The sequence below is a fragment of the Hyperolius riggenbachi genome, chromosome 6 (genome assembly GCF_040937935.1).
Source record: "Hyperolius riggenbachi isolate aHypRig1 chromosome 6, aHypRig1.pri, whole genome shotgun sequence".
Lineage (NCBI taxonomy): Eukaryota > Metazoa > Chordata > Amphibia > Anura > Hyperoliidae > Hyperolius > Hyperolius riggenbachi.
Genome location: NC_090651.1, coordinates 50,255,725 through 50,399,903, shown reverse-complemented (window position 1 = coordinate 50,399,903; position 144,179 = coordinate 50,255,725). Strand labels below are relative to the sequence as shown.

The following is a 144,179-nucleotide window of genomic DNA, read 5'->3' as shown; positions in this document are numbered from 1 at the left end:
AGGCAGGAAGGATTGCAGAGCGATTCCACTGCGTGGAAGAGTCGAGCAGCTCTGTTATTGGCTGTAGATATTTTGTGCGAGAAAAAGTCAGGTTATTGCTTGTTGGTATTGTCTGAAGTGTTGAACTAGGCTAGATTTGTGCTCCTCAGACCCTGATTTACGCCACTGTCTTTCTAGTCTGCGCCCTTTTTTTTTTTTAGATTCACGATTGTTTTGTCAAACCAATCAGCTTTCTGCTTTTTGGTTGCTGATTTGGTGCGCCATGGGGCAATACTGTTGAGTGTTTCATATATTGTGTTGTTGTACTGGGTTACTAGAGTGTTGGGGTCCATTTGACTGTGGAGCAGATTTGTAAAATCCAGGTTGGCAGTTATCCTCTCCGGTGTTAAATTATTCCGGGGACGGATTTTGATTGTTTCTTTAGGGTGCTGCTTGATAGGGTTATTTTCTGAGAACCCGGGTACCTGCTGAGGGCATGCATAATAAAGTGAATCCGATATGAGAGTGATATGGTGGCTGCCATATTTAGTTCCTTAAAGGACTTACGAGGCCAAAATGTCTAAAAAAGCAAAGTACCTGTAAGCTGTTTAAATGCACGGAGGACGCCGTCCGCGCCCTCCGTGCAGTTCCGCCGGGTCCCCTTCCTGAGATCGCCGTCCGCGCCGACCCCGACCCCCCAGGCCGGGTCGGGCTCTCGTGCCGCTCTCAATATGGCCGCTTCCATTGGCCGCGGCTGCGCAGTCCGCCTGGCCGCGAATGCGGCTGCGCAGCTCTACGGCCAACCCCTCCGATCCACGCTAATTTGATATGTTTGATAATTTGATATGTTGTTAAAATTTGGTTTGGTGACTACAAATTAAAGGGTACCTGAGACGGATGAAAAGTAAAGTTTTATACATACCTGGGGCTTCCTCCAGCCCCCTTCAGGCTAATCAGTCCCTCGCTGTCCTTCACCACCCGGATCTTCTGCTATGAGTCCTGGTAATTCAGCCAGTCAGCGCTGTCCGGCCGCATGCCGCTCCCACAGCCAGGAACATTCTGCACCTGCGCAATAGTGCTGCACAGGTGTAGTATGCTCCTGGCGGCGGAGTGTGTGCATGCGCACTACGCCTGACTGGCTCAAGTATTTGGACTCATAGCAGAAGATCCAGGTGGCGGAGGAGGACAACGAGGGACTGATTATCCTGAAGGCGGCTGGAGGAAGCCCCAGGTATGTATAAAACTTTAATTTCATCTGTCTCAGGTTTACTTTGTTACACAGTAGTACTATACTCTACATATGCTCTCCCCACAGAGCTGCAGGGAATCCACTGAGAATGCTGTGCACATTGAACACAGAGGTGTTGTCTGTTTACAATCTCTTCATTCCCCTGCAGAGTACCTGCACATCATTCTTACATGTACCCACACTTACATTGCCTAGGGCCTGATAGATGTTCTTTGTTCCGGTTTGTACCTTTTACAAGTACTCTTACCAAGGACTAGTTTTAGTCTAAAGGGAATAAATATAGTAGTCTACATATCCTTCTCACTTCAGTTGTCTTGTAAAATTCCTAAGCGTTGGCAGTTAAGAGACGAATTTCATGTTACATACTTTTAATCAACAAAATTGTAATATGCAAATTAGAGGAGTCGGAGTCGTGGAGTCGGAGTCGGTGGAATCCTAAACTGAGGAGTCGGAGTCGGTGGATTTTTGGACCGACTCCACAGCCCTGGTTTTTACTGCTGTGCTAGCTAGTCCGCTCCATCTCATCCATATATAAAAAGCTTCCTATACCAATAAAAAATTCTGAGCTCAACCTAACCACTTAGAAGCACTCTGAGGACTTGAATTAAGAAGCCCTGGCAAATGCTGCAGAAGAGACACAATCAGCTCTGACATGACTAGACAACATGTTTTTCCGTTTAACATCGAGTTAATTAGTGACCATCACGGCGCGTGGGTGAGCAGGTGACGCTACACTGCAACATCCCGGGACAGAATGCCATATTTACGATATGTGACTGAGAACCTCAGGACAGGGAAAGACATACTAGAGAATATTCCGCATTGGGTCATTAGGAGCTGCGGACAGAATATCAGATCAATGTTAAAAGGTGAACAAACAGGAAATCTATCAAACGTAAACATGACTCATTAGGGAGTGGTTCACATTATCACCAGAGGTAATGAACATTGTTATTCCATAAGCGAACAATCACAGCTGCAAGTAACTTAGATATTATCAAGGACATCGAAGATATCATCCAATACAGCTTACAGGCTTAATAAACGTTAGTCAGCTTTGTCTTTAAAGTGTAAACCTGCGTACACACGCAAGATGGTTCTCGGAAGAGGTGGTCAGTGGGAGGCCGCCATCGGCCAATAATCCAACGTGTATACAGCAACTCCTGTAACTCAGCAGAGGGTATTGTTCTTTACCCAGACATCATTTGCTGCTCTGACATCCCTCCTCCACCCTGCAGGATAGCAACGCGCCTGTACAGAACTCTGTCCAAACTGGCACCTGAGGGATCGAGTCCCAATTCCTTCCATGGACAATCATGTAGCTTAAAGTGCACCTGAGATGGGACCACATAAATGTTCCTCCAGCCCCCTCCGACCTGATCGCTCCCTCCTCGTTTTCAGTCGCCGCCTCGTTCGTCCGCAACTAGCCTGGAAAATTCTCCAGTCGACGCAAACGCATTCCGGCCAGGAGCACTCCGAGCAATAGTGCTGTGCAGGTGCAGAATGCTCCCAGTGAAGTGAATGCGCTGAGTGTGCGGCCTGGCCCCAGACCAGAGGACAATTGCATTCGAACGGGGAGTTGGAAGAGGACGGCGACAGACCGATTAGGCCGGAGGAAGCCCCAGGATGTACAGTGGTGTGAAAAACTATTTGCTCCCTTCCTGATTTCTTATTCTTTTGCATGTTTGTCACACTTAAATGTTTCTGCTCATCAAAAACCGTTAACTATTAGTCAAAGATAACATAATTGAACACAAAATGCAGTTTTAAATGATGGTTTTTATTATTTAGTGAGAAAAAAAAACTCCAAATCTACATGGCCCTGTGTGAAAAAGTGATTGCCCCCCCTTGTTAAAAAATTACTTAACTGTGGTTTATCACACCTGAGTTAGATTTCTGTAGTCACCCCCAGGCCTGATTACTGCCACACCTGTTTCAATCAAGAAATTACTTAAATAGGAGCTGACACAGAGAAGTAGACCAAAAGCACCTCAAAAGCTAGACATCATGCCGAGTTTCAAAGAAACTCAGGAACAAATGAGAACAAAAGTACTGTAATTGAGATCTATAAGTCTGGTAAAGGTTATAAAGCCATTTCTAAAGCTTTGGGACTCCAGCGAACCACAGTGAGAGCCATTATCCACAAATGGCAAAAACATGGAACAGTGATGAACCTTCCCAAGAGTGGCCGGCCGACCAAAATTACCCCAAGAGCACAGAGAAAACTCATCCGAGAGGCCACAAAAGACTCCAGGACAACATCTAAAGAACTGCAGGCCTCACTTGCCTCAATTAAGGTCAGTGTTCACGACTCCACCATAAGAAAGAGACTGGGCAAAAACGGCCTGCATGGCAGATATCGAAGGCGCAAACCACTTTTAAGCAAAAAGAACATTAAGGCTCGTCTCAATTTTGCTAAAAAACATCTTAATGATTGCCAAGACTTTGGGGAAAATACCTTGTGGAGCGACGAGACAAAAGTTGAACTTTTTGGAAGGTGCGCGTCCCGTTACATCTGGCGTAGAAGTAACACAGCATTTCAGCAAAAGAACATCATAGCAACAGTAAAATATGGTGGTGGTATTGTGATGGTCTGGGGTTGTTTTGCTGCTTCAGGACCTGGAAGGCTTGCTGTGATAGATAGAACCATGAATTCTACTATCTACCAAAAAATCCTGAAGGAGAATGTCCGGCCATCTGTTAGTCAACTCAAGCTGAAGCGATCTTGGGTGCTGCAGCAGGACAATGACCCAAAACACACCAGCAAATCCACCTCTGAATGGCTGAAGAAAAACAAAATGAAGACTTTGGAGTGGCCTAGTCAAAGTCCTGACCTGAATCCTATTAAGATGTTGTGGCATGACCTTAAAAATGCGGTTCATGCTAGAAAACCCTCAAATAAAGCTGAATTACAACAATTCTGCAAAGATGAGTGGGCCAAAATTCCTCCAGAGCGCTGTAAAAGACTTGTTGCAAGTTATCGCAAACGCTTGATTGCAGTTATTGCTGCTAAGGGTGGCCCAACCAGTTATTAGGTTCAGGGGGCAATTTCTTTTTCACACAGGGCCATGTAGGTTTTGAGCTTTTTTTCTCACGAAATAATAAAAACCATCATTTAAAACTGCATTTTGTGTTCAATTATGTTATCTTTGACTAATAGTTAACGGTATTTGATGAGCAGAAACATTTAAGTATGACAAACATGCAAAAGAATAAGAAATCAGGAAGGGGGCAAATAGTTTTTCACACCACTGTATATTTTGTATTTTTATCCCCATCTCAGTTTCCTTTTAACCAGGGCTGTGGAGTCGGAGTCGAGGCAATTTTGGGCACCCGGAGTTGGAGTCGTGGTTTCATAAACTGAGGAATCTGAGTCGGGAGTTTTGTACAAAATCCACAGCCCTGTTAAATATTAGACTAAGGAGTCGGGGCCATTTTGGTTACCCGGAGTCGGAGTCGCGATTTCATAAAGTGAGGAGTCGGAAGATTTTTGTACCGGCTCCACAGCCCTGCTTTTAACCCCAGCCAGAAATGGGACAGTACCGCTATCAGTGTGGCCAGGCTGCATCCAACAGCCTATTATGAAAGTGAATTATTATACACCAGCAGACCAAAGCCCGTTTTAAAACTGGCTCTAGGGTCTGTGTTTCTCGCCTGCCGCATGTTACCGCACACATGTGCGCTCGCCCGGCCGCTTAAACACCTGCCCGGCTCCCTGGCCCCGTCCTCCCGTCTGTGTGAGGCTGGGTCCATGCTGTGCACATGCGCAGTAGCAAAAAGCACGGAGCCAGCTACACAGAAACAGCACATGCAGGGACACAGGAGTTTTATTATAGAGGATTGGTTCCAGCAAATATTGTCAGAAACCGGTCCTACAGAAATGTTCAGTAGTGTTATCAGTCCCCCAACTAATCCCTTTCATGGCTTCTGAAGGAACATCCTAGCTTTACTTAAAGGACAACTGAAGTGAGAGGGATATGGAGGATACCATGTTTATTTCCTTTAAAACTATACAAATTGACTGAGGTATTTTTTAGGTTAAAGGACTTCAGGATTGGTTTTAGGGTCTTCAAAAACTTGCCAATGAAACAAGCTCCTTAAAAAAAAAAAAAAAAAAAAAAAAAAAAAAATTGTCTCCTGAATTGGACAGCCTGGAACTGAACTTCTATATTAGGCTCGGTTCCCACTTGTGAAGAGAATGTACCCATTCAGAATATTTTCCACACCTGCGAGAAACACAGGAAGCAGATCTCATCCTCCCGACTGGGAGGTATAAACACATTAATGACTACATCACCCAGCAGGCAAGGGATGCGCTCTTCAAACTTGCAATACTGACAGCAGCAACATGGATCTCATACATATGGAGAACCCCCCCCCCCCCCCCAACCAACCAATGCTGCTCCCTCCATACTCCTCCCCCCCCCCCCCCCCCCCCAACAAAGCACACATTTACAACCCCCTCATCTCACTAATATTATAAATGCAAAAGTTTGGATATTTGTTACTCAATCATGATGCAACAATGGCTGATCGGATTTGAATGAAATTTGGCACACACAGTGTTTCCCACAATTTTTTTTCCAGCCGGGTGGCATGAAAAAGTAGCCAGTGGGGCGAGTTGAGAGAATGCAGGGTCGGTGCTTCTGTGCACAACTTTGCCTACAACATAGGAGGAGGTGAGCTGATGACAGCCGGGCATTCAGCAAAAGTAGCTGGGCGGAGCACCCGGCTAAAAGAGCCTGGGGAGAACACTTCACTTACATAGTACATTCCCTGGAACAACATATAGGATACTTATTAACCAAAAAGTGGGCAGAGACAAATACAAAATTTCACTGGGAAAATGTAAACTGCAGCCATTCTTACACTCTTAATGACAGGGTTCTCAAACTTTGCGCAGTTGGCCACTGGGTGACTGGGATTAATATTCAGAAAAGTGGGTGGAGCCTACAAAAGCCAATCAAAATTCACCTATTGATTTTCAAGGGGAATATTTAATTGCTGCCATTCTTGCACCATTAATGGCACAAGCCTCAAACCTGGTACAGTTGGTCATTGGGTGACTGGGGTTCAAATTCAGAAAAGGGGGTGGGAGCCACAAACAGCCAATCAGATTTGCTTCATTTCAATGCAAATCATTGATGCCAAGGACCGCAAAGCTCACAAACTTGGTTATTGAGTAATTGTGTTAGGGTTAGAAAAAGTGGGTGAAACCAACACCAGCCAAATACATCCCCCGGGCAACGCCGGCCCATTAGCTAGTTTTAAATATTTTTCACACAAGAGGTGCTTGCATCCCTTGAGGGTCCTTTTACATTAGTGTCCCGTGGAAGCGGTGCGATTTGGAACAATCGCACTAAAGGAGAGATTAGCTCACGGCTTCAGGTGCACTACCAGGAGTTGCAGGGTAATGCAATGCACTGCAACTAGTGCGTTACTTCTGCAGTGCCCAGAGCACTTATTTCACATTGCAAGCAGCATGTTTTTACTGGAAACCGCAACGAGCTTCAGCGATGAGAGTAGCGCGACGCATTAAGTGTAAAAGGGGTCTGATTGATCTGGATGTACAACCAGGCAGAAACAGCTTTCGGTGAACTACTCTGCTATGACCCTAAGGAGATGCTTCCACTGCATGATCACATTTTAAAAAAAAGTATAGGGGCATATATGGCAGCTGAACCATACTGTGTGAACTACCTAATTTATGGAGACCCACTGACTGTTTGGTTGGGCAAGAAGAGTATCAGACCAGCAGCCACATCAAGGCTGATGTACACAAACAAGCTACAGATAAAGCGGGAAGCACATGCAGACTGATGTATTATCACAGAATAAACCTTTATGAAATATTTTATTTACCAAGACACATAGTAAATCTACATTTGTTAAGGGCTTATTTACAGTGGTGCATCCTATGCTGCTGCAAAGCCACATTGCTACAGCTGTACCATTCAGATGCATGCTAAAAAAAAAAAAAAAAAAAAACCTGCCGCCCAGATTCACACCAACATGCTATTTAACAGGAATCCGTCCGGCTCGGATGTGGGGAAACGCTGCCTATTCGTACCTAGTGGAAACAGGCCCTAAGAGTGCTTTTTAACGAGAACAGAAGCTTTCCAAACATTTGTTACATTGTAATCAATTAAAAATTCAAGTTTGTTTACGTATGATTTCCCATGGTTATCTGAATGTAAAAAAATTTAAAGGACTGAAGTCCAACCTCTTAGTATTTTAACCATAAAGAAGGAAAACGTCATAAAGGTACACTTTTCTCCATAACTGAAGTGTAAAAAACCCTTCAACGTAAGAAAAACATCCAAGCACCTATTAACTGCATATATCCAATTTACCACAACTTTCCTGTAGCATCATTTTTATTTTTACCTCAAAACTTGTTATAATAAATTGACTGCGGATGTAGACAAGTGACTCACGGGGCAACCCCCTACCCACCTCACAGGGTGACTGCCTTGTTTTGCACACACCTTACATGGCAACCCCTTCCCTTTTACTTCGCAGAGCTACCCCCTTTCCTCGTGTCACAGGGCAACAACAGGCTGTGGAGTCAGTACAAAAATCATCGACTCCAGGTACCCAAAATGGCTCCGACTCCCACTCAGTCAGGTTTCCCCAACCCTGTCCTCAGGGCCCACCAACAGTGCATGTTGTGTGGAGCTCCACAGGGGTCGTTAATCAGCTCTACTGCAACACTAATTACCTCACCTGTGATTGTGTGTAGTTTCCTGCAAAACATGTACTGTTGGTGGGCCTTGAGGACAGGGTTGGGAACTCTGGTCTTATGTTGGGCACACACGGAGCGATCCGGGGGCTCGATTAGCCGCCGGATCGATTCCCGCTCGTCCCCCGCAGGCGCTTCCTTATCTTCCGCTCGATTCCCCGCTATTGTCCGCCCGCGGGGATTGATCGAGAATCGATCCGCGCGGTGATCGGACCTGTCGGAAATTATCGATCAAGCCATCAGCGGCTCGATTGATAAAAAAAAAACTGTGCCTGGGTATGCCCGCCTAATACTTACCACCAGGGCTGTGGATTTGGTACAAAAATCATCCCATCCGGACTCGTCATTTTATGAAACCACCACCTCCAATTCCAGGTACCCAGAATTGCTCCGAGTCCTCAACTCTAACTCTACAGCCCTGCAGGCAATCCCCTTTGTCTGCATTCTTTTAAAAAAAATGACACCTCTTGCAAACTCTGCACAAGGCAATCCCCTTCTCTAGCATGCACCCCACGGGGCACCCCCTTCTCCCGCACGCTCCATGCGGGGCCAGCCAACCCCCTCCCACCCGCACGCTCCTCGCGGGGCCAACCCCCTCCCACCCGCACGCTCCTTACGAAGATGCGCGCTCCTCGCGGGGGCCAGCCCCTTCTCCCACGCGCTCCTCGCGGGAGCCGGCCCCTTCTCCCACGCGCTCCTCGCGGGAGCCGGCCCCTTCTCCCGCGCGCTCCTCGCGGGAGCCGGCCCCTTCTCCCGCGCGACCCTCGCGGGGGGCCAGCCCCTTCTCCCGCGCGACCCTCGCGGGGGGCCAGCCCCTTCTCCCGCGCGACCCTCGCGGGGGGCCAGCCCCTTCTCCCGCGCGACCCTCGCGGGGGGCCAGCCCCTTCTCCCGCGCGACCCTCGCGGGGGGCCAGCCCCTTCTCCCGCGCGACCCTCGCGGGGGGCCAGCCCCTTCTCCCGCGCGACCCTCGCGGGGGGCCAGCCCCTTCTCCCCGCGCGACCCTCGCGGGGGGCCAGCCCCTTCTCCCGCGCGACCCTCGCGGGGGGCCAGCCCCTTCTCCGCGCGACCCTCGCGGGGGGCCAGCCCCTTCTCCCCGCGCGACCCTCGCGGGGGGCCAGCCCCTTCTCCCGCGCGACCCTCGCGGGGGGCCAGCCCCTTCTCCCGCGCGACCCTCGCGGGGGGCCAGCCCCTTCTCCCGCGCGACCCTCGCGGGGGGCCAGCCCCTTCTCCCGCACGCTCCTCGCGGGGGGCCAGCCCCTTCTCCCGCACGCTCCTCGCGGGGGGCCAGCCCCTTCTCCCGCACGCTCCTCGCGGGGGGCCAGCCCCTTCTCCCGCACGCTCCTCGCGGGGGGGCCAGCCCCTTCTCCCCGCGCGCTCCTCACGGGGGGGGCCAGCCCCTTCTCCCCCTGCACCTTCTCAAGCAACCCTTTCCTCAACACACTAGAACACACCACTTACAGGGCAACGAGTGCTGATCCTGTGTGTGGGAAAGGAGGTCGTTCTTTGACACACACACAGCAACCCTGCTATCCCCACACTCTCCTGACGCACAGTGCCCCTTCCCCCCCTGACACAGGCAGCCCCCCCTCACCATGTACAGTGCCCCTTCCCCCCCTGAAATAGGCAGGCAGTCCCCCTCACCATGCACGTCCTTGTGGCCGATGCTGTGGCTGCGGATGAGGGAGGACAGGCGGCGGATGTCCCCGCGGAACACGCACTCGTGCACGGGGTAGCCATCCTCGGAGGGACTGAGTCGGTGGTTAGAGAAGCTCTTGCCGCCCATCTTGTTCCTCCCCCCTCCTCCGTCTACTCCGGCATCCTCGTCGGGCTCCAGCAGCTCCTCCTCCTTGCACGGCTTGTGGTCCCGGCGCAGGGAGCGGAGCTTCTCCCCAGTCATTGGTGCGGCTCACACCCGGTGCATCGCTTCGTCTCTATCACTGAAACAGCGGCGGAGCTACCGCGGCCATCTTACCGAGCCGATCTCGCGAGATGTCCAGGCACCGCGCGAGACTTCCACCTTCGGGAGTGTGGGCGGACGGATAGAGAGAGGAAGAGCTCGGGGGGCGCGCGCGCAGTGACGTGTGGTGTTCGTAAAGCTTACGCGCGTGTAGAATGACGTCAATGGGAGTGGATTAGTGCGGGTGTAGTGTCAGAATGGGCAGCCCCGCATGCGCAGTAGGAGCCTGTGACCCATTAAATTGTGCAGCCACGTAAAACGTTATAAATATCTCCGCTTTCGCACTACGTACACTCCCAAAATTTTCAGGGGAGGGAGGGGACCCCCAGATCTAGCTCTGTGCCGAATTGCAGCCCCCGAGCCCCGCTGGTTCCCGAGACTGAAAGCAGCAAACCTATCTCGGGAACTAGCGGGGCTCGGGGGCTGCAATTCGACACAGAGCTAGATCTGGGGGTCCTCTCCCTCCCCTGAAAATGTCGGGAGTGTACGTGGTGCGGAAGCGGAGATATTTCAGGTAAATAATGTCTAACTTCCCACTGAGCATGCGTGATACTCAGTGAGGAAGGCTGCTTCAGGGCTGCCCATTCTGACATTACACAGGCAGCTGGGGAGAATGCAATTGGCTAGTGAGTTTACTACAGCCGGTTAGTGGGCGGAACGGAGGCAGAGAGGCCGTGCGGACTAGAGATGGGAAGTTCGGATCTTTTCAATGATCCGGATGATTCGAATCGGATCATTGAAGAGATCCGGATCTTTGATTCGAATCTCGGATCATTTTACTACTGGAAGCATTCGGGGTGAAATGAACAGCAGGACAGGTCTGTGGACAGGAGAAGGAGAGGGGGGTGGACACACAGAGAAGGGGAGAAGATGGACAGAGGGCAGGGAGTGGACAGAGATGGGAGGAGGGACGAGCAGAGAGCAGAAATGTTAGCACACAATACCCACATGCTGCAATCATATGCTTTACATATATTTCACCTATATGTTCATCTGTACACTTTGAAAGAAAAGGTCGCACAGTGAAAGAAAGCATTCCCAGAAGATAAGTGCAGCTGTTTAGTGCTGAGTGCAGGAGGATCATATTGCCTTTCAATCACACTGTCTGCAAAGTTACTGAGCTGTGCTGAGCCAAAAGCTTCCAATGTGATCACTATGCAGCACTACGGAACAGCCAGCCTATAATGGGCAGCACATTACAGCCAGTATGTGTGCTCTACACATATCTGGCAGTGGCACGGTGCCACTGGCACCCATGTCCCCTCTCTCTCATCTACCTGTCTCCCTGCAAGGCTGGCTCCTCTCCAACTCCGCTATCCATCCCTGCTCTGCTTCCCGAACCCCGCTGAGAGGGGGCGTGTCGCTCCTGGCCCCGCCCCTTTTGCGATCCGAATCACTCATTTTGATGATTCGGATGATCGACTCATAAAATAGATTCGGATCAAAGATCCGAATCGTTCATGATCCGGACAACACTAGTGCGGACTGCGGAGTAGAGATGGGAAGTTGGGATCTTTTCAATGATCCGGATGATTCGAATCGGATCATTGAAAAGATCCGGATCTTTGATCCGAATCTCGGATCATTTTACTACGGAAGCATTCCGGGGTGAAATGCAGGCCCGGCCCTAGACTTTTTGCCGCCTGAGGCAATTTTCAAAGAAATCGCCGCCCCCCCCCCCCAAGCCGTGGGTGTGGGAGGGCCGCCCGAGCTGGAGGGGATAGCGGGAAGGAAGGGGGTATTGGGCCTAGCGGCGGGGAGGGGGGCAGGACCACCCCCTCCCTCGCCTGGGTCCCCCGTCCTCCGCTCCCCTCCAGCTTTAAAAAGTTCCGTGCTGGCTGCAGCTATGTGTAAGAGGCTTCAAAATTACACACACAGTATTACAGCGCTAAAGAAAGTCACTAAAAACGGGGTGGAGCGCGCTATATACGGTTACCAGTCCTGTTGAAAAAATTGATTCAAAGAATAGCTTGCGCTCAGTCCATGTATCCAGGGGCCACCTTGCTCTCAAAGTATCTCTCCTGGGCACGGAACACCTCAAGATAAACAGACACAGGGCAAAATAATAGTGCAGACTGATAAATAAGGTATTGCACCCCTCTGGTGTAAACACAGCCCAGGCACGCTATATAGTGAAGGTATGGGGGCAGGGGACACCACCACCAGCTAGACTCAGGCTCTCCCCTATGTTGTAATCTCTTCACTGCTCACCGTCATATAGTCAAGCAGGGTGTTTAGAACGTTGTTTCCTGTTCAGCCTCCTCACTCTATAAGCCACAAGCCCAATTCAATGTCCACGTCCTTGTATTCCTCAGATATAAGCACAAATAATGCCAATGTGTAAAACCATAAAATTTAATATTCCATCTAAAAGTAATGCGCGTACATCATATAATATAAAACCAAGCATGTCACAAGCACTATACCGATCTCCCACTCCAGGGCCACGGCTCAGCTCGTCTCCCAGTCCCAGCGTGTCCGGCGTTTCTCGTGTTCAGAATCCTCCTCGCTGCTCAAGGCCACGCCCTACCGGTTTCGTCACTAGTGTGACTCATCAGGGGCTGATTGAGCATGCGTAAGGAGGACCAATATGTACTATACCCTCCTAAAGGCGGAAGTGCACTCTCGGGCATCTGCCCGCCTCCACTTCCGCCATCACCCCAACGTCACTGGTCTGCCGCTATTCACGTGGCCACTAGGGTCATAGCGCAGCCCAGCTATACGCAACCAAAACCTTAGCCACCTCCCCCCTTCATATCCTCCGCTGTACCGCCCCTATTGCCCATGTGACCGCTGCGAAACCGCCTCCCCAGCGCGGAATCACAACGCCACCTTCTATGTTTAACCGTTTCAGCCGCATCCTATATCTGGGTGGGCGATCGGCTTACATCTATAGACCATTCCGAGACATTGCCACTCCATTACATATATTCTACCCTATCCCTAACATACGTATTCTACTCAACCCCAGATTATGTTAGTCACCATATGATTCAACAGTCACATAAAATCTTAATTATAGGTGGCCATTAATCAACATAAGTGCTTAACTATCTCTACGTGGGAACAGGAATAACATTGCCCCATTAGCACCCACATCTTCATATACATAAGCACCTTATTGGATACTAGATTATTGCACACCCTCCTAGGGGTTATACTATCACATATGGATACCATATATACTCTCTCAGGGTGTCTTTATCCATACTTCTTCCCTTTATTTTATATAGGTACAGATTCGATGCAAATTTAATCATTCCACAGTGGCATTATGCTATTCAGCCAACCTATCTGGACCTATTTCCATATAGTAAAAACAAACCAACAACCGTTTCTCCGCTATTTTTCACCAGCGATATCCATTACTAGTCTCTCACCACCATATATCAGGCAGGTCCCATAACGGGTTATGAAGTCGCTGTTTACCCTTTCACTCTCATCTCACGGCAGAGCAGTTTTTACTCACAATTGTATCACCTATACCGGACAGGTCCTGTAGCAGGTTATGGAGTCGCTGTTTAACCTTTTACTCTCATTTTACTCACAGTCATAAATCAGCGTCTGCACTCCCATTATAGGCAATCACCTCTAATCATTAGTAAGGAAACAATTTATATCTAATTCAATATTTAGACCCTCCGGGTGCATTGCTCTTAGTGTATAGATCCACTTAGTTTCTGTCTGGCACAATGTGCGCAGTTTATGACATCCCCTCCAATTTGGTTGTATCTTCTCAATTGCACATGCTTTGAGATGTTTCGGATTGCACCCATGTATAACTTTAAAATGTTTGGACACGCTATGGTTTTCATGTCCTTTCGTAATTTTATAGATGTGCTCCCCCACTCTCTCCTGTAGTGTTCGAGTAGTCCTTCCCACATATCTGTATCCACAGGGACACCATAATAGGTATACAACATGGTTACTCCTGCATGTAATGAATTGTTCAATTTTATATTCCTTTATGTCGTCCTTAGCCATAAAGGTATTTGTTTTGATCGTAACTCCCATCTTACAGGCCTTGCAGTCTCTACAGGGGAAAAAACCTTTCAATCCCATACTACTACTTTCTCTGTCCCTTGGGGGTTCCACACAGCTAGGGACCAATTTATTCTTTAGGTTGGGTGCCCTTCGGTATATAAATTTTGGGTGCTCAGGTAATGCCTTCCTTAGTTGTATATCACTCATTAGTATTGGCCAATTCCTCTTTACAATTTTTTCCACCGCTCTATGCTGCTTAGAAAAATCACTAATAAGAGCTAATTGGAAATTTTCCTGTTCATTGGGATTCTTATCTTCAAGGATTTTATTTCTGTCCATCTCTCCCACTGTTTGTGCCGTATTAAGTATAATTTCTTTCTCATATCCTTTTTGTATGAACTTTTCACCGAGGGTGATGGCCTGCTGTTGGTAATCGGCCAATGACGTACAATTCCTTCTCACCCTGGTGAATTGTCCCTTTGGGATTCCCTTAATCCAATTTGGATGATGACAGCTAGAAATTGGTATAAAACCGTTTCTATCAGTTTTTTTAAAATAGCATTTCATTGCAAGTTTATTATTGACCTTCATAATATCTAGATCCAGAAAGTGTATATTACAGGGATCTGCTTCCAGTGTAAGTTGGATGTTGGGGGCAATCATATTAATTTCTCGCATAAAATCCTCAAGTGACCCTCTGTTCCCCTGCCACAGGAACACCAGGTCGTCTATGTATCGCCTCCATACGGTAATATTATCCCTTCCTTTTTCAATGGCCTTCTCCTCCCATAGTGCCATATAGATATTTGCCAGGGCCGGTGCATATGATGCCCCCATGGCGCATCCAAACCTCTGATTATAGAATTCTCCCCTGTACCAAAAATAATTATGCGTCAACGTAAACCGCAGAATTTCCATCAAGAATGCTATCTGTTCATCTGCTAGGTGGCCATCTTTAACCAATGTTTCTGTTACCGCCTCTATACCTTCCTCATGCGGTATATTAGTATAAAGAGACGACACGTCTGCTGTTGCAAGCATCGTGTCGTCATCAACCTCTAAATTTTCCAAAATTTGTATAGCATGTTTAGTATCTCGCAGAACTCTTGGTAGTCTATTGACTACTGGTTGCAAGAAAAAGTCCAAATACTGTCCAACTCTATGATTAATTGACCCAATTCCACTAATGATAGGGCGACCCGGGGGGTCCACCATGCTCTTATGTATCTTCGGGGTTTGGTAGATTACAGGGATTCTAGGGGCAGTAGGTATTAGATGACTGAATTCATTATCTGTTAGCATTCCTTCATCCAGCCCCCGTCTTAATATTTGTATAAGTTCATTTTTATATCTGTTTGTAGGATCATTAGGGAGTTTTTTATAGGTGTTTTCGTCCTGTACCAACCTGTCCAGTTCCCCAAAATATTGTGTCTTATTAAGCACAACTACTCCTCCCCCTTTATCTGCAGGTCTTATTACCAGATCTTTTTCATTTAGCAGACTCTCAACCTGTTCTTTTACCCCCACATGCCGTCTGGTTGGAATTTCTCTAATTTCTTTATTAACTATATCCCTAAACACTTCAATTGCTCTACAATTAGACTGCGGGTTGAACGTAGAGTTGTTTCTCATATTTGTATGTTTAAAAGTTGTTATTGAGTTAGCCCTTGTATTGGGACCCTCTTTGTCAAGGAAATACCGTTTCAAATTTATTTTACGTATGAATCTATGTACATCAATGAACTGATTAAACTTATTAATGTCATTGGGCGGAGCAAATTTAAGTCCCTTGCTAAGTAGTGTCATTTCCTTTGCATCAAGTTCTTTTCCACTAATATTAAATATTCCTTCCTGATTTATTCTCTTCTTTTCTTGTTGTTTTCTCCCTCCCCTGCACCCCCTTCTATTCCTCTTTTTCTTGAACCTCTTGGGGATTCGTATATGCCTGTTTGATAGTGGCCTCTCTCTCTGTATGGATAGTGGTGCTGGCCTCTCCCTAAAAAATAATGCTCCTCCCCCTCCCCCTGTGGTCCTAAATTTTCAAATCTGTTATGCACAGGTACTCCATAGCGGTCCACATTTGGGCCTGCTGGCGTATACCCCCCATAGTTTTGTCGCCATTGCCCTCTTTCAGGTGGGCCATATTGGCCTCTTCCATTATAACCTTGTCCCCTCGAGGGGTAATTCAGACCTCTTCCTCCACCTCCATTACCATAGCCTCGATTCTGTGTCATAGTTTGCCTCGGTTCTGGTTGTATAATGGGGGTCTTCTGTACATTAACTGCTTTTGTTTCTCCCTGATTGGGCGTTTCTACACTTTCATCTCCTGTTCCTACCTTTTTCTGCCACTTGTATGCTGTCTTTGTTTTATATTCCTCCACATCTCTGGCGTATTGTTTCTGTTTATCTATAATGATCTCTTTTTCATTTTTATTTAATGATTCCTGTATTTTCTCCAATCTCCTTTTGTATTCTTCAAACTCTTTGTATGGCTCAAGCTTAGTTCTCAACCCCTCAATCTCGTCCCCCAGTCTCTCTAGTCTTTTTGTTTTTCTTTTTATATATAACTTAATAAGAAGGTTACCACTCTTTTCAAAAAATTGTTCCCATTCATCGTCGTTCTCCTCCCCCTCCTCCCCATCATTGGGTGTAACATCCCATCTTAGTTTTTTTGGTACTATGCCCTTTTTCTCATATTATCATGATACAATTGTGAGTAAAAACTGCTCTGCCGTGAGATGAGAGTGAAAGGGTAAACAGCGACTTCATAACCCGTTATGGGACCTGCCTGATATATGGTGGTGAGAGACTAGTAATGGATATCGCTGGTGAAAAATAGCGGAGAAACGGTTGTTGGTTTGTTTTTACTATATGGAAATAGGTCCAGATAGGTTGGCTGAATAGCATAATGCCACTGTGGAATGATTAAATTTGCATCGAATCTGTACCTATATAAAATAAAGGGAAGAAGTATGGATAAAGACACCCTGAGAGAGTATATATGGTATCCATATGTGATAGTATAACCCCTAGGAGGGTGTGCAATAATCTAGTATCCAATAAGGTGCTTATGTATATGAAGATGTGGGTGCTAATGGGGCAATGTTATTCCTGTTCCCACGTAGAGATAGTTAAGCACTTATGTTGATTAATGGCCACCTATAATTAAGATTTTATGTGACTGTTGAATCATATGGTGACTAACATAATCTGGGGTTGAGTAGAATACGTATGTTAGGGATAGGGTAGAATATATGTAATGGAGTGGCAATGTCTCGGAATGGTCTATAGATGTAAGCCGATCGCCCACCCAGATATAGGATGCGGCTGAAACGGTTAAACATAGAAGGTGGCGTTGTGATTCCGCGCTGGGGAGGCGGTTTCGCAGCGGTCACATGGGCAATAGGGGCGGTACAGCGGAGGATATAAAGGGGGGAGGTGGCTAAGGTTTTGGTTGCGTATAGCTGGGCTGCGCTATGACCCTAGTGGCCACGTGAATAGCGGCAGACCAGTGACGTTGGGGTGATGGCGGAAGTGGAGGCGGGCAGATGCCCGAGAGTGCACTTCCGCCTTTAGGAGGGTATAGTACATATTGGTCCTCCTTACGCATGCTCAATCAGCCCCTGATGAGTCACACTAGTGACGAAACCGGTAGGGCGTGGCCTTGAGCAGCGAGGAGGATTCTGAACACGAGAAACGCCGGACACGCTGGGACTGGGAGACGAGCTGAGCCGTGGCCCTGGAGTGGGAGATCGGTATAGTGCTTGTGACATGCTTGGTTTTATATTATATGATGTACGCGCATTACTTTTAGATGGAATATTAAATTTTATGGTTTTACACATTGGCATTATTTGTGCTTATATCTGAGGAATACAAGGACGTGGACATTGAATTGGGCTTGTGGCTTATAGAGTGAGGAGGCTGAACAGGAAACAACGTTCTAAACACCCTGCTTGACTATATGACGGTGAGCAGGGAAGAGATTGGAACATAGGGGAGAGCCTGAGTCTAGCTGGTGGTGGTGTCCCCTGCCCCCATACCTTCACTATATAGCGTGCCTGGGCTGTGTTTACACCAGAGGGGTGCAATACCTTATTTATCAGTCTGCACTATTATTTTGCCCTGTGTCTGTTTATCTTGAGGTGTTCCGTGCCCAGGAGAGATACTTTGAGAGCAAGGTGGCCCCTGGATACATGGACTGAGCGCAAGCTATTCTTTGAATCAATATGTGTAAGAGGCAACGGGCGGGGATCACTCACCTCTTCCTCGTTCCAGGCCAGCCTGCGCTCCACTGACGTCACTTCCTGCTACGCCGCAGCAAGTGACGTCAGTGGAGCGCACGCTGGAACGAGGAAGAGGTGAGTGATCTCCGCCCGTTGCCTCTTACACATAGCTGCAGCCAGCACAGCACAGAACTTTTTAAAGCTGGAGGGGAGCGGAGGACGGGGGACCTAGGCGAGGGAAGGGGGGTCCGACCCCCCTCCCCGCCGCTAGGCCCAATACAACCTTCCTGCCCGATATCCCCTCCAGCTCGGGCGGCCCCCCACACCCTCGGACGGGCGGGTGCCGCCCCCCCAGAAGTGCCGCCTGAGGCAAAAGTTTCACCTTGCCTCACGGGCGGGCCGGCCCTGGTGAAATGACTAGCAGGACAGGAGAAGGGGAGGGGGGTGGACACATAGATAAGGGGAGAAGATGGACAGAGGGCAGGGAGTGGACAGAGAAGGGAGGAGGGACGAGCAGAGAGCAGAAATGTTTGCACACAATACCCACATGCTGCAATCATATACTTTACATATATTTCACCTATATGTTCATCTGTATACTTTGAATGCAAACGTTGCACAGTGAAAGAAAGCATTCCCAGAAGATAAGTGCAGCTGTTTAGTGCCGAGTGCAGGTGGATCATATTGCCCAGCAATCACAGTGCCTGCAAAGTTACTGAGCTGTGCTGAGCTGAGCCAAAAGCTTCCAATGTGTTCACTATGCAGCACTATGGAACAGGCAGCCTATAATGAGCAGCATGTTATAGCCAGTATGTGTGCTCTACACATATCTAACAGTGGCTCCGATGTCCCCTCTCTCTCATCTACCTGTCCCTGTGCAAGGCTGGCTCCCATCCAACAGAGCGATCCATCTCAGCTCTGCTTCCAGGACCCCGCTGCCCGCTGAGAGGGGACGTGTCGCTCCTGGACCCGCCCCTTTTGCGATCCGAATCACTCATTTTGATGATTCGGATGATTCGACTCACAAAATAGATTCGGATCAAAGATCCGAATCGTTCATGATCCGGACAACACTACTGCGGAGTAGTCAAGTGTGTTGTCGCTGCAGTGGTTGAAATGTGGTCACTGCAGAGGTTGCAATGTGGTCGCAGAGATGTGTAGGGTTGTAACATCCAAACATAAATAAAAAAGTGTCTAAAAAGATAATACAAAAAAGATAATGCTCCAAATATATATGTAAAACTTTTTTTTTTTTTTTCTAAATTTTGTCCCCTTATTTTTTTTTTATTTTTCTACACCTGGTCTGTGTGCCTTTGGTAAACTGCAGTGCCACAAGATTGTGGGGAGTCTATTTTTAGCTACAGTAACGAGCTTAGGCACTATAGAGAAAGGCGTCCGTAGACCGCTGAAACGCGTAAGCCCTTTGTACGCACTCCACGCTGTCCAAAAATTGCCATAGGAACAAGGACTCTGTGCCTGCACTAATAAGCACGGCAGGTACGCTTGAAAGTACGCTTTGTACCTTAGCCGTACATAGCAGCAACCTAGCAACAGAGGACGCAACAGAGGACACGAGGAGTAGGTGACGTCACCGGAAGTGAATCAGCCGCGACCCGGAAGTATTGTACCCGATCAGTGGACAGATCGAGGACACAGCCCGCAAGCGGATTCGAGTCAATGAGCTGCCGGCCGGAGCTCTGACCCGAGGCATCGGACATCAGGGGCGTGAGTACATTCCCCACACTATTTCACTGCGATAACTGCAGACTGTACGCTTTGGAATGTGAGTATACTCCCACACTATTATACTCCTATAACACTGGACTGCGGAAACTACAGATTGCACGCTTTAGGATTGAACTTCATGAACTGATACATACTAATATACTCCATCACCAACAGGAAGCTTTTTTGATAAACTAACTTCAGAGAAATTCCACTTCCTTAAAAAGTAATTTTTTCATTTTTATCTTTTTATACAACAAAGAAAAAACTCCTTTCTATATAGATTTTTTATTTTTATTATTTTTTTCATAATGATCCATTTTTATGCACATTGGAAGGTCTGTGTGAGTGTGAATATATGAATGTGGTACACAGAGCTCGCAAGGAATATATATATATATATATATATATATATATATATATATATATGTGTTACAATCATTGTACTATACAAATTGTTCTAGTTAAACTGTTCTAATTTATGTGACATTTGATTGCTATATTTTATATTATATAGTATATGCATTTTGAATAAATTGAACGTTATTTTTATTAGATTGAATGATATTGATCACTTATTAGTGGTAAATTGGTATATTATACAACAGGCCCAGCGCGACTGGTCCTTGCTTTTATTTTGATATATTGTTTTGTATGGGGTAAGTGGGTCCCCCTACTTTACCAGTTTGCAGCAGGGCAAGATAAGACACGTTTATATAATACCTACATAAGCGCCCTCCAACCTTAGAGATGTAGCTTATACTGTACATGCTGGAGGCAGCAGAGATCACTACACGCTGCAGTTAGTTTACCATCAGTACAGGCACAGAGTAACAGCTTATACTGTACATACTGGAGGTACAAGAGATCAGTACACACTGCAGCTAGTTTACTATCAGTACAGGCACAGAGTGACAGCTTATACTGTACATGCTGGAGGCAGCAGAGATCAGCACATTGCAGCTAGTTTACTATCAGTACAGGCACAGAGTAATAGCTTATACTGTACATACTGGAGGTAGCAGGGATTAGCACACGCTGCAGCTAGTTTACTATCAGTACAGGCACAGAGTAACAGCTTATACTGTACATACTGGAGGTAGCAGGGATCAGCACACGCTGCAGCTAGTTTACTATCAGTACAGGCACAGAGTAACAGCTTATACTGTACATACTGGAGGTAGCAGGGATCAGCACACGCTGCAGCTAGTTTACTATCAGTACAGGCACAGAGTAACAGCTTATACTGTACATACTGGAGGTAGAAGAGATCAGTACACACTGCAGCTAGTTTACTATCAGTACAGGCACAGAGTAACAGCTTATACTGTACACGCTGGAGGAACAGAACAGCTTATACTGTACACGCTGGAGGAACAGAACAACAGTACAGGAACAGAACAACAGCTTAAACTGTACACACTGGGGGTAGCAGAGATCAGCACACACTGCCGCTAGTTTACTAGCAGTACAGGAACAGAATAACAGCTTATACTGTACACATTGAAAGTAGCAGAGATCAGCCCGAACCTAGTGCTGGGAATACACGGCTCGATTCTGAGCTGATAAGATGGCTCGATAGATAATTTCCGACACGTCCGATCGTTTTGCCGCTCGATTCTGCATTGGGTACAATGGAAAAAGATAAGAAAAACAAGCGGAAAATAAGAGAATCACCCACAGATTTGAGTGGCAAAAACGATTGGGCGCAGAATCGAGCCCCAGAATCAACCCGTGTATTCCCAGCATAAGACCTGGCTCACACTTACGTTTAAAAACTTTGCTGCCAACACGCACATATATATACACACACACTGCTGCTGACTGACACACACGCACACACACACCTTAGCACTGGGTCACAAAGCTGACTGGTAATACCAATTTGTATTATACAAACATGCCTAATTAAACTTCACACTTAAATAGGATAATAATACAAGTGCTTAACCACTCCAGAATACTAAAAACACTGCAATAAAATGCTACATTATAAAGCATAAATTCCCTGGGCAGATTATAGGACCAACACAACAAACATACCCAGGCCAGGGGTGAGGGTGAGCCTGGGGTGCCTGGCACCTGGGTGCAAGATTTTCTCTGGCGCCTATGGGAGTGGTTAAATTAACCGCGCCCAACCACATAACCACACCCATGTCCTGCCTAATCACACCCACACCTTCCACCTCTTTACGCATGCATGTGATACCCCATTCCTACCCCTCTTCCATTGGCTTGCTCCTGGCTGGCTTTGGCTGCCTGCGAGTCTGCTAGTCTCTGGACTGACGCAGGCTGAGAGGTTCTGCGAGTGCGACGCAGTCACACACTGCGTATTTATGGCTGCCTGCGGCCACACTACTCTCGCTCGCTGTCGTCGGCTCCTCCCCCCGCCAAGCCCAAGCGTGAGGTGGGCTGCCTGTATCTTTCCCGTTGCGCTGCGCAGCCTGCCAGTGTTGCCAACCTTTCATGTTATTTTTTACTGCCAAATACCTAAAAATTTACTGACAAAGATTATTTTTACTGACAAAATTTCCCCACTAAATGCACATAAGAGACACCGTTTCACCAGTAAATGCACGTAATGACAGACAGCCTTTCATCAGTAAATGCACATAATGAGAGACAGCTTTTCCCCAGTAAATGCACATAATAAGAGACCGCTTTTCACCAGTAAATGCACATGATAAGAGACCGCTTTTTTACCAGTAAATGCACATAATAAGAAACCGCTTTTCACCAGCAAATGCACATAATAAGAGACAGCTTTTCACCAGTAAATGCACATAATAAGAGACAGCTTTTCCCCAGTAAATGCACATAATAAGAGACAGCTTTTCCCCAGTAAATGCACATAATGAGAGACAGCTTTTCACCAGTAAATACACATAATGAGAGACAGCTTTTCGCCAGTAAATGCACATAATGAGAGACAGCTTTTCACCAGTAAATGCACATAATAAGAGACAGCTTTTCACCAGTAGATGCACATAATAAGAGACAGCTTTTCACCAGTAAATGCACATAATAAGCCATTTAGGCAGTGAGTGACAGGGACCCCCTTTTTGGACGGTAACCCGTGTTTGTGAGTATAAATCTCATTATATCATTTTTCTCTCATTTACATAAACGTACTACACTATATTGGGCTCTCGGTGTCTCCCCCCCCCCCCCTACAAGGGAGCCCCTTTAGGCAGTGAGTGACAGGGAGCCCCTTTAGGCATGTGAGTGACATGGAGCCCCTTTAGGCAATGAGTGACAAGGAGCCCCTTTAGCTAGTGAGTGACAGGGAGCCCCTTTAGCTAGTGAGTAACAGGGAGCCCCTTTAGCTAGTGAGTGACAGGGAGCCCCTTTGGCTAGTGAGTGACAGGGACCCCCTTTAGCTAGTGAGTGACCGGGAGCCCCTTTAGGCAGTGAGTGACAGGGACCCCCTTTAGGCAGTGAGTGACAGGGACCCCCTTTAGGCAGTGAGTGACAGGGAGCCCCTTTAGGCAGTAAGTGACAGGGAGCCCCTTTAGCTAGTGAGTGACAGGGAGCCCCTTTAGCTAGTGAGTGACAGGGAGCCCCTTTAGCTAGTGAGTGACAGGGAGCCCCTTTAGGCAGTGAGTGACAGGGAGCCCCGTTTAGCCAGTGAGTGACAGGGAGCCCCTTTAGCTAGTGAGTGACAGGGACCCCAGCCCCCGCCGCCACCGAGCGTGTCAGACCTCGATCAGCGAGCGACCCGACCAGTAAGAGCGGGCGCCGGAATTGTCATTTCCGCATATCAGTGCGGGCGCTGGGTCCTAGCGCCCACACTATTGGTCGCCGCGGCGCCGCCTGATCAAGGTCTGACGGCTAGAGGGAGGGAGGTAGCGGCGACTAGAGCAGGGGAGCGGCGGCCGGGCGGCGCCTGTCAGAGACAGGCACCTGGGTGCAATGCACCCACCGCACCCACCCTGTATCCGGGGCCCGGTCCTCCAACACACAGCCCCCGGGTCCCTCCCCTGCCTCTTCAGGAGGCGGGCCCGGCCGCCACGGCGACCCCTGCGACCGCGGGCCCTACGTTAGTGTGCACAGTAATGTTGTCTGGATCATGAACATTAGGATCTTTGATCTGGATCTTTTTTGTGAGTCAAATCATCCGAGATTCGGTTCACAGTGGATGTCTGGAAGAAACAGGACCTGCAGCTTCTTTCACTCTGCTGCAAATGATTCAAAGATTTGGTTCAAAGATTCGGATCTTTTCAATGATCCGATTCGAATCAGAGTGACAGACAATATGCCCTGTTAGACCAGAGACTAGTGGGAAGTCTGAGGGCTGGAACTTGAAAGGGCTAAAGAATCATCTATCAGGAAGCAGGGTAAGGGAGGATATTACATCACAATTGGCTTCATACAAGACAGTCAAACATGGAAACTGCCATGAGCTGTCAGGAGCATCAATCTCTGGAAATACCAGGGCTTTGGAGTCGGTACAAAAATCTTCCAACTCCGACTCCGACTCCTCAGTTTATGAAACCATGACTCCAACTCTGACTCCGGGTAACCAAAATGGCCCCGACTCCTCGACTCCGACTCCTTAGTCTAATATTTAACAGGGCTGTGGATTTTGTACAAAAATCACCCGACTTCGACTCCCGACTCCGACTCCTCAGTTTATGAAACTCCGACTCCGACTCCGGGTGCCCAAAATTGCCCCGACTTCAACTCCGACTCCACAGCCCTGGCAAATACTATATAAAAATTCTGTGAAATCCAAACGTGGACGTCACGACGCTGCACTGAGAGACTGTGTGTCTTTCATAGCGTACAGGAAGGTGGGGGAGCGGCAGGAGGCGCGGCCAGGGAGAGAGAGCTGCCCAGTGGCATCTCTGGAAACCCTGCAGGAATGTCCCTGGTGGGCGTTTTGAACAGGGAATTCTTCTCCCCTGTGAGTTAGCGACAAATCTTGTTGCTAAACTTGGGGGGCTATAGTGCGGCAGTAGGAGGACACAGAGCCATGTCATTAGGCAGAGGACATGCCTCTTTGTCCCATCTGCCCCCCTAAAGATCCACCTTGGGTTCTTCCCTTTAAAGTAAATGGGAATCGTGTTTAAAAAAAAAAAAAAAAGCCGGATACTTACCTAAGGAGAGGGAAGGCTTTGGGTCCTATCAGTGGCGTAGCTAAGGAGATGTGGGCCCCGATGCAAGTTTTACAATGGGGCCCCCCAAGCACTCTATACATAACAATTGATGATACGCGCGCAAAACCTGCCAATGGCAACTACTGTGTCAGAGGTGCAAGAAGGGGATGGGGAACAGTTTGTTAATGATTATCACTGTTCAAATTATCTATAGAAGTGATTATTATGAGCACAGGACCAATAGAGAGCTAATACTATAGTTGAGGGAGGGCCATTTGGGGCCCCTCTGGCCCAAGGGCCCCGATGCGGTCGCTACCCCTGCAACCCCTATTGCTACGGCCCTGGGTCCTATAGAGCCTTCCCTCTCCTCTCCCGGTGCCCTTGTTACAGCTGCAGCTCCGTTTGTATCCCCCGCCCGAGGGGGGGAAGGCTTCAGAAGTCTTCGGGAGCCGAAACTGCTCAAAAACAGGCGGCTCCATATTGCACACGCGTAACTGCGCCAGAGAGGAAACACTCGGGCTCCCAAAGACTTCCAAAGCCTCCGTTCGGCGGCAGACACAGCAGTATTGGACCAAATTGGCATGCAGAACTCTGTGCTTGCATGGGATATCACACGCAAGCTCCCAGCCGTGGGTTCCGTACTGATGTACACATGTCGGCAGAGGTTGCATGCTATAGCATGCATGCAGCCCAGCCAGAAAGCCGCAATGCTCCCGACCTGGCCGACCAGAACACGGGGCCACGGGAGAAGGAGAACAGGGGGAGCAGTGAGCATCAGGGCAGCTCACCATACATGCCTGCTCCCCCATTTCTCATCTGTGTTTGGGCTCTGGTATCCTTTAAGGAAGAGAGAGGTTAAGAGTTAAAGTGTACCTGAGACGAGAAGCGTCTCAGGTACCATACTTACCTGGGGCTCCCTTAAAGAGAGTCTGAAGCAAGAATAAATCTCCAGACCTCATAGATAGCAGGGGCATGCGAGCCCCTGCTAAAACGCCGCTATCCCGCGGCTTAACGGGGGTCCCTTCACCCCCAAATCCCCTCGGTGCAGCGGGGGAGCGCTTCCTGGTTGGGGCAGGGCTAACTGCCGCAGCCCTGCCCCACGCGCATCTGTCAGCGCGTATCTCCGCCTCTCCCCCGCCCCTCTCAGTCTTCCTTCACTGAGAGGGGCGGGGGAGAGGCGGCGATGCGCCGCTGATAGACACGACTGGAGGCAGGGCTGCAGCCGTTAGCCCTGCCTCCAGGAATGACCAATTCCACAACTAACGTTTGCGGGGGTGGGTTTGGGGGTGAAGGGACCCCCGTTTAGCGGCGCGATAGCGGAGGTTTAGCAGGGGCACACATGCCCCTGCTAACTATGAGCTCTGAAGCGAAATTTATTCTCGCTTCAGAGTCTCTTTAAGTCCCCTTGAGGCCGCTCACCCCTCGCCATCTCCCTGAGTGGCTATTGTCACCAGCAATAGTAAAATCAAGCAATATTCAAAGGTGAGCAACAGAAAAAGTTCATAAACGCTCTGTACCCCCAAACATCATACCAGTCGGTGCAGGATCAGGTGAGCCAAGCCATAACGGAAATGATGAGCAAAGAGGGATCCGCAGACCAGAACAGGTTGAAGTAAAAAGGCTAATATTTATTTGAAAAATCCACAGACAGTGCAATAAAATCACAGGATCAACTCACGCGTATCGAGCCTACCATCTGCCCTTAATCCGAAATCGTACTATGATTAAGGGCAGATGGTAGGCCCGATACGCGTGAGTTGATCCTGTGATTTTATTGCACTGTCTGTGGATTTTTCATATAAATATTAGCCTTTTTACTTCAACCTGTTCTGGTCTGCGGATCCCTCTTTGTTCAATATTCAAAGGTGCTAGTGCTCTTAACAATACAATGAAGGTGATAGTCACATAAATCTCTTTGCAACTTTATGCACCACACATGAGTCAATCAGTCCAGGACAGGATCCGCCAATCAATCACATTGGTCTGTAATCATTCATCACCCTCAGAGGAGATATAAACATGTAAATAAAAAAATATAATAATAGTGTAGTATCCTCTGATAAGCGTGCATCCCCAACTCCCCATGGAGCGCACGTTCACTCAGTAATCAACACTCATATATGTATACACAATGCTTACCAGATGAAAATGCTGTTCAATCACAAACAGCAAGAAGCACAATAAAATCATCCACAGGATCAATGCAGGCCAATGCAATTGTTTCCAATCATCTGGTGTCAATCAGTTTCAGTTGCGTACAAGAGGAATGGGCGCAGAAGACTTGGGCGCAGGATACAGCCGGTATATGTTTTATAAGTAACTTCAGCGCCGTCTTCTGACGGCGCTGAAGTTACTCACTGCTGCGCCCAAGTGTCCTGCGCTGGAATGAAAGCGTTCGGTTTCAGTTTTCCTCCAAGTCTTATACCATCTTCCCTCCTTGTGCTGTGGCACAACCAATATTCGTGACTCACACTGTGACCTCCATTACCAACAGAACACAGATGCGCTTACCAGCACAGGTTGCTGCCTAGTTACAAAACAGCTTCTGCACTTCCCTCTATATATGATGTTCAATCCCATCAATTCCAGATTGTAGGCTTCAAATGCAGACTAAGCCCTTTAAAAACTAAACAAATGTTTCCATAGCATAATATAGCTTTAATAAAACGGTTTAGACAGGGAACACAGTTGTCTTTGGCCAGGGTCTCACTTATTTGAATCGCATGCATTTTAGAAAACACATGTAAAAACATACATAATGATAGTCTATGCTTTTTTTTTCTGAACTGTGTCGGCAGAGGTTGCGTGCCTGCAGCCCGGCCAGAAATCCGCAGTGCTCCCGACCTGGCCGACCAGAAGGCGGGGCCATGGGGCAATTGCTGCTACAGCGAGGGGCAGAGAGGAGAACGTGAGGAGAACGCCGGGTCATCAGCTAGTTAAATATATAACAAAATTGTTAGATATCTTTAAAAAAAATAGAAGCAGGAGGATAGATACAGTTGTTTATTTCATCAGTCTATTTTCACCTCGTGTTTCCTTTCATAATCGAGATCACAGTTCTAAAGAGCGAATGGAAGCAATGAAAGTTCTTTTCACTTTTCTCATGCCTGCTGTCCTGCAGGGAGATTCTGGTCTAAGGCCACTGCTGAATTCCACCCTTGTTTTCCCTGCTCAGCCTGTTTACATTCTGGGCACATCAGCGTGCCAAGTCTAACTGGAACAGTCACTCCAGGCCTGAGGTCACATACCCCAAGTTCTGTTTGTGACAGAATCTATTGAGAAACAGCCCTAGAGATTATTTAAGAGACAGGGAACACAGAAGGCTGCAGCAGGGACAGGGATGCCTCATCAGTGATGCCGTCCCTGGAGTCTCATGAGTCACATGAGAAGGTGTTGTACATCTCATTGTCACCAATATAATGAATCCAGCTAAGCCAGATTTGGCTGTTATAACTAGCTATAATTTCATAACAACTTCCCAATGAAATGACAACTCTAACAGGCTTACAGCAAAGAGCTATCTGCCTCTACCTGAGAATTACCACATTTTGCAATTGGAAACCTGCAATTTTGTTTTTGTTTTTTTTAATGGGAAAGAGGGACACTTTTTTAGTACAAAAATGTAGTAATTAAAGGGAACCTAAACTGAGAGGGATATGGATGTTTCCTTTTAAAGAGACACTGAAGCCAGTTTAAAAACGTCTTTTTACGTTTTATTTATCTGAGGCATGTTTGCCCCTGTTAAAACGCCGCTATCCCGCGGCAGAATGAGGGGTCTTTACCCCCCAAATCCCCCGGAGCACATTGCAGGGAGCGCTTCCGTGAGAGGCAGAGCTTAGGGCTGTAACTCTGCCTCTACACGCGTCTATCAGCGCTGATCGCCGCCTCTCCCCGCCCCTCTCAGTCTTATTTCACTGAGAGGGGCGGGGGAGAGGCGGAGATCTGCGGCTGATTGACGCGAATGGAGGCAGAGCTGCAGCCGAAAGGTCTGCCTCCATGAGCAGCAAAATCCACGACCAAGAAAGTCGTGGATTTTGCAGGGGATTTGGGGGGTAAAGACCCCTCGTTCTGCCACGGGATAGAGGCGTTTTAACAGGGGCAAACATGCCTCAGATAAAAAAAAGGTAAAAAGCTGTTTTTAAACTGGCTTCAGTGTTTCTTTAAACAATACTAGTTGCTTGTCAGTCCTGCTGATCTCTTTGGCTTTAGTAGTGGCTGATACATAACCTGAAACAAACACGCAGCTAATCCAGTCTGACTTCAGTCAGAGCACCCGATCTGCTTGCTTGTTGAGGGGCTGTGGCTAAACATATTAGAGACACGGGATCAGCAGGAGAGTCAGGCAGCTGGTATTATATTAAAAGGAAAAATCCATATGCTTCCCAGTTTAGGTTCCCTTTAAATAATACCTTAACCACTTCACTACGGAGGTTGTTTTCACAGTTCAGCGCAGCTCTTATTACTTTGGCAATAACTTTATTACTATCTATGACACCTAAATGATCTATATATTGTTTTTTTTTTTTTCAGGACAAATTAGTCTTTTTATGGCTGATTTATTTTGCATGTATGCCTGTATGTAAGCCCTGCAGTCAGGGCTGGTTCAAGGTACAATGGGACCCCCAAGTAAAAATAAGCTGGTGCCCCCCTTAACCCTCCCCCCCAACCCACACACTCCGGTCTTTATCCTCGCAGGTATGCCTCTGCTTCATGCCCTGACGCATGCTATATGAAATAACATGCGTCGGATCACGTAGGATAGGCGCTCCTGCAATGATGAGAAAACGTGATTGCGTGGATCCACAGATATATGGAGGATCGGGCGCTGGCCGGGATAGGTGAGCTGCTACACTGCAGGGGCACGGGGGACAAGATGAAGTTGGGGGGAGACCTAGGGGAGGGGCCTGGTGGGGCACTAGAAAAAACGGAAGTGGCCTTTATATTGCTTTAAATGTTGTTTAGGGTATATGAGACATGTAGCATCATTATTTTGTAAAGGGGAACACTAATTGATGATGTGGGGACTTAAAATCCCCCCCCCCCCCAAAAAAAAAATAATTGCTGTCAATTAACATTAGGCCTAGGTTCCAGACAGTGGTCGTGCAGCCCACATTGTGTCCAAAGTCCAACTGCACAACTGGGACATGACAGTTTTCAGCCTAGACACCTCCAAAAAATTACGCAACAATTGTGTTTTGGGTTAAATATAGGTGGTATCAGTGGCCTGTGGCACCCTGGTCTAGCGGTGGGAGCTGCACAGGCAGCAGGAGCAGGGCAATGCAGCAGCAGCAGGTGTAATGTGTGCCAGGAGCCTTCCGGACGTGGCACATTGCAATTGGCACTTAGTACGTGTCACCTGGCACGTGTCACGTGGCACTTGGCAGCAGCTGGCCTGGTCTGTGCACAGCACACACACAGACACATAGCAGCTGCCTGCAGCACACACTCTGACTGTCACACAAATGACATCAAGCTAATTATTGATTTAACAATAGTGTAGTGATAGTGAAGGGGTTAATCACTGAACAGCTTTCGGTTTATCACTGCTAGGCCAGCAGCACTGGAGCATACACATACAATGACATCAATCAAGCTAATGAACGATTTAACAATAGTGTAGTGATAGTAGTGAAGGGGTTAATCACTGAACAGCTTATCACTGTGTACAGCCCTTGCTACTAGGCCAAGCAGCACTGGAGCACACACTCTGACTGTCACACTATGACATTAATCAAGCTAATTAACGATTTAACAATAGTGTAGTGATAGTAGTGAAGGGGTTAATCACTGAACAGCTTATCACTGTGTACAGCCCTTGCTACTAGGCCAAGCAGCACTGGAGCACACACTCTGTCACACTATGACATCAATCAAGCTAATTAACGATTTAACAATAGTGTAGTGATAGTAGTGAAGGGGTTAATCACTGAACAGCTTTAGGTTTATAACTGTGTACAGCCCCCTTGCTAGGCCACCAGCACTGGAGCAAGGAGCATGTCTCTCAGTGAGCATTCAGCAAGCTAAGACGATATATCTCATCATGGCAGCCCTCCTTATTATACAGGGGGCTGGCCAGTGTTCCTTTCTGTGATTGGGTGCCAGGGTTTAGGCTGGGAGCCCTCTGATTGGCTCAATGAGGTCAGGTGGGGCTTGCCAGGGTTCCCCTCTGTATTGGTTGCTAGGGCTTCTGCTGGGAGCCCTCTGATTGGCTCCAGGACATCATCTCCTTAGTTACAGTATTTCGGATCCGGATATCTGCGGATATCCGCGTTATGCGCCCAAATATCCGCAGATAGCTAGCTGGATTTTTAAAAAAATCCGAATCGGATAGCGTAAAAAAGTTCGGAAATCCAGGTTACCCGGATATCCGGAATCCTGATGAGCAGCACTGTACCTGAGATGAACAGAAAAAAATTATCCATACCTGTGGCCACCTTCATCCTCTGACAGCCTGCATGGTAAATCCCACACTCACACAAGGTGAGGCGGCACGTGTGCAGTCCAGCTGTGCGCACCCCCTACTCTTGCTACCGTCGCACAGGTGCAGAACACTCTCAGTGATGGGAGCATGGTGGGGGGTGCGTGCATGGCCAGGTCGCACATACACTGAACACTGCAACTATAGGACTTACCAAGCAGTCTTTCTGGGCATCCAGACACCCCGAGAGGATGGTGAGGGACCCATCGCCCTGAAGGGGGCTGGAGGAAGCGGCAGGTATGTATAAAAAATGTTTTTGCCCATATCAGGGTTCCTTTAAAGAGACTCTGTAACTTCAAAAAGATCCCCTGGGGGGTACTCACCTCGGGTGGGGGAAGCCTCCGGATCCTAATGAGGCTTCCCACGCCGTCCTCTGTCTCACGGGGGTCTCGCTGCAGCCCTCTGAACAGCCGGCGACAGGCCCGACTGTAATTTCAATATTTACCTTTGCTGGCTCCAGCGGGGGCGCTGTGGCTGCTTTCGGCTCGGAAATAGACGTAAATACCCGATCTCCGTCGGGTCCGCTCTACTGCGCAGGCGCCGGAGACTTGCGCCTGCGCAGTAGAGCGGACCCGACGGCGATCGGGTATTTCCGCCTACTTCGGAGCCGACAGCCGTCAGAGCGCCTGCGCAGGAGCCAGGAAGGTAAATATTTCGTCACGGCTGTACGGAGGGCTGCAGCGAGACCCCCGAGGGACGGAGGACGGCGTGGGAAGCCTCATTAGGATCCTGAGGCTTCCCCCACCCGAGGTGAGTACCCCTCAGGGGACGTTTTGCCGTTACAGTTCCTCTTTAAAGCCCCTTTCCAGTTTTCCCACACCCCCTTAAAGAGAAACCATAACCAAGCATTGAACTTCATCCTAATCAGTAGCTGATGCCCCCTTTCCCATGAGAAATCTTTTCCTTTTCTCAAACAGATCATCAAGGGGATTTGTATGGCTGATATTGTGTTGAAACCCCTCCGACAGTGTGATGTCAGGACCAGGGTGCTGACATCACACTGTGGGAGCCTTGTTACATTGTGGGATTGTGGGAAATAACAGCTGTTTCCAACTGCCAAAAAAGCAAGCAGCAGCTACTTCCACTGACATCACCTGCCAGCAGTAAAAATGTCACCATATCATAAATGTCAGAATGTAAATCTGGGAGAGGAAAGATTTTACAATGGGCAAACACTGACTAAATCATTTATACATAATTATTGTAAAAATTAAGCACTTTTGTTCATTATGTTATTTTCACTGGAGTTCCTCTTTAAAGGGATTCTGTGGGGGAACCTGAGGATAAAAACTGCCACTTACCTGGTGGGGCTTCTATCTGCCCCATGTGGCAGTAATGTCCCATGCCGTCCTCCTCCGATCCGCCGTTCCCCGCCGCTGCCTTAAACAGGCAGAGTCGGCAGCAAGATCAGATGGGCAGAGGTACAGAATCACTGAGCAGAAGAGTAGTCAGAACGAGCCAGAGTCATGCACAGATAATAACACAGTAATGAATAATCTTTATAGCTATGAAACAATTCCTGTCTTGTGTGAAATCCCCGGTTTCCTCCCGAATCAAAGCACACTGGAACTATCTAAGGTCTGAGTGCTAACACCAAGTATTCGCAACAGCAGACAAGTTGCGAGTGATTCAGCTTGGCTTATGAATCAGAGGAGACCCCTCCGTCACGCCTACTCGTCTCAGCCAATGAGGAGCGGCGAGTGTCTCCTCTGACGTCAGTCGACCGGCCGGTCAGCTGACGCGCCTCTTCCCCGCATAAAGGTACTGTCTGCGATAAGGCGACCTTATGTGCAGCTGACAAACCCGTCCTCGGCGTGTTAGACGCCCGAGGCACGGATAGATTGCTAGGCAGAGAGCTGGAGGCAGCTGCGGTGGTAGCGCTGTTCACCGCAACTGCCTCTCCAACGTCTGTTATAGTAGCTATGATTAAGGAGCCATCCACTGCTCCGATACGCGTGAGATTTTATCTGTAACATTTTGATATGGAATAACTTAATAAAGACTTTTCTATTTTGCCCTACCATCTGGTGCAGCGGGATTTTTATCACTACCTTTGGACTTTTGGCTTTGCAACTCCCTGCTCCCATTTGGGATATCATGTGAGTGTAGCAGTCTCCCTTCCTTTTGTACTGTCTGTTATAGTACCCCCCTTGAGGCGTGGATTTCGGACACGTTCTGCATGGCTTTTCAGGATGCAACTCATGAAACTCTTTCCTCAGCATGTATGCGATGACCCAGCACCCAAGATCTCTCCTCAGGCCCATACCCCTTCCAGTGAACAAGGTACTGTACCGAGTTACGGACCTGACGAGAATCCAAAATCCGCTCAATCTCATACTCAGGTTCCCCATCAATCATCTCGGGGGGGGGGGGGGGGGGGAGAGGAATCCACATGCACAGCTGGCTTCAACAGAGACACATGGTATGACTTAACACCTCTCATAGTGGGTGGCAGTGAAATGACATAAGTGACATTATTAATCTTTTTGGAAACAGGGTATGGACCTATAAATCTGGGGCCCAATTTTGCTGATGGCTGTTTCAGCGCCAGATGTCGGGTAGAAACCCACACCATGTCCCCGGGTACAAAGTCCCATTCCACTGATCGCTTTTTATCAGCCTGCTTCTTCTGGGTCTGAAAGGCCTTTTACAGATTCCTTTTGACCATGGTGTCTGGAACCGGCCCACGGCACGCCTGCGTATACGGTTCCCGACTGCGGGTTTGACCAGATCAAGCGGGGAGCAGCCTTATTCGAGCTAAAACAAGGCTGGGACCCCTCAGAACACCTCTCACTGCCACCACTAGTGGTTCGCTAGACACTTCCACTCTGCTGACGATTCCTCAGCGCGCAATCCGCGTTTTCGTATTCAGGTCAGCTTTGCGCTTAGGCCGAATACGGGAACGCCACGCACCCACACACACACACACAGTTGCAATCTTACACTGTAGTGAAGCAAAACCACTAACAGTCGTTCCGAACGATACTGGTAGCCACTCAGCTGTTGAGCTACACGCACTGGCGTTTTCGTACATTGGGTCAGCTGCGCGCTTTAAGCCAACGTATGACAAACGCCCCACACACAATGCAATTACAATCTTATACGGTAGTGTCGCTCAATCATACAATCAGGCACGGACTTATACACACTTTAATCTCTTCTAGGCTATGAGTGTTAGTTTAGTACAGCAGAAGTCAAGCTTATTAAATAATAATTTAATATTCCAGGGAAAAAAGTGGAACAATGCAGAACAGAATATATACAAAAGATTACAAAAACAATGTAAAAAGTTACAAAGATAAAAGTTACAAAAATACACACAAAGCGATTTGCTTACCAAAATAAACGGGGATATAAACGTACCAGCGTATCGATCTGGCGTTGTTGCGGGAGTACGCACTTTCTGGTCAGGAACCAGGTTAGTTCTAGCCGTGTGTGCTATCTCCAAGAAAGTTGTGGCTATCCTAGCTGCTGTTTTATACTGTGAGATACGCCTGGAGCCTGCAACTTCCTTGGGGAGGGGAGGAACTAGTTTTTAATTAAATCTCAGACATAATTCTATTTCCAGGTAAAAGTCTATACATCAAAAGATTGTGAAGTGAGGCTTTTCAACTCCAGGTGAAAACTTGATTAAGGCTTTTTCCTGTCTCCGTTTTTAAAGTCTGCAGAGATTTCCAACCCCTTCCAATAGATGTAATTTACAGGGTATAGTTTGCACCTCCACCAATAATTCAATTTCCTCACAATGAAATAGTGTTTAACACACATGTCAACTTTTGGTGAAGAGACTCTTCCTGACTAGTCTAGAGTTCTTCACAATGCTTTAACAGCCTTCCTCAACAGAAGTGTAAATGTTTCAAGTGTCAATGACTTCAACACTTCACTTCTGCCATTGTCTGATTACCCCAGCTCTATTCACTGAAGTCCTCTTTAGATGCAAATGTAGGTCTATTGACATACACACACAATCACATGAACAGTCCATGAATCTAGCCTGGCATATCTACACCTTTGACATAACATAGCAGATATAAAAATGGGAAAATGAAAGAAATATGTTCCTGTATTCCTAACATCATCAGCCTCATAACTAGCTGCTATATTCCTGACACATGGTCCAAATCTCCTTAAAGAGACTCTGTAACATCAAAAACATCCCCTGGGGGGTACTCACCTCGGGTGGGGGAAGCCTCGGGATCCTAATGAGGCTTCCCACGCCGTCCTCTGTCCCACGGGGGTCTCGCTGCAGCCCTCCGAACAGTCAGCGATAGACCCGACTGTCAATTCAATATTTACCTTTGCTGGCTCCAGCGGGGGCGCTGTGGCTGCTTTCGGCTCCGAAGTAGACGGAAATACCCGATCTCAGTCGGGTCCGCTCTACTGCGCAGGCGCCGGAAACTTGCGCCTGCGCAGTAGAGCTGACCCGACGGCGATCGGGTATTTCCGCCTACTTCGGAGCCGACAGCCGCCAGAGCGCCTGCGCAGGAGACGGGAAGGTAAATATTGACATCATCTTGTACGGAGGGCTGCAGCGAGACCCCTGAGGGACGGAGAATGGCGTGGGAAGCCTCATTAGGATCCTAAGGCTTCCCCCACCCGAGGTGAGTACCCCCCAGGGGACGTTTTGACGTTACAGATTCTCTTTAAAAGATCCCTGACACTCTTTCAAAGCAGGGAAAGGAGAAGATACCACTGGCAATGGAGAGAATTTGGGAGATATCCCTGTCACCACCTGAAAGGGAGAAAAGCCTGAAGAGGTACTTTTCAGGTTATTATGCGCAAATTCTGCGAATGGCAAGAACTTTGCCCATTCTAACTGCGCGTCAGCCACATAGCATCTAAGGAACTGCTCTAAAGACTGATTAACCCTCTCAGTTTGCCCATTGGTTTGTGGGTGGTAGCCGGAGGAAAATGACAGGTTCATTCCAAGATGATGACAAAAGGCTCTCCAGAATTTGGACACAAACTGGACTCCCCTATCTGACACCACATTTTTTGGTATGCCATGTAGGCGGAAAATGTGTTGAATGAAGAGATCCGCCAGTTCCTGGGCAGAGGGGAGTCCGTCCAGTGGAATAAAGTGAGCCATTTTGCTGAACCTGTCGACTACCACCCATATAACTGTTTTCCCCTCGGACCTGGGGAGTTCGCCCACAAAGTCCATGGATAAATGGGTCCATGGTTCCTCAGGCACTGGCAATGACTGAAGGGTGCCCACAGGAGCCTGTCTGGATGACTTATTCCTGACACAGACTGCACAGTCTCTGACAAACTCCCTACAATCTAGGACCAGTGATGGCCACCACACACATCTAGATAGTAGATCCTGCGTTCTGGCCACCCCAGGATGCCCTGCATTTTTATGTGCATGGAACAATTGTAAAATTTGCAGACGAAAATGAAGTGGCACAAATAGAACTCCATCAGGTTTCCCTTCGGGAACGTCCTGTTGATAGGGCCCCAAAGTAAGCGACCAATCCTCCCAGGTCTCGGTGGCTGCCACGACAACTTTCTTGGGCAGTATGTTCTCGGGAGTTGGTATCTGTACTGTCTCGGGCTCAAAACATCTAGACAGGGCATCTGCCTTGACATTTTTACTCCCTGGCTTATACGTAATGATAAATCTGAATCTCGAAAAGAATAATGACCAGCGGGCCTGTCGAGGACTAAGCCTCTTGGCCCCTTCAATATATTCCAAATTTTTGTGGTCAGTATAGACTGTAATCATATGTTCTGCCCCCTCGAGCCAATGACGCCATTCCTCAAACGCGAGTTTAATGGCTAACAGCTCTCGGTTACCAATATCGTAATTTCTCTCAGCGGGAGAGAATTTATGTGAAAAGAAGGCACATGGATGCAATCTGCCCTGGAAACCCGAGTGTTGAGACAGTACAGCCCCGACCCCAATCTCTGATGCATCCACCTCAACTATAAAAGGACAAGTGACATCCACATGCCGCAAAATAGGGGCGGAATAAAACAATTTCTTCAGAGATGAGAAAGCAGAATGTGCTTCAGGTGACCAATTATAAGTGTCAGCTCCTTTTTTGGTGAGGTTAGTGAGAGGTGACACTACAGAAGAAAATCCCTTGATACATTTTCTGTAATAATTGGCAAAGCCAAGAAATCTTTGGAGTGCCTTCAGCCCCATGGGCTGTGGCCTTCTCCATAACGGCAGCTACATTTTTGGGGTCCATGGAGAGTCCAGAGGTTGAAATGATATACCCCAAGAAAGGAACTTCCGACACCTCAAAAAGACATTTCTCAATTTTTGCATATAAAGAATTCTGTCTCAATTATTTTAGGACAAACTTCACATGCTCCCTGTGTTTCGCTAGACTGGGTGAGAAAATCAGTATGTCGTCTAGATATACCGAGACGAATCGCCCCAGGACCTCTCGGAAAATCTCGTTGACCAACTCCTGGAAGACGGCAGGAGCGCTACACAACCCGAAGGGCATAACAAGGTACTCGTAGTGCCCGTCTGGTGTGTTAAACGCCGTCTTCCATTCGTCACCCTCCCTTATGCGTACCAGGTTGTATGCCCCTCTTAGATCGAGTTTAGAAAAGACACACGCATCAGTAACCTGGGAGAACAAGTTGTCAATTAACGGGAGTGGGTAACGATTTTTATGGTAATTTTATTCAATTCTCGATAATCTATGCAGGGGCGGATCCCACCGTCTTTTTTCCGAACAAAAAAGAACCCTGCTCCGGCTGGAGACTTAGAAGGACGGATGAAACCTTTGGCAAGGTTTTCTTTAATGTAGTCCTGCATAGCGAGTTTTTCAGGAGCGGACAAGTTATACAAATGACCTCTAGGGGGAATACAACCAGGCCTTAACTCAATGGGGCAGTCAAAACTTCTGTGTGGGGGAAGTTTGTCCGCCGACTTAGAACAAAATACATCAGCAAATTCTGCATATTGTGCAGGTAACTCTTCCACCTGAATCCTGGTGGTGCAAACAGCAACTTTCTCCATCTAAGGAGAATGCTTTTGCAGCCTCGGCATCCCAAGGATTACAGTGGAAGTGGCCATTTTAAGCACAAAAAACTGTATTTGTTCTCTATGCAATACCCCCACATGACATAACAAACCCGGAGTTTGAGACAGGGGCTGACTCCCTTGAAGTAGAGAGTCATCCACTGCTGTGAGAACAATCTGTCTGTCTAAGGGGAGCAGGGGGATCCCCAATTCCTTAACAAAATCATAATCTATAAAATTGGCAGCTGAACCCGAGTCTATAAATGCCTGGGTAGACCGGACTTGATCTTTCCAGGAAATAGAACAAGGGAGTAGTAACCGATTATCAATTAGAGGTAACACTGGCTCGCCTAGGGTAGTACCTCTAGCTACTCCTAGGCGGCAGAGTTTTCTGCCTTTTTAGGACAGTTCTGTACTATATGGCCCCTTTCTGCACAATATAGACAGAGCACCTCCGTCCATCTCCGATTTTTCTCGACCTCTGACAATTTTGAATGTCCGATCTGCATCGGCTCATCCTGAGGAGGAGAAGGTGTAGGAGAGGTGAAGGGAACAGACCTCACAGAGTGTCTACCACGAGCTTGCCTTTGATAATGAATAGTTATCGCTATCTATTCTTACTGCAAGTGAGATCGCATCATCAACAGTCTTAGGTTCAGGATGGCTTAGCATTACATCTGCAACGGGATCGGATAACCCTGATAAGAAACAGTCTAATAAGGCAAACTGTCCCCATCTAGCCGATACTGCCCACCGTCTAAACTCTGCGGCATGGATCTCAGCGGTGTTATGTCCCTGCCTGAGATGTTTAAGTTTCCTCTCAGCAGTGACTGCGATATCTGGATCATCGTATATGATAGCCATTGATTTGAAAAAAATCTGAACTGATGTCAATGCTTTATGACCAGTAGGAAGACTGTAAGCTCATGTCTGTGGATCCCCTGATAAAAGTGTTTTAATGAAGGTTACCCTCTGACTCTCAGTCCCTGATGAAACAGGTCTCATCTCAAAGTAAGAAAGGCAGCAGTTTCTGAAATTCTGAAAATCAGATTTGTGCCCTGAAAACTTTCCCGACAGAGGCATTCTAGGCTCTATAACTGAAGGGGACTGCACTGGTACGGTCGCAGTCTGGAGGGTCCGGACCACCCCAGACAGCTGGGTGATCTGAGTCTGTTGGGTATTGACCAATACGGTTAAATTGTTCACCGCTGTGGTCAAGGCCTCAACCTGGCTACCCAGTGCGTCCATAGACATTTTGGTCTGCTGTTCTGTAACGATTTGTGTCAGCAAGAAACAGAGTTCTGATTATTAGGTGATCTTCAGTAGGGATGGTCGGAAATGCCAATTTCCGATTCCGCGGTAATTCCGCATTCCGCCATTGCCAAATACCGATTACGCTTTCCGCTACCAATTTCCACATTCTAATGCGGAATTTCCGCCGGAAATCGCGGAAATTCCGCCCGACTTTAACATTGATTTTCTCAAAAACTATAAGGTCTTTTTGAAAACTTTTTTTTGCATCTTGTTCAGAAGATTCTGTTTAATAAACCTTGAAAATTGGTGTTTCTAGGACGTACGGGGGCTTTGCTATTAACCATTAAAATCGGCGGATTTTTACTGTAATGTAAATGCAGAAAATAGGCAGATGCAGATTTTCTGCATTTTACATTACAGTAAAAATCCACTGATTTTAGAATTTCTGCGATTTCCGGCGGAAATCCGCCTAACGCACTTGCATTACCGATTTCCGCATTCCGATGCGGAAATGCAATTTCCGATCGGAATTTCGGAAATTGAATCCGAATGAGCATCCCTAATCTTCAGTATCACCAATAATGCAGATATATACCTGATTATATGGTGATCTGCAGAATCACCTATAATGCAGGTATATCAGACAGCTGATGTGACAGCAATAGCAAGTATAGTGATTGGTGCAACAGTAGTACTGATAGGTTTAGCTATACCTCACCAGAACAGTACAGCGCCCCTCACCAGAGTCAAGGGCCCTCTGGTGAGAGTAGAGTGGTCAGACTAATCGGGTTGGCAACAGACAGACAGGTGCAGTACAAAATCGGAAGGCAGAGACAGGAAGGTTTAAACAGGCAGAGTCGGCAGCAAGATCAGATGGGCAGAGGCACAGAATCACTGAGCAGAAGAGTAGTCAGAACGAGCCAGAGTCATGCACAGATAATAACACAGTAATGAATAATCTTTATAGCTATCAAACAATTCCTATCTTGTGTGAAATCCCCGGTTTCCTCCCGGATCAAAGCACACCGGAACTATCTAAGGTCTGAGTGCTAACACCAAGTATTCGCAACAGCAGACAAGTGATTCAGCTTGGCGTCACGCCTACTCCTGTCAGCCAATGAGCAGCGGCGAGTGTCTCCTCTGACGTAAGCCGACCGGCCGGTCAGCTGACGCGCCTCCTCCCTACACAAAGGTCCTGTCTGTGCGCGCACGCACGCGATAAGGCGACCTTATGTGCAGCTGACAAACCCGTCCTCGGCGTGCTAGACGCGTGCTAGACGCCCCGAGGTACGGATAGATTGCTAGGCAGAGAACTGGAGGCAGCTGCGGTGGTAGCGCTGTTCACCGCAACTGCCTCTCCAACGTTTGTTGCACTTACCCACCCTGTTTTAAAAGAACAGGCAAATGTTTGATTTCGTGAGGGCAGCCATCTTTTTGGTTGAAAGGGGGTGACATGAGACACAGTTCCAACTGTTCAGTGTCCTGATCACCCCTACCAGTTGTTAGGCAATGAGAAAAACAACATAGGAACTCCCATCATGCTTTGCACAACATCAGGGGAAAAAATGCCCGAGCAGTTTTCTTTGATGGGGCGGAGCTTAGCTTCTGTTCAGCTAAAAATGAGGCTTGGGTAAGAAAAACAAAGTTCTGATGCTGTGAACCTGTTAAAAAAACACCAAGCCTTTTTAGTGCTGCTGAGTAGATTTTTAGTCTGGAGGTTCACTTTAACCCCCTCCTGCCCCTTCCCCCATTTACACCATATACCCCCAAAACACCACAATACGTACCTGCAAATATCATCATCCTTGCAGAGGTGTAACTAAAGGGGAGCAACCCCTGCAAATGCAGGGGGGCCCAGAGCTGTGGAGGCCCCAAACTACTAACCTTCCCTTCCTCCAATACAGGAAAATCATGATGGCCACTTATTTAATAGCTTTTGTGAGATGGGCCCCAAGCCTGTGAAGGGCAAAAAGGGGAGGCAAGGGAAAGGATGTGAACATAAATTGTATTTATTCCACTGGTCATGTGACCTCACAATATGGCATCAGACCACTTAGAGCCAGTTTGGCTGAGATTGGCGCTGTCCTGACTCTTGTTTCTTACTTAATCCCCCACCCCCATGCCACAGCCTAGGAACCTTTACTTCACTCCCACATTGCCACATGCCTCCATCCACTGCTCAGAACCGCTGGTGTGCACTGTACCAATGGCCATATAATTTTTATTGAACTACTCTAATCCAACTTGCATACAGCTGATTTGGACTTGTTGGTCTCCCTCTGTGTTTTGTTTTCAGGGACATAAAGGAATGATTTGCCTATTCCGTACTGATGCATCATGGGAGATTTTCATAAAGCTGAATCAGCAAATGTCTTATGATTTACCGTAATTAGGCAAAATATCTAACATAGCTTTACAGTAAGGGAGCTTTTATATATTTATCTAGTATTATTATATATAGTGCTTTCACTGGGCCTTAGGCCTTGTTTGTGTTGCGTTTTATTCGCGTGTTCGTCCGCGTTGGGAGGTTTTTGACCTGTATTTTTTTCCGATTCTCGGTGCTGGGTGGGCGATTCATTTTTGTGCTTTGCGGTTTTCTAAGCATTTTTTCCGAGCGGTTTTGTAATTCACTCCCTGACGCAAGTCAGTAAGTGAACTCTTTGACCCGGAAAGAATAAATACAATGTATTTATTCTTAAAAACGCAAGCGCAATCGCCTTATTGCACGTTTTTGTATGCATTTACCGATTTTCCTACAGCTTCCATTGAGGTGGAATCACTCCGAAAATGGTACACGCACCGCTTTGCTAAACGCACAGCGCAAAACCCGTGCTGATATGAACCTTCCCATAGACATTCATTGTCCACGCGGTCAGGGGGGCGTTTTTAAAAAAAAGGCGAAAACGCCTGCAGTGGGAACAAGCCCTGACAGAGTATGTTGTCTTTCTCACCAACTGTCCCTCAAAGGGCTCATCAAGTCTCTACCATAGTAATAACGCCATCAGATTTTAGGGGGAAGCCAATTAACGTATCTGTATTTTTTGGGATATGTGAGGAAAGCAGTGTGCCTGGAGGAAACCCATGCCAATATGTGCCAGGTGGTCCATTGCAAAATCCAACTGGTTCTGGCTGTGAACTAACTGGGTATTCTGTAACTGTAACCATCATCAATGGTGCCATTTACACATGCCAAGTAAAAGGGCAGCAGCATCTACAGTAAACATGGTAAAATGGCAGCAGCATTGCAGAAGTGGTGGTGAATGGGGTGCACAACTCAGCACCATGAGCACTGTGAACCAAAGATGGATTAAGATATAATGGGGCCCTCGGCAATGTAGTAGATTTGGCGTCCCCTTGTGGTCTTTTTGGTCAGCTGAAGTGGAGAGAGGTCATAGAAGGTGGCTGGTGGGCCCCTTGCAACCCACTAGATCCCAAGCACCTGCCTAGGTTGCCTCGTGCATGATCCTGCTCTGCTGTGAACAGAGCCTTAAAGTGGAACTGCAATCAGTTTATTTACTTCATTTTCTATGAGAGCACTGTCCTGCTGATCCTCTGCCTCTAATATTTTTAGCCATAGCCCCTGAACAAGCATGCAGCAGATCAGATGTTTCTGACATTATTTTCAGATCTGACAAGATTTGCTGCATGCTTGTTTCTGCTGTTTTCCAATTACTACTGCAGTGCAGCCAATTAGATCAGGAAACTGGTATTGTTTAAAGAGAACCTGAACTGAAAATAAAAAGTCAAAATAACCATACACAGGTCATACTTACCTCCTGTTTGGTCTACTCCTCAATCTCTTTCTTCTCTCCCATGTCCCATTTGTCCACTGTGATCAATGGAATTCTCCATCCTCCATTTTAAAAATGGCCATTACCCCATAACAGCTTCCTGGTCAGCACACTGTTAAACTGTAATATCACCCACTTGAGCCATAGGGAAACATGGACATTACCTTGCACATTCACTTGTAACTGACAGTTACTGATATATAACTGACAGAAACTGGTATATTTCAATTTTGACAAAATATTGTCAGAACTGGAAGGGATCACTGTAAGAAGAAAATGGTGAGCTTCTGAGAGGGACTGACAGTGAGGTTAGTATGTAATATTCATTTGCAGCTACGTCATGTGTTTATTTTAAATAATTTTACCCGCATCAGGTTCCCTTTAAAAGAAAATAAATATGGCAGCCTCCATATTTGTCTCACTTCTGTTGTCCTAAAAAATATAATAGTCACATATAAAAGATGTATTGTTACCTTTAAAAAAAATAAAATTTACACTGTTAGAAAGAGATTACATGAGGAGAATAAACATGTTGTGAGCATCCAGCACCACCTTGTGGTAAGCTGGAAAAAAGCATGCTAACACAGCTGTAACTGGAGAATGATTTTATAATAATAAATGTGGGTTCAAAGCTTTAACCCAGGAATGAACCTCATCCCAATTAGAAGCTGATACCCCCTTTCCCTCTTGAGAGCGACAGGAGCGTGATGCATTCACAGAAGCTCACACCTGAGAATTATAAAAAAAATCAGATTTACTTACCTGGAGCTTTCTTCAGCTCCTGGAATCCTACGTGTCCCTTGCCACAACTACGCTCCAAGCTGGTCTCCCGGGGAGGTCCCCTCTGTAGCACCTGCCAATCCAGCAAGGTCAGGACCGATTGCACATGCGCAAGCGCGCAACCACGCTGCTCATGGTTGCCTCACTCATGCTCCTGTGTCCGGGAGCATTCTGTGCAGGTGCAGAAGCATGCACAGGAGCTGCTGACCTGGCTGGGTCGGGGGCTGCTATGGCGGGGACCCGGGGAGAATGGCTTGTAATGGAGCTGCATCGAAAGACACATAGGCTTCCATGGGCTGGAGGAAGCCCCGGGAAAGTAGATCTGATTTTTTATTTTTTTTATTTTTTTATAATTCTCAGATGTCTCCTTTAAGTGACTGCAAGACATTATACTGTTTCAAGTAACTGCTGACCAGTCCTGAAAATCAGCTTGCAGGGATTTTGGCCCCAACTCACTTACAGCACGGGTTCCACCCAGGAATATTACAGGTTATCCTCATATAAACTGCCTGCATCAAGTCCTGGCACATGTCAGCAGGATTCGGGTCAGGACTTTGACTTAAACACTTCTAAACATTAACTTTCTTCTTGTTTAATCTTCCTTTGGTTGATCCATGTGTGTGTCTGGGTTTCTTTTTTAGCTCCTTGACTTCAGTTCATGGATAAGTAATGGTACAGTGGGTGGGTGTAGAAGAATTAACCCTTTTCCGAATATTTGCATCTGAGATACAATGTAACAATGCATAACTGCAGCTGGGGGAATGGACAGAGAAGTCTGGAACACAATGTAACAGTACACAGCTGGTACTCAGTGGCGTAGCTAAGGAGCTGTGGGCCCCGGTGCAAGTTCTACATGGGGGCCCCCCAAGCACTCTATACATAACAATTGATACGGCGTACCAAAACCTGTCAAGGACAACCACAGTGTTGGAGGTGCAAGAAGGGAATGGGGAACAGTGTGTTAATGATTACAAGTATTTAGAGCATCTATAGAAGTGATTATTACCAGCACAGGACCAATAGAGAGCTAATATTGTGCTTGAAGGAGAGCCCAATGGGGCCCCTCTGGCCCAAGGGCCCCGATGCGGTCGCTACCTCTGCACCCCCTATTGCTACGCCCCTGCTGGTACTGGAAGCATAGGCAGAGGGGCATGGGATACAATGTAACAATGCACATCTGTTACTGGGGGAATGGGCAGAAGAGTCTGAGATACAATGTTAACAGTGCACAGCTGCAGCTGGGGAATGGACAGAGGAGTTTGGGATACAATGTAACAGAGCACAGCTGCAGCTGGGGGATTGGACAAAGGAGTCTGAGATACAATGTAACAGAACACAGCTGCAGCTGGGGGAATGGACAGAGGAGTTTGGGATACAATGTAACAGTGCACAGCTGCAGCTGGGGTAATGGACAGAGGAGTCTGGGATACAATGTAACAGTACACAGCTGCAGCTGGGGTAATGGACAGAGGAGTCTGAGATACAATGTAACAGTGCACAGCTGCAGCTGGGGAATGGAAAGAGGAGTTTGGGATACAATGTAACAGAGCACAGCTGCAGCTGGGGATTGGACAAAGGAGTCTGAGATACAATGTAACAGAGCACAGCTGCAGCTGGGGTAATGGACAGAGGAGTCTGGGATACAATGTAACAGAGCACAGCTGCTGCTGGTGAATGGACAGAGGTGTCTGAGATACAATGTAACAGAGCACAGCAGCAGCTGGGGGAATGGACAGAGGGGCATGGGATACAATGTAACAATACACAACTGTCACTGGGGGAATAGACAGAGGAGTCTGGGATACAATGTAACAATGCACAACTGTTACTGGGGGAATGGACAGAGGAGTCTGAGATACAATGTAACAGAGCACAGCTGCAGCTGGGGGGAATAGACAGAGGAGTCTGGGATACAATGTAACAATGCACAACTGTTACTGGTGGAATGGGCAGAGAAGTCTGATAATGTAACAGCACACAGCTGCTGTTGGAAGCACATAAAGAGGAGTCTGGGATATAATGTAACTGTACACAGCTGCTGATGTAAGCATGGACTCCTCTGTCTGGGATCCAATGTAACAATGCACAGCTGCAGCTGTGGGAATGGGCAGAGGAATCGGAGATACAATGTAAAGCTGGGAATAAACCATGAGAATTTTTGGCAGATATGTAGATGGTTTGATAGATAATTTCCGACAGGTCCGATCTGATTTTTGATTGATTGATTTCTCATAGTAGTGAATGGAAATCGATTAGTAAATTGATCGGACAGTAAATCTGCTAAAAGATCTCATTGTGTATTCCCAGCATAACAGTGCGCAGCTGCAGCAGAAGGCATGGAGAGAGGAGTCTGAGATACAATGTTACTGTACACAGCTGCTGCTGAAAGCCTGGATAGAGGAGACTGAGATATAATGTAACAGCACAGCTGCAAATAGGTGCACAGGCAGAGGGGTCTAGGGTATAATGTAACAGTGCGCAGCTGCTGCTGGAAGCATGGACAGAGGAATCTGGGATACAATGTAACCATGCACAACTGCAGCTGCGGGGAATGGACAGAGGATATGGATACAATGTAACAGAGCACAGCTGCAGCTGGGGGAATGGACAGAGGAGTCTGAAATACAATGAGAGCCAGTGCACACCAAAAACCTCTAGCAGATCCGCAAAATGCTAGAGGTTTTTGAAGCAGATTTTCAGAGCGATTTTAGGCATGTTAAAGAGAATCTGTACTCTAAAATTTTTACAATAAAAAGCATACCATTCTATTCATTATGTTCTCCTAGGCCCCTCTGTGCTGTTTCTGCCACTCCCTGCTGCAATCCTGGCTTGTAATTGCCGTTTTTATCCAGTGTTTACAAACAAAAGACAGAGCAAGTGATATGCTGAGAGTAAGCTCAGTGTGTGAGTCATACAGAGTGTGCAGGGGGCCTGGAGAGGGTGTGTATAGCTTCTGCCAATGACAAGCAGTGCAGCACATTCCACACATTCCAGCCTCAGCCGACAGAGCTGACAGAGGAGAGAAGATTAGATCATATAATAGAGATAACACAGCCACTGTGCAAATAGGAAAGGCTGCAGTTAGACAGAGCACATTAGAACATGTATAGGAACTTATAGGATAGCAGAAATAAGCATGAACATTTTGTTACAGAGTCTCTTTAAGGCCCAGTTAACACCTAAAACCGCAAAACGCTGGCGATTACTGCTAGTGTTTTGCGGGAGTGATTTTTCCATGATTAACATGGAAAAATCACTGGACACTGCAGCATTTTGGGAGCTATCGCGATTAGCGGTGCTATGCATGCTAATCGCAATCGCTAATTGCAAATCACCAGCAAAACGCTGCATGTCACGCGTTTGCGGTTAACGCTTAGAACACTGCCATAGGCTTACATGGGCTAGCGGTTTTTAAAAAATCGCGCGATTCCCGCTCAATTGTGAACGAGCTCTTAGGGCCCATTCACACTACAGCATTTTGCCAGTGATTTTGGCAAAAGGCTCAAGCGCTAGTGCTTTTGAAACCCTATGGGCCCATTCTTATTTGGGTGATTTGCGTTAATTCCCGGCGATTAACGCAAATCGCCAAATGCAAATGTGTAGCCTGCACCATTTTCAGGCGATTTCCTGTTGATCGCGTTTCAGTGCTATAGAAGCGCTAAACGCGATCGCGGGAAAATCATTGCAGTGTCCAGTGATTTTTCCGCATTAAATCGTGGAAAAATTACTCCCGCTTTTAAGTGTGAATGGGGCCTTAGAGAAGTTTTCTAAACATGCCTAGTGTTTTTTTGGAGCGTTTTTGTGTAGCCGATTTCATACATTATTACAGTAACAGCTTCTGTAACAAAAAAGCCTGGAAAACCGCTCTGATCTAGCGTTTTTCAGAGCGGTTTTCCACTTTCCTATACTTTAACATTGAGGCAGAAACGCCTCAAAAATCTAAAAAATGCTGCAGCCCCCGAGTTTGCGTTTGTGGAAAAAACAAACAGCTCTGGTGTGCACCAGCCCATTGAAATACATTACCCAAGCAGTTTTCAAACAGCTAAAGTTTTTAAAAACGCTCCATAAAGGCTCTGGTGTGCACCAGCCCTAAACACTGCTGCACAGCTGCTGGTGGAAGCATGCGAGACGATGGAAGGCTTATGCTGCTGCTGCTAAAATACCAGGCAGCATTAAATACTGTTCCCTCTCTGAGCCATAGCAACTGGGAATTTTTGAATCCAAAAATTACCCGTGCGCGGAGCACGGACTATAGCATTACTGCTATAGCCACACCATCATTTGGTGCTACAGATGACCTGCTTTGCTGCACTGGTAACTCACACGTACCTACCACGTGGTGGCGCATATGTGACACGCGCCCGGCGGCGCTAGGGAGAAGCAGCGGACGAGACTGGGACTGGGAGTCACTACAGCTGGAACAGGTGAGATTACAATGCACAGGTACTGAAAGGAGTGGGGAGGGGTCACATTTACATTTGGGGGGGGACACCAGCTGGGGGTCCCCGCCTTCATTGGTTATCACAATATCGCACGCTGTTACAGCCGCACACCTGACCGACCTTGTTGGACCGAGATTGCTCCAGCATGCTCCATCGATACATTCAACTGCTTTCTGAAATTGCGCATGCGTGTTGTGGCAATTATCATCTCATTTGAAAAAAAATGATTGAATTGATTGGTGGATCGGAGTCGAACTGCAACATTGCTAGATGTATGGCCAGCTTTGCATTATAAAATCTGTCACCTACAACCATGTCAGTCAGCAGCAGCTGTGCAATGTTAGTATTTCAAGTGGACCTGAACTCTTTGCACAGGACAGAAGGAAAAACATATATAAATACACATTATATGTATTTAGTGAGTTTAGCCTGTTTAATTCCATCTCATTTAAGTTTAATCACAAAGTGTAATTTGATCTCTCCTCTGTGTCACGTGATTGCCATGGCAGAGATGGCAGAAAAGCTCATTTGAAAGCACATGGTGTTAACAATATGTCTGCTGCCATCAATCAGGAAGTAGGAACAGTGCAGATGTATTTTAGGATTTGTATCAGCTGTAAGTTAACAAATAAATGTTTTTGGTTTAAAGGTTATTATGCTGTTGTGTATGTTTTAGAGCAGAGAGGACTTGTGGGTTCAGGTCCGCTTTCAGCTCTCTGTAAATGTCTCCTAGAAGCTGCTGTGCACTGTGGTCTGTCCTCAGAGACCCCAGCAGCTGCTCTGATATGTGACGTAGCATCTCGGAGTCTCCTCCCCCTCACAGACGGTGTACAGTAGGAAGGTGAGAGGAGGAAGTGCTGCTGCTATTTGCTTGTCATGTTGCTCTGCTAGTGACAACGCCTCCAGGAACAGCCAATCCCCGCGCTGCCCGGCCTGGGCTCGGCTGCTATAATACACGGATCAGCAGCTGTCAGCTCACATGGAGAGGATGCAGCCTGCAGACAGCAAGCAGTGCCCCACGCAGGGCTACCAGGAGAGCTTCAGACACTTCTCCACCCAGGCTATCCACGTCGGCCAGGAGCCAGAACAATGGAAGTCTCTGGCTGTGGTGCCCCCCATCTCCCTCTCCACCACCTTCAAGCAGCACAGCCCAGGGGAGCACGGGGTGAGAGCTTCAACTCTTCTCTTGTGTGTATGGGGGGATCTGAGATTCTGATGTAACTAGTGGGGTGAAAATAATTCCACCTGTCCTCTGCCTAACACTAACTTACCCCAGAGCCATGGGTATGCTGAAATGGTGAAACACCGGGACAAGGTCCTCTGGCACCCAAGGCTGAGACACCAAAGTGCGCCCCTCCTCCCCCCAGCCATCACACACTGATTGTTATTAGACTAAGAGGCTCCCCAGGGCCCCCAACACCTTCATCTCTAGTTATCTGACTGCTGTCACTGCCATGTATCCCCTTTTCTTATTTCTCTCTGCTTCAAACACATTAGGGCAATGATAGCTGAGTGTGTTGTGTGCCCCCTCCTACACTGCTGTGCCCTGAGGCTGGAGCCTCTCTGCCTCTGCCTGGTCCTGACTTACCCTCTCCCCTGCCTAACACTAACCTACCTCTCCAATGCCTAATGTCCTCTGGGACACTTATTCTGCCAGGCTGCAAAAAGTATTACACCTGCCAACTCTTTGCAGAAGTGTCAGCTTCTGCAGAACCTCTTGGGATGCAGAGTTGTCAGTCGCTGTGATGTGTCTAGTTGTTATACTACCTGGCCTAAACTAGAAGGGTCAGTCAATGGCTATCATTCATAAAGATTTTCCGCATGCGGAAATGCTTAAAACAGCTGAACACTTAGCAAGTTCGGCATTCATAAAGCCTCTTTCCGCATGAAAAGCTGACACTACTGAGCAGAGTGATAAATCACCGCCTTGTGCGGTGATTATTGTAAAAAATGTAGCAAAATGTTAATTCATAAAGATCACCGCAAGCGTGTGAGGTCGGGAAGTACCGCTCCCTCTGATGTGGCGATAAAAATGTTAAGTGAATGTAGAGACAGACCTCCCAGGCAGCTGCAGCAGAGCGGAACACGGAGAAATGTATCAACTCTGCTGCTTCCTGTGCTTCCGCAAGCCTACCGCCTGCCTACTGACAGCCTAGTTCGGGGAATCACCACACTGCTATCACACCTGAATACTTTTTTATGAATCAGCAGCCAGAAGTCTAAAACACCGCCAGCGGTGTTTTCCCACACTGATTCTCCATACCAACAGCACTTTCATGAATGATAGCCAATGTCTAAATATTATACTTTATAGTTTGTGAGATGACAATGAATACTTTGTAAAGTGTTGTGGAAGTTGTTGGCGCTATATAAGTAATAATAATTGGATTGCACTACCAATACAGGTGTCCCTGGTGTTCTAGTGGTTATTAATAGGGGCAGCTGGGGCATGTAGTGCTACCATACAGGGTATAGGAGGCCTGTCTGGGACTTGTGTTGCACTAATAGGTGCTGCTGGGGCATGTAGTGCCACCATACTGGGTATAGGAGGCCTGTCTGGGACTTGTGTTGCACTAATAGGTGCTGCTGGGGCATGTAGTGCCACCATACTGGGTATAGGAGGGCTGTCTGGGACTTGTGTTGCACTAATAGGGGCTGCTGAGGCATGACTATCTTAAGACTGGTGATATGGCCCTCAGTCCAAAAAGTTGTGGCTCAGAATGCGGCGTGATGAGGTTAGGCCAGGAAACACTTTTTGGTAGCAGGAAAGCGATTGGCATCAGCTTAACGTGCCGTCGGCAGCCACTCCTCTGAATCGACCCTAAAGTATCCATTCACAGTATATTCACCTTCTGCTACATAGATTTGGTACAATTACATAATCAAGATTTTATCATTGATGAGCATCTTAAAAAGTAAACCAGAGATGGGACAGGAGAAAAAATGTATACAGGATCTTCTCAAAAAATTAGCATACTGTGATAAAGTTCATTATTTTCCCAGTATGGTATTACTGAGCTTAAGGCCGCTATCGAAGCATCCTGGGCCTCCATAACACCTGAGCAGTGCCAGAAGCCCCAGGTGTATATAATTTTTTTTTTTTCTCCTGCCCCATCTCTGATTTGCTTTAAAGCGATCCCAAGGTGAAGCTTGGGATTAAAATAAGATACTCACCTGAAGAAAAGGAAACCGCCTCCACATCGGGGCCACACAGCTTCTCCTCTTGCATCGTGGCCGCGCAGTTGACATGCAAGCACGGCTGGGCATGTGTGGCTCCGGCTTACTGGGAATGTGCGGACGGGTTCATGTGGCCACGCTGTAAGAAGAGGAGCTGCGTAGCCCCGAAATGATTAGCGACAATGACTTGTCGCTAATCTTCCGGGGGGTCACGCTCAGTGACGGGGGACATCACAGCAGAGAGGGAAGCCTCAATAGGATCCTGAGGCTTCCCTCTCTTTAGGTAAGTATCTCAATTTGTACCCGAGCTTTGGCTGGGTTACACTCTCTAAGGTGATGAATTGTTTCCAAAATAAAACCACTGGGATGGAGTACACTGGCACTTCTGTTGGATCTTATATTCCCAGACAAGTTCCATTGAGTTCCTACTCCTGTCACATTGCATTAGTCAATCATTTACTCACACACCCACACACACGATTGGTCAGCATTTACAGGTGTGCCCAACCGTTAATCAAAACCTTAGTGTTTGCTTGTTTTTGACTGGTCTGCTCTGAAATCCTCTGAAAATGATCCAGTAGTCTGTCAGATCAGACATGAATATCGACTCGTGTACTAGTCCTAAAAATATATATTGGTCTTCCCATATCTTTAGCCCCCTGTGTGGGGACTGTGAACAACTGTTCAATTGTATCTTTAGCTATGTACAATTTTCTCCCAATAAAAACTTATTGAAACCAAAAGTGATATTGGTCAGGTCTATTTAACAAGAGGTTGAATCTGGAGCATCTAAGGCAGCAGATGTTTCTATCACACCACCCATGCCTGATAGACCCTCTTTGTGTGCTGCTCCACGTCCACAATACAGTTAGATGCCCAGCACTTTCCACCAGTCTCTGTATAGCCCATGACGTGGCTATTGTATACAGACAATCTGAGTGATGCAATGTTACATGATGCGCTTAGTCACTGTTGTAAAGCAGTTTCCCACTGTGACTCAGAGAGGTGGAGGAGCTCCCCCATAAGGCCACTCTAGTTTTTGCTGCTAAATTCTGTACAGAACACAAATATTGGTCAGCTGCTGCAAATCCCCTTCAGGAAAGCAAAGATATAGATTCCCATTTGCCATTTTCCCCTTCCTAATAACCTCTTCAAGCAAACAAGCATTGTCTCAACTAACATTCAAACTTTCATATGAATTGTAATGTAATAAACAGTACAGGAGGTCTCCTACTTAAAAAAAGTTTCCGTTCCGGGAGTTTGTTTTCAAGTCGAATTTGTTTGTAAGTTGAGTTCTGTGTTATACATAGTGAAATGTGGGTAAATGTTTCACTTTTGGGAAACTGTGGTTGTGGGCACCTAGTATAAACAATGTTTTTGGGTTGTTTTTAATTGCTTTTCTAAGTACTTACAACAGTTTATACAACACTGTAACAAAAAATATGTAATAACAAACAGTACAGTACATTTGGCACATGAAGACAACTTTGTATGTATGAAATGTCACAGGAGTAATCTGTAAGAAGGAAGACTTCAGGATCTTCCAGAAATCTTTAATGAAAATTAGGCTTTAAAATAATATAATTAAGCAGGCATGTTCCCCAAATAAGAATTAGGCAGCATTTCCCCCCCAATAACCTATTCAAGCAGCATATCCCATAATAGCATACAGTAATTAGGCAGCACGCCCCTGATAGCTTGCAGTACCAGACCTGATCCCTTTGACGGACCCCAAGAAACAGATCAGACTCCCATGACAGATTGTGCGTAAGAGCCATCACACATGAAGGTAGGTTTAGCTTACTTGTTCACCTAGTACCCGATAAGATTGATAAATTTCCCTGTATGTAGTAGGCCTTAAGGTGGCCATACATCAGGTGACTTGGCAGCTGATTCGATTATTATAATCACATAAACTGTGCTGCCAATAGCCTGCGCGATCAACAGTGTGACCAATTTCGGGGCGAAATTGGTCGCATCTATCAATTGGACATGCTGCAAGATGTAGGGCTGACATGCTCGATTAGGTACGTGGTGGTAATGGCATTCGATATGGGAACAAGATATGGAACCCCAGGCGCTGTCCCCCCTAGTGTAAAATGTGCCTCGTGCAGTATATTCTGCCACTAGCTCCGCCTCTGCCGTCCGTCCCATGCACACGGCTGCTGTTGTACAGGTGGGCGCATGTGTAATGTCACACACTCCCACATTACGCCAGCAGCCACGTTGTATGCGAGCTGAGCCAGCAGCGGACACTGACAGGTAAAGTATACTGCAAGGGGCCCATTTTACTCTTGGGGGACAAAGGTTGGGGCAGATGTGGTGTCTCAAGGCCGAACCTGAGAGATTTCATGCTGAAGGCGATCAGGAATCGGCCTGCGGTGTATGGGTAGGCAACAGGTCTCTCTCTGATTAGATTCGATGAGAAAGATATTTCTGTTGGTCGATCTGCCCATACATCATCTGATGTATGGGTGCTTTTACAGTTGCACTGGGATCGGAGATAATTCTTCCAATAGGAGTCTGTTCTGGTAACACCTGTAAAATGTGGAATTTCCTCTCACTTCCTGTTGGGTTTCTATGACAGGAAGGGATGAGGCCCAGTTTCAGATGCACTGAGTTAAAGGGAAATTCGGTCAAAAGTAGGGAAGCATTGAAACCACTGACCGAACCCCTGCATGGCCATCAGAGAGATTGTCCATGCTTTCTCCTGGAGAAAAAGTAGGCAAAAAAATATTGAAAAGGTTTATACTTAAAGAGGAACTCCAGTGAAAATAATGTAATAAAAAAGTGCTTCATTTTTACAATAATTATGTATAAATAACTTAGACAATGTTTGCCCATTGTAAAATCTTATAAATCCCTGATTTACATTCTGACATTTTTACTGCTGGTAAGTGATGTAGCTGCTCCTTGCTGTTTTGGCAGTTGGAAACAGCTGTAAACAGCTATTTCCCACAATGCAACTAGGTTCACAGACCGGAAACTGCCAAGAGTACGTACTCAGAATTTCTTTGTGGGAGGGGTTTCACCACAATATCAGCCATACAGAGCCCCTGATGCTCTGTTTGCGAAAAGGAATAGATTTCTCATGTAAAAGGGTATCAGCTACTGATTGGGATAAAGTTCAATTCTTGGTCGGAGTTTCTCTTTAACCTTACTATATAAGGAGATGGTTGGAACTGCACATCTGAGTGGTAAAGTGGAAGATGAGGAAAGGCTCTTTGTGTCCCTAAGAGTGCAGGTTTATGGGTAAGGACATTGCAGCCAGGGCTGGTTCTCTCATGAAGCAAGGTGAAACACTTGCATCAGTTACAGAGATTACAGGGTCAGCATGTTTGTACTGTGTGTTTACACTTAGGCCTGGTGCACACCAAAAACCGCTAGCAGATCCGCAAAATGCTAGCAGATTTTGAAACGCTTTTTCTTATTTTTCTGTAGCGTTTCAGCTAGCGTTTTGCGGTTTTGGTGTAGTAGATTTCATGTATTGTTACAGTAAAGCTGTTACTGAACAGCTACTGTAACAAAAACCGCCTGGCAAACCGCTCTGAAGTGCCGTTTTTCAGAGCGGTTTGCGGTTTTCCTATACTTTACATTGAGGCAGAAACGCATCCGCAATCCAAAATCTGCAGCAGCCCGGGAGTATGCGTTTCTGCAAAACGCCTCCCGCTCTGGTGTGCACCAGCCCATTGAAATACATTACCCAAGCGGATCCGCACCCGCAAGCGGATCGCAAACCGCAGCGGAAACGCTCCGGTGTGCACTAGGCCTCACAGCATGCAGTCAGAGTAGGAGGAGAAGCGAGAGGAGAGCGCCTGAGGTGAAGAGGTCATCAATGGGGAAAGTCAGCTTGTTGTGCTGTGTGGGGAGTCTGACGCAGAATGAGTCGGGGGAGGCAGGAGAGTATCAGTGTTTCATTTGACTTGCACAGCAAAAGAAAGACGGTGGCACTGCTGGAGGATGGCCAACTGACTGAGGGAGAGCAGTTTGTTTGTCACAAACTCGCAGCCAGCCAGCCAGCCAGCGTGTTATTGTGTTGAGCTGCAGCATGTCATGTCTCAAGTTGTAGCATATGCTGGGTGCGGTACGAGGGGGGGAAAGAGGGAGGGGGCGCAACAAAGTCTAGAACCGGCCCTGTATGCAGCGATAATGGGCATGCCTGGCTCAGAACTGCAGGTCAACAAAACTTTATTGCTGCAAACATATAATTGGCACATCCAGAACTCTAAACAACCTCTGGCACAGAATTTAAATAAGCCAGAGGATCAGTATTAGGATGATCCAGTATGTGGCAAGTAATTAATCATTCCCTGATTGGGTGGTGACTGATTCTCTGCCTCATTGTCTTCTTCAGGCATGTCCAAAGTCCGGGTCGGGGGCCAAATGCAGCTTGACAAGCCATTTGTGGTGGCCCCCAAAGCTCTCTACAGTTGTTAATTCCACGCAGGCCGTAGCTGTGATGCCCCATGCGGGGGCCACTGATTAGCAGTTGCCACGGTAACAGCCAGTTATTAGGCGCTACCACTGTGCTAACAGTTGTGATGTTAGCTATGAGTAGCTGCTTGTAACTGAAATTTAAATTAGATAGCTTCCCACGGCAGAGGGGGGTTAACTTGCCTATGCCGCCACCTATAGCAGATGCATTTCACTTGCGGTCCACGTAACTCCACTACTTCCTCCTTCAAACCTGGAAGGAAGAAGTATTGGCGTTACATCAGGGGCGTAGCATTCAGTATAGCAACTATAGCGTTGCTATGGGGCCCGTGGTAGCCCTACGCCACAGGGGGCCCGGGGCCCCTGCCGGATTTAGAGTACTTTTTTTTTTTTTTATTTTTAAAATATATAATACAATGAGGATGATGCCGGTCCGGGCCCCCCCGCCCCCCCCTTCATAATTTTAGAAGACCGGGCCCTCCCCCCCCCCCCCCCCCCCCTCCTCTGATAAAGTGGCTGGTGAGGAGGGGGACTACGTGGCGGCGCATTGATCCTCCCTGGTGGCCGGGCCCGACACTTACTCTATAGTTCCGGCTTCCGGGCTGGCCAGCCAGGGAGGAGGAAGGAGGACGCAGTCTCGGAGAGGGGTGACGACCGACGTGCAACAACCAGGAGGGAGCGGACCGGCTGCACAGTCACAGTGCCTCACTGCCTATCCTCAGCTCAGCGGCAGTGTGCTGTGCAGGAGTGCGATCGTCTGGACGGAGTGCAGGAGGCGGAGCGTCACTCGAGGAGGAGAGCGGAGCACCGACCTGACCTGACCCCACGCAAGCTGCAGGCAGCATTGTAAGTATGTTGTGCCTCAGTGCCTGGTGCTGGTGGGTGGAAATTGGGGCCGGCTCGGGGGACTTTCTGGCTGCTGCCAACCACCACCCATACCTGGCCAGCGGCCATGATGCGACCTGGTGCTGGGTACTGGCTGCTGGGGGGGGGGGGGTCTGTCGGCGCACATAACAATTATTGTCTGGTGAATGCTCCCCATAACGATTGTCTGGTGAATGCTCCCCATAACGATTATTGTCTGGTAAATGCTGCGCACAATCTGTTGCCAATAAGATTGCATTTGTGGGGAAATCTGTTGCCAATCTGAATCCATTTGTGGGGAAATCTGTTGCCAATCTCATTGCATTTAGTGGGTAAATCTTCTGATCTTCTGCGAATCTGATTGCATTTTGTGGTCGGTCGGCCGGCCCTCCGTTACATGGACCCCAATCTAATTTACATTTCAATTGCGAGTAGCTATGTACTCATAGCTAACTGTATATGGGTTATTTTGCGTGGAAATATTTTGTGATATGTCACAGGTATAGTGTACCTAACAGCAATCAGCAAAAATTGTGTTCCCCTAGCATTTTCCAAAATGTCAATATGGCTCTTGGCCTAAAGTTTGGACACCTAGTGTTCTCCCTGGAATTTTTTTTCCAGCCGGGTGGCATGAAAAAATAGCCGGGTGGAGAACTATGGGGGGAATGCAGGGCTGGCACAAATCTGCTTACAGCATGGGAGAAGGAGGGGAGCTGATGACAGCCGGGTGCTCACTAAAATTTGCTGGGTGGAGCATCCGGCTCATGCTAACCAATCACCATAGCCACACAAGCCGACAGTACGCCATGTACGCAATTTATAGCAATAGGGAGTATAACCAAAAGTGCATATGTATATTGAGCCTATTGTGTTATTATGGATATGCATATGATGACCCCGGTGGCAACCTCCAAGTTTTTAATAGTGTGCATGTAACTAATTTTATTATATGTATGTTGTGTGCTTGGGTGTGCAAAGAGCACACGTGTCCCAATTTTTTGTGCTAATAAAAATAGTGTTTTGGACATAATTTGATGTGGCGCGTTATACCTGAAATTTCTCCTTGTTGATATTGCAAATAATATGGTTGCGCCTATTATTTGATGTCCTGAATTACGTTATATCAATCTGTGCACTGACCTTCCACCGAATACTGCCAAAACAAATCTTTTCTAAGTTTATATCTATAACCTGATGTAAACCCCAACATAGAGTGGCATATTTGTACCTTATGTCAGGTGTGTGCAAGAAAACATGGAAAATATTAACAGGTTGGTATCTGCTCATTGCTCTATGCCTAGAATGTCTTCCAAGGTTTACACAAGTCAAGTATTAACTACAGTACTACATGAAATGTGAATCTATTTGTTCATGCACAACACATACTTAAAATGAATGTATAGTGTATGGGGATGATCACATTATCCTAAGGCCGGTTTCACACTGCATATTGGCGGTGCAGCAGCCACACTGCACCAAACAGTCAAACAGGCCTTTGGGGAATACTGCCGTATTTCCTGTCTGGCATCCGGCCAAGTAGCAAGTGACGCTCACATCCTGTTCGGCAATCAAAGATGTGCGCAGAAGCATATTTCTAAAATGCGCTTCCGTGCATGTTCACTGCCGATGATTGCGGCAGATTTCTAAAAAAGTGCCATAGACTTTTACATGACTTCCAGATCGTCGCAGGAGTCGCGCGGTAACATAGGTATTGAAGCGTGTTAGTGCATTTCTGGCGCAGCGTACTACAACGTGGGGCGTATGACCCCCCCCCATAGATTTATTAGGTTGAGGTGCGGCAAATTGCCACAGTGTGAAAGGACCCTAATGCACTTTGTACAGTGCTTTTCTGGATAATGTGCACGAAAACACGTGTGCTCCATACCAACTGTTTGTGCTATGAAAATATTGTGTGCATTTCAGCGTGCAGAGTGTGCGCTGCCTTATGCACTTGTCATGATGCAAATACTGTGAACATAGCCTTGGGGCCGCTTTTCTCTGAGCCGGTGTGTGTCTAGTGGGATGCACGCTGGCACTTTCAGGGTGTTACGACTCGGAGGGGGAATAGTAATTCGCGCCACCTGGAATTTAATCGGCAGCAGGTTGAGCCGTCATTCGTCTCACTGTGCCCCAGTGACCAGACGGCTGATGTATGCCTTGCAGAGTTGGGAGCATGCATCCAAATCCCTGTAGCCATGCCGTGCACAGCTACAGTATAGGGATTTAGGTGCATGTTGTGGTAAAATGGCAGCACGCCATCCAGAATTGCACTGGCATGTGATTCGGACGGCATGCTATTGACAGGATAGGCAGCCTTTCCCCGTGTGACTCGGGTGCTGGGAAACCCTGTGGATTCTGGTCGCACTCGGGTGGGTCTAGTGGAAGTAGGCCCTTATAGTTTTGCAGCTCCCAGCGAGGAGCTAAAAAAAATGATGGTTCATCTGAAACCAGAAATTTGCATTGATTGATTCAGAAATATACACCGGCAAATTAACTCCAGTATATGTTCAGATGTCTGCATATATCTAGTTCCTCCAATGTAACTTTTGGTTCCCAATGAATGGAAATTTTTTTTTTTTTTTTTTTTTTTACCCACTGATGTAACAATAAATGGAGAACTTTTTTCACCCAGCCATTGGTGTAGCGGAACTTTCCTTTTCTAATGGAAACTTTTGTTCCTCACTGCCAAAAACTTTGAATATGGCTGCCTTGGATACAGTCCCATCTGATAGTTTGGCTTCGGTGGATACAGTCCCATCTCTAATAGCTGATATCTTAGTTAGCAGAGTGAACAAAGGTTACCATTTGTGTGTCGAGGTGGTTCTGGGATTGAACATCTGTTTAAAAAATGTGGTCATGTGACCTGAAACAGTAGGGCACCAGCTCTCAGGAAGGGTCTGTTCACACTAAGGCCAAATTCACATTAACCTTAAAGGAAAACAGACGGCAATAGCTAAAGATTTTATACTTAGGGCTTCCTCCAGCCCCATAAGCACGTGTGAGGCTCAACACACACCATTCAATCTTGGTTGTTCAATCTTACCACTTTCATGTAGTGTAAGAGCTTATCCAATCAATCATTCCAGGTATTTTCAATCTGTTGGCCCTTATACTACATAGATTTGGTAAATCTGTACAACCAAGATTGTATGGTGTGTGTTGCGCTTAAGTCCCTTGTTGTCCTCCTGCGGTCTGCCGTTCAGACTTAATCAGCCTTGTTAATTGGCTTAGTCAGGGGTTTTCTGCACATGCGTGGGAGGTCTGTGCATGCGCAGAAGACCCCGAGTGATGTGACTGAGCCAGTTACCGGGGCTGATTGTGGCAGACCACGGGAGCACGGCCAGGGACTCGGACGTGTTTATGGGGCTGGAGGAAGCCCGGGTAACTATCAAATCTTAGCTAACACTGTCTCTGGTACACTTTTTAGAGGGCAACTGAAGTAAGAGGGTTATGGCGACTGCCATATTTATTGCCTTTTAACCTGCTGGGCGTTTCAATTCCCATGGCCGCTGGAGGGTTTTTTAACTTTTTTTTTTTTTTTTTTTTTTTTTTTCCCGTTTTAGCGCTAGGTTAGCTACATGATTCTCCCCTTCCTCCTCTCTCCCTCCCACCCTTCTGATCACCGCCGGCGATCACGCCCATAAGGAAATCCTGTTCTAAACGGGATTTCCTTTAGGGCTTCCCCCGTCGCCATGGCGACGAACGGAGTGACGTTATCGATGTCGTGATGTCACTGGGACTCCCGATCCACCCCAAAGCGCAGCCTGGCGGTGATTAGCCAGGCTGCGCACGGGGTCTGCGGGGGGGGGGGGGGCGGGGGGGGGGCCCTCTTTCGCGCCGGATTGGCGGCGAGCGGCAGCGATCGGGGCAAAGACGCAGCTAGCAAAGTGCTAGCTGCGTGTTTGAAAAAAAAAATTATCAAAATCGGCCCAGCGGGGCCCTCTAGCATCTCTGGACAAGCTCCGCTCGTACAGAACGCTAGGGAGGTTAAGCAATACCAGTTGCCTGTCTATTCTGCTGACCCTATGCCTCTAATACTTTTTAGCTATAGACCTGAACAAGCATATGCAGATCAGGTGTTTCTGAAAATGTCAGATCTGACAAGATTATCTGCATGCTAGTTTCTGATGTTGTTCAGACACTACAGCAGCCAAATAGACCAGCAGGCTGGCCAGGCATAGTTTAAAAGGAAATAAATATGGTAGCCTCCATATCCACAGAACACTGATTGTTAGCATTGTGTTTTTACAGCGGTTAATTGAAACCTGCCGCTTGTAAGGATCGTTTCGGGTCGAGAAATGTGTGGACCTTTACAACCAAAATGTTAGTACACGCTCTTATTCTATCTCGATTGGACTGTTGCAATATATTGCTTGGTGGACTTCCAACTAACCAACTAGCACCGCTCAATTCTGTACTGAACTCTGCTGCTCGACTTATTCATCTCTCCTCTCGCTCTTCCTCTGCTGCTCCTCTCTGTCAAGCTCTTCACTGGCTACCAATTAAACAGAAGATTCAGTTCAAACTCTTAGGGCTCGTTTCCACTATCGCGAATCTGCATGCGTCTAACGCATGTGGATTCGCACATGTAATGCAAGTGGATGGGCCTATTTCCACTGTAGCGTTGTTGAGGTGCGTTTTTTTTCAGCGGTGAAAAAACGCACAAAAGAGCCACAGAATTCGCCTGCGAGTGGAATGTATACGAATCGCAGGCAATGTATTTAATAGGGAAATCGCATGCGTAATCGCGTAAAATAACGCATAATAAAATGCGATTTCATCAGCGGTGCAATCCAGGCGATTCCACACCGCAATAGTGGAAACGAGCCCTAAACCCTAACCTACAAAGCTCTCCACAATCTCTCTCTTCTGTGTAAATCTCCTCACTAGTTTCCAGATACCAACCCAACCACAATCTCAGATCTGCACACAAACTTCTTTTATCCTCTTCTACAATTACCTCCTCACATACACGTGTACAAGACTTCTCACGTGCCTCACCCCTCCTTCCTCTGGAATGCCCTTCCACAGCACATCCGCCACTCTCCCACCTTGAAATCTTTAAACGCTCTCTCAAAACCCACCTTTTCCGACAAGCATATTGTCTAGCGTAGGCCTTGCACCCACTAAATAACCTAATTACGCACTGCCTGTACATACAGTGGCTTGCAAAAGTATTCGGCCCCCCCCCTGACGTTTTCCACATTTTGTCACACATTACTGCCACAAACATGAATCAATTTTATTGAAATTCCACATGAAAGACCAATACAAGGTGGTGTACACGTGAGAAGTGGAGCAAAAATCGTACATGATTCCAAACATTTTTTTTTACAAATAACTGCAAAGTGGGGTAGGTGTAATTATTCAGCCCCCTGAGTCAATACTTTGTAGAACCACCTTTTGCTGCAATTACAGCTGCCAGTCTTTTAGGGTATGTCTCTACCAGCTTTGCACATCTAGAGACTGAAATCCTTGCCCATTCTTATTTGCAAAACAGCTCCAGCTCAGTCAGATTAGATGGACAGCGTTTGTGAACAGCAGTTTTCAGATCTTGCCACAAATCTCGATTGGATTTAGATCTGGACTTTGGCTGGGCCATTCTAACACATGGATATGTTTTGTTTTAAACCATTTCATTGTTTCCCTGGCTTTATGTTTAGGGTAATTGTCCTGCTGGAAGGTGAACCTCCACCCCAGTCAAGTCTTTTGCAGACTCCAAGAAGTTTTCTTCCAAGATTGCCCTGTATTTGGCTCTATCCATCTTCCCATCAACTCTGACCAGCTTCCTTGTCCCTGCTGAAGAGAAGCACCCCCAGAGCATGATGCTGCCACCACCATATTTGACGATGGGGATGGTGTGTTCAGAGTGATGTGCAGTGTTAGTTTTCCACCACACATTGGGCTTGATTCACAAAGCGGTGCTAACCTACTTAGCACGTCTAAAGACTTTAGACGTGCTAAGTAGGTTAGCACCGGATTTCTCAATCAGATCGCGCACTAACTTTGCGCGCACAAAGTCTTATGCGCGCTAAGTCCCATAGGCTTTAATGGGCACTTCGCGCGGAGCGCTCTGCGCTCTGTGCAGTGCGCGTGTAAAGTTTTACGCGCGAAAACTCGTTTAGACGTGCTAAGGGGGTTTTCACAGGCGTGCTAACAGTTAGCACTGCTTTGTGAATCAAGCCCATAGTGTTTTGCATTTTGGCCAAAAAGTTCCATTTTGGTCTCATTTGACCAGAGCACCTTCTTCCACATGTTTGCTGTGTCCCCCACATGGCTTGTGGCAAACTGCAAACAGGACTTCTTATGCTTTTCTGTTAACAATGGCTTTCTTGCCATTCTTCCATAAAGGCCAACTTTGTACAGAGCACGACTAATAGTTGTCCTATGGACAGAGTCTCCCACCTGAGCTGTAGATCTCTGCAGCCCGTCCAGAGTCACCATGGGCCTCTTGAATGCATTTCTGTTCAGCGCTCTCCTTGTTTGGCCTGTGAGTTTAGGTGGACGGCCTTGTCTTGGTAGATTTACAGTTGTGCCATACTCCTTCCATTTCTGAATGATCGCTTGAACAGTGCTCCGTGGGATGGTGAAGGCTTTGGAAATCGTTTTGTAGCCTAAGCCTGCTTTAAATTTCTCAATAACCTTATTCTTGACCTGTCTGGTGTGTTCTTTGGAGTTCATGGTGTTGTTGCTCCCAATATTCTTAGACAACCTCTGAGGCCCTCACAGAGCAGCTGTATTTGTACTGACATTAGATTACACACAGGTGCACTCTAATTAGTCATTAGCACTCATCAGGCAATGTCTGACTGACTGCACTCAGATCAAAGAGGGACGAATAATTATGCACACCCCACTTTGCAGTTATTTATTTGTAAAACATTTTTGGAATCCTGTACGATTTTCGTTCCACTTCTCACATGTACACCACTTTGTGTTGGTCTTTCATGTGGAATTCCAATAAAATTGATTCATGTTTGTGGCAGTAATGTGACCAAAATGTGGAAAACTTCAAGGGGGCAGAATACTTTTGCAACCCACTGTATACTTCCCCCACCTCCCACCCCATTCCTTTAGATCGTAAGCTCGCAAGGGCAGGGCTCTCACCCTTTTGTGTCATGGATGCTTGCACTCTGTTAGACATTTTATACATGTTAGTCATCATGTTAAATTTGCAATTGTAATCAGCAGTGCTGTATTTTGTATCAGTGTTCATATTGTCTGTATCATTATGTATCCCTTGTTTTCTTACATTATACAGCGCCACGGAATATGTTGGCGCTTTATAAATAACTAATAATATGTGCAGACCTTTACTATCACAAAGCTCTCACCTTTAATAACCTGTACTGTATACATGTTGCAGGCACTGTCTCTTTATTTTCTATATCATAATGTAACCTTCCAAATATAGTGGTATTTGTACAACATGTCAGCAGAGCTGAAGAAATGCTGGAAGATACTCCTAGCTCAGTATTTGGCAATGGTAATAACTCTGGAACGATGCCCAAGGTTTCTGCAAGTCACAGATTAACTAATGGGTGACACGTGTAAATATTAACTCTGATGTGACGCTTGTAATGCAGTTATTTTACAATATATGTTGAATGCGTGAGATGAATCATGAAGGAGGCACTCCAATGGCGAATAAACTTGCGTTTATAATTCAGGTAGCAAAACATGACATGTTTCGGGGCGGACCCCTTTCTCAAGTGTACAGGGGTCCGCCCCGAAACATGTCGTGTTTTGCTACCTGAATTATAAACGCAAGTTTATTCGCCATTGGAGTGCCTGCTTCATTATTCATCTCTTGTATGATTGTTGTGGAGTGGTGACCCACGGAGGGATCGAGCACCGGCGGACCAGGCGAAGTGACCTGGTGGAGGGCTTTTACTCAGCATCCCTACCCTTTTTTTTTTTTTTTTTTTGTATGTTGAATGCGTGGTGTGTTTTTTTGGACAACTGAAGTGAGAATAATTTGGAGGCTGCCATATTTATTACCAGTTACCTGGCAGCCCTGCTGATCTATTTGGCTGTAGTACTATCTGAATAACACCAGAAACAAGCATGCAGCTAATCATGTCAGATCTGAAAATAATGTCAAACGCCTCATCTGCTGCATACTTGTTTAGGGACTATGGCTAAAAGTATTACAGGCAGAGGATCAGCAGGGCTGGCAAGCAACTGGTATTGTTTTAAAAGGAAATAAATATGGCAGCCTCCATATCCCTCTTGTTACAGTTGTCCTTTAACCTCCCTGGCGCTAAGCCCGACCTACGCTTGGGCTAGCCGCCAGAGAGGATCACATGGACCCTGGAGGATTTTTTTTTTTTTTTAATGTGATTTATAGGCTTAAGCTAGCACTTGGCTAGCTAACCATGCCCCCCTAGTCCCTCCGCTCTCCCCCGATCCCCACCGATCGCCGACGTTATACGATCCCGCGATGGCGCAGCCTCCCAATCAGCTCCAGGCTTTGCTATGGGGAGGATCGGGACTGCGAATGACGTCATGACATCAGACGTCCTGTCCGCTTGTCGTCATAGCAACGAGTGAAACTAAATGGGGAAGCTGCGGCTCTTGCGGGATCGCGGAGGGGTAAAAGTTGCCGGCGGCGATCGGGGGGATCAGAGCGGTGCCGGGGGACTTGGGGGACATAGTTAGCAAAGTGCTAGCTTATGCATTTAATTACATTTTATAAAAAAATATCCTGCCACGGACGCAGCTTCTGAAACTGCGCATCGCCAGGGAGGTTAATTAAACATATTTTCTTTATCACCAAAGCTGATTTGAAAGTGTAAGTGAAACTTGAGTTTTTTTCGGCAGCTAGATGGCTTGATCATTTCCAACACGTCCAATTTGATGTTGATCGTTTTTCTGATGGATTTTTCTCCATAAAAGTGAATGGAAAACGATTGGAAAGTATATACTAGAATATAAGCCGAGTTTTTGAGGGCAAAAAAGTGGCCCAAAAGTGGGGGTCTCGGCTTATACTCTAGTCACTTGTGGAACTCCTACAGTAAAAGCTACTTCCCTGATGGCTGCGTGCTCCAGCCATGTTTAAAGTGCTGCCGCGTTAGACCCCCCCCCCCTCCGCCGGAATGTGTGGCTGCTTATGAGGTGTCAACATGTGCTGCCTCTTTCAGGATCTGCATCTATGTCATCCCCTAACAACACCCCCTTCCTCCCGAGGGTCTCTGTATGGATGTAGACAGCCATGCGAGCTTAGCAGTGATGGATAGCCGGGATGTCTATGTCCCACCGGCGTGTACCCGTTCGGATGTTCAGAGCCATGTGCGCTCACCAGTTTTCCGCCGTGAGGTCTCTACAGCTGAAGTCATCAGTAGTCTCATTGCTATGATGCCCTCTAGTGGCTCCTCGCATTATGCATGCCACTGCAGGGAGAGATGAGACTGCTACCGACTTGCTACTAGTGATGGGAAATCTGTCTCTTTTCAATTAACCGATTCATTTGATTCATGTCACTGGGGAGTGTGTGGCTAGCAGTTAACTGGTTGCTAGTCACTCCCCTCCCCTGGTAATTGGCCCAGACATCTATTATTTCTCCTCCTGGCTCCTTCTCCTTCAGCTGTGTGTGTGTGGGCCCTTTTCCACTAACTGCGTTTTTTGCCAAAAACACATGCATCTGCTGATTCTTAGGCCATGTTGACATCATCAAACACGGATGGCGTGCGTTTGGAACACATGTACAAACGCATTCCATCTGCGTTTGTATGCGTTGCGTGGCTTATCCCATTCACTGAAAGAGAATAGGTCAGCCGCGTGTTTTGTTAAAAAATGCGTTTGCGGACCGCACTGGTCCGGAACACATGCAGTGTGAACATCAGTGCAGTCTATGCACTTTCTGATGTCGTGTGTATCTGCCTCCTGCACACGTTGCCGAAATCCAGACGTCAAAGCGTGCAGTGTGAACACGGCCTTAAGTGCAGCCTGTTTAAAATAGTAATCCCGGGTGGCCTTTTTCACTGCTGCGTTCTGATTTTTAAAAAAACGCAAACTCATGTCTGTGCGATTATGATGCATTTTGCGTTTCAATGTAACATATAGGAACGCATGAAAAACGCTTTGCGTTTTGTATTGATTTAACCAATAGTATTTTCGAAAATCAAGACAACACTTGCCAATCAGAAAAATGCAAACACATAAACGCACATCAAAATTGGTCATAAACGCCTAAAAAATGCATATCAAAATTGGTCAAGTTTTGCAGTGGAAAAGGACCCTGTGCAGCTGCAGTTCCTGAATCATCCACTGAACTGATTCGGTTCAGTGTGATGGGTTGGATCACTCGACTCACAGGGAAGACCCGGCTCAAATGAACCAATCACTCATGAACCGGACATCCCTACTTGCTACAGAGGATTCCCGGCAGCAAACTGGTAAGCCCGCATGGCACTGTTCATGCTCACGGGGACACTCATGGGGGTGGTATGCAGGGACGGATCTAGGGGGGGGCAAGCGGGTCTCTTGCCCCAGGCGCAGTTTGTTGAATTCTTAAAAAGGCGGAAAAATTTGGATGGGGAATGGCAGTTTAGGCGCCAAAACCTGACCTTGCACCAGGCGCAACTTGGGGCAACTTGGTCTAGATCCGTCCCTGGTGGTATGTCCTGGCGACAAACAGCTAAGCCTGCACAGCTCTCAGGCAGGACTTAGCCATCCTGGTGCTGGATTGGTAAGCCCGCATGGCTCTGCACATTGTCACGGGGATACTCGAGGAGAGAGGGACATAGATGTCCCAGCGGCAAACTTAAACATGCACAGTTCTGCCTGCACATCTAAACAGGGACACTCAGGCAAGACCAGGCATCCTGGTGGCGAGCTGTTAATGAAAAAGGTTGCCAAAGGGGATAAAACACTGCTTGGGAGATGCACAAATGGCATACAGCCCAAAGCAGGAGACATTGCACAGGATTATAAGGTGGTGGAACTACTGAGGGTGAGAGTCTTGGTTGAGGCAGCCTATCAATCTGTTCTCAACTCATGCTATGTATGATAGCTGGCTTGTAACTGCATTCACTCTCTGATGTTGTAGTAGCAGTAAGCATATGTGAATGTGTAGTGCACCTAATACTGGGATACTTTTACTTGCAACTGAATTTCCTGCCCTCGGTTTGTATTCGAGTCAATCCATTTTTCCAGGATTTTTTGGTAAAAGTTGTGGGGTCGGCTTATATATCCGGTAAATCTGCCAAAAAAAAAAAGATAATTGTGTATTCCCAGCATAAGGAGAAGGGCTATTTTGAGTCGGCACATAAGTTAGCTCATAGGAGATAACAGAGCAGCAGTGCTTTCAACTAAAGTATATTTGGAATGTCACGTGACTTTGGCCTATACAGCAGTTGATAGCAGAAGTCCTCTTCTGCCTCCCTACAATGCCCTCTAGTGGGTGATATACACTCCTACACTGCCTCCTACTTTGGTTTTATTGCCGCAGTCCTTGTACTGTGGCTTGAGGCCTAATCATTGTTATAATACCACATTTGCCTGTGAAATATCACGTTTAAGTTTTTCGCTTTTTAATTGCGAGCAATTGTTCATTATTGTTGGGGGTTTTGCAATTTTTTTTTTCTATTGCAACAGACTTAACATGCAAAGTATGCATGCAAAAAAAGAATTATTATTATTATTATTATTATTATTATTATTTTTATCCAGAGGACATGCAAAAACAGAAACCTGAGAAAATGGGCAATTGATTTATTATATATGCTGCGGCCTGCCTTACAGTTGATCATGGAATACTTGTCACCCCCCCCCCCCCCCCCAAAAAAAAAAATAGATCATGAATCGTAAATAAAATATTTTCTAAAATCAATTGGCCTGCAGTGATTGCAAGCCATTAATAAACTGGCGGTTAAAAGGTTAATGCTGCAAATCGAGCCAACTTTTTGCAACCACTAGGGCGGGGTGTCAGACCTGAATACAAAGTGGGTCGAAATCGAGCTCTAGGACCAAGTCGTGGGCTGAACTCAATGTCTAGAGTCCACCTCTCTACCTTAAGTTCCCTGGTGTCTAATAGCCCCCTTGCCTCCCCTATGCAGTCTCCTGATGGTTAATGGTCATCCCTTTCTAATCTAAACAATTCTCTGATGTTTAATGGTCCTTGTCACGGAACAGCCGTGAGAAACGCGGGCAAATTGGAAGGATCCGCACAGTCCAATTTCTGATCGCTCTCTGGCTAAATTTGTGCAGCCATTGCAGTAATCAGAAACCGACATTCCTGTTTTTTCTATTTTTTTTTTTAAAGGGAATGTCCAAGCAAAATAAAAAAATGAGTTTTACTTACCTGGGGCTTCTACCAGCCCCATGCAGCCATCCTGTGCCCTCGTAGTCACTCACTGCTGCTCCAGTCCCCCGCTGCCAGCTTGCCGACCTCGGAGGTCGGCGGGACACATTGCGTACATTTTTACGCATTCCCGCTAGTGCAGGAACATCAACACATACATTTTTACGCGTTACTGGTTTAATGCGTATGTGTTGATGTTCCTGCACTAGCGGGAATGCGTAAAAATGTACGCAATGTGTCCCGCCGACCTCCGAGGTCGGCAAGCTGGCAGCGGGGGACTGGAGCAGCAGTGAGTGACTACGAGGGCACAGGATGGCTGCATGGGGCTGGTAGAAGCCCCAGGTAAGTGAAACTCATTTTTTTATTTTGCTTGAACCTTCCCTTTAAGAAACTGCTGCAGTTGTCCCCGGCATCAAGCTGTGCTGATGGTCCATCCATCAGATGGAGCTGATAAGCAGCATGACTGATCCAATTTAGTTAGGAAAAGTCAGACATTCTGGCTACAATCCCATCAGGGGAGCTGACACGTAGCTTGCTGCCCCCAAGCTTCAAAAGAGCCTTCACTTAGGAATGACCTGCTGTAAATCCCAGATATATATCATATTCCATAAACTGCTATGTGTCATATTTTCTGTATTGCCAGGCTGGCAGACCCTCCAAACTAACAGAGCATGATGGGCCCTGGCTGGCGCTGGTTCTGAGGAAGTTTCAGAACATTCTGAGGTAAAGACTGCCAGTTAGGCAGTTCGAAAGTGCCCTGATGATACCACAGGGGTCCCACCCCTCATGTTTGGTATCAGACTGCTGGGTAAATCGAGACAGACCTGAGAATGTTAGTAAATCTGCCCTGACCTGTATGGTTCTGTGAGATAGAGCCCATATCTGGTTAGATATTTCTGGTCCCCAGGACAAGGGGAGGACTCATCTCCTATTCTAAGGGGGTGTGTGGCTCCCCGCCCTCACTCCCTCCTACTGGATCAAGGGCATAAGAATGGCAGAGGAGCCAAACTCAGTGTCCTCCACCTTGAAACACCATCTTGATCACATCTGTGCCAGCTTGAGGATATCCTGGCATCCACCTGATCTGGACTCTGAACTTTGAACTGAAACAAAAGGAACTCTACAAGTTTTTCCCACAACAGGACATCTTTCCACAAATCCTAAGTATATTCTCCCTTTTTATTTCATACTGGCTATTAATGTTTCAATAATTGTTGGTTTTAATAATTTTCTGTATATATTTATTTATATTGTACATAAAGAAAGACTTTAGCAAAGTCATTTACTGTTCCGCTACACCTGCTACACAGCCATACACAGAAACTGAACTCAGGTCTCTGGGGAGTCGCTACTATTGTTGCGATCTAGACAGAATGCTGCGTGTTTTAACCGTTTTATCCGCAGGACCAGTCAGTCGGGTCCCCTGGCCCATACCAGTGGTGGTGGCAGATATACCCTGAAATAGTGTGTAAGTTATAATTACCGTACCTCACAGGCTCCCTTCTAGTCGGGCTGCTGCCCAAATTCCGTCGATTTCTGTGCACAGATTGCGACCACAGTTTGCATGGTCTGTGTGCTGAAACCGATTGGAAGGCGAATTGTGTTCCGACCACTAGGGCTCCTGTGACAGTCCTCCCTCCCCTATACAGTTCCCTGGTATCTAGTGCTGTCCCCCTCCTTCCCCTATACAGTTCCCTGATGTCTAGTGGCCTCCTTCCCTCTCCTACAGTTCCCTGGTAGCTAGTGCTTTCCCCCTGCTCTTATGGTTTCCCTGGTGATCTATTCTAGGGCAGTGATGGCTAACCTTGGCACTCCAGCTGTGACAAAACTACAAATCCCATCATGCCTCTGCTTCCCCGAGTTATGCTTAGAGCTGTCAGAGTATTGCAATGCGTCATGGGACTTGTAGTTCCACCACAGCTGGAGTGCCAAGGTTAGCCATCACTGATCTAGGGCTTACCCTCCAATATAGCTTTCTCTGGTGGTGTAGAATAGGCCAAACGTAATGCAAAGAGGGGAAACCACCTGAGGGCCAAATCCGGGGGCCAGATTTGGCACATAGGCCAGAGTTTGACATGTATGCACTAGGGTCTCTCTTCCAAGGCATAATTAATACTTTGTATGCACTCGTCCGGAGCACAATATGGATGTGGTTCTGGTCCCGCTGGGTCCATTGCTTCCTAGTAAGTGAGTTGAGACTTGCAGCCTCATTGCCGCCCTGCACAAAGGGTGTCTTGTTTTGAAGTACAATTATTGCATAATGTTTCTGTAACTACCCAATACAAAGGTTGTGTTTTATGCAAGGTAGCACTCAGCTCAGCTATCTAATTATAGGTAATTATTTCCTAAAGACCTGAGTAAGCAATCCAGATGTCTGATGGGCTGGGAGATTAAATTTGTCATGTGTTAAAAATTGAGATACAATGGATTTGCACAGGTCTACTTACTGTAATCCTAGCATATTTTTGGCAAACACCAGCCCTTTCTGTAGTGGCTCAATACCTGCAGTATTTATTATAATCCTAACATTTGTATAGCACTCTTCTCCTCTTGGAGTGACGCTAGCCAGGATTTGAACCCTCTGTTTATTAGAATATTTGTGATAAGAACTTTAGCTCTTTTCCCCTCAGTAAATCCCTTAAAATGGAAATCCAATTGGAAGCTGTGTGGGGTAAAAGATCAACTTTTAACAGCCACAGTGTGACATGTCAGGTGCTCAATGGCTCTGCCTTTAATAGGCACAGTCTGACGTGACAGGTACTTGATGGCCCATTCCATAATTGATTTAATTGAAATAATTCACACTTTTTTCTACCTGTGCATACCTTTCGTGTACTGAGAGCTGAACTTTTATTTCCATTTACTCTGCAGGGCTATGAATACAGTCGCAGCGGGAATCCAACAAGAGACTGTCTGGAAAAGGCGGTTGCTGTCCTGGATGGAGCCAAATACTGTAAGAAACCTTTAGTATCCAACATGCTGAAGTGACCATAACCCGATTACGCATGATATGGATTAGGTCAGGGTTGTCAAACTCCCAGGCATGCTCAGATGTACCAAAATTCAGTTCGGGTACATTCGAATTTGGGTCCGCATGACATTCGAATTTGCCTTCGACCATGAAATTCGATTCGAGTTCATATTCGGTTCGAGGTTACGCCTAAAAATTCGTATTCGTGAATTCGGGGTTTTTTTGTGTGTTTTTTTTTTTTTTTTTTTTTTTTTTTAAAGTGAATTCACATTGAAATAGGTGTACTTAAAAAAACAAAACTGAAAACGTGACGTGTGGCACTGGCAGCAGGCAATGCATAGTGTGGACCCTGGTGGTGGGACCACTGACAGCAGCAGGATAAATACAACAGCAGCAGGAGGAGGAGTGACGTGTGGCACTGACAGCAGGCAATGCATAGTGTGGACCCTGGTGGTGGGACCACTGACAGCAGCAGGATAAATACAACAGGAGGAGGTGGAGTGACGTGTGGCACTGGCAGCAGGCAATGCATAGTGTGGACCCTGGCGGTGGGACCACACTGACAGCAGCAGGATAAATACAACAGCAGCAGTAGGAGGAGGAGTGACGTGTGGCACTGACAGCAGGCAATGCATAGTGTGGACTCTGGTGGTGGGACCACTGACAGCAGCAGGATGAAAATGAGCGCAGTGTAATATGTTGCCTCTTTAGAAATACAATAAATACATAAATAAATTCATAGGTAAATCAATGCAGCAGGCCAGCAGGAGGAGGAGGAGTCCGGTAGAAATACAATAAATAAATACATAAATAAATTCATAGGTAAATCAATGCAGCAGGCCTGCAGCAGCAGGAGTCCGGTAGAAATACAATAAATAAATAAATACATAAATAAATTCATAGGTAAATCAATGCAGCAGGCCAGCAGCAGCAGCAGCAGGAGTCCGGTAGAAATACAATAAATAAATAAATACATAAATAAATTCATAGGTAAATCAATGCAGCAGCAGGAGTCCGGTAGAAATACAATAAATAAATACATAAATAAATTCATAGGTAAATCAATGCAGCAGGCCAGCAGGAGGAGGAGGAGTCCGGTAGAAATACAATAAATAAATAAATTCATAGGTAAATCAATGCAGCAGGCCAGCAGGAGGAGGAGTCGTCACGTATGGCAGGCAGCAGGCAATGTATTGTAATTCCCAGGCAGGCACCTCATGTCCTCCTTTCGCCGACAACAGGTGCCAGGAACGTGCCTTCTATCCAGGCCTGGTTAATCTTCAAAAATGTCAGTCTGTCCACGCCCTCTGTGGACAGACGAGCGCTTCTCGGTGACCACGCCACCGCCCGCACTGAAGCACCTCTCAGACAGCACGCTGGAAGGGGGGCAAGACAATACCTCCAGGGCGTACTGCGCAAGCTCCCTCCAGATGTGTAAGCGCTCCACCCAGTACTCCATGGGGTCCACAGGCTCTTCGCTGCCGGTGTCAAGCCCACTGAAGGACCCCATGTAGTCGGCCACCATCTGGATCATGCGCTGGCTGTGACTCTCACCGAAGGTGGCTGCTGCCAGCACCTCCTCTCTCGGCTGCTGTACCTTCATGTAGAACGCCTGTGTCAATGACAGAAGGTCTCCTGGGCGCCTGATGCTGCTGCTGGCCTCAGGCACCTGATGCTGGGCTGCTGGACAGGGACAGAGGGAGTGGAAGGCGGGGGGAAGGCTTCCTCCAGTCGCCGAACAAGGATCTCCTGCAACTCCCTTGCTCGCTGCTCACGGTCTCTGGCAGGCAGAAACTGATCCCACCTCCCCCTCAGCCGTGGGTCCAGGATCATGCTGATGCAGGCGTCCTCCCTCGCTTGCATCCGCTTGACCCTGGGGTCTGTGCGCAGGCAGCGCAGCATGTGCGCTGCCATGGGGAACAGGGTGGACCGTCTAACAGAGACATCAGGGTCAGCGTCCTCCTCCTCCTCCTCTTGCCCCTGAGACTCTTCCTCCTCTCTCCACCCTCGCACCACTGCTGCTGCGCTCCGATGTTCCCCCCCCCCCCCCAGCAGCAACGTCCAGCACCTCCAACGCCTCCTCCTCCTCCAGGGACTCAAATACCTGCGGAGCAGTGGACTGCACAGGCGGCTGCTGTTCCAGCTGCTTCAGGGCCTCCTCTCCCAAATCCACCAAATCGCCAAGTGCCCTGTCCAGCAGACAAACAAAGGGCACCCACTGGCAGAGGGATGCCCGTTGTTCACTCACCAGGTTGGTTCCCTGCAGGAAGGGAGCCAACACCAAGCAGACCTGCTGCATCTGCCTCCATTGCGCGTTGGTGAGGAGCTGGAGTGTGGTGCTGCTTCTGCTGCCGGTGCCGGCGACAGTGGCATCATAGATGTACCGGTTGACAGCCCTCCTCTGCTCAACCAGCCGCTCCAACATCGCCAGGGTGGAGTTCCAGCGAGTTGGCACATCTATGATAAGGCGGTGTCGTGGCAGGCCCTCTTGCTGCTGGATGTCTGCCAGTTTTGCTGCGGCAGCTGCTGAGCGGCGGAAAGTGCGCACAATTTTCCGCGCCGCTTCTAACAGCTCCTCCATCCCCAGGTAGGTGCGCATGAACTTTTGCACCACCAGGTTGAGGACGTGGGCCAAGCAAGGGACATGGAGCAAGTCTCCACTGCTGATGGCAGACAGCAGGTTGGCGGCATTGTCGGACACCACCAATCCCACAGTGAGGCCTCTGGGGGTCAGCCACGTCCTCTCCTGCTCCCTGAGGTACCGGGGCATGTTAGTTGCCGTCAAGGAGTGTTTCCCCAGGCTTTTCATCTCCAGCAGCGCTTGGCAGTGGCGGGCCTTCACGCTGCTGGAGAGACGGGATCGCTTGGCAGTGGGAGCTGCTGCTTCTCCCCTGACCCCGCACGGTGGCACCACGTAGTGGGCGACTGGTGCTGCTGTGCCCGAGGATGGACCTGCTGCTTTCTCGCTCGGGCTTTCCACCAGGCTGACCCAGTGGGCCGTAAAGGACAGATAGCGCTCTGTCCCAAACCGGCTGCTCCAGGAATCCATGGTTATGTGGATCCGCTCACTGACAGCGTGATCCAGCGCGCGGCCCACGTTCTCCATGGCAGAGCGGTGCAGTGCTGGGATCGCCCTGCGGGAAAAATAGTGGCGGCTGGGGACTTGCCACTCCGGGATCCCAACCTGCAGCAGCGCTCTGATGTCACTCCCCTCCTGCACAAAGGAATATGGCAGGAGCTGGGAGCACATGGCCCGGGCAAGCGACCCGTTCAGCAACCGGATGCGCCTGTAGGCGGGAGGCAGCACCTTGGTCACACCGGGGAATGCTTCGCTGAGCAGGGTCTGGCGGCGTTTGCCTGCACGGGAGGATGAGGAGGCCACTGTGGAGGGAGCTGATGAGGCCACTGAGGACTGGCTGCCCGGGGGGGGGGGGGGGGGGGTGGTGGGAGTGAGTTGCTGCTGTGCTCCTGCTGCTGCTGGATGGGCAGGAGGGTCGGCTGCTGCTGCTGCTGCTGCTGCTGCTGCTGAAATCTGTGCAGTCGCTGTCTGGCTCTGACCACTGCCTGCACCACTTTGCATAAGCTTCTCCAACTCATTAAAGTCCTCAAAATGTCTGCTCTGTAAGTGGGTCTGCAGGCACGAGGTACTCAATTTGTGGATATCGCGACCTCTGCTGAGACTGAGATTGCAACTGTTGCAAATTGCACGGGTCGGGTCCACTGGGCACTTGGTGAAGTACCGCCAGACTGGGGACTTCAACCTGCTCTTTGCGCTTGAGGGCTGGGGTTTTTGGGTGCCCTTGGAGGATTGTGCCTTTTTGGTTGTAGTTAGAGGTTTGCTGCGAGTGGTGGTAGCGACTGAAGCAGTAGGCTGTGGCTCCTGCCTTCCACGCCCTGTGCTGGCCGCCTTGCTGCTGCCGCGCCTCTGCGCCAAAGACGCCTCCTCCTCCGATGATGAGCTGCCTTCAACCAACTGTGCTGGTGGTACTGGTGGCACATATGAAGGATCTATCAAGTCCTCATCATCAACCCCAAACAAATCCTGTGAGCCCGATTCAACCAACTCCTCCTCTACCCCAACATCCCCTGCATCACGCCCCTCCTCCTCAGCGCCAACAACAAACTTCTGCACCTGTAACTCCTCCTCCTCCTTGCATGGCCCCATCATCTCCAACTCATACTTCTCCAAAACATCCCTGTACATGGTCACAGTCTCAGGGGAGAAGAGCGTGCTCTTTGAGGACAGGCTGGTCGATGGGGTCACCGTGACCATGGCCTCAAGCGCTGGTGGAGGCCTGCTGCGGACAGGAGTGCTGGTGGCACTATTCTCGCTGCTGCTGGAGGCCTGGCTGGAAAAGGTGGCTTCCTGCCCCGCCATCCTTTCCACCACAGCCTGCACCTGACTCTCCCCAATGGACCGTGGGCGACGACCCGTCTCAAAGATGGGCGCAACACGCTGCTGTTGCGCCTCTGCTCCCTCCTCCCTGTGGTCAGTGGCTGGCGGCGCACCAGTCCCAGACCTGCTGCTGCTGGCAGTGGCTCCTGCAGTGGCGCTTCCTCTCCTGGTGGTGCCTCGCCCTCTACCTCTGCCAGTCATAGTGCACTATACAAATACAGTAAAAAAAAGTAGAAGAGGGCGGGAAAGGGTGTAAACTTTAATAAAGTCTGTGTTGGTGGTGACTAGTAGTACAGTAGTAGACACTAGTAGTATGCACGCACGCAGGTAACTAAGAAACACCTAGCGTACTACGCTACAAGTAAGCCGTGCGGCAGACAATCGGTGACAATAACGGTCACACACGGTCAGACGCAATCAATCAATAGGCTCGGGCAGGTGAGGTGACAGACAGTCACAGGTCACTCACAACGGATGCTGGTGGTGACCTGTCACTCACAGTCAGTAACTAACTAACACAGTACTGAAACTAATAAAGTAACAGACTACAGCAGTAATAATTAACTAAACTAGTACTACTAGTACACAACTAACTAGAATCTCTAACCTACCTAAGCTAGTAGTAGGCTAAGGCTACCTAGGCTAGCAGGCCTAGCCTGCTCACAGACTAACACTAGCCTAGCACAGTATACACTATACACTAGCTGACTAAAAACAATCAAAATACTAGCTAACTATATAAGACAACAATAAATGTGTTTAGGAAGCAAAACGCTAGGTTTAGCAGTGAAAAGCACTTGCTCAGACACAGCACAGCACTGGAGAATCTCTCAGTACCAGCAGCAGTCACACAAGTGCGTGGCTCCGCAACATGGCCGCCGCCTTATATGGAGGAGGGGAGGGCCAGGCTCCCCTCCTCTGATTGGTTGCTAGGGTTGCCAGCTCCTCGGCAGGAGGACTTCTGATTGGCCCAATCACGTCATCCCCGAATGCCGAAACCGAACCCACAGCTCCATCCGGCCGAATTCCAGCGCGCGCATTTGGCATGCTTCGTATTCGGGTTCGGCTCGGAATCGCAGCATTCAGGTTCAGGTTCGCATGCGGCAAACCTAAAAAACACCCGAATTTTTCGGGGAAACTTCGCATTCGGGGTCCTGCTGAGCAACCCTGCAAACTCCATCACATAAGGGGCCAAAATCTAAAACCTAGTATAAAGGCTGCCATACACTGGTCGATTGCCACCAGAGCGACCAACATATAGATCCCTCTGTGATTCGATGAGAGAGGGATCTATTGGCTGCCCATTACTGCACACAGATTTTGAATCTATTTCAGCTTGGAATCGATTCACAACCTGTGGAGCTGCTGCCTGCCTCTTGCTCCCTGTGTGCTTCCCCGGCCTGCAGCAATACATTACCTGTCTGCCCCCTGTGAGTCCCCGGGTCCCCGCAGTCTCCTTTCTTCCAGCGTCCAACAGCCTCCTCCATCTTTGCTTCACTTCCTGTCAGTGTCCTGTCACAAGCAGAAAGTTCAAACAGTAGAGCGCCTTCTACTGTTAGAATTTCGCATTCTCACAGGACGGGACACTGACGGGAAGTGAAGAGAAGATGCTGGAAGAAGTGAGAGACTGCAGGGACTCGTGCCGGCCAGGTGATGTATTGCTGCCGCTGTGCGTCAGTCTTCGCCATATCGCATGGCGCTAATGAGGCACTCCCGACCCGGCGATCAAGCAAAATTTTCCACCTGGGCAAATCGACGGGATCGACTTTGGATGGAAATCTGTCCACGTTTGTGTTATCACAGTGATCTAATCTGCTGTCTATCGGCGGGAAATCACACTAGCGTATCGGCACCTTTAGTCGCGGGCCAAATTGTTTATTCAGATTTAACATTTTTTTTAGTGTCTCAAACTAAGTGGTGGAACTATAGCAGCCACGCCTTCCCCTTCTGCAGAGCAGCACATTGGAGCACTTTAATATTACCTGCTTCAGTACTGCTTTGAGTCTCCTTTGGTCTTCCTGTCAGACACACACTCCATGTTGAATACCTCTGGCTCCTGAGGCATGTCACATGATTGGGGGCTGGAGGTGTGCAAGCACAGACCATATGGCTGCCAGGAAGAACAGAAAAGACCTAACACAGCACTGGAGTAGGTAATTCTGGATGGGAAGGCAGTGTGCTGTAGTTCTTTTACTGCTTACAATGAAGCACATTTGAAGCTCCCAAGGGCCACATAAAATAAAAAGAAGACCGGATTCGGCCTGCGGGCCTTGTTTCACACCTGTGGATTAAATACACTTTTCCGATTCATCACTGTATATAGTGAGTGTTAAAGATTACTAAATCTATTGATGCATACTCTGCTGCAGGAAGACTGCGGCCTATGCCACAGATTCGCACCTTTAGAGCCCTTTTTACACTTAATGCGTTGGTATGCGTTGCATTTTTTTTCTCCATAGCAGCTCATTGTGAAAAAGCTTTCAGTTAAAACGCGTACAGTGGGAAGTGAGACAGAGAAAAACATGGACATTACTCTGAAAGCCAGTTTTCCTTTCAGTTATAACTGAGAGCAAGTGTAGGTGTAAAAGGACCCTAATGTCCCTTTCGCATGGGCAACTGACAGGCAGTGAATAAAAAAATAACATAATTCTTAGCAAAAAAAAAAAAATACCGCCCAAAGAGAGCCTGATTTGTGGCAAAAAATAAATTATATCCTATATAATAATCCTTAAGTGTCTCTGCGTCCCCTGTCCCTGCGTTTGCGCTACAGCGCATTTGCCACACGGATAGCTGTTAGGACAGGAGGAGGATGGGGCCAGGGGGACACGCGGATGTGGGGGCGGGCAAGGGCATGTGCGCTGACGTGCGTCAGTCACGGTGCGGGCGGGGGTTTTGTGAGACAGACCTAGAGTCCATTTTATTAACGGGCTTAGGTCTAATAAAAAAAGTGTATACAGGGCCGGCCCTAGTCTTTTTGCCGCCTGAGGCAAAATTTAATAAAAAATCGCCGCCGCAACACCCCCCCCCCCCGCCCGTGGGTGGGGGGGGGGGGCCACCGAGTTGGAGGGGTAGCGGGCAGGAGGGGGGTATTGGGCCTAGCGGTGGGGAGGGGGTCGGAACCTCGCCTGGGTCCCTCAATCTGTGCTCTCCTCCAGCTGTAAATAGTTAAGTACAAGCGTATAGATTAAGAGGCAACGGGCGGGGATCACTCACCTTTTCCGCGTTCCAAAGTGCGCTCCACTGACGTCACTTCCTGCAACGCAGTCCACTTACAATACAGTGGGCGGCGTTGCAGGAAGTGACGTCAGTGGAGTGCTCACTGGAACGCGACAGAGGTGAGTGGTTCCCGCCCATTGCCTCTTAATCTACACACTGGTACTTAACTATTTACAGCTGGAAGGGAGCGCAGATCGGGGGACCCAGGCGAGGGACCCCCCACCGCTAGGCCCAATACCCCCTTTCTGCCCGCTACTCCCCCAGCTCGGCGGGTGGCCCCCCCACCCACGGACAGGCGGGTGCCACCCTCCCCAGATGTGCCACCTGAGGCAAATGTTTCACCCCGCCTCATGAGCAGGCCGGCCCTGGTATGTATGTATGTGTGTTATACATATACACATACACATATAGATAGATAGATAGATAGATAGATAGATAGATATATTATATATTTTCACTCACTCACCTAAAGGGTTATTAGGTTTACAGGTAGTGGAGACAGAAGGCTGAAGATCCCACTTCGCTCTGGAAAATGAATCGTGGATGAGCAGGGCAGTGCTGCACTAGTGGCACTAGCCCAAGTGTGTGTTTTTGTAAAAAAAAAAAAAAAAAAAAAAAAAAATTTGTAAATTCTGTTAGTGCCTCATAAATGTCCCCATCTGTTCACTAGGCAGATTTGTGAAATATGGTTACTGGTCCGTTAACATTCCTCTGACATGGTTAGGGATTACCGGTAACATTCCTCTGTTAGAGCTATAGATTGCCTTATGTAAAATATGATTGTCTGAACTTGCTTCTCTTCCTGCTGTATACTGTTACTGCCATTGAAAACATTTAGTTGGTCTATTTTAGTGTTGGGCGAACAGTGTTCGCCACTGTTCGGGTTCTGCAGAACATCACCCTGTTCGGGTGATGTTCGAGTTCGGCCGAACATCTGATGGTGTTCGGCCATATGGCCGAACTAAGAGCGCATGGCCGAACGTTCCCCGAACGTTCGGCTAGCACTGTGATTGGCCGAACGGGTCACGTGTAGTGTTGGGGGAACATCTAGATGTTCGGGCCGGACATGGTCGCGATGTTCGGGTGTTCGAGCCGAACTCCAAACATAATGGAAGTCAATGGGGACCCGAACTTTCGTGCTTTGTAAAGCCTCCTTACATGCTACATACCCCAAATTTACAGGGTATGTGCACCTTGGGAGTGGGTACAAGAGGAAAAAAAAATAGCAAAAAGAGCTTATAGTTTTTGAGAAAATCGATTTGAAAGTTTCAAAGGGAAAACTGTCTTTTAAATGCGGGAAATGTCTGTGTTCTTTGCACAGGTAACATGCTTTTTGTCGGCATGCAGTCATAAATGTAATACAGATAAGAGGTTCCAGGAAAAGGGACCGGTAACGCTAACCCAGCAGCAGCACACGTGATGGAACAGGAGGAGGGTGGCGCAGGAGGAGAAGGCCACGCTTTGAGACACAACAACCCAGGCCTTGCATGAGGACAAGAAGCGTGCGGATAGCAATTTGCATTTTGTCGCCATGCAGTCATAAATGTAATACAGATGAGAGGTTCAATAAACAGGGACCGGAAACGCTAACCCATCACAGATGTTCATTGTTCATGTTACTTGGTTGGGGTCCCGGGAGTGTTGCGTAGTCGTTTCCAATCCAGGATTGATTCATTTTAATTTGAGTCAGACGGTCTGCATTTTCTGTGGAGAGGCGGATACGCCGATCTGTGACGATGCCTCCGGCAGCACTGAAACAGCGTTCCGACATAACGCTGGCTGCCGGGCAAGCCAGCACCTCTATTGCGTACATTGCCAGTTCGTGCCAGGTGTCTAGCTTCGATACCCAATAGTTGAAGGGTGCAGATGGATTGTTCAACACAGCTATGCCATCTGACATGTAGTCCTTGACCATCTTCTCCAGGCGATCGGTGTTGGCGGTGGATCTGCACGCTTGCTGTTCTGTGTGCTGCTGCATGGGTGTCAGAAAATTTTCCCACTCCAAGGACACTGCCGATACCATTCCCTTTTGGGCACTAGCTGCGGCTTGTGTGGTTTGCTGCCCTCCTGGTCGTCCTGGGTTTGCGGAAGTCAGTCTGTCGGCGTACAACTGGCTAGAGGAGGGGGAGGATGTCAATCTCCTCTCTAAAGTCTCCACAAGGGCCTTTGACCTGTCTGGCTCTTTCTTCAAGCAGTTTTGGAACATTGTTTGTACCGTGGATCCAGAAAGGTATAAACCCAGTAATTGGTGTTGTCCAGAATGCGCACAATGCGTGGGTCGCGTTCAATGCAGTCCTAGGCCGAAGAGGTCATAGCCTAGGGTCACAAAAACCTGTTTATTTGGGCAATTTCAATGGTGGCGAGTCTGACGTACATAAATCTCAGCCATGGCCGTTAGCAACGTCTGAATTTCACGAAATGTCTCATGCAGGTAGAAGACATATTATTAGACTTGGATTCCAAAGATGGGGTCCCTACATCTCTGCAAACCAGAGTTACAGGGCTCCAAATTTGGTAAAATCCCCCATAGGCTTTCATTGGGCCTCCTATTTACAGTTCCAAAATCTCACATCTTTTCAAAGGGCAATTGCTCAGCAGTGGCAAATTTTCTAGCATTGTAGGGACCCTTAGGGGGAACATGACTGGTGAGTTTTGGGCCCCTAGGCCGAAGAGGGCATAGCCTAGGGTCACAAAAACCTGTTTATTTGGGCAATTTCAATGGTGGCGAGTCTGACGTACATAAATCGCAGCAATGGCCGTTAGCAACGTCCTGAATCTCACGAAATGTCTCATGCAGGTAGAAGACATATTGTTAGACTTGGATTCCAAAGATGGGGTCTCTACAAACCAGAGTTACAGGGCTCCAAAATTGGTAAAATCCCCCATAGGCTTTCATTAGGCCTACTATTTACCGTTCCAAAATCTCACACCATTTCAAAGGGCAATGGCTCAGCAGTGGCAAAACTAACCAGTCATGATCCCCCTAAGAGTCCCTACAATGCTAGAAAATTTGCTACTGCTGAGCCATTGCCCTTTGAAAAGATGTGAGATTTAGGAAAGTGAAATAGGGAGGCAATGAAAGCCTATGGGGGATTTTACCAATTTTGCACCCCTGTAACTCTGGTTTGCAGAGATGTAGGGACCCCATCTTTGGAATCCAAGTCTAACAATATGTCTTCTACCTGCATGAGACATTTCGTGAGATTCAGACGTTGCTAACGGCCATGGCTGAGATTTATGTACGTCAGCATCACTACCATTGAAATTGCCCAAATAAACAGGTTTTTGTGACCCTAGGCTATGACCTCTTTGGCCTAGGGGCCCAAAACTCACCAGTCATGTTCCCCCTAAGGGTCCCTACAATGCTAGAAAATTTGCCACTGCTGAGCAATTGCCCTTTGAAAAGATGTGAGATTTTGGAACTGTAAATAGGAGGCCCAATGAAAGCCTATGGGGGATTTTACCAAATTTGGAGCCCTGTAACTCTGGTTTGCAGAGATGTAGGGAACCCATCTTTGGAGCCCAAGTCTAACAATATGTCTTCTACCTGCATGAGACATTTCGTGAGATTCAGACGTTGCTAACGGCCATTGCTGCGATTTATGTACGTCAGACTCGCCACCATTGAAATTGCCCAAATAAACAGGTTTTTGTGACCCTAGGCTATGACCTCTTCGGCCTAGGACTGCATTGAACGTGACCCACGCATTGTGCGCATTCTGGACAACACCAATTACTGGGTTTATACCCTTCTGGATCCACGGTACAAACACAATGTTCCAAAACTGCTTGAAGAAAGAGTCCGACAGGTCAAAATGGAAGAATACCAGCAGGCCCTTGTGGAGACTTTAGAGAGGAGATTGACATCCTCCCCCTCCTCTAGCCAGTTGTACGCCGACAGACTGACTTCCGCAAACCCAGGACGACCAGGAGGGCAGCAAACAACACAAGCCGCAGCTAGTGCCCAAAAGGGAATGGTATCGGCAGTGTCCTTGGAGTGGGAAAATTTTCTGACCCCCATGCAGCAGCACACAGAACAGCAAGCGTGCAGATCCACCTCCAACACCGATCGCCTGGAGAAGATGGTCAAGGACTACATGTCAGATGGCATAGCTGTGTTGAACAATCCATCTGCACCCTTCAACTATTGGGTATCGAAGCTAGACACCTGGCACGAACTGGCAATGTACGCAATAGAGGTGCTGGCTTGCCCGGCAGCCAGCGTTATGTCGGAACGCTGTTTCAGTGCTGCCGGAGGCATCGTCACAGATCGGCGTATCCGCCTCTCCACAGAAAATGCAGACCGTCTGACTCAAATTAAAATGAATCAATCCTGGATTGGAAACGACTACGCAACACTCCCGGGACCCCAACCAAGTAACATGAACAATGAACATCTGTGATGGGTTAGCGTTTCCGGTCCCTGTTTATTGAACCTCTCATCTGTATTACATTTATGACTGCATGGCGACAAAATGCAAATTGCTATCCGCACGCTTCTTGTCCTCATGCAAGGCCTGGGTTGTTGTGTCTCAAAGCGTGGCCTTCTCCTCCTGCGCCACCCTCCTTCTGTTCCATCACGTGTGCTGCTGCTGGGTTAGCATTACCAGTCCCTTTTCCTGGAACCTCTTATCTGTATTACATTTATGACTGCATGCCGACAAAAAGCATGTTACCTGTGCAAAGAAAACAGACATTTCCCGCATTTAAAAGAGTTTTCCCTTTGAAACTTTCAAATCGATTTTCTCAAAAACTATAAGCTCTTTTTGCTAATTTTTTTTTCCTCTTGTACCCACTCCCAAGGTGCACATACCCTGTAAATTTGGGGTATGTAGCATGTAAGGAGGCTTTACAAAGCACGAAAGTTCGGGTCCCCATTGACTTCCATTATGTTCGGAGTTCGGCTCGAACACCCGAACATCGCGACCATGTTCGGCCTGTTCGGCCCGAACCCGAACATCTAGATGTTCGCCCAACACTAGTCTATTTGTGTATGTTCTTATAAAACATAAAATAAACAACTGTAAAACAGAAGTGTACCTACACTCGCCTAAAGGATTATTAGGAACACCTGTTTAATTTCTCATTAATGCAATTATCTGATCATCCAATCACATGGCAGTTGCTTCAATGCATTTAGGGGTGTGGTCCTGGTCAGTACAATGTCCTGAACTCCAAACTGAATGTCAGAATAGAAAATAAAGGTGATTTAAGCAATTCTGAGTGTGGCGTGGTTGTTGGTGCCAGACGGGCCAGTCTGAGTATTTCTCAATCTGCTCAGTTACTGGGATTTTCATGCACAACCATTTCTAGGGATTACAAAGAATGGTGTGAAAAGGGAAAAACATCCAGTATGCGGCAGTCCTGTGGGCAGAAGTGCCTTGTTGATGCTAGAGGTCAGAGGAGAATGGGCTGACTGATTTCAAGCTTGTAGAAGAGCAAAGTTGACTGAAATAACCACTTGTTACAACTGAGGTATGCAGCAAAGCATTTGTGAGGCCACAACACGCACTACCTTGAGGCGGATGGGCTTTGGGATGTGATGGAACGGGAGCATTGTGCCCTGGATGTGCATCCCACAAATCTCCATCAACTGCAAGATGCTATCCTATCAATATGGGCCAACATTTCTAAAGAATGCTTTCAGCACCTTGTTGAATCAATGCCACGTAGAATTAAGGCAGTTCTGAAGGCAAAAGGGGGTCAAACACCGTATCAGTATGGTGTTCCTAATAATCCTGTAGGTGAGAGTAAATGTAGATAGATATACAGTAGATAATAATATAAAATTTTGGTGTAAGGAGTAGCAATAAAGTTATTGAATGGAAGGGGTGGGGAAGTGGTTAATTGTGCAATATTTCTACCTGTGAAAAACCGTTCATTAAGTGCTTTCCCCTGTCAGGTTTGGCCTTTGCCTCTGGTCTGGCTGCAACACTCAACGTTGCTCACCTCCTGAAAGCCGGAGATGAGATAATCTGCACAAGTGACGTTTATGGAGGTAAGTAAAGTCTTGCTTTTGTTTTATTAAAGGGACTAAATTGTGTATGTTAATTTTTTAATTATTTTTTTTACACTTCTTACAAAAAAAAAATACAAAATCAAATGTGCTTCACTTTTTGTAATCAGGCGGAGACGAACAATACAGCTTACAAGCTATTTTTAAATGTAATTTTGCCCTCTTAAAATACAATGTATTTGCGATAATTCACCTTTAAGTGGGCAACTGAAGTTTCCCATGATGTATCACTCTGAATATGCAAATCCTCTTTATGCCCCTCAAAGTTAGGCACACACCCAGAACCACTGGTATATAGTGAGCCTGTAGCTAATAAATTGTACAGAGCCACATCGATCTGTAAAACGTATGAGCTATAGAGTCGCTATGCCAGTGCTCAACCGTGATATAGCCTAGTGTTGGCCATCAGCAGTTGCGTGTATGGCTGCTAATATTGGGTGACAATGCTGTATAATATTGTGATTGTAGACTGTGGTCGGTTATTGTATAGCTGTGTGCTGACTTGCATTACCACGTGGTGACAGGTGGCTTGTGTTAGGCATAGGTGTAGGAGGGTTCTAGTGCGTGGATAGAGTAGGGGAGGTTACGTAGAAGTGGCTGATGAAACAATATGGGCCTTCTTTATATATTCGCATATATTGTACGATCGGCATCACCCAGTGCCCAAAACTAGAAGCAGATGTATTATACGAACTGTGCAGAGAGATGACCGCACAGAGCTGTCAAATAGTGACACTGTTCTATTATTATTATTATTATTATTATTATTATTATTATTATTTAGAATTTATATAGCGCCAACTTCTTCTGCAGCAATTTACAGGGTATATTGTCTTGTCACTTAACTGAGTGACAAGAGGAGCTCGCAATTTAATCCCTGGCTACCAGTCTTATGTACAGTATGTATTGTGTAGTGTATGTATTGTAGTCTAGGGCCAATTAAGGGGGTATTCAATTAACTTATCTGTATGTTTTTGGGATGTGGGAGGAAACTTGAGTGCCCGGAGGAAACCCTAACAGACATTGGGAAAACATACAAACTCCTTGCAGATGTTGACCTGGCTGGGATATTTGAACCAGGGACCCAGTGCTGCAAGGCAAACCTATTATTCGCTAAGCCACCATTTTGCCTCTAGGAACTAATTATAATGGAAAGACTAGATGTTTCTTACTTCTTACTGATTAAGGGTGGCAAACCTCAGGAACTGGGAGATGAAAAAGGAACTCTGAACTCTGGTCCCCTACCTTTCGTGTCCTTACCTCTCCCTCTAGATTGTAAGCCTTTGGGCAGGGTCCTCCTCCTTTTGTGTCCTACCTGATCATGCACCTCCATTACTGTGCACCCATGCTATGCATCTGAGTGAACCTAACTTGCCTAATCTCCATGCTCCCATCCAGTGAGTGACTAAGCATTACCTTGTACTCATACTGTGCTGCATGATCTGGTCTTTCTTGTATTCCGGTATTGTCATTTTGCTGTATGTCACCCCTAAATATTGCCTGTAACCTAAACTAATGTCCATCGCTGCGTAATATGTTGGCGCTTTATAAATGCAATAAATAAATACAATACCACAAAACTTCATCAGTGCCACATTGTGCAATATTTCCAGGCAATTAAATAATGTGTGAAAGAAATACTGTTTACAAACCTTGGCTGCTATTGGGCAACCACAGTATCAGGCAGGTGGAGAACTCCTTCTCCAGGCAGATTGGATATCCTCTTCAGGATAGGTTGGATCGCATTCCAGAAAAAGGACCACTGGATAATTATCACAGAGGACACCCCTGGAGGAGGGGAAACCTGTACACAAAATAGGAGAAGGCACCCCCAATGTAGTATGCAATCAGTAAACGTGGGTAATTTGTACTTACCAGTGCCCTAGGCCTGCTGTCACCAAGCCCCCCCCCCCCCCCCCCCCCCCGCCACCACCACCACCACCACCACAAAACATTCTGGGCAACTATCTGACTAGCGATCACTGGTTTGAATGGGCTCATTTCAGTTGTGCTGCTGTGCCCCTCTTCGAACAAAGAATCGGTGGATGCTCTGTCCTCTCACGATGGAAATTTGCGCTCCTGCCCGAATGTGCACAGCAGCTGATAGTGTTCTGGGCATGCATACTTGAGAAATTACGGTGATGTATGATCGGTAGTTGTCAAGAATGCATAACACTATACTGGCCTCTGTTGCTGTGCACATCTGGGCAGGAAATTACAGGGAGCGCAAGTGGCCAGAGCATGCGCTGCTTCTTTATCCTCTGTGCGACTGGCTGCAGTCAGAGCCACAAACAGGTGACAGGGAGCGTGAGTGGCCAGAGCATGCGCTGCTTCTTTGTCCTCTGTGCGACCGGCTGCAGTCGGAGCCAGGAAACATCCTGTCAAGACCCACTTTGGATGTTCTGTTGTAATTACAGTGGACCTGAACTCAGAACTTCCTCTCTGCTCTAAAAGATACGCAACAACATAACCTTTACATAAAAACATTTTTGTTACAGCTGATACAAATCCTGCAATAAATAGACAGTGTGTCTAATTCCTACTTTCATGGAAGCACATCTATTAACATCTTGTGCTTTAAAATAAGCTTATATGCTGTGGCAGTCAGGTGACACAGGGAAGATATCACACTTGTGATTAGACACAGATGTGGAAGAATTCGAAAGGCTCTCTAAATACATACAGGGTGCATTTCTCTGTTTACCTTCTGTCCTGTGCAAGAGTTCAGCTCCACTTTAAAGCATCTGAATGACATTTATTTATATTTGCTGAAAAAAATCTACGTATCTCTTTTGAATGCTGAATGTGCATATGGTGGTGTGCTCTAACATATTGGCAGTATACAGGAACAAAGTCTGAAGAAGGTTTATTAGCAGAAAGATTACTCTTTTTCTTTTAAGCCAATAAATGGTATCATCCCGATTCAAACCTCTCTGCTTTTGCTGATGGCTAAGATGGTAGAATGCTCTAATGCTACAGGAAAGCAGAAGGATGCCAAACCATACACACTAGCATAGAGGTAGTAACAGCTCAGGTGACAGTGACAGTTTAGCAATGAAAGGGAAGCATACAGCATTTTTATTCTAGGCTGCAGCAGTTCTCATAGATGGTCAGAGCTGACGGACAGAAAATGAGTCAGGAAAGAGTTAACTTAAGCAGAGACGAGATCACTGGCTAGGAAGAAAAAAAAGCAATAAATTATGGCTAGATAAGAAAGTGTAATTTACAACTGCTGGGGTCAGTGTCACAGCTGTAAAAAAGAAGGCAAAGAAACTAGCAGAAATGTTTGTGAATGCCTGCATTAGAACTCAGCGGAACTTAGTTTTATCTGCTTTGTAATGTAAATCCCTGGTATTTCTCACATCCACTTGTACTGTATGTCGATCATAATTGGATCATCAGGTGACCGTTATGATTGATCCTGATTGTTATAACACATCAGTAAGTGAGAGGTGCAGGGATTGGGGAACTCTGGATTTCAGCTATTAGTGCAGAGCAGGGCGCTGGATGGCTGCGCTGCGGGAACAGAGGAGATGATTTACTTTGACATATGAGCTCTTCTCTCTCCAAGTCATGCCGCCCTTCTGATCTTATCTGATTTTATCGCCCTAGGCCAAGGCCTTTGTGGCCTTTGCAGAAATCCGGGCCTGAAAGCTCCCAGTCAGTACTATAGACCTGAGGAAGCAGGCAGGTCACGCGAAATGTGTTGTCTTTTCCTGTGTCCAATAAATTATCTTTAAACCTCCTACTTCAAGTAAGAATGTTTAATTACCCATGTTTACCAATTGCATACTACATTGGGGTGCCTACCCCCATTTTGTGTGCTTATGTTTTTGTTTTGTTTTTTGTCTGACAGGCACAAACCGGTATTTTAGAAGCATTGCAACAGAAATGGGTCTGAAGGTGAAGTTTGTTGACTGCTCGAACCTGAAATGCCTGGAAGCTGCCATTACACCTCAAACCAGGGTAAGACAATCACATTGAGGGAATGTGCAAACAAAAAATGACCTATTTGAGTTAGGGTTTGTTTCCACCAGACTCATTGCTATGCGGAAACCGCTCTGCAAGGGAACTGCAACCAATATACATCATTGGAGTAGTTTCTATTAATGCAAATTTACCGCCTGGGGGAATTTCGGATAGCATGCTGCAGTTTTAGACAACACGCATCCGAGTCCCCATAGCCGACGACTGGAAGCCACAGGACTCCGCATCCGTTTGTACAGAAGACAACCGGAAGTACTTGTGGAGGGATGCGTGGCGATTTCCTCGCATCCTAAGCGCCAGTGGAAACGGGCCCTTAGTGATGGATGACAAGGCAGCCAAATACTTTAGATGTTGAGGTTTAAATATGTAAGTGAAGGAAAAGAGATGTTCAGCCCCATGACCAATGCCATGTAGTTGGTAGGGCTTGTTTACGAGTGTGATCACATGATAGAAGGGGGGCAGGGTCAGATCGCCAATTCAGGATGGCCACATCTTCAGCACCAGCACTGCTGGACCAGAGGTAAGTGGTACATATTTTAGGCAAGGTATTATTGTTCAGCAATTTAGCTTATAAATACCTTGCTTGCACACTTACTGTGTTGCACCGGAAGTTTCCAAATCGCCGTCTAGCTGAAGCAAAATTAGCAGCGCATTACCATATGACTCCTGCGGGGGTGGAAGTCATTGGAGTGAATGGGTGATGCAGGAATTTTATCAACGGGAGCACGGTGCAGCGTGCATGTGCAGACCGACATTGATCCCACTGATGTACTTCTGCTCAGCAGGAAATACGTCACTAAGGGTGGAGCGGAGCTATGCATATGACCCCGTCAGCGCAATCTGAAGCAGGGTCATATGTCTGTCATTTTTTTTGCGTTGCGGTGAAATACGGCAAGAGAATCGCATCCGCAATGCAAAAGAGTGTAAAACCGGCATTAATCTTTTGATCAATCTCAGGTGTGCAAACAGAGAATTTGCAAGGGCTCTGCATTACTCAAGTACAAAGATTTCAGAGCATTCTGTAAATCAAAATACAATTCAAAGAGTTCCGTTACTATGGTGGCAAATGCTACAAATTCACACCCATGGCAAATGGAAAAGAGTTTCTTTTTAAAACTATACAAAAAAATAACTTGTCCTCCTCCTATTAGATGAGGAATCTTTTTCATTAAAAGGGGAATTCTACATTTTACTTTATTTTTGTGTCATTTGCAGCTTATATGGGTTGAAACTCCCACCAACCCAACATTAACAGTAATTGACATTAAAGGCTGTGCTGATATCGCCCGAAAGCATAAAGACGTCCTTCTAGCTGTCGACAACACATTTATGTCCGCATATTTCCAAGTAAGTACTTTACTTTATTTTATTTATTTTCTACTCAGTGTCTGATAGCTTTGTAAGCAAAGTGCTCAGATATTATGCATCTTGTATCAAGTAAGGCTTGTGCAACTACAAATCCTGTTTGGTCACATTATCTGATGCTGTTCAATTGAAGGCGTTAACAGCTGGTACATCACACTGCTGCTCAGAGTACAAGGGGGAAGGCACAGATGGACGTCTGAGAAAATTGTAGCCTTGAAGCCTTGAGCAAGAGTGCAGGAAGTCGCTGGCTGAAGGACTAATGACTTCATACTTTAATGCCTGGCATACACGGGTCGATTCAGTGGCCGATTAGCCTCCGGATCGACGTCCGCGCGGCTCGATTCCCGCCGGCGCTCCTTATCAGCCACTCGATTCCCCGCTATTGTCGGATCGAGCGGGGAATCCGGCAGGTCATCGGACCTGTCTGATATCAATCGCGCCATCAGCGGCTTGATTGATAAGCCTGCAGTCGAGCCGTGTATGCCAGGCATAAGGTGGCTACTAACAATACAATTTGCAGAACGATTGTTTACGAATGATTCTTTGTATGAACAATGGGAAATAATCGTTTGGGATTAATAATGGACAGAAATCTTCTAAACAATCTGATCAGATTAATGAAATTGATCTGAATTCCGTAAAGATTTCATTAATCTGATCAGATTGTTTAGGAGATATTTGTCCATAAGTGGTCCCAAACTATCGTTTCCGTTTGTAAACGATTGGCGAATTGTATACTTAGTGGCCACCTTAAGAGGTGATTTCTCGACCATGAGCTAATCACAGAGCTTCTACACAGATTTAAAAAAACAAAAACCCACCTTTTTTAGGCCCGGTGCACACCAAAACCTGCTAGCAGATCCGCAAAATGCTAGCAGATTTTGAAAGCTTTTTCTTCTCTGTAGCGTTTCACCTAGCATTTTGCGGTTTTGGGAAGCGTTTTTGGTGTAGTAGATTTCATATATTGTTACAGTAAAGCTGTTACTGAACAGCTTCTGTAACAAAAACACCTGCAAAACCGCTCTGAACTGCCGTTTTTTCAGAGCGGTTTGAGTTTTTCCTATACTTTACATTGGAAGCAGAAACGCCTCCGCAATCCAAAAAAATGCCTCACCCCGGGAGTTTGCGTTTCAGCAAAACGCCTCCTGCTCCGGTGTGAACCACCCCATTGAGATACATTGACTAAGCGTATCCGCAGCCGCAAACTGCTGCAAAAACGCCAAAAAACCCGCTCGGTGTGCACCAGCCCTAAATGAGGATCTACCCAGTGCTACAAAAACATCTGTCTGGAGATTCAGGCTACATTCACATTTGGGGTGTTGCATTGCAAAAGCAGGATTGCAATGCTGGAGGGAAAGTTGCATGGTGCGACATACGTGCGGTGCAATCAGTGTTGCCAACCGCCCGTAAATTTTACGGGCAGCCCGTAAATTTTGATACAAAATAAGCTGCCCGTGAATTCCGTAATGAATTCAGCAGCATCCGTAAGGGCGGCCAGTCGGCCGCCCGCCCTGTTGCAGGAGGACAGCAGCGCAGTGGAGGAAGAGCTGTGGGCAGCGGTGGAGAAGGGGGGCAATCTTCTCCCCCCCCCCCCTCACCTTAGTGCTCTCCCTCCCTCCCTCGCTGACTGTCCCCTCCTGATCGTGGCGTTTGGCAGCGAGCGGGACTTGCCTTCCGTCTCGCTCCAAGCGCCGGAAGTTCTGCTGCTCTGGTGTGGACCAGACCAGAGTAGCGGCACATCATCCCGCGCCGCCGATGAGACGCAGGTAAGTTCCGCTCGCTGCCGCCTGCCAGCCACTCAGCACTTAGTTCAGGAGGGGAGAGCGAGCGAGGGAGAGCACTAAGGTGAGGGAAAGGGATGAGATTGCCCCCCTTCTCCTCTGCTGATGCCACAGCTCTCCCTCCACTGCGCTGCTCCCATCCTGCTGGGGGGGGGGGGGGGGGTCACCTGGCTACCTATTGTGGGCACATATACCTCTGGCTACATATACTGGGCACATATAACCCTGACTACATATACTGGGCACATATACCCCCTGGCTACCTATTGTGGGCACATATACCCCGCCTACATATACTGGGCTCATATACCCCTGGCTACATATACTGGGCACATATACCCCTGCCTACATATACTGGGGACATATACTGTACCTCTGGCTACATATACTGGGCACATATATCCCTGACTACATATACTGAGGATGCTGGCTGTTTGCCATTATGTGCATTTACTGGTGAAAAGCTGCCTTATGTGCATTTACTGGTGAAAAGCTGTCTCTCTCTCATTACGTGCATTTACTGGTGAAAAGCTGTCTCTCATTACGTGCATTTACTTGCCATGCCCACTTTCGTCGCCGTGGCACGCTGCAAATTTCCTCGAACATGTTGCCCCCTACCCATTTGACTGCCCCCTTATGTGTGCCAGTCTAGAACCGGCCCTGTACCCCTGCCTACATATACTGGGCACATATACCCCTGGCTACCTGTTCTGGGGACATCTCTCCCCCTGGCTACCTGTTATGGGGACATCTATACCCCTGGCCACCTATTCTGGGGACACCTATAGACCTGGGGCTACCTATTTTTGGGGAACCACTGCTGTCAGATTAAATGTATTTTGGGGAACTGCTGCCAGATTATGTGTATGTTAGGGGAATCACTGCTGCCAGATTACATCTATTTTCTGGGAACCACTGCCATATTGTCTGTATTTTGGAAGAACCTCTGCCAGATTACGTGGATTTTTGGTAAAATACTGTAAGATCACATGTATTTTGGGGGAAGGGGGGGGGGAAAACACTATGGCAGAGCTCAATCTTCCCTGGCAGACTTTTTACAGCAATACTAAAATCATGTATATTTGGCCCCACCCATGACCACGCCCACATTCTGCTGCGTGACCACGCCTTTTTTTTTTTTTTTTTTTTTTTTTTTTTTTTTTTTGTCAGTTAAAAAAAAACTTTGGCAGTAAATTTTTTTTAGGTATTTGTCAGTAAAAAATAACGTGAAAGGTTGGCAACACTGGGTGCAATACATACAAAGTTATGCACGTACAACCTAATTGCCACTTTATCAGTATGGTGAATGTCACTTATTCTCATTCACTTTTTTTTTTTTTTTTTTTTTTTTTTTTTTTTTTTTTTTGGTGGCAATAGGGGATGGTCAATGAAATGCAAATAATTCCAAGTTGAAGCAGGATTATCTACATTCTGTATGCAAATTTATGCAGCTTGCAAAATGGACCAGTTGAATTCCTTGCATATTTGCTGGTATGCTCACATATCTGCCCTATGTATGTTTCAGCGACCTCTGGCTCTCGGTGCCCATATCTGTATGTATTCAGCAACTAAGTACATGAATGGTAAGCAAGTTGGTGCTTCTGTGAGTCTGAAATGTGCAGTTCCAGCTTTGTCCAGTAGAGGCTGATCTTGTGCTTTGATTAAAAAGTCTTCCGCTGCTTTTCTTCACCACTATTGTACTTGGCTTGTCCTGATGCTCGCTATGGCCTCAATTCACTAAGCTTATCTCCTGTTCCAGAGTTAAGACAGGCTGTTTATTAACTGTGTGTGAAAATAACTACAGAGGAGGTAAATTACCTACAGAGGAGGTAAATTAACTACAGAGGAGGTAACTTGAGGAATGAAAAGATAAGATTACTTTCTTACTGTGTGGTGGTAAGTTTTCTCTTGCCTTATTATCTCCAGCATGATCTTAGTGAATTGAGGCCTATGTCTTATCCTTTTCAAATTTAACTTTTTTATTGGTACTTGTTAGAAGACAATTACAACATAAGCGTTGTACCAGTAGAATTTTCTTTTACATCAAACATTCTGTGAAAAAATATATACTATAAATAATGAACAAAGTAGAACATTGCATATAGTATTACTATTCACTATATTACTTTGTTGCTAAACTTTTACACATAGCTTTGTTCATACAAAGTAATTCCATTTTAGCTTGTCATGTTTCATATTCATCATTGTTATAAGATCAATACTTTGTTAATGGCTTTGGAACGATTTCTCTAGTAAGGCCACATCTAGAATATTGAATTCAGTTCTGGGCACCACATTACAGGAAAGATATTGCAGTTTTAGAGCAGGTGCAGAGACGGGCAACAAAAGTGATACGAGGGATGGAAGGTCTCGCTTACCAAGAAAGGTTAGATAAACTGGGTTTATTTAGTCTAGAGAAAAGATGCCTTAGAGGGGATCTAATTAACATGTATTAATACATCAGAGGGCAATATAAAAGCTTGGCGGATGAGCTTTTTGTTCCTAGGCCTTCTCAAAGGACTAGAGGACATGATCTGTGCATAGGGGAAAAAAAGGTTTTAGACATTTATTTAGGAAAGGGTTCTTTACAGTAAGAGTGATTAAGATGTGGAATGCATTGCCATAGGAAGTAGTTATGGCAAATTCTATATCTGCATTTAAAGGGGGCTTATATGCTTTCCTTGCATTGAAAGACATCCATGGCTACAATTACTAGGTAATGCCTAATGATGTTGATCCAGGGATTTTATCTAAATGCCATCTGGAGTCGGGAAGGATTTTTTTTCTCTTTTGGGGCTAATTGGACCATGTCTTGTAAGGGTTTTTCGCCTTCCTTTGGATCAACAGGGATATATGACGGAGCAGGCTGGTGTTGTACTGTGTTATCTGGTTGAACTCGATGGACGTATGTCTGTTTTTTTGTTTTTGTTTCCAACCCAAATAACTAACTTTATTTTTAAATTGGGTGTTCTCATCCTTTACGCTTACTTACTTATTTCCTGTTCCTCCCACTGGGCAGTTGCCAATGTCTACCTTTTGGCAAGGAACTTCAATTCTTCCCAAGTCTTCCTAGACTCTCTCTTCAGTTCTTCTTTCTAAGTTGTCTTTGGCCAGCTTTATTTTCACTGGGGGCAATTGCGGATTGTTGATGACCGGCAAAGTGGTAGTGCAGTGTCACCCTAGGAGGGTGAGGGGTATCTGGTTGATGAAATTCGAGTGACGGACCTCAGAAAGCAGAGAGATCGTAGGAAACAACATGCCTGGACTGCCAGATGTGGTATTTCTAGGAAATGAATTATTGTGTGCAATACCACAGTAGCAGGCAGATGGAGAATTATGTCTCCAGGGGGATTGGGTATCCTCTTCAGATTGGGTTGCACTCCAGAAAAAGGCCCACTGGATAATTATCTTAGGGGACACCCCAGGGGGGGAGAAGGGGAAAACTGTACACAAAATGGGTGTAAGTGCCCCAATGTAGTATGCAATACGTAAACGTGGTTAATGAAACCATATTACCTAAGGTGGGAGGGATAAATAATAATATTTTTGGGACATAGGAAAAGATACATTTTTGGGATGTCTATGGCATTCTTTATGTACTGTAGACCTGAGGAAGCGGGCAAGTCCCGCAAAACGATTCCTTCATTTTCTATTGTTTTTAAACCTGCAACCTGAGGTAATATTGTTTTGTTACCCACATTTACCCATTGTGATGCTGACCTCATTCTTTGGGTCCCCATCACTTTGGGGCATTTTGCGTACCCTATGAGGGTGTCCTCATATGAAATCTTCCTGCTTTGCGGCACACATGCACATTGAGTCTAGCTGCGGAGAAGTATGCGTCATGTCCGCCCAATCTATACGTCACTACTTTTCCTCTGATAGCCGTGCCTCTGGCCTCCTCCCTGCGGCGTGAGCGCTATCTCACAGGTCTGGTCCAGAAACTGAGACTAACGCAGCCGTTCCGGGACAAAGTAATCACACTGCTAAGAAGGGTGATTAATAAACAATTGATTAAGGTAAGATTGGCTTAAAAAAAATTTGTTCGGACATTCCCTTTAACTGCTTAACGTCTGCTTCACGCCGATGAGCGGCAGCCCCAGGACCACTCCACGCCAATTGGCGTGAAGTCCTAAGGGCAGAGATTGCAGGGGATCACGCACGCCTAAGCGTGTTCATCCCTGCTTGAATGATGGAGCACCACTCCATCATCAGCCTCCCAGCTGCTTTTGCCGCTAGGAGACTGTTAGACATCGAAACCGCTGTCTATTTACTTGGCACAGCGCTGCGATGTACTGGGGACAGCCGTGTGACACGGCTGTCCCTCTGAGCAGCAGACTGAGGCCTATGACCGCCGATCTCTCTGATTGGCTGGCGGGGGAACAGATAGAAGGGGGGGGGGGGGGGGGATCGCTTGTGTGCTGAGTTGTACGGCCCTGCAGTCAGCCCTTAAAGCTGCAGTGGCCTATTTTGTAAAAAAATAAATAAATAAATAAAAATGGCCTGGTCACTAGGGGGGTTTAAGACTGCGGTCCTCAAGTGGTTAAGTGATGCTCTCTAGTGCTCACTTCCTGTGGCGGAAATACAAAGTGCACAGAAGTGTATTGACAAAATACACTTCCACGCGAACGCCTAGCAGCCTAAAAAAAAAATCTAAGACATCACATTGGATACTTCCGGCGCATTGCATCGCACCATGGTAGGTATAAAATGGACCATAGGTTTTCATTGCTTTAACGTTACCCTGTGGTAAAAAATGGTAACGCAACACAATGAAAACATCCCAGTGTGAAGGGGGCCTTCGGGATTCAGAGTATTCTAGGTATATAGATCCAGGATGAACGTATATCTGTGCTTATATCATGTAGCTTTGCCTTGGGTCAGGTGACCTTTAAATTCATGCTGGGTACACACTATCAGATTTTTCTGGCAGATTTACTGTCAGATCGATTATTTCCAACATGTCCGATCTGATTTCCGATAGGAGTGAATGGAAAACGGTCTTAAATTGATCGGAAATCAGATCGGACATGTTGAAAATGATCGCTCTGATAGTAAATCTCCCAGAAAATCTCAGTGTGTACCTAGCATTAAATAATGAAAATAGCAAATTTATTCTTTAGCACGTTGAAGGTGCTTTTTCAAACCGCTTTCTCTTTACATCCTCTAAATAGCACAGAAAATGTTCTTCATTTTTAGAAAAGACCACAATAATTATATTAAAAGTTAGGACTAAAGATTAGGTTTTATTTTATTATTTACTAGCTGATTGCCCGGCGTTGCCCGGGTAAGTATTTGGCTGGTGTTGGCTCCGCCTACTTTTTCTAACCCTAACACACAATTACTCACTGACCAAGTTTGTGAGCTTTGCGGTCTTTGGTATCAATAATCTGCATTGAAATGAAACAAATCTGATTGGCTGTGTGTGGCTCCACCCCCTTTTCTGAATTTGAACCCCAGTCACCCAATAACCAACTGTACCAGGTTTGAGGCCTGTGCCATTAACAGTTCAAGAATGGTAGCAATTAAATATTCCCCTTGAAAAGCAACAGGTGAAGTTTGATTCACTTTTGTAGGCTCCACCCACTTTTCTGAATATTAATTCCAGTCATCCATTGACCAACTGTGCAAAGTTTAAAAACCCTGGCATTAACAGTGTAAGAATGGCTGCAGTTTACATGTTCCCAGTGAAATTTGTATTTATCTCCACCCATTGATGACCCGGCATTGCCCAGGTATGTATTTGACTGGTGTTGGCTCCGCCCACTTTCTAACCCTAACACACAAACACTCAATGACCAAGTTTGTGAGCTTTGGGGTCCTTGGCATCAATAATTTGTATATTCCCATAGAAATTAAACAAATCAGATAGGCTGTTTGTGGCTCCGCCCCTCTCCAGCATTTAAACCCCAGTCACCCAATGACCAACTGTAGCAGGTTTGAGGCATCTGCTATTAACAGTGTAAAAATGGCAGCAATTTAAATATTCCACTTGAAAATCAACAGGTAAATTTTGATTGGCTATTATAGGCTCCACCCACTTCCCTGAATATTAATCTCAGTCACTCGGTGACCATCTGGGCAAAGTTTGGGAACCCTGAAATAAACAGTGTAAGAAGGGTTGCAGTTTACACTTTCCTAGTGAAATTTGTTTTTCGCTCCGCCCACTTTTTGTAACCTGGACACAAAGTCACTCAATGATCATGTTTGTAAGCTTTGGGTCCTTGGCATCAATAATTTGTATTTTCCCAGTGAAATTAAACACATCCGATTGGCGGTTTGTGGCTCTGTTCCCTTTTCTGAATTTGAACCTCAGTGACCCAATGACCAACTGTACCAGGTTTGAGGCTTGTGCCATTAACAGTGCAAGAATGGCAGCAATTTTAATATTGTCCTTGAAAAGTGACATGTGATTTTTGATTGGCATTTTAGGCTCCACCCACTTTTTTGAATATTAATCCCAGTCACCCAGTAACCAGCTATGCTAAGTTTGAGAACCCTGCCATTAACAGTGAAGAAGGCACTTTACAATTACAGTTACAATTTCCCAGAAAAATCTGTTTTTAACTCCACCCACTTTGTGTGACCTTGACACAGTCACTACTCAATGACCAAGTTTGCGAGCTTTTGGGTTCCTGGCATCAGACTTGTGCTAATGGAAGCAGTTTATCCAGCAAAGAAATCTGGCTGTTTTTGGCTCCACCCCTTTACTGAATTTGAACCCCAAACACTTAACGACCGACTGTAGCAGGTTTGAGGCCTCTCAACAGTGTGAGAATGGCTGCAGTTTCAATATTCCCCTTGAAAATCAATAGGTGAATTTTGATTGGCTCTTGTAGGCTCCACCTACTTTTCCGAATATTAATCCTAGTGACCCAGTGACCATCTGTGTGAAGTTTGAGAACCCTACCATTAACAGTGTAAGAAAAGCTGCAGTTCACATTTTCCCATGTAAAAAGTTAGTTGTTTTTGGCTCCGCCCACTATTTCTAATCTTGACATACAGTCACTTAACAACCAAGTTTATGAGCTTTGGGGTCTTTGGCATCAATAAGTCGCATTTTACCATTGAAATTGAACAAATCTGATTGGCATTTTTTGGCCCGATCCCTTCAGAATTTAAACCCCAGTCTCCCAGTGACTAACTGTAGCAGATGTTAGGCCTCTGCCCTTAAGAGTGCATGAATTGCAGCAATGTAAATATTCCCCTTGAAAATCAAAAGGTGAATTTTGATTGGCTGCTGTAGGCTCCACCCACTTTTCTGAATATTAGTCCCAGTCACCCAGTGGCCAACTGTGTCACGTTTGAGAACCTTGCCAATAACAGAATGGCTGAAATCAATCTAACAAATCTGATTGGCTGTTTGTGGCTCCACCCCTTTAGTGAATTTGGACCCCAGTCACCCAATGACTGACTGTATCAAGTTTGAGGCCTCTGCCACTAACAGTGTAAGAATAGTAGCAATGTGAATATTCCCCTTGAAAATCAATAGGTACATTTTGATTGGCTGTTGTAGGCTGCACCCACATTTCTGAATATTCATCCCAGTCACCCAGTGGCCAATTGTGTAAAGTATGGGAACCCTGCAATGTAAAAAATGAAGTTGTTGGCACCGCCCACTTTTTCTAACCTTGACATACAGTCACTCAATTATCAAGTTTATCAGCTTTGGGGTCCTTGGTATCAATACTTTGTATATTCCCATTGAAAAATAAACAAATCTGGCTGTTTGTGGCTCCGCCCCCTTCCTGAATTTGGACCCTAGTCACCCAGTGACAAACTGTACCAGGTTTGAGGCATCTGCTTTTAACAGTATAAGAGAATGGTAGCAGATGAAATATTCCCTTTGAAAATCAAAAGGTGAATTTTTATTGGCTGTTGTAGGCTCCACCCACCTTCCAAAATCTTAATCTGTCACCCAATTATCAACTGTGCAGTGTTTGAGAACCCTGCCATTAACGGTGTAAGAATGGCTGCAGTTTATATTTTCCCAGTAAAAGTTATTTTGGCTCCGCCCACTTTTTGTAACCTTGACACACAGTCACTCATTGACCAAGTTTGTGAGCTTTTGGGTTCCTGGCATCAAAAAATGTGTGAATGGAAGCAGTTTATCCACCAAGGAAATCTGATTGGCTGTATGTGGCCCCGCCCCTTTAGTGAATTTGGACCCCAGTCACCCAATGACCGACTGTAGCAAGTTTGAAGCCTCTGCCATTAAAAGTGTAAGAATAGCAGCAGTTTAAATATTCCCATTGAAAATCAATAGGTGAATTTTGATTGGCTGTTGTAGGCACCACTCACTTACCTGAATATTAATCCCAGTGACCAAGTGTGGCAAGTTTGAGACCCCAGCGATTAACAGTCTAAGAATGGCTGCAGCTTACATTTTCCCATTTAAAATGAATGGCTGAAATTTGATTGGCTGTTTTATGCTCCGCCCACTTTTCCTGGATTTGTAACCTCGGTCACCAAGTGACCAACTGTGCCATGTGTGGGGACTCTGGCTTGATTACTGTGAGAATGGCAGCCTTTTACATTTTTTCCATTGACTTGAATGGGTGGAATCTGATTTGCTGTTTGTAGCTCCGCCCAGGTGTGCAGGGGGGCCGCGAGACCCCCAGAACATATCATCCCAGGTAGTAAGGGATCTGTATACCAAGTTTTGTTCAAATCGGTCAAGCCGTTTTCGAGTGATACACACACACACACACACACACACACACACACACACGATTTTATATATATAGATTTATTTATTTTTGTATTAAAATTATCAAAAAGAAGGGTGACCAATGTGCAATGTAACTGTTTTGTGAAGATTAGGTTTTCTTATGCTGGGCATACACAGTACGTTTTGTACTGCTTAATCGAGCCGCTGGCTCGATTCCGGCGCGTCCCCCTGGATCGATTCCAGCTCGTCCCCGCGGGCGCTGCTTATCTTCTGTTCGTTTTCTTCTATTGTGTAAAGCGCGGAATCGATCCGGCGGGTGATCGGGCGTGTCGGATTTTATCAATCGAGCCATCAGCGGCTCGATTGAGCGGTACATGCTGTATGCCCAGCATTAAAGAGGTAGTAAGGCTGTATACCCATACAGTCTTCTTTCTATATAGGGAGATACTGAGCCATTACAATATAACTTTTTTTTTTATTTATTTATTTATTTTTTAATTCATGTTCACATATTGTAACTAGTTTATTTTTCTTTCTTTAGGTCACTCTGATGTTGTCATGGGTTTGGTGTCTGTAAACTGTGATAAGCTCTATGAGAGACTCAAATTCCTTCAGAATGGTGAGTCTAAGAACGTGTGTGTGTGTGTGTGTGTGTGTGTTTTTTTGGGGGGGGGACTGAGTTTCACTGGTGAGTGTATGGGAACAGGAAGAGTGGAGCTGGTAATTGTGGTGTCAGGGAAGGTAAGTACACATGAGTGAGGGATGGGGAAGGGCACTTATATGGGAACAGGAAGACGAACTGGTGATTGTGGTGTCCGGAAAATGAAGCTAATGAAATGCATTTTTCTTTTAAACCTTACAAACTGCTTCCTGAGTGGCAGAATGGTTTCAGAATTTACAGATTCACATAGAGATCACAACAGCGAGTATAGGGACCTTTTTTTCTGTACTAAATGGGGATAATGATATTAATGCCCAGTCAATTCCTGCAGCATTCATTAGGCTGGAGATACTGAGAGATCCTCATCTCATTATACAAGGCTGATCATCTCGTCCCTCTGTGCCCCGGCCACACAGATGAGCTCACACTGTATATGAGATGTAATATTCCTGTAAAGAGGGACTGACAAGCATCTGTCTCTTCCAGCACTTGGAGCCATTCCATCCCCCTTTGATTGCTACCTCTGTAATCGCGGCCTGAAGACCTTAGCTCTGCGCATGAAGCAGCATTTCCACAATGCGCTGGCTTCTGCCATGTTTCTGGAGAAAGACCCTCGTGTTGACAAAGTCCTCTTCCCAGGTAGGTTGGAAAGTAAAAAAAAAAAATACATTTAAAACTCTACTTTCGTGTGTGTGTGTTTTTTTTTTTTTTTTTTTTTTTTTTTTTTTTTTATAGGAATAGTGTGTGTGTAGATGTGGCTTCCTTATCAGTTAACTACTTAAAGGATACCCGAGGTGACATGTGACCTGATGAGATAGACATGGGTATATACAGTGCCTAGCACACAAATAACTATGCTGTGTTCCTTTTTTTTTCTTTCTCTGCCTGAAAGAGTTAAATATCAGGCATGTAACTGGCTGACTCTGTCCTGACTCAGACAGGAAGTGACTACAGTGTGACCCTCACTGATAAGAAATTCCAACTATAAAACACTTTCCTAACAGAAAATGTCTTTAGAAAACAGGAAAGAAATAAAATGGTCAATAGTTCATAGATTTTAGCTCTGGCATACTACAATAAATGGGTCATTGAGAAAAACAATAGTTAACGCTTAAAGTACATTTAAACATAAAATAAAACTGTGGAATATCTTAAAGTATTTTTTTAGGAGAAGGAAGATGGATACAATTGTTTGTTTCATTAGTTTAGTTTCGCTTCGGGTGTCCTTTACGATTCTTTGACGCAAGTGTCGCATCCTAATTGGCCACCCTGAAAATTTTAGGATTCAGGTCCTGCATCAAAAGCAGCCACCGCACACAAAAAACCCCTTTCCTAGCTTATGAACTACGTCTACAACCTAAGATGTTTGCACACCTCTAATGACCACCAGCCACCTGCAGCGGTCGGATGCAATCGCTAGGGCAACAGTTCAGGGCCACAATGCTTTACAGATGTACCGCTCTGCTGCTGCCTAACGACACGTCTGTGCAGTATCATGGCCCCACGAACTGTCATTTAAGCGATCAGATCCTTTAACTACAGACAGATGAACTAAGGCATATGTGGTGTCAAAGGGATTACTTAAATTAAAATAAGAAAATCATCCCAAGAGTCCCTCCGGGAAGCAGCGGTGGGTGGGTACTGGGCATGCGTGGCCCTGAGCTATGTGCACCCTGTTCGCGCTCCCGTGGCTGGGAGTGCTCTGCGCATGCGCAGTAGCAATTTCGCGTACTACACATGCACAGAATGCACCCAGAAACAGGAGCGTGATGAGTGCATGGCAGGCCAGCTTTGCGGGGGGTGGCTGCAGCTTGCTGGAGGGACTCAGATGGCCATCGTGGGCACAGGATGACTCCAGGGACCTGCATAAAACCCCAGGTAAGTTTAAACTTTTATTTATTTATTTTTAATTTTCACTTCGATTTCCTCTACAGGATAAATAGATTTCCTCTACAGGGTAAAAACCCAGGAATGCAAAGTGGTTAATCTCAGTGTTAGTATTTTTTCTTAATAGAATTCTGCCCAGACACCTATGCAGTTTCAGTTCTCTGTCTCTGTGCTGATTATTATTGGGTTTTATTTATTTATTTTAAGCATTTCTAACCAAGTCATATTGAATTGATATTTGAAGGGCTTCCCTCACACCCACAATATGAGATCACGAAGCGTCAGTGCACCGGAGTGCCTGGCATGGTCACCTTTTACATCAAGGGCAATTTGGAACATGCCAAGACATTCCTCAAGAGCTTGAAGGTAAATAATGATCGATTACTGTTGAGGCCACCTGCCTCTCTCCTGCACTGGTAAATACTACAAAAGCCTGTAACTAAGGGTCAATGCTTTTAATGTGACTATCTGACTATAAGCCATTAGTAACTTGTAGCGTTAGAACTACAGGTCCCAGCATACTCTGCTGCGGTTTGCAGGGTGTTGCTACATGCTTTACCAAGTGGCCAGAGCAGGCTTACCTTAGGGGAATTTACTCTCATTTACGTGGAAGCTGTGCTAGCAAATGAGAGGCACACCCTGTTGACTATTGAATTGGCAGTTGATTATTATATCACTACTTGAGGAACAAAGGACAGGGGCGTAACTAGAGGGGAGCAACCCTGGTGACTGCAGGAGGGCCCCCAACTACTAACCTTCCCTTCCTGCAGAGACTACTTCAGATCAGGTGTTTTTGTACCTACTTTTGTTACAGGTGTGATGGCCACACTTGTTTTATTACCCTTGTGAGATGGGCCCCAAGCCAGGCCGTGAAGGAGAAGGGAAAATGTCTGCACTCACCAACAAGTAGCTTCCATACGCTTTATTAGCAGGGCCAGATTTGTACGATTTTACTGCCCTAGGCCACTGTCACCAGCCTGCCCTCTTCAGTATAGGTAGCGAGATGACCCCTTCCCTCTAGTATAGGTAGCCAGATGACTCCTCCCCCCCCTTTCCCTCCAGTATAGGTAGCCAGATGACTCCTCCCCCCCCTTTCCCTCCAGTATAGGTAGCCAGATGACTCCCTTAATCCCCCCCCCCCTTTCAGTATAGGTAGCCATCTTGCCTTCACACCGCAGCAGCCATCTGTGTCACTCATTTCTCAGCTCGTCTCCAGTGCAGAAGCTTCCTCTTCCTTTCTGTCTCCAAATGCTACCCAAGTCCATAGACTCCCGCCACAATGCAAACGTGCACAGAGAGTAAGGTGGCTGCTGCACAGGTGGCTAGTAGCAGAGTACCGCTGTCAGGCGCTCGCCTAATCTCCCTGCATTGCAGCATTTGCAAGCTTGCAAATGCTGCACCAGTTTAGCCTGCTGCTTTGGTGCCCTGCCTTACTCCTGTGGTGCCCTAGACCCTAGGTTCTCAACGTGTGGTACGCGTACCCCAGGGGGTACTTCTGATGGTTCCAGGGGGTACTCAGGCTTGATATACTTAACCAAGAATAACAAATTTAAAGTTTAAGAAAATTGTAAACCTTATTTAAACAACACCAAATTAGTGTTTTAGCTAACTAAAAGCAATAGAAAATGCTTGGAAATTGTTTAGAACCAATTATCACGTACTATGATTACATATATATTTGTCAAGGGGAACTTGTGATAATGTTTACTATGCTAGGGGGTACTTGGTTGAGTACAGGGTTTTAAAAGGGGTACACACCAGTAAAATGTTGAGAAACACTGCCCTAGGTCATGGCTGAGGTGGCTTTGACCTAAATCTGGCCCTGTTTATTAGACATCCATAAAACAGCAAAGAAAGGCTGACCTGTTTCGGACAATTGTGTCCTTATGCATAGCCCATGGGCTATGAATGACACAATTGTCCGAAACATGTCAGCCTTTCTTTGCGGTTTTTATGGATGTCGAATAAAGCGTATGGAAGCTACTGGTTGGTAAGTGCGGACATTTTCCTTTCTCCAGTGTTGCTGCTTGTAATCCAGCATCCTGACATGGATGCGAAGAGTGCAGCGGTGTCTTTCTTGCACATACCAAGGTCGTGAAGGACACCAAGGGGAGGCAAGGAAAGGGGAATGAACATTGCGAGGCCCCATCAAAGTTTTGCTGAGGGACCCACTTGAAATTGTAGTTATGCCGCTGACCGAATTTTGGTATCCCACAGCTATAAAGCTAGCCATACACCGTTTATGGTGGCTTGATTTATACAAACTTTCAGCTTCCTTTTTTAAAGCTTGTACTTAGAGACACAAGTGTTAGCTTTCTTAGAGGCATGTTCTTGGAGGTATCCGGGTTTTAGCTTCTTTAGAGGCTTGCTCTTGGAGGCTCAATATTTTTTAGCTTCCTTTTGAGGCTTTTTCTAAGAGGCACGCGTTTTTAGACCCACAGGGAGCAATGCAAAGCTTGCAGTTGTGGTGAAGAGAAGAGAGGAAATTAGATCAGTCACATCACTGATATGATCTGATCCACTATTGAGCAGCAACGTGTGGCAAATTAAGCAAAGCAGATCTCTTAAAGCGCGTACACGTGCCGGACTTTTTCAAAATATGGGTCATCAGAAAGATGTAGAAAAATTACTGCCAGTTTATCATTTCTAAAACCAGTGGTTTATAATGTACTTACAGGTCTTCACCCTGGCAGAAAGTCTCGGAGGATTTGAAAGTTTGGCAGAGCATCCGTAAGTACACCAAATTTTTTTCTTGTTTTGCAAATGAAATGTGTTACCCGACTGGACACCCTTGTGTGGGGGGAACACTTGCTGACAGTACACCCTTGTGTTGGGGCAACACTTGCTGACTGTACACCCTTGTGTGGGGGGAACACTTGCTGACAGTACACCCTTGTGTGGGGGAACGCTTGCTGACAGCGCACCCTTGTGTGGGAACGCTTGCTGACTGCACACCCTTGTGTGTGGGAACGCTTGCTGACTGCACACCCTTGTGTGTGGGAACGCTTGCTGACTGCACACCCTTGTGTGTGGGAACGCTTGCTGACTGCACAGTGCACACCCTTGTGTGGGGGAACGCTTGCTGACTGCACACCCTTGTGTGGGGGAACGCTTGCTGACTGCACACCCTTGTGTGGGGGAACGCTTGCTGACTGCACACCCTTGTGTGGGGGGGAACGCTTGCTGACTGCACACCCTTGTGTGGGGGGAACGCTTGCTGACTGCACACCCTTGTGTGGGGGGAACGCTTGCTGACTGCGCACCCTTGTGTGGGGGGAACGCTTGCTGACTGCGCACCCTTGTGTGGGGGGAACGCTTGCTGACTGCGCACCCTTGTGTGGGGGAACGCTTGCTGACTGCGCACCCTTGTGTGGGGGGAACGCTTGCTGACTGCGCACCCTTGTGTGGGGGGAACGCTTGCTGACTGCGCACCCTTGTGTGGGGGAACGCTTGCTGACGGCGCACCCTTGTGTGGGGGAACGCTTGCTGACGGCGCACCCTTGTGCGGTGGATAGCTTGCTGACGGCGCACCCTTGTGTGGTGGATAGCTTGCTGACGGCGCACCCTTGTGTGGTGGATAGCTTGCTGACGGCGCACCCTTGTGTGGTGGATAGCTTGCTGACGGCACACCCTTGTGTGGTGGATAGCTTCCTGACGGCGCACCCTTGTGTGGTGGATAGCTTGCTGACGGCGCACCCTTGTGTGGTGGATAGCTTGCTGACGGCGCACCCTTGTGTGGTGGATAGCTTGCTGACGGCGCACCCTTGTGTGGTGGATAGCTTGCTGACTGCTCAGTCTCTGAGAAGTCATCTGATCAGATGAGAAGCCACTACAAACAGAGAGGGTAAGGGCGGGGTACTAAACTCAGATACAGAAGGTGATTGGTTAGTAGTTTTGAGAAGTGGCATGACAGTTGCACAGACCTGATATGATATCTTTACTAGCTTGTAGGAATGTCAATTGTTTAGGAGATTGAATGGTTTAACTAACTACTCATTGTGCCTGTGGCAGTATAGCTACAGCCCGCAGAACTTCATCTCAAGTACCAGGAGCATAGATATTCATCTTCTGCTGCCAATGGGCTGAGCGCACATCCGCTGTGGCCATCACCGGGGCAATGACAGGTGAATGGGAATGAGTGTTCCCAAAGCCAATCAAAGGTCCTGATTCATGAATGAACACTGTTGTAACTAACCACTAACTGTTCATTTGTTGAAAGTCTGTATAAACCTACAAACTTTTACTTTCACTTTAGCTTAGGAGGCTGTGGTTCAGCTTCCTAAGCATTAAGGTGCCATTTAGTGGGAAAAAAAATTATTTCACACACACAAAAAAAAAAAAAAATCATACACCAAATAATTAATTAAAAGCCCATTAACCCATGAAATGAGACCCTAACCCCCATAGTTACCAAAACAAATACGTATGTATGCTTTAAATGTATACTATTTATAAATAACTTACAAGCCCTAATTTGTAAGAGTACAATGAGAAATCCAAAAGCACAAAATGGAAAAAAATACAACTTTATTTCCAAATAAAATATTGTCACCATACATTGTAGTAGGGACATAATTTAAACATAATCGGGACAAATGGGCAAATGTGTAGGTTTTAATTACAGTAGCATGTATTTTAAAACTGAGAAATCATTTTTTTTTCTTGTTAATCATAATTATAAATGCATTTTAAAGGAATTATTAGCAAAAAGTACCACCCAACTTAATTGATGGCGAAAAACAAGCTATAGACCATTTTGGTGTGATAAGTAGTGATAAAGTTATTGGGGAATGAATGGGAGGAGCACTGAAAGGCAAAGTTTGCTCTGGTACATAAGGGGAAAAACTCCTTAGTGGTTGATGGGCAACCCTACTGCCAAATGATCGTTCGGGCCCACCAATGAAGAGGACATTGGTAAGCAGTGTGATCAAGCAAATAGAATTGATCCGAAATTCGGATAGATGGAATGATTGATTAGAATGATTGTGCGTTGCTGATCTTCACCATTAACTGTACCCAATCTGATCAAGAGACAGATTGTCGATCCCTGACAGTAATTTCATGTGTGTACGAGGCTTTGGATAAAGGACTACTGTCTTTGTCTATGCTGAAGATATTTATCCCTCAAGCAATAGTACAATGAATGGGTTGTGTGATCTTTCCTGATGTTTCCTCTCACTGCAGAGCTATAATGACACACGCCTCAGTACCAGAGGAGGACAGGATCATCCTGAAGATCAATGACTGCCTCATCCGCCTCTCCATTGGCTTAGAGGACACAGAAGACCTCATTGCAGACTTAGACCAGGCATTGGGAGCTGCGGTAAGTAATAAAACTCTCATTCTACTGCCTTTATTTTTGCAAAGGTATGTAAAAGAGGAACCGTAACTACATATAGTAGAAAGCAGTAAATGATTCAGGATATCCACTTTTATGTTAAATATCCTGGCTTCAGCATCATACACTTCCTATAGCTGTAGATTGGTATGTAGCCCCACCCTCTCACTGAGGCTTTGCCTAGGCTGTTTATCATGCGGAATTCCCCCCCCCCCCCCCCTCTCCCGAGCATTCTGGGAGCACAGCGATCTCTACTACTGGCAATAGAACTCCTTAGTAGACAAACATTCCAGTGATATCCTCTGCCAGAACGAAATATGTTGCAACCTGTGATAAATTTCATAAAGTAAAACGGGGACGAGAAGATTTCAAAATGGGTAAGGGCCGGGCAGAGGCGAGAGAGGCTCCAGCCTCAGGGCGCAGTGTAGGAAGGGGGGCGCACAACTCGCTTAGCTATCATTCCCCTATTGTGTTTGAAGCAGAGAGAAATAAGAAAAGGGGATATATGGCAGTGACTGCAGTCAGATAACTAGAGGGGGAGGAGGGGGCTGGGGTGCCTATAAGTCTAATAGCAATCAGTGTGTGACGGCTGGAGTGGGAGGGATGGAGGGGCGCACTTTGGTGTCTCAGCCTTGGGTGATGGAGGACCTTGTCCCGACTCTGACTTAAAGTGAACCTAAATTGGGAAAAAAAAAAAAAGTTTCACTTACCTGGGGCTTCAAACAACCCCCTGCAGCCTCCCTGTGCCCGCGCCATCATGGAATGATCCTCCGGTCCCCCGCAGCGGCTGAGTTTCATTTTTGGAGATTGGGCTAGTCGATGGCCACTGCAAGTGCACGGCCCTGGCCTCGTGCATACTCTTATCACGCTCCCGCCGCTGGGAGCGTCCTGCGCATGTGTGGTACGAGAAAATCTCTCTGGGGGGGGAACCTGAGGAACGTTCAGAGATGGTGCAGGCACAGATAAGCTGCAGGGGGCTGGTAGAAGCCCCAGGTAAATTAAGCTTTTTTTTTTTTTTTTTTTTTTTTTTAATTCTAAATCTCTCTCCTTTTTCTTAACAGCACCCAAATGTCGTCAGTCCCACCAAAGTGGAGGATTTTCTGGAACATTTGAAGTTCAACTGTTAAACAACAAGACTCTTGCGTACCTGAAGCTTTTTCGTTTTATAAACATAACACCCCCCCCCCCCCCCCCTATAGACAAAGCAGCAGCCTGTATGTTTAAAATTGCAAATCCGATCCAAAACTCTCTAACCTGTTTCAAATGGGTATTACACAATGAATGCATTTCCGATTTTGTAATTACCAATTCACATTGTTTTTTTTATTTCACTCACTAATGTCAATAAATCAGTGCAGCATCCAATCAGGAGTTGGATTATTTCCTGAGGTCGTTGTGAAAAAAAAAATTAAAAATTGTCAAGGTGCATACACACATCAAATTTCGATTGGCCAATCCCTTACCAATTTTACCACCTCCATGTAGTATAAGGCCCAAAGGACTTTGAATACTATGAACAGATTGTGTAGGTAAGTTCTCATACTACATGGAGGTGGTACCAGGTGTACCAGGCTTACCCACAAGTGCTGTAATTCTTGGTAACCAATCAGAAAATACCATCTATCCTGAACGAAAAAAAAAAATGAAATCTGGTCGCTATGGGTTACGCGCAGTATTGTTAATCTTTGTATATGTTACGGCCAGAACTAAAACACGACATGGCCGTGCCACTACGGCCAATGTTAGAAATGAAATGATTCCCGTAAGATTGATGTATTTTCTGGCCGTCTCACTGCGGCCAAATGTATAAAAGTGGGTTAATTTAATGAAATTAAGCCGGCGGCAATATAACAGATGAAGCTGCCGGCTTTGGCTCTCTCTCCTTTCCCTGCCTCTCTCCTATACAATACTGGCAGCCGGGGACATGCGTGTCCCCCAGAGTCGTTCTTCGCAGCAGGGGATCCTGCCGTTCGGTCTTGCAGAGCGGGTGCTGGCAGAAGCAATGTCTGCAGCCTCCCCGCTCTGCTTGTTTCTCGCGACGAACGACTCTCTGGGACACGCATGTCCTTGGCTGCCAGTATTGTATAGGAGAGAGGCAGGGGGAGGAGAGAGAGAGACAAAGCCGGCGGCTTCATCTGTTACATTGCCGCCGGCTTAATTTAATTCAATTAACTCACTTTTGATATATTTGGCCGCAGCGAGAAAATACATGAATCTTACGGGAATCCTTTCATTTCTAACATTAGCCGCAGGGGCACGGCCATGTCGCGTTATGGCCGGCAAAGTGGCTAGACTTCGGGTTCAGGCCGTAACATATACAAGCCTAAAGCCTGGTACACACATTCAATTATGATTGGATAATTACTGTCCAATTTTACCACATCCATGTAGTATGAGGGTCAACAGGATGGGCACCATGCTAAACTCCTCTATTAAATACAAAACCTGTCCAATTAAAGTGGACCAGAACTCTTGTACAGGACAGAAGGAAAGCATAGAGAAATGCACCCTGTATGTATTTAGAAAGTTTAGCCTGTCTAATTCCCCATTATCTGTGATTTGATCTCTCAGTTGCTTGCGTACTAACTGGTATAGGTAGAGTAGGGACCCTGACCATTAAGGGGGAGACCTCATCGCTGGTAGAGTTGGGCCGAACCTCCGATTTTAGGTTCGCGAACTTCCGCGGAAGGTTCGGTTCGCGTTAAAGTTCGCGAACCGCAATAGACTTCAATGGGAATGTGAACTTAGAAAAAAAAAAATAATTATGCTGGCCACAAAAGTGATGGAAAAGATGTTTCAAGGGGTCTAACACCTGGAGGGGGGCATGGCGGAGTGGGATACACGCCAAAAGTCCCCAGGAAAAATCTGGATTTGACGCAAAGCAGCGTTTTAAGGGCAGAAATCACATTGAATGCTAAATGACAGGCCTAAAGTGCTTTAAAACATATTGCATGTGTATACATCAATCAGGTAGTGTAATTAAGGTACTGCTTCACACTGACACAACAAACTCACCGTGTAACGCACCGCAAACAGCTGTTTGTGTAGTGACGGCCGTGCTGGACTGGTGCGCACCATGGCGAGAGTGCATGTTTTGGTGGCTTTACAGCCCATATGGTCGCCTGGCTGATGTAGCTGAATGACAGAACAGTGACTGTCCAGCTGATCAAATTTGGTCTGACCACAATGAAGCAACGACCTTATTATCTTTTGTGTGCCCCCCGAGACACTCATCTATGCGCCGGTCATTGCTTCATTGTGATACGCAAGCCCCTTCACCACGGCAAGGTAATGATCACGAAGGGGAATGGGCGCATGTACATGCCTTTTCTTTTGTTGTTGCAGCTGCCCGCAGTGCAGCCAGCAAAATTAGGCAGTCATGTACACGCACCAGAAAAATTATTACAGCTGCTAGCAGCGGCCTAAAAAATTCAGCAATCCGCCTGGAGTCCCGGACCCTGTTGGTGGTGGTGGAGAAGGTAGTCAAGCGGCCTGCAGGCAGACATGCTGTGTGGAAGGACTGGGAGCGACTTAGTCTTCTTGGGGCAGCCAGTCACACGGCGTGCAGGCAGAGATGCTGTGTGTGCGGGGACTGTCTTGGGGCGGGCAGCAGCCCTCCGGGATCCATGCCTCATTCATTTTGATAAAGGTGAGGTACTTAACACTTTTGTGACTTAGGCGACTTCTCTTCTCTGTGACAATGCCTCCAGCTGCGCTGAAGGTCCTTTCTGACAGGACGCTTGCGGCAGGGCAGGAGAGAAGTTGGATGGCAAATTGGGACAGCTCTGGCCACAGGTCAAGCCTGCGCACCCAGTAGTTCAAGGGTTCCTCATCGCTGTTCACAGCAGTGTCTACATCCACACTTAAGGCCAGGTAGTCGGCTACCTGCCGTTCCAGGCGTTGGTGGAGGGTGGATCCGGAAGGGCTACGGCGAGGCATTGGACTAAAGAACGTCCGCATGTCCGACATCACCATGAGATCGCTGGAGCGTCCTGTCTTTGACTGCGTGGACACGGGAGGAGGATTAGTGGCAGTGGTACCTTGCTGGCGTTGTGCTGTCACATCACCCTTAAAGGCATTGTAAAGCATAGTTGACAGCTGGTTCTGCATGTGCTGCATCCTTTCCACCTTCCGGTGAGTTGGTAACAGGTCCGCCACTTTGTGCCTGTACCGAGGGTCTAGTAGTGTGGCCACCCAGTACAGCTCATTCCCCTTGAGGTTTTTTATACGGGGGTCCTTCAACAGGCAGGACAGCATAAAAGACAACATCTGCACAAAGTCGGATCCAGTACCCTCCATCTCCTCTTGCTCTTCCTCAGTGACGTCAGGTAAGTCAACCTCCTCCCCCCCCAGCCGCGAACAATACCACGGGAAGGTTGAGCAGCACAAGCCCCCTGCGATGCCTGCTGCGGTTGTTCTCCTGCCGCTGTCCCCTCCTCCTCCTCCAAAGAAACACCTTGCTCATCATCCTCTGAGTCTGACTCGTCTTCTGCACACGACTTCTCCTCTTCCTCCTCCCCCCTCTGTGCTGCCGCAGGTGTTGAGGAAACAGCTGGGTCTGATGAAAATTGGTCCCATGCCTGTTCCTGCCGTAACGGTTCCTGGTCACGCTCATTCACAGCTTCATCCGCCACTCTACGCACAGCACGCTCCAAGAAGTAAGCGTAGGGAATTAAGTCGCTGATGGTGCCCTCATTGCGGCTCACCAGGTTGGTCACCTCCTCAAACGGCCGCATGAGCCTGCATGCATTTTTCATCAGTGTCCAGTTGTCGGGCCAGAACATCCCCATCTTCCCAGACTGTTTCATTCTACTGTAGTTGTAGAGGTAGTGGGTGACGGCTTTCTTCTGTTCTAGCAGGCGGGAGAACATGAGCAGGGTCGAGTTCCAGCGAGTCGGGCTATCGCAAATGAGGCGTCTCACCGGCATGTTTTTGCGCTGAATTTCCGCAAAGCGTGCCATGGCTGTGTAAGACCGCCTCAAATGCCCACAGAACTTCCTGGCCTGCTTCAGGACACCTGCTAAGCCAGGGTACTTTGCCACAAATCTTTGAACCACTAGATTCATGACATGTGCCATGCAGGGTATGTGTGTCAGCTTCCCCATATGCAAAGCGGAAAGCAGATTGCTGCCGTTGTCGCACACCACGTTGCCTATCTCCAGGTGGTGCGGGGTCAGCCACTCATCCACCTGTTTCTTAAGAGCAGCCAGGAGAGCTGCTCCAGTGTGACTCTCCGCTTTGAGACAAGACATGTTTAAGATGGCGTGACACCGTCTTACCTGGCATGCAGCGTAGGCCCTGCGGAGCTGGGGCTGTGTAGCTGGAGAGGAGAACTGCCACTCAGCCAAGGAGGAGGAGGACAGCGAAGAGCATGTAGCAGGAGGAGAGGAGGTGGCAGGAGGCCTGCCTGCAAGCCGTGGAGGTGTCACAATTTGGTCCGCTGTGCCCTGCTTGCCATCGTTCACCACCAGGTTCACCCAATGGGCTGTGTACGTAATGTAGCTGCCCTGCCCGTGCTTGGCAGACCAGGCATCCGTGGTCAGGTGTACCCTTGACCCAACGCTCTTCGCAAGAGATGACACCACTTGCCTCTCAACTTCACGGTGCAGTTGGGGTATGGCCTTTCTCGAAAAATAAGTGCGGCCTGGCATCTTCCACTGCGGTGTTCCGATGGCCACAAATTTACGGAAGGCCTCAGAGTCCACCAGCCGGTATGGTAACAGCTGCCGAGCTAACAGTTCCGCCACGCCAGCTGTCAGACGCCGGGCAAGGGGGTGACTGGCCGAAATTGGCTTCTTCCGCTCAAACATTTCCTTCACGGACACCTGACTGCTGCTGTGGGCAGAGGAGCAGGAACCGCTCAAGGGCAGAGGCGGAGTGGAGGAGGGTGCCTGTGAAGGTGGAAGGGAGAAAGCGGCAGAAGCAGATAATGCACCTGATGGAGGAGGAAGAGGAGAAGGAGGGTGGCTTTGCGTTTGTGTGCTGCTGCTGCTTTTGCTCAGGTGGCCATCCCATTGCTGTTTGTGCCTTTTCTCCAGGTGCCTTCGTAAGGCACTTGTCCCTACGTGAGTGTTGGCCTTTCCACGGCTCAATTTTTGTTGGCAGAGCGAACAGATGGCTTTGGTCCGATCTGAAGCACACACATTAAAAAATTTCCACACCGCTGAGCCACCCTGGGATGTGGGCACTATGGGGACCTCAGCAGCTGATGCTGAAGGGCAAGTTGGCTGGCTGTACATAGGTGGCGATACATGGTGCCGGACTCTGCCACCAGCTGTTTCTGACGAAGAGCTGCCCCAGCTTCTTTCAGCAACTTCTCTCCTCCTACTACTCTCTGACTCCCCCTCTGAACTGTCCCCCTCTTCATCTCCTCTATTGGGAACATACAGAGGATCCCTATCATCGTCATCATCGTAATCATCCTGCCCAGCTTCGCTTGACTCAGAAAAATCCAAACATGCACCATCAGTAGGTCCTTCATCCTCCTTACACGTTACATCCATAGTGTTGCCGCGTAACGCAGACATATGAGCTGGTGAAAATTCATCTGGCTGTAACAACAATGGCTGTGCATCAGTGATTTCACCACTAAATAATTCTTGCGAAGTGTCAAATGCAGCGGAAGTGGTGCTAGTAGTAGCGCTGGTGGCTGAGCAAAATGATGTGTTCTGTGTCGCTAAATACTCAACCACGTCCTGACAATCTTGGGAGGTGATGGGACGTGCCTTCTTCTGAGCACTGTACTGTGGGCCAGGTCCACACGAAATTACATTTACACGACCTCGCGCAGACCTGCCGGGTGGCCTTCCTCTGGCTCTGGCACTACCTCTTCCTCTACCTGTTTTGTCCATATCGGGTATGCACGGAGTGGTATATCACACTGCGTGCACTCACGTAGGTAGGTGGGTTCACTTAACTGCACAGGTATGCGCACTGATGCGGTGGGTTCACTGAACAGAACAGGTATGCAGTGGCAGGTTCAATGAACAGTACAGGTATACAGTGGCGGGTTCACTGAACACAACAGGTACGCAGTGGCGGGTTCACTGAACAGGTATACAGTGGCGGGTTCACTGAACAGAACAGGTATACAGTGGCGGGTTCACTGAACAGTACAGGTATACAGTGGCGGGTTCACTGAACAGGTATGCAGTGGCAGGTTCACTGAACAGTACAGGTATACAGTGGCAGGTTCACTGAACAGAACAGGTATGCAGTGGCGGGTTCACTGAACAGGTATGCAGTGGCGGGTTCACTAAACAGGTATACAGTGGCGGGTCCACTGAACAGAACAGGTATGCAGTGGCGGGTTCACTGAACACAACAGGTATGCAGTGGTGGGTTCACTGAACAGGTATGCAGTGGTGGGTTCACAGAACAGGTATGCAGTGGCGGGTTCACTGAACAGTACAGGTATACAGTGGCGGGTTCACTGAACAGAACAGGTATACAGTGGCGGGTTCACAGAACAGGTATGCAGTGGCAGGTTCACTGAACACAACAGGTATGCAGTGGCGGGTTCACTAAACAGGTATACAGTGGCGGGTCCACTGAACAGAACAGGTATGCAGTGGCGGGTTCACTGAACAGGTATGCAGTGGTGGGTTCACAGAACAGGTATGCAGTGGCGGGTTCACTGAACAGTACAGGTATACAGTGGCAGGTTCACTGAACAGAACAGGTATGCAGTGGCGGGTTCACTGAACAGTACAGGTATACAGTGGCGGGTTCACTGAACAGGTATGCAGTGGCGGGTTCACTGAACAGTACAGGTATACAGTGGCGGGTTCACTGAACAGGTATGCAGTGGCGGGTTCACTGAACAGTACAGGTATACAGTGGCAGGTTCACTGAACACAACAGGTATGCAGTGGCGGGTTCACTGAACAGGTATGCAGTGGCGGGTTCACTAAACAGGTATACAGTGGCGGGTTCACTGAACAGAACAGGTATACAGTGGCGGGTTCACAGAACAGGTATGCAGTGGCAGGTTCACTGAACAGGTATACAGTGGCGGGTTCACTGAACAGAACAGGTATACAGTGGCGGGTTCACTGAACAGTACAGGTATACAGTGGCGGGTTCACTGAACAGTACAGGTATACAGTGGCGGGTTCACTGAACAGGTATGCAGTGGCAGGTTCACTGAACAGTACAGGTATACAGTGGCAGGTTCACTGAACAGAACAGGTATGCAGTGGCGGGTTCACTGAACAGTACAGGTATACAGTGGCGGGTTCACTGAACAGGTATGCAGTGGCGGGTTCACTGAACAGTACAGGTATACAGTGGCGGGTTCACTGAACACAACAGGTATGCAGTGGCGGGTTCACTAAACAGGTATACAGTGGCGGGTTCACTGAACACAACAGGTATGCAGTGGCGGGTTCACTAAACAGGTATACAGTGGCGGGTCCACTGAACAGAACAGGTATGCAGTGGCGGGTTCACTGAACACAACAGGTATGCAGTGGTGGGTTCACTGAACAGGTATGCAGTGGTGGGTTCACTGAACAGGTATGCAGTGGTGGGTTCACAGAACAGGTATGCAGTGGCGGGTTCACTGAACAGTACAGGTATACAGTGGCGGGTTCACTGAACAGAACAGGTATACAGTGGCGGGTTCACAGAACAGGTATGCAGTGGCAGGTTCACTGAACACAACAGGTATGCAGTGGCGGGTTCACTAAACAGGTATACAGTGGCGGGTCCACTGAACAGAACAGGTATGCAGTGGCGGGTTCACTGAACAGGTATGCAGTGGTGGGTTCACAGAACAGGTATGCAGTGGCGGGTTCACTGAACAGTACAGGTATACAGTGGCAGGTTCACTGAACAGAACAGGTATGCAGTGGCGGGTTCACTGAACAGTACAGGTATACAGTGGCGGGTTCACTGAACAGGTATGCAGTGGCGGGTTCACTGAACAGTACAGGTATACAGTGGCGGGTTCACTGAACAGGTATGCAGTGGCGGGTTCACTGAACAGTACAGGTATACAGTGGCGGGTTCACTGAACAGGTATGCAGTGGCGGGTTCACTGAACAGTACAGGTATACAGTGGCGGGTTCACTGAACAGGTATGCAGTGGCGGGTTCACTGAACAGTACAGGTATACAGTGGCAGGTTCACTGAACACAACAGGTATGCAGTGGCGGGTTCACTGAACAGGTATGCAGTGGCGGGTTCACTAAACAGGTATACAGTGGCGGGTTCACTGAACAGAACAGGTATACAGTGGCGGGTTCACAGAACAGGTATGCAGTGGCAGGTTCACTGAACACAACAGGTATGCAGTGGCGGGTTCACTGAACAGGTATACAGTGGCGGGTTCACTGAACAGAACAGGTATACAGTGGCGGGTTCACTGAACAGTACAGGTATACAGTGGCGGGTTCACTGAACAGGTATGCAGTGGCAGGTTCACTGAACAGTACAGGTATACAGTGGCAGGTTCACTGAACAGAACAGGTATGCAGTGGCGGGTTCACTGAACAGTACAGGTATACAGTGGCGGGTTCACTGAACAGGTATGCAGTGGCGGGTTCACTGAACAGTACAGGTATACAGTGGCGGGTTCACTGAACACAACAGGTATGCAGTGGCGGGTTCACTAAACAGGTATACAGTGGCGGGTTCACTGAACACAACAGGTATGCAGTGGCGGGTTCACTAAACAGGTATACAGTGGCGGGTCCACTGAACAGAACAGGTATGCAGTGGCGGGTTCACTGAACACAACAGGTATGCAGTGGTGGGTTCACTGAACAGGTATGCAGTGGTGGGTTCACAGAACAGGTATGCAGTGGCGGGTTCACTGAACAGTACAGGTATGCAGTGGCGGGTTCACTGAACAGTACAGGTATACAGTGGCGGGTTCACTGAACAGAACAGGTATACAGTGGCGGGTTCACAGAACAGGTATGCAGTGGCGGGTTCACTAAACAGGTATACAGTGGCGGGTCCACTGAACAGAACAGGTATGCAGTGGCGGGTTCACTGAACAGGTATGCAGTGGTGGGTTCACAGAACAGGTATGCAGTGGCGGGTTCACTGAACAGTACAGGTATACAGTGGCAGGTTCACTGAACAGAACAGGTATGCAGTGGCGGGTTCACTGAACAGTACAGGTATACAGTGGCGGGTTCACTGAACAGGTATGCAGTGGCGGGTTCACTGAACAGTACAGGTATACAGTGGCGGGTTCACTGAACAGGTATGCAGTGGCGGGTTCACTGAACAGTACAGGTATACAGTGGCGGGTTCACTGAACAGGTATGCAGTGGCGGGTTCACTGAACAGTACAGGTATACAGTGGCGGGTTCACTGAACACAACAGGTATGCAGTGGTGGGTTCACTGAACAGGTATGCAGTGGTGGGTTCACTAAACAGGTATACAGTGGCGGGTTCACTGAACAGAACAGGTATACAGTGGCGGGTTCACAGAACAGGTATGCAGTGGTAGGTTCACTGAACACAACAGGTATGCAGTGGCGGGTTCACTGAACAGGTATACAGTGGCGGGTTCACTGAACAGAACAGGTATACAGTGGCGGGTTCACTGAACAGTACAGGTATACAGTGGCAGGTTCACAGAACAGGTATGCAGTGGCAGGTTCACTGAACACAACAGGTATGCAGTGGCGGGTTCACTGAACAGGTATACAGTGGCGGGTTCACTGAACAGAACAGGTATACAGTGGCGGGTTCACTGAACAGTACAGGTATACAGTGGCGGGTTCACTGAACAGGTATGCAGTGGCAGGTTCACTGAACAGTACAGGTATACAGTGGCAGGTTCACTGAACAGAACAGGTATGCAGTGGCGGGTTCACTGAACAGTACAGGTATACAGTGGCGGGTTCACTGAACAGGTATGCAGTGGCGGGTTCACTGAACAGTACAGGTATACAGTGGCGGGTTCACTGAACACAACAGGTATGCAGTGGCGGGTTCACTAAACAGGTATACAGTGGCGGGTTCACTGAACACAACAGGTATGCAGTGGCGGGTTCACTAAACAGGTATACAGTGGCGGGTCCACTGAAAAGAACAGGTATGCAGTGGCGGGTTCACTGAACACAACAGGTATGCAGTGGCGGGTTCACTGAACAGTACAGGTATACAGTGGCGGGTTCACTGAACAGAACAGGTATACAGTGGCGGGTTCACAGAACAGGTATGCAGTGGCAGGTTCACTGAACACAACAGGTATGCAGTGGCGGGTTCACTAAACAGGTATACAGTGGCGGGTCCACTGAACAGAACAGGTATGCAGTGGCGGGTTCACTGAACAGGTATGCAGTGGTGGGTTCACAGAACAGGTATGCAGTGGCGGGTTCACTGAACAGTACAGGTATACAGTGGCAGGTTCACTGAACAGAACAGGTATGCAGTGGCGGGTTCACTGAACAGTACAGGTATACAGTGGCGGGTTCACTGAACAGGTATGCAGTGGCGGGTTCACTGAACAGTACAGGTATACAGTGGCGGGTTCACTGAACAGGTATGCAGTGGCGGGTTCACTGAACAGTACAGGTATACAGTGGCGGGTTCACTGAACACAACAGGTATACAGTGGCGGGTTCACTGAACAGTACAGGTATACAGTGGCGGGTTCACTGAACAGGTATGCAGTGGCAGGTTCACTGAACAGTACAGGTATACAGTGGCAGGTTCACTGAACAGAACAGGTATGCAGTGGCGGGTTCACTGAACAGTACAGGTATACAGTGGCGGGTTCACTGAACAGGTATGCAGTGGCGGGTTCACTGAACAGTACAGGTATACAGTGGCGGGTTCACTGAACACAACAGGTATGCAGTGGCGGGTTCACTGAACAGGTATGCAGTGGCGGGTTCACTAAACAGGTATACAGTGGCGGGTCCACTGAACAGAACAGGTATGCAGTGGCGGGTTCACTGAACACAACAGGTATGCAGTGGTGGGTTCACTGAACAGGTATGCAGTGGTGGGTTCACAGAACAGGTATGCAGTGGCGGGTTCACTGAACAGTACAGGTATACAGTGGCGGGTCCACTGAACAGAACAGGTATGCAGTGGCGGGTTCACTGAACACAACAGGTATGCAGTGGTGGGTTCACTGAACAGGTATGCAGTGGTGGGTTCACAGAACAGGTATGCAGTGGCGGGTTCACTGAACAGTACAGGTATACAGTGGCAGGTTCACTGAACAGGTATGCAGTGGCGGGTTCACTGAACAGTACAGGTATACAGTGGCGGGTTCACTGAACAGGTATGCAGTGGCGGGTTCACTGAACAGTACAGGTATACAGTGGCGGGTTCACTGAACAGTACAGGTATACAGTGGCAGGTTCACTGAACAGAACAGGTATGCAGTGGCGGGTTCACTGAACAGTACAGGTATACAGTGGCGGGTTCACTGAACAGGTATGCAGTGGCGGGTTCACTGAACAGTACAGGTATACAGTGGCGGGTTCACTGAACAGGTATGCAGTGGCGGGTTCACTAAACAGGTATACAGTGGCGGGTCCACTGAACAGAACAGGTATGCAGTGGCGGGTTCACTGAACACAACAGGTATGCAGTGGTGGGTTCACTGAACAGGTATGCAGTGGTGGGTTCACTAAACAGGTATACAGTGGCGGGTTCACTGAACAGAACAGGTATACAGTGGCGGGTTCACAGAACAGGTATGCAGTGGCAGGTTCACTGAACACAACAGGTATGCAGTGGCGGGTTAACTAAACAGGTATACAGTGGCGGGTCCACTGAACAGAACAGGTATGCAGTGGCGGGTTCACTGAACAGGTATGCAGTGGTGGGTTCACTGAACAGGTATGCAGTGGTGGGTTCACAGAACAGGTATGCAGTGGTGGGTTCACAGAACAGGTATGCAGTGGTGGGTTCACAGCACAGGTATGCAGTGGTGGGTTCACAGAACAGGTATGCAGTGGTGGGTTCACAGCACAGGTATGCAGTGGTGGGTTCACTGAACAGGTATGCAGTGGTGGGTTCACAGCACAGGTATGCAGTGGTGGGTTCACTGAACAGGTATGCAGTGGTGGGTTCACAGCACAGGTATGCAGTGGTGGGTTCACAGCACAGGTATGCAGTGGTGGGTTCACAGAACAGGTATGCAGCCAGACAGGAACAAGTTAAGCCTAACTAATCTTTCCCTGAGAGACAGTCTGCAGCAGCTCGCACTACTCTCACTAACGCAGGCAGCACACGAGTGACCGTAATGGCCGCCGCTGCCTGCCTTATATAAGGGGGGGGTGGGGCTCCAGGGGCTAGTGTAGCCTAATTGGCTACACTGGGCCTGCTGACTGTGATGTAGAGGGTCAAAGTTGACCCTCAAGGTGCATTATGGGGCGAACCGAACTTCCGCAAAGGTTCGCCAGCGGGACGCGAACGCGAACCACCGAAGTTCGCGTGGAACCGTTCGCCGGCGAACCGTTCGGCCCATCTCTAATCGCTGGTGTAAGGGTCTAGTACACAATGCTATTGCATGCAATTCATTTTGAAAATTAACATCCCCTTTCAATTGCATAATTTTGCAACTTAGTTGTTTTTAATGCTGCTAATGTTCCAGCTTGATGTTTCATGAGTGCAGATAAAGACGCTGTTCCTTTAAATCAATAGTTTTTTAAAGAGAACCTTGTGGATAAGCATCATTGGTTCTTCCTGAGAAACAGCCTGTAGTCTAGAGATATTGTTACTCCCACACTGAAATGCTCAGTGGACCTGATTTATTAAGCAACTAACTAAGAAACACAGGCGTCCAGGGAAATTAAATGATTAAACTATAAAACTGTGGAGGAGCGTAAGGGATGACTTGCCCCCAAAGAGAAGAAAAAGCAACGTAGCATGAAGAGAAAAAAAAGAAAACTTTATTGAATGCAGGTTGAACATGTACAAGTCCCTAGGTCAATAATGCGCCTTATATGGCTGCATTGGCCTTTGTACCCCTTGGAAGTTGGCTGTTCCATACGCTACTCCAGTTTTATGCTTTTTAATTATTTTCTTCCCTAGGTGCCTCTGTTTCTTAGTTAGTTGCTTATGTACCACACTAAGAAGGTAGAATTTTTTATATTAGTCCTGTAGAATCACCATTTCTGGAAAACCACCGTGGTGGGAGTTCTTGCATCTGAGGACTGATCCTTATTTTCCCTCACCGGTCTACATTCTTGGTTGCCTTGAATGATGACCTAGTTTTATAAATGCTACTTTTTTTTTTTTTTTTTTTTAAGATGATACACTATGTTGGCTGCCATTTTTCTCCTCTTGTTTTTCCCTTCATGTTTCCTCACCACCACTAGTTGATCTGCTTTACTAAGACTGTGAGCTGGAGTTGAAAAGTGATTCTGCAAACCCGGCCTCAATTATTTACATCAGCCCTAAACTCAGCAACTTTTCATTTAGTAAAGAGTATATAGTGAGACTTCAGTAAGATTTTGTCCCCAAAAGTTGCATTTATGCCTTCAATTTGCAAGTGCAATGACCCACCTGTGGTGATGGTTTTTTTTTTCTAAGTACTTCACATAGTAATATCAATAATTGTCTTCTGAGGGTACAAATTCTTACCATAGTCTAGTGTTGTCCAAATAGTGACTCCTGGGCCGCATTTGGCCCATGAGAGCTCTTGCTGCAGTCCATCTGTTTGCTGTGTCACTCCCCTTCCTCTCACTACTTCTGCCAAGCCTCTCTCTCTTTCTCTCTCTCTCTTTCTCTCTCTCTCTCTCTCTCTCTTCCGGAGCCAGCTCCTACCCATTCCGGCCAAGATTCCTGGAAGCTCTGCCCTCCACATCCATGAAGTTGAACAGCACTGCCATAGTCTATGGCCAACTTTATTGAGAATAAATCTTCACTATTTTTTCTTCTTCTTGGTTCTGGGAGGAAATTGGCGTACTGAGTTAATCCATGCAAACACAGGTAAACCATACAAACTAACGCCGAGCGTTACGAATCACACGGAAATACTGTCGGCACAAGCCTGAAAATGTAGGTGCTGCTGTAGGGAAGGTCATTCTTCAACACAAGAAAATTTGAAATTCGCCCTTGAAGTGGACCTTTAAAAGCAGCACTAGTCTATAGGACAGAACATAAAGAAACAAAGCAGTTGAAATTGGTGCACCTCTAGGGACACTCATTTGGGTGCCAGGCACAGAATACAGCCAAAATGTGGCTACCATTATGTGGCGGGTTCCCGGGGCTCTGTGCAGGGTATTTAAAAGGGATTGTGGCTCAGCCACTATAATAATAATAATGGAAGTCCATAGGAGAAAGAGAAAGTCTGGCACTATAGTTTATTGTATAAGGTAAAAAATGCAAAAAGGCTTGTACAAAACGTTGCTGTGCAAAATACAATGTGCAATGCAAACTGCCATGCAGAACTTGTAGACATGCATAGAAATATCAAGAAGACAAGATCCAATTGCTGTACCTGAGTGGTGGGAGGTGGCAGCTGTGGGCGCCGCTGGTGCACGGCCTTACGACCGTTTCGCTAGGCTAAACGCCAAGCTTCTTCCGAGGTGGGGTGTGCACAATGTGACTAGAACGGCGGCGAGTTTAAATGCAGGCTAGTGGCTGCACTTCCGGGTCGCCGTGGGAGTGAGACGCCCTCCTAAATGATTGGCCCAGAGAAACAAGCCCTGCAATGGAGGTGGAGAGGGGCGCGGCCAGCCAGCGCAGTCATCCGAGCGCGTCATCAATGACGCTGCAGTCAGATGATCCCCGGCTGGGCTTCCGCCCTCAGCACCTACGTAGAGGGTTCTGTTGTAGGGTTGCCTTAGCAACCCCAGGAAGCTCTGTGCGGCGGAATCATCACGCACGCACAGAGCAAGGGAAACCTCTTAAACGTGGAGTTATTCTCTCACGTATTGGCGTATTCGCCTATGGTTAACATGGTGGTAATGCGAGGGTAATGGCACAAAGAGATGGGGGGCGAAGGGAAAGTGTTAGTGTCACCCAAGTGAAGGAAAGAGGAGTGGAAAGGAAAGAAAGAAAGTGAGAGTGACAAGAAAAGTGAACAAGTAAAGAAAGATAAGAGAATAAGAAGGTGAGGTGGAAACACTAACCCATATATTGCGGGAAAGAAGAGTGGAAAAAGTCTAAAAGGAAGACCATCACCAAGTCAGGGGGAGAGGCATAAAAGTAAAATGTTCATCTGGTTGTCCCTATGGCAGGAATAAAAGCGTCTAAACAGACGATGAATACCACTTATGTAATGACTTTATTAAAGACATATGCATAAAAATAGTTCTTGAAAAAGGAGACTAAACTCCTTAGAAAGACAAAAGGAGGAGACCGGCGGCCAGGGGGAGAAAAAAGGGGAGGGAAGGAAGGAACCAGGAATAATTGAGGGTCTAAAAAGCAGGCAAGATCGATATAATCGTTAAGACCCAAAGCGCCCATCGCGTCGGTGCGTAAAATCCAGTGCGCTTCCTGTCTAAGTAGAAGTTTCTTTCTGTCACCTCCACGCCGGGGGGTGTTACAGATATCTATACATGCGTATGAAAGTAGATTAGGATCACTTTGATGGGCTGTGGACATGTGCTCAACTATCCGCGGGCAACCTTTGCCCTTTGGTAGCAAACGCACATGCTCAAGGATGCGTTCCTTGATCATTCTTGTCGTCTTTCCAATATAAAACCTTTGACAGGGGCACCAGAGCGCGTACACAACGAACTTAGTTCTGCAAGTCGCAAAAAACGTTGTGTTACACGATATGGGTCCAAGTTGGAAAGATCTTCCTGTTTTCATTAGGTGACAGGCTTTACAAAAGCCACAGCGATGATTACCAGTAGAGGCAAACTCGCTCAACCATGTACGTTGTGGATTTTCACGAAAATCACTATGTACTAAGGAATCGCCAATGGTGGGTGCTCTTTTGAACGCCGCTAATGGTTGAGTTGGTAAGCTACTCTTGAGGACTGGGTCCTCAAGTAATAGTGACCAATTCTTACTAAAGGTCCATTTGATTTGTTTGGCCATGGGTGAAAAGTCAAACGTAAAAATGCCTGATCCTTTGGTGGATTGTTGATGTTCCCTTCTCTTGACCAATGTAGACCTATCTTTTGTCATGGCTTTCTTGATTGCCCGGTCCAGGACACTCTCACTGTATCCTCGAACCAGGAGTCTTTGTTTAAGGTCCTCCGCCTGTGACAGAAAGTCTCCCAAATTAGTGTTGTTTCTGCGTAACCGCAGAAACTGACCAAAGGGGAGAGATTCTGTAACATGTTTGGGGTGATAACTATTTGAATGCAGAATAGTGTTGGAGGCTGTGGGTTTGCGGTAACCTCTCGTGAAGATTGTTTCTTCTGAAACAAACAATTCAAGGTCCAGAAAGTGAATCCTCTCTGCAGACCATTCCATCGTAAAGTGCATGTTGACGTTATTGCAATTCAGATAATTCAAAAAACAGTTGAGAAGTGGCAAACCACCTGACCAAAATGTCAGGACATCGTCCACATATCTGGACCACATCCTCAGAGCCGGGCGGTAAGGATTGTTGGACGAATGTATATATATTTCTTCCCAGGCTCCCAAAAAGAGATTGGCATAAGTACAAGCGACCGGGGTCCCCATCGCGGTACCCGAGACCTGCTGGTACCAAGTGTCACCAAAAAGGAATGCATTATGTGTGAGGACGAACTCCAAACATTCACACACATAATTATTATAAAGTGCATCCTTCTTATTTCTGTCAAGATACATTCTTACAGCACTTAGGCCATCGGCATGTGGAATCCTGCTGTAGAGGCTGGTGACGTCAATGGTCACCAACAGGTCCCCCCTGCACCACGACGAAGACCCCAGACCCTCAAGAACATCAATGGTGTCACCAAGGTGGGAGGGAATGCGGGACAGCAATGGTCGGAGGATGTGGTCCAGATATCTGGAGAGTCTTTCCGTGACCGACCCCAAGCCTGACACAATGGGCCGGCCAGGAGGGTCGGCCACAGATTTGTGAATTTTTGGTAAACAATACCAAACAGGTTTGACTGGGAAAAAAGGCAATAGATTATTCGCCAAAACAGGTGAAAAAAAGCCATTTTCTACCCCTCTTCTGAGGAGTGACCTCAGGGCAGATTGATATCCCACCGTGGGGTCTCCCCTGAGGGGTTTATAGGTGGTAATATCTGATAATTGTTTTAAAGCCTCGGCTTTATATTTCACAGTGGAGAGTAAAACAACTGAGCCGCCCTTGTCTGCTTTGCGTATTGTTAAATCTGGGCGATTTTTAAGCCAGGCAAGGGCCCTGTTCTCGACTGGTGTTAAATTGGGGGGTTCGATGGGGTAAACTAGGGCCTTGATCTCACTGTCCACTTGTTTTTCAAAGAGATCGATGCAGGAGCCTGCTGTAGTGGGGAAGGGCACAATAGATCTGCATGGTTTGAACCTAACAAGCTCTTGCAGTGGTTCTTCAACCAGGGCTGAGTCTACTAAAAGTTCATTTAAAGCGGAAATCTCCCCAAGTTGCTTGTCGTTCCAAGATCCATTCGGACAAAAGCCTAATTGGCCTACAAATGTTTGCTCGATGGTTTGGGGGCCCATTAAGGATAAAGTTTCCTCCTTCTTCATTTTCCCGAAATGGTGTTGTATATTTAACTTCCTGATTCCTTTGTACAAATCTACTTTGAATTGTGAATAATTAAACTGTTGGGTTAAAGAAAAATTCAATCCCTTATTAAGAAGGCTCTCTACTCCCTCCGGTAACTCCACTGTGGTTAAGTTCACCAAATTGGTTTTGATGTTAGAAGGCATCTTGATCAATGAACTATCTTCCTCTTTTTGCCTTTCCCACGTGGCTTGTCCTCCCAGGTCACTCTTTTGTCTCTTCCCTCTTCCTCTCCCCCGCCTGATGCGCCGCCTAAAGGGGCGTCAGCTGGGTTGGAGGTTGGTTTCTTAGGGTTTCGCTTAGGATGGGGTTTCGGGGTATCTTCGCCACTGGATTCCGAGTCGGTGGTCCAGTAACCTCTGGGTTTTCTGGGGATGTTAGGTTTGCCTCTGGGTTTATTCCCAGGAGTCTGTACCCAAGAAAAAATTCTGCCAAATGTATAGTCTTCCCTATCATGGAGGAATTTATGTAGTTTACGAGCTTTAATATTGTCCTGTACTGACGTCAATTTCTTATCAATTTTCTCAATGGCGATTTTAAATTGTTCCTCAGTAACAAGTCTTTTGTATTCAGCTTTATTTTCAGTGATTGCAGTAGTGAGTAAGTCTAATTCTATTTTACTTCTGTTAAGCACAATGTCCTGTAAACTGGCTGAATGTTCTAGGAATTCCTGTTTCCAGATCTCCAAGAATTTAGGGTCCTGCCTGTACTCAGATGGCTCCTGGTATCTCCTGAAGCCCCTGGCCACCAGCTGCTCTCCCCTATACCTCTCCAAAGTGGTAACGGTCCAGAAGACTCCCACTTCTCTTTCGCACAATCTCCCCAGATTTTGTTCTAGCACTTTGGCGCCCACAGAACTGTTAGAACCGCCAGATCCTCCAGTATTAGTGAAAAAACTGGAAAGGTCGGACCTCCCTGCGGTGACGTGGTCACCATGCACATTGGTGGGCTGGTCAGTGATGTCCAACTCTTCGGGAGGACTATCCTCTCCAGAGTTAGACATATCCGGTGCTCAATACCTAAGCGAACAGGCAAATGGATAGATGTAGGGAGAACAGGTAGGCACTCGGGGTTCACTGTATGAGTCTGTACTGTGCTTCACCAATCAGGTAAACTATGTGCTCAAGACTAAAGCAAAGTGTTGCATGGAAGTCCATAGGAGAAAGAGAAAGTCTGGCACTATAGTTTATTGTATAAGGTAAAAAATGCAAAAAGGCTTGTACAAAACGTTGCTGTGCAAAATACAATGTGCAATGCAAACTGCCATGCAGAACTTGTAGACATGCATAGAAATATCAAGAAGACAAGATCCAATTGCTGTACCTGAGTGGTGGGAGGTGGCAACTTGGTGATGGTCTTCCTTTTAGACTTTTTCCACTCTTCTTTCCCGCAATATATGGGTTAGTGTTTCCACCTCACCTTCTTATTCTCTTTTCTTTCTTTACTTGTTCACTTTTCTTGTCACTCTCACTTTCTTTCTTTCCTTTCCACTCCTCTTTCCTTCACTTGGGTGACACTAACACTTTCCCTTCGCCCCCCATCTCTTTGTGCCATTACCCTCGCATTACCACCATGTTAACCATAGGCGAATACGCCAATACGTGAGAGAATAACTCCACGTTTAAGAGGTTTCCCTTGCTCTGTGCGTGCGTGATGATTCCGCCGCACAGAGCTTCCTGGGGTTGCTAAGGCAACCCTACAACAGAACCCTCTACGTAGGTGCTGAGGGCGGAAGCCCAGCCGGGGATCATCTGACTGCAGCGTCATTGATAACGCGCTCGGATGACTGCGCTGGCTGGCTGCGCCCCTCTCCACCTCCATTGCAGGGCTTGTTTCTCTGGGCCAATCATTTAGGAGGGCGTCTCACTCCCACGGCGACCCGGAAGTGCAGCCACTAGCCTGCATTTAAACTCGCCGCCGTTCTAGTCACATTGTGCACACCCCACCTCGGAAGAAGCTTGGCGTTTAGCCTAGCGAAACGGTCGTAAGGCCGTGCACCAGCGGCGCCCACAGCTGCCACCTCCCACCACTCAGGTACAGCAATTGGATCTTGTCTTCTTGATATTTCTATGCATGTCTACAAGTTCTGCATGGCAGTTTGCATTGCACATTGTATTTTGCACAGCAACGTTTTGTACAAGCCTTTTTGCATTTTTTACCTTATACAATAAACTATAGTGCCAGACTTTCTCTTTCTCCTATGGACTTCCATGCAACACTTTGCTTTAGTCTTGAGCACATAGTTTACCTGATTGGTGAAGCACAGTACAGACTCATACAGTGAACCCCGAGTGCCTACCTGTTCTCCCTACATCTATCCATTTGCCTGTTCGCTTAGGTATTGAGCACCGGATATGTCTAACTCTGGAGAGGATAGTCCTCCCGAAGAGTTGGACATCACTGACCAGCCCACCAATGTGCATGGTGACCACGTCACCGCAGGGAGGTCCGACCTTTCCAGTTTTTTCACTAATAATGGAGGATCTGGCGGTTCTAACAGTTCTGTGGGCGCCAAAGTGCTAGAACAAAATCTGGGGAGATTGTGCGAAAGAGAAGTGGGAGTCTTCTGGACCGTTACCACTTTGGAGAGGTATAGGGGAGAGCAGCTGGTGGCCAGGGGCTTCAGGAGATACCAGGAGCCATCTGAGTACAGGCAGGACCCTAAATTCTTGGAGATCTGGAAACAGGAATTCCTAGAACATTCAGCCCGTTTACAGGACATTGTGCTTAACAGAAGTAAAATAGAATTAGACTTACTCACTACTGCAATCACTGAAAATAAAGCTGAATACAAAAGACTTGTTACTGAGGAACAATTTAAAATCGCCATTGAGAAAATTGATAAGAAATTGACGTCAGTACAGGACAATATTAAAGCTCGTAAACTACATAAATTCCTCCGTGATAGGGAAGACTATACATTTGGCAGAATTTTTTCTTGGGTACAGACTCCTGGGAATAAACCCAGAGGCAAACCTAACATCCCCAGAAAACCCAGAGGTTACTGGACCACCGACTCGGAATCCAGTGGCGAAGATACCCCGAAACCCCATCCTAAGCGAAACCCTAAGAAACCAACCTCCAACCCAGCTGACGCCCCTTTAGGCGGCGCATCAGGCGGGGGAGAGGAAGAGGGAAGAGACAAAAGAGTGACCTGGGAGGACAAGCCACGTGGGAAAGGCAAAAAGAGGAAGATAGTTCATTGATCAAGATGCCTTCTAACATCAAAACCAATTTGGTGAACTTAACCACAGTGGAGTTACCGGAGGGAGTAGAGAGCCTTCTTAATAAGGGATTGAATTTTTCTTTAACCCAACAGTTTAATTATTCACAATTCAAAGTAGATTTGTACAAAGGAATCAGGAAGTTAAATATACAACACCATTTCGGGAAAATGAAGAAGGAGGAAACTTTATCCTTAATGGGCCCCCAAACCATCGAGCAAACATTTGTAGGCCAATTAGGCTTTTGTCCGAATGGATCTTGGAACGACAAGCAACTTGGGGAGATTTCCGCTTTAAATGAACTTTTAGTAGACTCAGCCCTGGTTGAAGAACCACTGCAAGAGCTTGTTAGGTTCAAACCATGCAGATCTATTGTGCCCTTCCCCACTACAGCAGGCTCCTGCATCGATCTCTTTGAAAAACAAGTGGACAGTGAGATCAAGGCCCTAGTTTACCCCATCGAACCCCCCAATTTAACACCAGTCGAGAACAGGGCCCTTGCCTGGCTTAAAAATCGCCCAGATTTAACAATACGCAAAGCAGACAAGGGCGGCTCAGTTGTTTTACTCTCCACTGTGAAATATAAAGCCGAGGCTTTAAAACAATTATCAGATATTACCACCTATAAACCCCTCAGGGGAGACCCCACGGTGGGATATCAATCTGCCCTGAGGTCACTCCTCAGAAGAGGGGTAGAAAATGGCTTTTTTTCACCTGTTTTGGCGAATAATCTATTGCCTTTTTTCCCAGTCAAACCTGTTTGGTATTGTTTACCAAAAATTCACAAATCTGTGGCCGACCCTCCTGGCCGGCCCATTGTGTCAGGCTTGGGGTCGGTCACGGAAAGACTCTCCAGATATCTGGACCACATCCTCCGACCATTGCTGTCCCGCATTCCCTCCCACCTTGGTGACACCATTGATGTTCTTGAGGGTCTGGGGTCTTCGTCGTGGTGCAGGGGGGACCTGTTGGTGACCATTGACGTCATCAGCCTCTACAGCAGGATTCCACATGCCGATGGCCTAAGTGCTGTAAGAATGTATCTTGACAGAAATAAGAAGGATGCACTTTATAATAATTATGTGTGTGAATGTTTGGAGTTCGTCCTCACACATAATGCATTCCTTTTTGGTGACACTTGGTACCAGCAGGTCTCGGGTACCGCGATGGGGACCCCGGTCGCTTGTACTTATGCCAATCTCTTTTTGGGAGCCTGGGAAGAAATATATATACATTCGTCCAACAATCCTTACCGCCCGGCTCTGAGGATGTGGTCCAGATATGTGGACGATGTCCTGACATTTTGGTCAGGTGGTTTGCCACTTCTCAACTGTTTTTTGAATTATCTGAATTGCAATAACGTCAACATGCACTTTACGATGGAATGGTCTGCAGAGAGGATTCACTTTCTGGACCTTGAATTGTTTGTTTCAGAAGAAACAATCTTCACGAGAGGTTACCGCAAACCCACAGCCTCCAACACTATTCTGCATTCAAATAGTTATCACCCCAAACATGTTACAGAATCTCTCCCCTTTGGTCAGTTTCTGCGGTTACGCAGAAACAACACTAATTTGGGAGACTTTCTGTCACAGGCGGAGGACCTTAAACAAAGACTCCTGGTTCGAGGATACAGTGAGAGTGTCCTGGACCGGGCAATCAAGAAAGCCATGACAAAAGATAGGTCTACATTGGTCAAGAGAAGGGAACATCAACAATCCACCAAAGGATCAGGCATTTTTACGTTTGACTTTTCACCCATGGCCAAACAAATCAAATGGACCTTTAGTAAGAATTGGTCACTATTACTTGAGGACCCAGTCCTCAAGAGTAGCTTACCAACTCAACCATTAGCGGCGTTCAAAAGAGCACCCACCATTGGCGATTCCTTAGTACATAGTGATTTTCGTGAAAATCCACAACGTACATGGTTGAGCGAGTTTGCCTCTACTGGTAATCATCGCTGTGGCTTTTGTAAAGCCTGTCACCTAATGAAAACAGGAAGATCTTTCCAACTTGGACCCATATCGTGTAACACAACGTTTTTTGCGACTTGCAGAACTAAGTTCGTTGTGTACGCGCTTTGGTGCCCCTGTCAAAGGTTTTATATTGGAAAGACGACAAGAATGATCAAGGAACGCATCCTTGAGCATGTGCGTTTGCTACCAAAGGGCAAAGGTTGCCCGCGGATAGTTGAGCACATGTCCACAGCCCATCAAAGTGATCCTAATCTACTTTCATACGCATGTATAGATATCTGTAACACCCCCCGGCGTGGAGGTGACAGAAAGAAACTTCTACTTAGACAGGAAGCGCACTGGATTTTACGCACCGACGCGATGGGCGCTTTGGGTCTTAACGATTATATCGATCTTGCCTGCTTTTTAGACCCTCAATTATTCCTGGTTCCTTCCTTCCCTCCCCTTTTTTCTCCCCCTGGCCGCCGGTTGCTGCCCCTTCGTTTCTGGCCCTCCTCTGGCAGGATTTTTTGGCCTTTTATTTAGGTCTCCTCCTTTTGTCTTTCTAAGGAGTTTAGTCTCCTTTTTCAAGAACTATTTTTATGCATATGTCTTTAATAAAGTCATTACATAAGTGGTATTCATCGTCTGTTTAGACGCTTTTATTCCTGCCATAGGGACAACCAGATGAACATTTTACTTTTATGCCTCTCCCCCTGACTTGGTGATGGTCTTCCTTTTAGACTTTTTCCACTCTTCTTTCCCGCAATATATGGGTTAGTGTTTCCACCTCACCTTCTTATTCTCTTATCTTTCTTTACTTGTTCACTTTTCTTGTCACTCTCACTTTCTTTCTTTCCTTTCCACTCCTCTTTCCTTCACTTGGGTGACACTAACACTTTCCCTTCGCCCCCCATCTCTTTGTGCCATTACCCTCGCATTACCACCATGTTAACCATAGGCGAATACGCCAATACGTGAGAGAATAACTCCACGTTTAAGAGGTTTCCCTTGCTCTGTGCGTGCGTGATGATTCCGCCGCACAGAGCTTCCTGGGGTTGCTAAGGCAACCCTACAACAGAACCCTCTACGTAGGTGCTGAGGGCGGAAGCCCAGCCGGGGATCATCTGACTGCAGCGTCATTGATAACGCGCTCGGATGACTGCGCTGGCTGGCTGCGCCCCTCTCCACCTCCATTGCAGGGCTTGTTTCTCTGGGCCAATCATTTAGGAGGGCGTCTCACTCCCACGGCGACCCGGAAGTGCAGCCACTAGCCTGCATTTAAACTCGCCGCCGTTCTAGTCACATTGTGCACACCCCACCTCGGAAGAAGCTTGGCGTTTAGCCTAGCGAAACGGTCGTAAGGCCGTGCACCAGCGGCGCCCACAGCTGCCACCTCCCACCACTCAGGTACAGCAATTGGATCTTGTCTTCTTGATATTTCTATGCATGTCTACAAGTTCTGCATGGCAGTTTGCATTGCACATTGTATTTTGCACAGCAACGTTTTGTACAAGCCTTTTTGCATTTTTTACCTTATACAATAAACTATAGTGCCAGACTTTCTCTTTCTCCTATGGACTTCCATGCAACACTTTGCTTTAGTCTTGAGCACATAGTTTACCTGATTGGTGAAGCACAGTACAGACTCATACAGTGAACCCCGAGTGCCTACCTGTTCTCCCTACATCTATAATAATAATAATAATTGCAGTATTTGTATAGCGCCTTTCTCCTGTCTGAATCAAAGCGCTTGCGAGGCAGCCACTAGAGCGCACTCAGTAGGCAGTAGCAGTGTTAAGGAGACTTGCCCAAGAAACTCCTTACTGAATAGGTGTTGGCTTACTGAACAGGCAGAGCTGAGATTTGAACCCAGGTCTCCTGTGTCAGAGGCAGAGCCCTTAACCATTACACTATCCAGCCACTATAGCCCAGCTCCGGATAATAGTTTACCACTATTATATAGCAGAGTTCAGGATCAATGGTAGAGAATTTAAGGAGTGTCAGGGTGCTGGGCCTCTGTTATCTGAGCCCAGGGTAGTGCAATAGTTAGTGTTAGGTGAGAGTAATGTTAGGAGATAGGGTAGGGGGTGGCAAGATTTTAAGAGAAAGTAGAGATTTGGGCTAGACTTTAGGGAAGGAGTTTGTTTTGGGAGTTAGTCTTAGGTGTATTCATAAGGGTTTGCTTTGGAAAGGAGGGTTTTTATTAAGTATATAGATAGAGGTTTGCTTTAATGGGTGGGTGGGTGGGGGGGGGGGAGTTAGTGTTGGGTGTGTAGATAAGGGTGTGCTGTGCTGTGGGTCATGTAATCTGATTGAATATCGGTAATAGAATATTACCGATATTCAATCAGCGACACCCAATGCCCTTTTTTCAAGCGGCATTATGTACACTGAAATCTTTTCAAGGAGACAGATGAAATTAAGGGCTGGGGCCCACCGGTTTTGGCAACGTTTGACTTAGTTGACAGGGTTTATTTAAAGGACAACTATCAAAGCTAACAAACTCTAAATGCCACATACATTTCCAGTAATTACTAGCAAATCGCAAAACAAAGGTGTGTGGTTTTTTTTCATGTTTTATATGAAGAAAATATGACATTTACAGAGAACATTTCCCACTGTGGGCATTACTATGGAGGACTGTGCCCAGCACAACCAGCATACAGGATCAATCTTCACTGGCTCTAATACTGTGAATAGGTTCAGAATGAGAGGAAGCAGAAATATAGCTTCAAATGCGTGTAAATAATCATCAGCTGAAGCTCTGTGTTCCTGTCTCTCTCTCTGCCACGCAGTGTAATGTAAACAGTTTACAGCCAGGTTACAGTGCAGCTCCGCCTCCACCTCACCCAGTACCGACACAATTGTTACATACAGCTGGTAAACACAGCTTTCCTTTTCACACAGGCTGTGCCGAGAGACCTCTGAAAAGCATTTTACTGCCTTTGGCTAAAAGCTCTATAGGTATGTGAGGTTTACAGAAAAACAGTTTATTCAATAGTTGTTCTTTAAGTTATCATCACAAGTGTAATTTGAGCCCTCAGCTGTGTCAGCACAGAAATTCAGCAGATTAGCTAATATGTAAACACAGGATGTTAACCCTTTGCTTCCATGAAAGCAGGAAGTAGACACACTTCCTACTAATTGCAGGATTTCTATTAGCTGTAACAAAGAAATGTTTTCTTTATAGGATATTATACTGTTGCTTATCCTTTAGAGCAGAAAGGAAGTTCTGAGTTCAGGTCCGCTTTAAAGCTCTAGCAGCTACAAAGAATGGCTTGTATGAGACAGGTTACAATTCATAATTACGTTTGCATTGCAGTCATTCCTCTATCAGAAATCATTAGTCTTATGTTTATAATGCAGCTCTTATAACACAGGACAGATCAATAGGTTCTACAGCAGCTACAAGCCAGCAGCTGCCGCTTGTTACAGCAAGAAGCATATTAAAGATTGATTACAGTACTTAGTCATGCACAACCGACTGTACACGAGTAGGAAGGCTGCTCAGCAGGGCTCTTGTATAGCAGTCACAGCACCCATAAACTAGACACACTGTGCTATGCAAATAAATACATCATTATACAGTTCAAGCTATTTCATTGGGGGAAATGACCGCTTCATGCTGGTAGAGAGAAAAAAATGATGTTCTCCCTGGGAGCTGCCTTCGCATTGAAGGAGTAATTCCTAATGCTTTACAGCCCAGTTCTAGGAAAAGAGAAAAACACATATCCCTCACCGCGCCTCCCTCCCCTGCACTGAAGTAGTCAATAAGGAAAAACTTTGTGCTCACAAGAATCTAAATCTAAGGCTTCTTTCACACTTACGCCATTGCGTCACGTTGCACAAAATTGGCGCATAGCGACACAAAGGTACCGATAGCCCTATAAGGCTTACACACTGCTCGTGGTGCAAGGCAATGGTTTCCATCAGGGCAAACCGAGAGTTACTCTTGGGATCAGAGCCGGGACCTCCAGCACCCAAGGCTGAGACACCAAAGTGCGACCATCCATCCCTCCACCCCAGCCGTCACACACTGATTGCTATTAGACTAAGAGGCTCCCCAGGGCCCCCAAAACCTTAATCTCTAGTTATCTGGCTTGTAGTCACTTCCATGTATCTCCTTTTCTCATTTCTTTCTGCTTCAAACACAATTAGGAATGACAGCTGAATGAATTGTGCGCCCCCTCCTACACTGCGCCCTGAGGCTGGAGCCTCTTCAGCCTATGCCTCAGCCCGGCCCTGCTTGGGATACAGGATAACGTGCTGGCAGTGAGGCTTCCATGGTAATGTAAGCCTCACTGTACGCTCTTGCCGTACTGTTAAGGTGCAGTGACACTTTTTGTGACCGGTGCAGTTGCAGAATAGGGTTGCTTGTAATTGAAATGACGAGTAGCATTGTGTGTGTATGTAGAATGCAAGAGGAGGGAAAGAGGCCTAAATGACTGCAGTCGTTTGGATGCCTATTTGAGATGACCAGTAGGCTAACTCCTGTCATCTTAGGGAACATGGCTGTCCAGGTGCCCATCTCCTGGATACACCTATCCATGGCCTAATACAGCAGGGGTAGTGTATGACACCCTTTCCATGGAGAGCTGTGGGTGGGAGGACACATGGCAGCATTGCTATACACCTTCTCAAGCACTACAAAAGGTTAAGTTGCAGCATGGGACACTTCCCCTGCATTAGAGAACAGGGAGACAGAAACAGTGGATGCATGAGGCATACCCCTGTATAGGAGAGGGAGGAGGGCACTAGACACCAAGACACTGTATAGGGGAGGGGGCCACTAGACACCAGGAAACTGTATAAGGACGGAGTGGGGCACTAGACGCCAGGAAACTGGATAGGGGAGGGAGGGGTCCACTAGACGCCAGGGAACTGTACAGTGGAGTGAGGGGGGCACTAGACACCAGGGAACTGTATAAGGGAGGGAGGGAGGTGGCCACTAGCCAATGAGGTTGGCCCCGTAACTTAGGAGGGAGGGGGGTACTAGACACCAAGAAACTGTATAGGAGAGGAGGGAAGGGAGCCACTAGACACCAGGAAACTGTATGGGGAGGTGCAATAGATACAAGGAAACTATAGTGGAGAGAGAGAGTGGCCATTAGACACCAGGGGACTGTATAGGGAGGGGGGGGGGGGGGGGTGGAGCTATTAGACACCAGGGAACTGTATAAGGAGGGAGGGGGGCACTAGACACCAGGAAACTGTATGGGGAGAAGTAATAGATACAAGGAAACTGTATAGTGGAGAGAGAGAGTGGCCATTAGACACCAGGGAACTGTATAAGGAGGGAGGGCCGCCACTAGACACCAGAGAACTGCATAGGGCAGGGAGAGGGGCTATTAGACACCAGGGAACTGTATAAGGAGGGGGGGGGGGCACTAGACACCAGGAAACTGTATAGTGGAGGGAAGGGAGCCACTAGACACCAGGAAACTGCATAAGGAGGGAGAAGGTCACTAAGATGCCAGGAAACTGTATGGGGAAGGGAAGTGGCCACTAGACATTGAGGTTTGTGTGCGACTTGGTCCCAGTTTTCAATTTTGGTCCACTTAGTATTTCAGGATTCAGAGCCTCCTTCTCTGTAGCTAAGTATCTCTTTTTGCTTGCTTCAATTTTACTTTAAACACTTTTTTACCATCTCTGTCAATATTGTGTTTACCTATGCCAAAGATGAAACATATTCTTGCCTTTGGCAAGCAGACTCCAGGGAGACTGTATAATTATGAGAGAACTTTTAGACAGCTTGCTTTCAAATTAATGTCAGCATGTATAATAAACAGTTGGAAACAAACTTGTTTAATCTGTGTTTGAAGTGGTGTAAATCAGCTCTGAGGCTAAATTTACACTTCATCCAAATGTCACATTTTTCCTGTGCTCGAATGCAGTGGCGTTCCTACCTAAGGGCGCAGGGGGGCGGGGCGCACCGGGTACCAGTCAGCCAGGGGGGTGTCGCCACGACCCCCCTACACCTGACTAAGGAGGGGAAGAGCAGCGCTAGGAGGAGGGGTGACAGCAGGGATAGCGGCGGGGAGGGGGAAATATCCCCCGCTCCCTCACCTGGGTCCCCTCCTTCTGCCTCTCTTCTCCCCCCAAAAATGCGGGCAGCGGGCCGGTGGCAGTGGGCAGCGAGCAGGCGAGCGCGGAGTATACTCACGTTACTTCCGCGTATCAGCCTGGAACGCTGCGTCACCGTCACGTGCCTCTTCTGCGCCTCCAATCATTGGAGGCGCAGTAGAGGCACGTGACGGCGACGCAGCGTTCCAGGCTGATACGCGGAAGTAACGTGAGTATACTCCGCGCTCGCCTGCTCGCTGCCCACTGCCACCGGCCCGCTGCCCGCATTTTTGGGGGAGAAGAGAGGCAGAAGGAGGGGACCCAGGTGAGGGAGGGGGGGATATTTCCCCCTCCCCGCCGCTATTCCTGCTGTCACCCCTCCTTCTAGCTACACGGGGGGGGGGGGGGAGGGGGGGAACTATACTACCTAAACTAGGGGCCACTATACTAGCTGGCAGCTGGGGGCCACTATACTGGAGGCAGCTAAACGGGGGGGGGGGGGGCACAGGGCACTATACTAGCTACACTGGGGGCATCTATGGGGGCCACTATATTACCTATACTGGGGGGGGGGGCACCATACCAGCTACAATGGAGGCAACTATACTATCTAAACTGTGGGCCACTATACTAGCTATACTAGGGCAACTATGGGGGCCACTATACTAGCTATACTGGAGGGAAGCTCTACGGGGGCCACTATACAAACTACACTGGGGGCAGCAACACTACCTACATTGGGGGCAGCAGCTATGCTGCCTATCCTGGGGGCAACTATACTAGCTATATTGGGGCAACTATACTACCTTCACTGGGGGCAACTAGCTACCTATACTGGGGGCAACTGCTAGCTACCTATACTGGGGGCAGTGGCGGGGGGGGGGGGGGGGGTGCTTAGGGTGCTGAAGCACCCCTTAAAATTCTCCAAGCACCCCCCAGCGTGAACTGACTTTCGGCATCTAATAGACGCCGTATCAGTTCACCGCAGCGGCAGAGCAGGGCTATAGTAAAATGTCCGAAGCCCTGCTCTGGAGACTTTGGGAGTTGCTGGCTGCAGAGGATCGTGGGAGCTGCGCACTGGACGGAGGCCGGAACAGGAGCTCTGCTGCAGGTGAGTAAATGGTTTTTTTTTTCTTTTTAATTTATATTAGCAGCCAGGGGTAGCATTTATGTTCTGGCCAGGTCTGCTACACGATTGAAGTGTTTTCTGGACAGGTCTGCCACACGATTGCATGTATTTTCTGGGCAAATCTGCCGACATGATTGAACGTATTCTCTGGGCAAATCTGCCGACATGATTGCATGTATTTTCTGGGCAAATCTGCCGACATGATTGCATGTATTTTCTGGGCAAATCTGCAGACATGATTGAACGTATTCTCTGGGAAAATCTGCCGACATGATTGAACGTATTCTCTGGGAAAATCTGCCGACATGATTGAACGTATTCTCTGGGCAAATCTGCCGACATGATTGAACGTATTCTCTGGGCAAATCTGCCGACATGATTGCATGCATTTTCTGGGCAAATCTGCCGACATGATTGCATGTATTTTCTGGGCAAATCTGCCAACATGATTGCATGTATTTTCTGGGCAAATCTGCAGACATGATTGAACGTATTCTCTGGGAAAATCTGCCGACATGATTGAACGTATTCTCTGGGCAAATCTGCCGACATGATTGAACGTATTCTCTGGGCAAATCTGCCGACATGATTGAACGTATTCTCTGGGCAAATCTGCCGACATGATTGAACGTATTCTCTGGGCAAATCTGCCGACATGATTGAACGTATTCTCTGGGCAAATCTGCCGACATGATTGCATGTATTTTCTGGGCAAATCTGCCGACATGATTGCATGTATTTTCTGGGCAAATCTGCAGACATGATTGAACGTATTCTCTGGGAAAATCTGCCGACATGATTGAACGTATTCTCTGGGAAAATCTGCCGACATGATTGAACGTATTCTCTGGGCAAATCTGCCGACATGATTGAACGTATTCTCTGGGCAAATCTGCCGACATGATTGAACGTATTCTCTGGGCAAATCTGCCGACATGATTGAACGTATTCTCTGGGCAAATCTGCCGACATGATTGAACGTATTCTCTGGGCAAATCTGCCGACATGATTGAACGTATTCTCTGGGCAAATCTGCCGACATGATTGAACGTATTCTCTGGGCAAATCTGCCGACATGATTGAACGTATTCTCTGGGCAAATCTGCCGACATGATTGAACGTATTCTCTGGGCAAATCTGCCGACATGATTGAACGTATTCTCTGGGCAAATCTGCCGACATGATTGAACGTATTCTCTGGGCAAATCTGCCGACATGATTGAACGTATTCTCTGGGCAAATCTGCCGACATGATTGAACGTATTCTCTGGGCAAATCTGCCGACATGATTGAACGTATTCTCTGGGCAAATCTGCCGACATGATTGAACGTATTCTCTGGGCAAATCTGCCGACATGATTGAACGTATTCTCTGGGCAAATCTGCAGACATGATTGAACGTATTCTCTGGGCAAATCTGCAGACATGATTGAACGTATTCTCTGGGCAAATCTGCACACATTACGTGTATTTTCACCCGGGTTCACGTCAAATTACAGTTAGCTCCGCCCTCATCCGATCATGGCCACGCCCATTTTTTTTGCCGCGGCGCGCTTTGCGCGCCGCATGTTATAGCGCCTCCCATTTTTTGCCCCTTCACCTTTTTTTTTGGGGGGGGGGGGGGGTGTCTTATAATACCCAGCACCGGGTGTCAAATGCCCTAGGTACGCCACTGCTCGAATGCATGTGAAAAACGCATTAGAATTCACAGGCCATATAAAAACAATGGAAAAACAAGAACAAAATGCATTTTTTTGGGTGCGTTCCTCCATGGATGAAAACATACAGAATGTTGTTTTTTTTTCTGGACCAAGCCGTGCTCATTCAATGCGCCTATTTCACAATGAACAAATATGTGTGTTGGAGATTTTAAACTAGGATCTGGGGGGAGGCGGGAGGATAAAGTCTCAATATGTAGACAAGACAAGGTAAAAAGACAGTGGGAGCCTAACATTATGGGGGGTGGAGAGGGGGGTGGGGACAGTGTAAAGATTAAGGAGGTTGGTAAAAATTCAAGTAGCCCATTTCATGTAAACAAAATTGGTAAATGTGGTGGTAAAAATATAAAGTGCATGGTAACCAATGCTCGGAGCCTTGCAAATAAAATAGACGAACTAGAGTTCATTCTGAATGACAAAGGCTATGACATTGTGGGAATAACCGAGACATGGATGGATGAAAGCCATGACTGTATAGCTAATTTAAAAGGATACAATGTGTTTAGGAGGGATAGAACAGGGAAAAAAGGTGGAGGGGTTTGTCTCTTTGTTAAGAATTGTTTTACAGCTGTCCACAACGATGAGATGGAGGAAGATTGCGAAGACGTTGAGTCCGTTTGGGTAAATATTCATGGTGGAAATAAAAGTTGCCAATTGCTTATTGGGGTATGCTACAGGCCACCTCTTATTAATGAAGCTGCAGAACTGCGATTACTACAGCAAATTGGAAAAGCTGCAAGTAAAAATGAGGTCATAATTGTGGGCGACTTCAACTTTCCAGACATTGACTGGGGTATTGAGGCTACCCATTCTAGTAAATGCAGCAGATTTCTGGCAGCACTACAGGACAATTACTTGACTCAAATGGTAACGGAACCAACTTGGGGGAATGCGTTGCTGGATCTGATCATTTCTAATAGACCAGATAATGTATCAAATGTGCAGGTTCAAGAACATTTGGGAAATAGTGATCACAACATGATAACGTTTGATCTGGTGACTGATAGGCCACGGGGCAGCGGGACCACTAAAACTATGAATTTTAGAAAAGCAAAGTTCAATCAAATTAGGCAGGCACTAAGTTTGGTGAACTGGGATAATGTACTACAAGGGGAGGACACAGAAGAGAAATGGCAAGCTTTTAAACTTATTCTCAATCAATATTGTAGTATGTATATCCCATATGGAAACAAAATGTCTAGGAATAAAAAAAGGCCTCTATGGATGAATAGAAAGGTTAGGGATAAAATGAAGAGGAAAAAGAATGCCTATAAGGTCCTAAAACAGGAGGGGACCGAGGCTGCACTAAGCAATTATAAGGAGTGGAATAAAAATTGTAAAAAATAAATTAGGCTGGCAAAGATCAAAGCTGAAAATCAAATCGTTAGGGATATCAAATCTAACCCAAAAAAAGTTTTGCAAGTACATCAACTCTAAAAAAAGAAAGGTTGACTGTATAGGACTCCTAAAGGATGAGGGTGGGAACTCAATGGTGGATGACCAAGGTAAGGCAGAGTTATTAAATGCTTTCTTTGCTTCTGTCTTCACAAAGGAAACAGCACTGTTGCAAATTACAGAGGCAGAAGAGTCTCAATCTTCTAACTGTAATATTAAATACTTAACGCAGGAAGAAGTGAAGGCAAGACTAAATAAATTAAAAATAGACAAGGCACCTGGCCCAGATGGCATGCATCCTCGGGTCCTAAGGGAATTAAGTTC

General features: G+C 47.1%; 2 protein-coding genes across 2 annotated transcripts in view; one reads left to right on the top strand and one right to left on the bottom strand.

Moving 5' to 3' along the window:
- Positions 1 to 10,002, bottom strand: part of ANKRD13C (ankyrin repeat domain 13C) — a 76,351-nt gene extending 66,349 nt beyond the window's left edge. Inside the window, exon 1 of the mRNA XM_068239232.1 lies at positions 9,613 to 10,002. Within this exon, the coding sequence (XP_068095333.1) occupies positions 9,613 to 9,868 (256 nt within the window). The 5' untranslated portion in view covers positions 9,869 to 10,002. The remainder of the gene's footprint in view (positions 1 to 9,612) is intronic.
- Positions 10,003 to 49,612: 39,610 nt separating this feature from the next.
- On the top strand, positions 49,613 to 111,125 carry CTH (cystathionine gamma-lyase). The gene is made up of 12 exons (XM_068239231.1): positions 49,613 to 49,857; positions 72,343 to 72,424; positions 85,957 to 86,052; positions 89,927 to 90,036; positions 91,273 to 91,404; positions 94,729 to 94,786; positions 102,416 to 102,493; positions 103,022 to 103,174; positions 104,667 to 104,788; positions 107,100 to 107,152; positions 109,607 to 109,745; positions 110,822 to 111,125. Exons 1-12 carry the CDS (start codon positions 49,672 to 49,674, stop codon positions 110,885 to 110,887), a joined length of 1,275 nt encoding a protein of 424 aa, XP_068095332.1. The 5' UTR covers positions 49,613 to 49,671; the 3' UTR covers positions 110,888 to 111,125.
- The last annotated feature ends 33,054 nt before the right edge of the window (positions 111,126 to 144,179 follow it).

Bases quoted from the DNA above. Each gene is read 5' to 3' on its own strand.
- CTH (XM_068239231.1), top strand. From the start codon at position 49,672: ATGGAGAGGATGCAGCCTGCAGACAGCAAGCAGTGCCCCACGCAGGGC. The intron at 91,405-94,728 runs GTAAGTACTTTA...TGTATGTTTCAG, and splicing joins TTATGTCCGCATATTTCCAA to CGACCTCTGGCTCTCGGTGC. The intron at 104,789-107,099 runs GTAAATAATGAT...ATGTACTTACAG, and splicing joins CATTCCTCAAGAGCTTGAAG to GTCTTCACCCTGGCAGAAAG.